Source organism: Bufo bufo, chromosome 1, assembly GCF_905171765.1.
Source record: "Bufo bufo chromosome 1, aBufBuf1.1, whole genome shotgun sequence".
NCBI classification, from domain to species: domain Eukaryota; kingdom Metazoa; phylum Chordata; class Amphibia; order Anura; family Bufonidae; genus Bufo; species Bufo bufo.
The window spans coordinates 758362147-758506325 of NC_053389.1; the positions used below are offsets into that span (position 1 = coordinate 758362147).

General features: G+C 44.3%; 2 protein-coding genes across 2 annotated transcripts; one reads left to right on the forward strand and one right to left on the reverse strand.

The window, feature by feature from the left end:
- The first annotated feature begins 28822 nt into the window (after positions 1-28822).
- Positions 28823-30778, forward strand: LOC120987261 (protein kinase C delta type-like). The gene is made up of 3 exons (XM_040415849.1): positions 28823-28860; positions 29379-29580; positions 30581-30778. Exons 1-3 carry the CDS (start codon positions 28829-28831, stop codon positions 30776-30778), a joined length of 432 nt encoding a protein of 143 aa, XP_040271783.1. The 5' UTR covers positions 28823-28828.
- Positions 30779-48417: 17639 nt separating this feature from the next.
- On the reverse strand, positions 48418-94443 carry NPC1L1 (NPC1 like intracellular cholesterol transporter 1). Its single transcript, XM_040414574.1, has 20 exons — positions 94282-94443; positions 92102-93436; positions 84487-84701; positions 82180-82280; positions 81084-81256; positions 80101-80229; positions 78066-78248; positions 77215-77329; positions 76962-77089; positions 76710-76847; positions 75923-76012; positions 71359-71549; positions 63918-64036; positions 60680-60806; positions 58508-58563; positions 58262-58412; positions 56984-57215; positions 56428-56541; positions 52609-52771; positions 48418-50207 (listed from the first exon to the last, which is right to left on the reverse strand). The coding sequence occupies exons 1-20, from the start codon at positions 94333-94335 to the stop codon at positions 49984-49986; spliced, it is 4038 nt and encodes a 1345-aa protein (XP_040270508.1). The 5' UTR covers positions 94336-94443; the 3' UTR covers positions 48418-49983.
- Between the last annotated feature and the right edge of the window lie 49736 nt (positions 94444-144179).

Sequence of the window (144179 nt, forward strand, 5' to 3'; positions counted from 1 at the left end):
CCTGGATTTAAAATGCCCCCACAGTGCCCCCAGAATTTATAATGCCCCCTACTGTTATAATGCTCACCCTGAAGTGCCCCAGTATTTATATCACCCCCTACTGTTATATCGCTCGCCCTGAAGCCCTCCCAGTATTTATAATGCCCCCTGCAGTGCCCCCTGTAGTTATATCCCTCTGTTTACTGTCCTCAAAAATTATATTTCCTCAGCCCCTCCACCATACAGTCCCATGTAAATAACATTATTTCCCTTCTCTGCCATAGAGTGCCATGTAAATACCATCACACCATCTCTCCAGCCCCCTCTAATATACAGTCCCATGTCAATAACATCCCTTTCTATCTACAGCCCCCTCTAAAATACAGTCCCATGTAAATAACATCACACCATCTCTCCTGCCCCCTCAATATACAGTCCCACGTAAATAACATTACCCCCTCCCCAGCCCTCTTTAACATACAGTCTTATTTAACCCCTTAAGGACCGGGCTCATTTTCACTTTAAGGACCAGGCCATTTTTTGGAAATCTGACCAGTGTCACTTTAAGTGCTAATAACTTTAAAACGCTTTGACTTATCCAGGCCATTCTGAGATTGTTTTTTCGTCACATATTGTACTTCAGAACACTGGTAAAATGAAGTAAAAAAAATTATTTTTTTTGCACAAAAAAATACCTAATTTACCAAAAATTTGGAAAAATTAGCAAATTTCAAAGTTTCAGTTTCTCTACTTCTGTAATACATAGTAATACCCCAAAAAATTGTGATGACTTTACATTCCCCATATGTCTACTTCATGCTTGAATTATTTTGGGAATGATATTTTATTTTTTGGGGATGTTATAAGGCTTAGAAGTTTAGAAGCAAATCTTGAAATTTTTCCGAAATTTACAAAAACTCAATTTTTAGGGACCAGTTCAGGTCTGAAGTCACTTTGCGAGGCTTACATAATAGAAACCACCCAAAAATGACCCCATCTAAGAAACTACACCCCTCAAGGTATTCAAAACTGATTTTGCATACATTGTTAACCCTTTAGGTGTTGCACAAGAGTTATTGGCAAATGGGGAGGAAATTTGAGAATTTCATTTTTTTGTCTAATTTTTCATTTTAACCCATTTTTTCCACTAACAAAGCAAGGGTTAACAGCCAAACAAGACTGTATCTTTATTGCCCTGACTCTGCCGTTTACAGAAACACCCAATATGTGGCCGTAAACTACTTTATGGCCACACAGCGGGGCATAGAGTGAAAGGTGCGCCGTTTGGTTTTTGGAAGGCTGATTTTTATGGACTGGTTTATTTACACCATGTCCCATTTGAAGCCCCCTGATGCACCCCTAGAGTAGAAACTCCATAAAAGTGACCCCATCTAAGAAACTACACCCTCAAGGTATTCAAAACTGATTTTACATATGTCGTTAACCCTTTAGGTGTTGCACAAGAGTTATTGGCAAATGGAGATGAAATTTGAGAATTTCATTTTCTTGCCTAATTTTCAATTTTAACCCATTTTTTCCACTAACAAAGCAAGGGTTAACAGCCAAACAAGACTGTATCTTTATTGCCCTGACTCTGCTGTTCACAGAAACACCCCATATGTGGCCGTAAACTACTGTACGGCCAAACAGCGGGGCGTAGAGTGAAAGGTGCGCCGTTTGGTTTTTGGAGGGCTAATTTTGCTGGACTGTTTGAAGCCCCCCTGATGCACCCCTAGAGTAGAAACTCCATAAAAGTGACCCCATCTAAGAAACTACACCCCTCAAGGTATTCAAAACTGATTTTACAAACTTTGTTAACCCTTTAGGTGTTGCACAAGATTTAATGGAAAATAGAGACACAATTTCAAAATTTCACATTTTTGGCAGATTTTCCATTTTAATATTTTTTTCCAGTTACAAAGCAAGGGTTAACAGCCAAACAAAACTCATTATTTATGGCCCTGATTCTGTAGTTTACAGAAACACCCCATATGTGGTCGTAAACCGCTGTACGGGAACACGGCAGGGCACAGAAGGAAAGGAATGCCATACGGTTTTTGGAAGGCAGGTTTTGCTGGACTGTTTTTTTTTACACCATGTCCCATTTGAAGCCCCCCTGATGCACCCCTAGAGTAGAAACTCCAAAAAAGTGACCCCATTTTAGAAACGGCAGGATAGGGTGGCAGTTTTGTTGGTACTAGTTTAGGGTACATATGATTTTTGGTTGATCTATATTACACTTTTTGTGCGGCAAGGTAACAAGAAATAGCTTTTTTGGCACGTTTTTTTTTTTGTTATTTACAAATTTCATCTGAAAGGTTAGATCATGTGGTATTTTTATAGAGCAGGTTGTCACGGACGCGGCGATACCTAATATGTATACAATTCTTTTTATTTATGTAAATTTTATACAATAACTTCATTTTTAAAACCAAAAAAATGTTTTAGTGTCTCCATAGTCTAAGAGCCATAGTTTTTTCAGTTTTTGAGCGATTATCTTGAGTAGGGTCTCATTTTTTGCGGGATGAGATGACGGTTTGATTGGTACTATTTTGGCGTACATGCGAATTTTTTGATCACTTTTATTACCTTTTTTGGGAAGTAGGGTGGGCAAAATTTCAATTTTCTCATAGTTTTTATTTTTTTATTTTTATGGCGTTCACCATGCGGGGAAAGTAACATGACCATTTTATGGATCAGGTCGTTACGGACGCGGCGATACCTAATATGTGTAGTTTTTTTATTTTTTAAATTTTTATTCAGTGATAAATGTTTTTTTTTTATCTTAACTTTTTTCACTTTTTTTCACTTTCTTTTTGACCCAGACTCACTTGGTTCTTGAAGATCCAGTGGGTCTGATGTCTGTATAATACAGTACAGTACAATATATATTGCACTGTACTGTATTTTACTTACACTGAACAGATCTATGCTTTTAGCACAGATCTGTTCAGCACCATGGACAGCAGGACGCCTGAGCAGGCGTCCTGTTGCCATGGGAACCTTCCCCGTCTGCCACAACTTCGCAGACGGGGAAGGGTAAGCACAGGGCTGAGGGGGGCTGTCGGGGGGCTCTCTCCCTCTCCATCGGGGGGCTGCAAAGGCACAGCAGCCCCCCGATGGAGAGGGAGGGAGCTCCCTGACCGATGACAGTTAACTTTTTCCATACAGCGGTCCGTACGGACCGCGGTATGGAAAGGGTTAAACGGCTGACATCTGCACAGATGTCAGCCGTTTATACCAGGGTGCCAGAAATGTGCTGGTACCCTGGTATACCCACTAGAAGCCAACGATCATTCAAGGGGAGGCGGGCGGGGGATCGCGATCCCGCCTGCCGCACCGCCCGCCTCCCGCAACGCCCCCACCGCCTGCGACACCCCGCCGGCATCAAATCGTGAAGGGGTGCAGGGGGGGGTGAAAAATATTGATTTTAGGCACTCTAAAGTTTCTGATCCCCGCGGTCAGCGACCGCGGGGATCAGAAACTGCAAAAAGCGCAGCAAACCGCAGGTCTGAATTGACCTGCGGTTTGCTGCGATCGCCGACACGGGGGGGGTCACATGACCCCCCCCTGGCGTTGTGACAGGATGCCGGCTGAATGATTTCAGCCGGCATCCTGTTCAGATTAACCCCTGGGGCGCCGGAATGCCTATTTAAAGTTAGGACGTACCGGTACGTCCTTGGTCCTTAAGGACTCGGGAAATAGGGCGTACCGGTACGTCCTATGTCCTTAAAGAGCATAACCCCCTCCCCAGTCGCTTTCAACATACAGTCCCATGTAAATAACCACCCCCTCAATATTCAGTCCCATGTAAATAACATCACTTCCTCCCCCAGTCACTTTCAACATACAGTCCCATGTAAAATCACCCCTCCCCAGCCACCTCCAACATGAAGTCCCATGTAAATCATGTGTAAAATGTACGTATATTGTGTCTGTGTAGTAAGCATGGTTCTGTTACCATGTCTATATGTTACACAGGTGGGGAGGGGGGTCTACGGTTTTCACATCTGCGTTTGAACTCTGGCAGATGTTAGACCTGCTTGTGACTTTTACTGCTTGGTTTCTCATAGCAATAGGCTATGTCACTGGGGTCTTTCCCTAAATCGGAGCATGTCATCATTAGACTCCTGAAGGCATCTCACTCTGCCTGTGGCCTGGGGATCATCCTGCCATTCTTCAGGTGCAGTGAGAGGTACTAGAGGCTTGGGCAGGCAGACTACCGCCACCGCGAAGGGTCCTTGCTGGGACTCCATGGGAGTGAACTCAACGGTGTCCCGCTTGTACAAGCTATGGCATTCTTGCGGGAGATAAAGCCGCTTCACGGAGCGCCTAATTACATAGTGCTCCCGTCCGGTCTTGGCGTCTTTGACGAATCCAGACCCACGTTCAACGGAGAATCAGACTACGTACCTCTTTCTCCGTTTAAATACTGGGTCTCTGGGCTAAGGCCGTCCCACACTCTAATGGCCCAGTTCTCTATGGCCTTATGATAATCCCACATGTTATAGGCGTGGGCGGTGACCTCTATGGGGACGATAGAATTAAGTCTGTCGAACGACCTATGTATTATAGGCAGCGGAGTGGAAACTCTGACCGCCTCCGCCACGGCAGCTGGCATAGGGAATGCCCGGAGTACCCTTGGAGAGGGTCGCCGTACTTACGAGACAGAGATCTCCTCGGGTTCCGGCTTGGCTTCGGGGTCCTCATCACTCCAGCACATGCCGTCCCAGTCCGGCTGCAGTTGACGCACCATCTTGTCTTTCTCAGGGCTGGTACAGACAGGAAATGAAGGAGGGGTTTCAGAGGAGGAGCTTCCACTTCCTCTCTTCTTGCAGTAACATTACTCCCGGTGGGCAGGGCTAGATTCTCACGTTCTAACTGGGGGCGTTGCTAGACTTTCCCGCTTTAGCTGAGCATGAAGAAGCTGCACCATCACAGTCAAAGATGGCTGACTAACCCTTCGGATGCCAACACGCACTTTGCTGCGCCTGTCGCTCCGCAGTAAACACAATAAAGTCATTTTTAAAAGTGTCTTTGTAAATCCAATAGGCTAGCTCATAGGCACACAAATTTAACGGATTCGGATCCTGTTCGTGACGCCAAATTATGCAATAGACGGGTGGTGGTGTTCACTACTTGGGGTCTCTTAACGTTAAAGTGTTTGTCGTGACGCCAGTTGCATTTCAGCAACGAGGGACGGAGTCCCCCTAAGTAGATGGTGCTGATGGTGGGTACCCAGGATAGGAATTCCAGAGTGGTGTAGGGTTGGCCTAATGTCCCTTAAAGGTGTTGTACTTGTCATGGTGCTCCTACCTGGATACACTGGAACCCCAAGTGTGGCCGTCCGCTGCAGTGAAAAGGGGGTAGTTGAATGGTGGGATGAAGAAATAAATTGAATCCAGACCTTGTAATGAACTTGACAACAGCTTTACTTGAATAAACTTTCATCAGGCAACAATCTTCCAACTTTATCTTGGTCACCAGCGAGCTTTGGCATAAATTCTGGCAGGCAAACACTCTCAGCTCTACTACATCTGCTACTCTTTAGCTCTGCTGTGCTGTCAGGATTAAATAGGAACTTTTCCTTTCTGCTGTATGCTGTAACTTAACTTTATCATCTGGTCTGTCTCTGTCTTGCTTTATCCAAGGAACTATACTTCCTGGTTTCTGAGGCTTGTAGCTTGGGCCTCCAGGTCCAACAGAACTGATGGTGCTCTGCTGGCCAAGGCAGGGCTCGCCCAGCGGGGACGAGTTCCCCTGCTTCCTTCCCCTTAGAGGGGGTACTCTCAACTCCCTCTAACTAGCTGAACTCCTCCCTCTCTAGAGAGGGCTAGAATGGACAGAAAGGCTCCATTCTAGGCAAAACTAGCTCTGCCATTATTGCTGCCATCTGCTAAAGGACCAGGTACATTACACTTAACATAACAGTTGCATAGAAATAAATACATATTTTGCAGAATCTGGAAATAAGTGCATAGAATGACATTAGGTTAACCGCATGAGATAGTATAGAGGCGTCAAAGGTGGTAATGCCACTCTGGGGCATTATATATCTATACACAGAGCTTGGTTCTGTTACTTTATCTATACACACAGCCTGGTTCTGTTACTATATGTATACACACAGCCTGGTTCTGTTACCGCGGGCATCCTCCACCGTATGCATTTTGCTGGGGATTGCCATTAGCAACGGGCCACAAGTGCAGGATTTGCTCCCCTGTATATATGCACAACTGCATGTGGGTTCGAGCACCTCCTGCTAATGCCAACCTGTCTTCTTAGTTTGTATATATAGATTCCTGGAGGTGTATAAACTCCAATTTAAATGTGCCTGTTTTCCATCTACAGGCCACATTTAGGTGCACCTGTAAAGCCTGGGCCATATCAGCCAGTCTTGAGTGGGACTCGCAGACTCCTCCCTCCTCCCATTGCAAGCATGGCTACATGCTGGAGGTAACTGGTGAGCTGTTTGTGAGTCGGCCTTATGCTCCTGTAATTTGCCCACTGGCTCCTGGTATCGCCCATACGGCTCAGGTAGGAGAGTGTTAGGTCCCGGGCTACTTGAGAAACCTTGGCGTGGTGTCCGGGCTTAGACATGTTCTACACCGTAGAACATGTTGACTAATCTCTCAATTTTAAAATCAGTTTGAGGGTTTAGTGAGACTGCACCTGTGTTTGTTATTGTTTTGTTATATTGTTATATTAATTATGACATCCGCACTTGTTACCTTGTGTAGGATGTCTATTGTGGTACTTGTGGTTCGCCGCGGGCATCCTCCACCGTATGAATTTTGCTGGGGATTGCCATTAGCAACGGGCCACAAGTGCAGGATTTGCTCCCCTGTATATATGCACAACTGCATGTGGGTTCGAGCACCTCCTGCTAATGCCAACCTGTCTTCTTAGTTTGTATCTATATACATGCAGCGGAGTACTGCAGCATACGGGTAGGTTACCCGACACTGCTAGATTGTAATGTGTATTTCCCTTTAAGCCAGTTAGGCCTGTTGCAGGCAATCCTTAATACAGCCAGCGGAGGGAGCCCCCAGTTCAGTATAAATAGGCTAGGGCCTAGCCTAGGAAGTAGTTCAGAAGTTTCTAGAGTCAGTGCTGAGAGATTCATAGCTCAGTCTGGAGTGCAGAGATTGCACTGCTGGTGTGGAGGGTCATACCCACCCAGCTTTCCAGGTTAGTTATACCTGAAGAACTCCAAAGATAGAGCCTGCCATCAGGAGGGAAGAAGACCTCTACCAAGTATTTGCTCAAGGGTTATTACCAAGAATTAGGTGTCTGGACCTTGAGGGTATTGCTGCAAGTAGCATAAGAGGGAATCCCTGAACCTAGGAGGCCTGTCTCGAAGTTAACCTTGTTGTAAGTAAAAGCCTGAACCACCACTGTTAACTGCATGGTAAAGTGTGAAATAACTCTTGAACTGTGTTATCTGGCTGTTCATCCTACTACATATCCATGCAGTAAAGTTGACCTGTTGTATGAATACCTGGACTACTCCATTATTCCACCTATCATTACACGGTGTGTCACCGTTCAATTGGCACTGGCGTCACGACATTTATGAACTGCCTGTTCCAGTATCTACCCAGATTGAAGACGACAGTGAATCCCAGGTTAGTGGGTTACCCTGCACTACGACTCCCCGCATACCCAAAGCGGCTGCTGACCCCCTGGGATACTGCATCGCTCTTTTTGGCATCACGAACAGGATTCGCATGCTTCTGGAGTGCAGAGAAGTGTGAACTGTGTGCTTTAACTATTCCACCACCGTATTGCAAGGACTGTACCCTTTATTCCCAAGTCGGTGGATTACAATTGTGCCTGGGAGGAATCGGAGGCGCTGTGCTGTGTTGCGCTACCCCCAGGAAAAGAAAATCGTGGTTGTGGATTACAATTTATTAACTTCTCAACAACCCTGCTTGCTGTCAGGGAATGGTGACCAAGATGGCCACCGGCCGCCTGGAGTAAAGTTTCCCGCGCTGCTGAGGACCTTCGTGGGCGGATCCCTTCAAAGACACAGAAAATCCCGCCCCTCTTCATCATCGCACCGCCGCGGCCCTGCTTCTTCTACGTCACCGCGTACTCAGGACGTCCGGAGTCTCTCGAGACTTGGCCTGCGCAAACCCGGCGATACCGGTAAGGACTTGTAACCGGAGGGAAGGGGATTGTTCCGGCCCCTTTAGTCGCCAGCGGCCACCTCGTAATAAGCTAACATGTCAGAACCGGGAGTTCCCGAGCAGCCGGCCCCGGGAGAGCTTGCGGCTCCTAATCATCCTATAGCCCCCAGCATGATGCCCTTTACCATGCCTTACTATTTCGGGGCCCCATGGTTTCCCCGCTATAAAGGAGAGACCCATACCCTAAGAGACTTTAAAGAAAAGTTGCTGGCATTATTCAAACTGTACCCCATAAATGCCGACCAGCAAATGGAAATCCTGCTAGCACAACTGGAGGGAGCTGCCCGCAGAGAGGTATTATCCTGGCCTGCTGCTGAGCGGAGTACTCTAGAGCAGATATTCACCCGCCTCAGGGCCACTTTTGAAACTAGGACTGCCTCAGAGATAAAGATGCACTTCTTTGGCAAGAAACAGAAGTCCGGTGAGTCCCTCCGTGACTATGCCCTATCACTTCAGGAGGCTTTAGGGGCTGTAATCCAGATAGATCCCAAGGAGGCTGATAATCAGGACCAGACTCTGAGGGAACAATTTATCATCGGGGTGTCTAGTGAGCAAATAAGGACCCAATTAAAGATGCTGTCCGCCCAACACCCTAACAGTACCTTTCTGGACTTTAAAGAACTGGCTATAAAAATTCTGGGGTCAGCAGTATCTACGGAGTTGAGCACCTCACCTGAGTCATCAGCCTGCAGGCCAAAACCGCTTATCACTAACCAAGCTGAGGCCGATCAAGCTGTTCAAGCTTCAGCTACCGATACTATCGCCATGCTGACAGAGCAAGTAAATCACCTCACTAAAAGTCTAGAGAGAGTGTGCAGAAAAATAGAGGAATGGGAAAAACCCATAATGTCAGAAGAACAGTTCCTGTCACCTCCTAGGCCGTTCCCACCTTTATACCAAGAGACTCACCCCAGGGATCCTGGGAGGCGTAATAGAGATCGCAAGCGGCCCGTGTGTACATACTGCAAAAAGCTGGGACACACAGAATCCACGTGCTGGCAGTTAAACGGGCAACCCCTGAGGCTGAGGACCACCCCTCGGGAGGTAGAACACTAGGTCCAAAGGATCCAAATTGGATGCCACGGTATGTAGGATCCCATCCTAAAATCAATATAGAGATCAACGGGGTCCCATTTGAAGCCCTATTAGATACTGGGTCTCAGGTCACTACTATTCAGCTGCCCGCCTTTGAAAGATTCTGGGACACCAACCAATTGACCCAGCCGCCTGAATCCTGGGTGGAGATTATCGCCAGCAATGGCAAACCAGTAAAGATTCATGGATACTGGGAACCCACCCTGCAGGTGGGAGAAGTAACCTTGCCTCAACAGGGGGTGATAGTAGTACAGGCCGGCGACAGAGGAGGACATCCTGTCATTCTAGGCACCAATGTCTTCAAAAACTGTTATTCAGAAATACTTGCCGTATTACATCAGACTTTGCCCACTGCTTCCTCTGCATCCAAGAGGGTGATTCAAAAGACTATTACTGTGTTAAGTGCCCAGCAGAGGTTTGCTAATGGGAAAGGAGAAATTTGTACTGCCAGGATTCGTGATATTAAGCCTGTGACTTTGCCTCCTAATTCTCAAACTCTTTTATGGTGTTGTGCTGTCCTGGGAGTCCAAGGCCGAGATTATCCAGCCCTGGTGGAACCAATCCAGATGGAGAACTACCCTTATGTGAGAGCTGCCAAGTGCCTGGTGAACGTCTCCCAAGGTAAAGTACCTGTCCGTCTGATTAACCTGAGTGATCATCCTGTTGCGCTTACTAAGCATTACCCTGTTGCTCAGCTGTCCCAGGTGTCCTTCCAAGACATCATTCGTCTTCCAGTGACAGAAAAGCCGCCAGCTGCAGTCAGTGGATGTTCGCCGGTGACCCAGCCGCAGGTGCCCTGGTGGGGAGAGCTCCATGTCGGGGACGAGACTACCCCCCAACAACAACAAGAAGGGATTATACAGCTTGTCAAAGAGCACCACCAGGCCTTCAGTAAGCATGCTACTGACTATGGAGAGGTTAGTGCCATACAACACACCATACCTACTGGCTCTCATCCTCCTATCAAGGAGAGATACAGACCCTTACCGCCTACTTCATATCAGACTGTAAAAGAAATGATCCAAGAGATGAAAGACTCTAATGTAATCCGGGACAGTCGTAGCCCATGGGCGGCACCCCTGGTCCTTGTAAAGAAGAAGGATGGTGGTATCCGTTTCTGCGTGGATTATAGGAAAATTAATCAAATAACCCACAAAGATGCATACCCACTGCCCCGCATTGAGGAGTCACTAACTGCTCTGGGCTCCTCTGCCTATTTCTCCACATTGGACTTGACCAGTGGCTACTGGCAAGTACCCATGGCCCCTGCAGATAGGGAAAAGACTGCTTTCACCACTCCCATGGGCCTGTTCGAATTCAATTGTATGCCGTTCGGGTTATGTAATGCTCTAGGAACTTTCCAGAGACTAATGGAGCGGTGTTTGGGTCACAAAAACTTCGAAACAGTGCTGCTGTATCTAGATGACGTCATTGTGTACTCAAAAACATATGAAGACCATCTAAAACATTTAGCAGAAGTATTTGAAATCCTTATCAAATATGGCTTGAAGGTAAAGCCATCCAAGTGTCACTTGCTCAAACCTGCTGTAAAATACCTGGGGCATGTGGTAAGCGGAGAGGGCGTGCAACCTGACCCTGATAAGTTAGCGGCTGTCCGTAATTGGCCGGTCCCCACTACCGTCAAAGAGGTGAGGGGTTTCCTTGGTTTTGCCGGCTACTATAGACGTTTTATCCCCCATTTTGCTCAAATAGCTGATCCTATCCAGGAACTCTTGAGGGGGCATCCCAAGAAAAGTCCTAGAACTCCTGTGCCCATTGAGTGGAATGAGGATAGCGTTCCAATTGCTAAAAAAAAAACTGACCGAGCCTCCTGTGTTAGGTTATCCAGACTACATCAAGCCCTTCCACCTGTATACCGATGCTAGCAAGCGAGGCCTGGGAGCTGTGTTGGCCCAGATCCAAGAGGGAAAAGAAAGAGTGATAGCTTATGCAAGCCGCTCCCTGAAAGGAGCTGAGAAAAATGACCAGAATTATAGTTCCTTCAAACTAGAGTTCCTGGCATTAGTGTGGGCAGTGACGGAGAAATTCAAAGATTATCTAGCCGCTACCCCATTCATTGCATTCACTGACAATAACCCTCTGGCACATCTAAATACAGCTAAATTGGGGGCTTTGGAGCAGAGATGGGCCTCTCGCCTCGCCAACTATGATTTCTCTGTAAAATATCGTGCTGGACGTACTGATGATAATGCTGATGCTTTATCCAGGCTTCCCACAGAGACAGCTCCTGATGACGTGCGAGATGCTTGGGAAGATGTAGAAATGCCGGCCTTCTATAACAAATTTGCTCAACAAGATCAGGCTCGAGCTACCAATGACAGAGCTGCAGTTCCTTCACCCTCCAGTAGGCCTGAACCTAAAGAAGAAAGGTGGGTGAAACTACAGTCTGAAAGTAGAGTGCTGGGTGAGTTGTTGGACTTCATTACTAGTGGCAGAGCCCCTGAGAGGATTCGGCGTAAGAGTGCAGATCCTGAGCTCATCAAACTGTGGAGACAGCGCCATCAGCTCTTTATACAAAAGGGCCTATTGCTACGGAGAAGCCTAGACCCAGTGTCCAACGAGAGAGTACACCAGATTCTCATACCCCGACGAGATGCAGGTATGGTGTTGGAGATGTACCACAACCAATCCGGTCACTTTGGGGTCCAAAAGACTGAGGCTAATATCCGCCAGCGGTTTTACTGGGTGGGCATGAGAGAAGACATTGAGAAGTGGTGTCGGGAGTGTGTAGCCTGTGCCTTAAAACGAAGTGAGCACCATGATCAGAGGGCACCACTGAGACCCATTGTAAGTACTCGTCCTCTTGAACTTGTCGCCATCGACCATGTGAAACTGGAGCCTAGTCGCTCGGGGTATGCTTATGCCATGACTATTATTGACCATTTCACTAAGTTTGTTGTAGCGGTGCCTGTGAGAGACCAGACAGCCAAGACTACGGCCGAACTGTTCTGGAAGCACTTCCTCCTGCCCTACGGATGTCCAGAAAAGATCCTCACCGATCAAGGACCTGCTTTTGAGTCCCATCTGTTCCATGAACTGTGCCGCTTACACAACTGTAAGAAGATCCGGACAACGGCCTACCATCCTCAAGGTAATGGATTATGTGAAAAAATGAATCAGACCTTGATAGAGATGCTGAGGGCCGTGCCTCCTGAAACCAGAGGAGATTGGCCTAATCTGTTGCCACAGCTCATGTTCACATACAATCATACCATACATTGTTCCACCGGGTATACCCCCTTTTATTTGATGTTTGGGCGCCAAGGGACACTGCCTGCTGATCACTCCTTGGACATACACGTACCTGATTGCATCAACCCATTACCCAATACCGACTGGGTTGCTGAGCACCAAAGGCGGTTGAATACGGCCAAAGCTATTGTTCAGGAACGTATGGATTATGCTAGAGACTGACAGCAGAGAGACTATGATCAAGCAGCCCATGCAGAACCCTTGACAATAGGGGCTGTGGTATGGTTAAAAAATAACCGCCGTACCAGTAAACTGGACAGTAAATGGGAGCAAAGTCCCTATGTTGTCACTGCAATCCCAAATGTTGGAACTCATACTTATGAGATCACCCGGGAAGGCAGGGGATCCCAAATTGTACACCGAAACCGGTTAAAGCTCTGCCTGACACCAGAACCCAGTGCCGAGAGTTCTGGATCTGAATCTCCTGTGTTAGAGTCCTCAATACAGCCCGAGGATCCTATGCAGGCTGTTAGTAATCTAAGGTATGACGCTGATCCCATGCATTGGCTTCTGACACCGTGGTTGAACTTGCTGGTGCCCGCTCCTGATGGAGACCCTCCTGTTGCTCCTCTCTCTTCTACCTCGTTGCTAAGGGAAGAGGAGACCCCTGTGTTGAGAAGGTCCACCCGGATGACCAGGGGACGTCCGCCAGTCCGTTTGGGAGACTTTGACTATGCTGGTGGTGTCTCCTCCCGAGCAGTTGCTACTGGGAATACTTTACTTGACATTTGTGCGCAAGAATGGACTCCTCCACGTGAGCCCTTGCCTGTGATACACCCACAGGAAACTCCTGGGTAGTTCCGTTATTATACTGCCACCAAAGAAGAATGGACTAACCTGGTTCACCCTAAGTCCGCTGTGCCAGGTCAGCGGCCGTGTCTAAGAAGTAAGAAGACGCCCCTTTCCCTTGCGTCATTTGTTCATGAAGTCGCCAATGTTATGTTTTTCTGTGTGAAATAAGTATTTATCATATTTATAATGTAATGCTTAAGTTATGTACCATGTTATGCCGGTTCAGGAAGGTGAGTGTGAGTATGAGGCCTTACTCACGTTAAAGTCTGGGGGTGTGCAGCATACGGGTAGGTTACCCGACACTGCTAGATTGTAATGTGTATTTCCCTTTAAGCCAGTTAGGCCTGTTGCAGGCAATCCTCAATACAGCCAGCGGAGGGAGCCCCCAGTTCAGTATAAATAGGCTAGGGCCTAGCCTAGGAAGTAGTTCAGAAGTTTCTAGAGTCAGTGCTGAGAGATTCAGAGCTCAGTCTGGAGTGCAGAGATTGCACTGCTGGTGTGGAGGGTCATACCCACCCAGCTTTCCAGGTTAGTTATACCTGAAGAACTCCAAAGATAGAGCCTGCCATCAGGAGGGAAGAAGACCTCTACCAAGTATTTGCTCAAGGGTTATTACCAAGAATTAGGTGTCTGGACCTTGAGGGTATTGCTGCAAGTAGCATAAGAGGGAATCCCTGAACCTAGGAGGCCTGTCTCGAAGTTAACCTTGTTGTAAGTAAAAGTCTGAACCACCACTGTTAACTGCATGGTAAAGTGTGAAATAACTCTATTCCACCTATCATTACACGGTGTGTCACCGTTCAATTGGCACTGGCGTCACGACATTTATGAACTGCCTGTTCCAGTATCTACCCAGATTGAAGACGACAGTGAATCCCAGGTTAGTGGGTTACCCTGCACTACGACTCCCCGCATACCCAAAGCGGCTGCTGACCCCCTGGGATACTGCAGTACGGCATTGGCCAGGGGTCCCTTAAAGGGAAAGTGTTTGTCATGACGCCTGTTGCATTTCAGCAACGAGGGACAGGGTCCGCCTTTTAGTAGGAATGGTGGTACCCAAGATAGGAATGCCAGAGTGGTGTAAGGGTGGCCTAATGTACCTTGGTGGTGTAGCACGTGTCACGGTGCTCCTACCTGGATTCACTGGATCCCCAGGTGTGGTCGTCCACTGCAGAAAAGGGTAGTTGAATGATGAGAGTGATGAAAAGAATTGAGTCCAGCCTTGGTATATTGTTGAACAATAGCTTTATTTGAACAAACTTGCATCAGAAACAATCTTCAAACTTTGTATTGGTCATCAGCAGGTTTTGGCTTAACTCTTGGCAGGCAAGCACATTCAGCCCTGCTACATCTGTCACTCTTTGACTCTGCTGTGCTGACAGGATTAAATAGAAACCTTTCCTTTCTGATGAACTTTACTTGATGTAGTCGGACTCTCTCTCTCTCTCTCTCTCTCTATCTTTGTCTTTATCTTTATCCTTATTCTTATCTTTATCCAGGGGACTACACTTCCTGGTTTCTCTTGAGACTCTTAGGACTTTTCTCTGGTTCCAGCAGAGCTGATGGTGCTCTGCTGGCCTAGGCAGGGCTCCCCCAGAAGGGACGAGCTCCCTCCTGCACAACCTCCCTATTGCAGGGGGTCCTCTAGACTGACTTTCAACTAACTAAACTTCTCCCTCTCTAGAGAGGGCTGGAATGGACAAAAAGGTTCCATTCCAGATAAACTAGCTCTGCCAATATTGCCGCCATCTGCTGGTGAACCAGGCACATTACATTACACATAACAGTTTCATAGGAAATAGAGATACACATCTTTGTAGGATATGGAATAAATACACATGATGACACCAGAGCAATCATAGTGATGTGGGCAAAAAGAGTGTATGTAGCGGGGCGTTACACACACAGCCTGGTTCTGTTACGGTATCTATACACACACAGCCTGGTTCTGTTACTAAATCTATACACACAGCTTGGTTCTGGTACTGTATCTATACACACAGCTTGGTTCTGTTACCATATCTATACACACAGCCTGGTTCTGGTACTATATCTATACACACAGCTTGGTTCTGTTACTGTATCTAGCACCACGGCTCTCTCATGTCCACCACGCTGTTACTAAATCTATACACACAGCTTGGTTCTGGTACTGTATCTATACACACAGGTTGGTTCTGTTACTGTATCTATACACACAGCTTGGTTCTGGTACTGTATCTATACACACAGCTTGGTTATGGTACTGTATCTATACACACAGCTTGGTTCTGTTACTGTATCTATACACACAGCTTAGTTCTGTTACTGTATCTATACACACAGCTTGGTTCTGTTACTGTATCTATACACACAGCCTGGTTCTGTTACTGTATCTATACACACAGCCTGGTTCTGTTACCATATCTATACACACAGCTTGGTTCTGTTACTGTATCTATACACACAGCTTGGTTCTTTTACTGTATCTATACACACAGCTTGGTTATGGTACTGTATCTATACACACAGCTTGGTTCTGTTACTGTATCTATACACATACAGCTTGGTTCTGTTACAATATGTATACACACAGCCTGGTTCTGTTACGGTATCTATATACATACAGGTTGGTTCTGTTACTGTATCTTGGTATTGAGCTTGAAAGTGGGTTCAAATTTTTAAGGGCAAACTACAGGGAGGCTATTAAAATAAAAATGAAAAACTAAAACACTTAAACTCACTTTCCTGACCACTATTTGATCCAGCACCACGGCTCTCTCATGTCCACCACGCTGCAGCTGGGACATAGTGGGTCATTACTAAGCTTAAATATATGCCTTTATTAGGCGTATTTCAGGTGCAGATTGTGCCGCAGTCTGTGACGTCTCCCTGCTCACGCCAGGTCTAAGAAAGTGGGCGAGGTGTGGGCGGGAGGCTGTCTTACATTAACAACTGACTGAGGATCTGTCGACGTTATGAAGACACCGGCGCCTCTTCGCCACTGCCAGCTATGGGATTTATTAAAACCCGGTGTCTAAAATGCGGGTCTTAATAAATGTGCCTCATAATGTTTTAGCTGCTGCAGTGACACGCCTGTATACCGTACATGACTGCTGTAACCAATCACTGGCCTCAGTGGTATACAGCACTCATGGTCAAGCTCTCATGGTCCCAGCCACCAGAGAGGCCGGCGCTTTTTTTCTATAGTGTGCAAGCACGACCACCACTGATGGATTGCCGGGTGGTCTCAACCATAGAAACGAGCAGTGCATAATGTGATGAAAAATTAAGCCAGCAAATGGAGCAATATGGACAATCACAATACATTAGTAAGTGCCTTAACTTTCTCTACGTGATAAATGCCACTTGATGAAGGGAGACAACCCATTTAATGAAAACCTCCATCCAGAGTGCTCTGTACCTCAGACTGGGCTGAGGATTCATCTTCCAATAAAGACAATGACCATAAGCAGACAGTCAAGACAGCACAGGACTGGCTTAGGCACAACTCTGTGAATGTCCTTGAGTGGTTCAGCCAGACTTGAACCGAAAGATGTGGGTCCCACCTCTGGGATCCGATCTTGTCTAGAGAACTTGGCCACCAAAATGAAGGACAGCATGCCATGCAGACTGTGAAGTGCTCTCGATTTAATGACATGGGAGTTCCGAAAATAGCCGAGCAAGTGGGCTGAAACATTTGGGACTGTCAGACGTAACCGATCCAACATCTCTGTTCACTTGGAGGTCCCGTTCTGGAGACAAAAGTGGGTCCTAGCGATATGTCATCAATGTCCCAGGTAGAAATACCCCTTTAAGTGATAAGATTTAAAATGTAACAAAATCAATCAGTAGTTCTACAAAAAGTTTCTGTGTTGCTCCAGCTATTGACAATTGACAACTGTTCTTACTATTCCCCTTGTCCATACTATAAAACTGTTTAGGGACACAACCATTTGACAAGAGGAATAGTAACACTCGGTTATTAACCTCTTCACTGCGGCCATACGGCTATATACGTGCTATTTGCACATACCCCATGCAGATAGCAAGTATATAAACGTCATGGCAATTCTTTAATCCAAGCGCTGCAAAGCGCTTGGATTAAAGCTTCTGCCCCTGAACTTCTGCTGTCACGGACAGTGTACAGTCCAGTAATGCCGGCAAGAAGAAAAATTTTACATATTAGGTATTGCCACGTCCGTAACAATCTGCTCTATAAAAATGTCACATGACCTAACCCCGCAGGTGAACGTTGGAAAAATAAATAAATAAAAACTGTTCCAAAACAACCAATTTTTTGGTCACCTTGCCCCATAAAGTGTAATAATGAATGATCAAAAAATCAAATTTACCCAAAAATGGTACCAATAAAAACGTCAATTATTTCTGCAAAAAAAGAGCCCCTGCACAAGACGATCAGCAGAAAAATAAAAAAATAAAGCGTTCAGAAAATAGAGACACAAAAAATTTTTTTTTTCAAAAATGCTTTATTATGTAAAACTGAAACAAAGAAAGTAGACATATTTTAAATAATTGCGTCCGTAACAACCTGCTCTATAAAAATAGCACATGATCTACCCTGTCAGATGAATGTTGTAAAAAATAAAAATGGTGCCAAAACAGCCATTTTTTGGTTACCTTGCCTCACAAAATATAGAGCAATTAAAAATCATATGTACCCCAAAATAGTACCAATAGTACCAATAAAACTGGCACCTTATCCCCTAGTTTCCAAAATGGGGTCACTTTTTGGGAGTTTCTACTGTAAGGGTGCATCGGGGGCTTCAAATGGGACATGGCATCTAAAAACCAGTCCAGCAAAATCTGCCTTCCAAAAACCATATGGCACTCCTTTTCTTCTGCGCTCTGCTGTATGCAGGGGTGTTTCTGGAAACCGCAGAATCAGGGTAATAAATATTGAGTTTTGTTTGGCTGTTAACACTCGATGTGTTAAAGAAAAAATGGATTAAAATGGAAAATCTGCCAAAAAAGTGAAATTTCGAAATTTTCCATCAATTCTTGTGGAACACCTAAAGGGTTAACAAAGTTTGTGAAATCAGTTTTGAGTAACTTGAGTGGAGTAGTTTCTGCAATAGGGTCATTGATGGGGGGATTCCACTATGTAAGCCCCACAAAGTGACTTCAGACCTGAACTGGTCCTTAAAAAGTGGGTTTTGGAAATTTTCTTAAAATTTTTAAGAATTGCTTCTAAAATTCTAATCCTTCTAACGTCCTAAAAAATTAAAATGACATTTACAAAATGATGCCAACATAAAGTAGACATATGGGGAATGTTAAGTAATAAATATTTTAGGAGGTATCGCTTTCTGTTGTAAAAGCAGAGAAATTGAAATTCTGAAAATTGCTAATTTTTCAAATTTTTTGGTAAATTTGGGATTTTTTCATAAATAAAGGTGAAATATATTGACTCAAATTTATGACTATCATGAAGTACAATGTGTCACGAGAAAACAATCCCAGAATTATTTGGATAAGTAAAAGCGTTCCAAAGTTAATAGCACATAAAGTGACGTATGTCAGATTTGCAAAATTAGACGTGGTCACGAAGGTCAAAAATGGCTTGGTCTTGAAAGGGTTAATTTGTTCATAGATTTCCAGGAGGAATAACAGAAGAACAGGACAATACAGAGATTTATCCTAGAGACAGATTATTTCATAAATCTGGCACATGTAGTTTATGGCCATCTTTATAATGCAGATTATTGCTCCACCTTTGCAGCACATTTCATTTGATAGGTTTCCAATGAGTTCCCTAAAAATCTAAGAAAAATGGAAACTTAAATCCATTACATTCTTAGAAGAAATGTATTTTCAATAAGTATTATAAAAAAATTTAAAAAAAAGATGGCAGAAATGGCTAAACGCTATTGGTCAGTTCCTGCTCATAACACAACCGTGTAACCAGGGCAACTGTGGTGCCCGCATCTGAATAGTAGGTGGCAGTTGGAAGTGGCAGTTAGAGTTGACTGGCGACGGAGGACATACCTGTATCTGCTGACCGGATGGAAAGCGCTACAATGGATTCGGAGGAAGAGAAGATTGTTGTGAGGAAGAGAGGAGCGAAGAAAAGAAGAGGAATTCCTGACTCATCGGCTGATGAGCAGAAGGTGATGGAGAAAGAAGAGGAGACTCTCATCAGGAGGAAAGGAGGGAAGAAGAGACGGACCATCCTGACCTCAGCGGATGAAGAGAAGGAGACACCCAAGAGGAGCAAGAGGAGGAAGAAGAGAAGACCATCCTGCTCCTCCAAGAAGACGTCTCCTAAGGATCAGCTCATTCAAGTGGAAGAAGATGTGAGTAAAGAGCCCAAATGTGCCAAGAAGAGAAAACTCATCCTTATCTCTTCCAAAGGAGCAAAGAAGTCCCTGATCAAGAAGGAGGACGACACGGTGAAGACAGAAGACCAGCAGGAGGACCAGAGAGTCTCAGGTAGATGCACACATACAGGAATACACAAGTTATACATCCTGGACACTTTGTTATAACTTTACATTAATCTGATCTGTAGCGCTGAGACCTGAGACAAGCAGAAGGAAGGGGCTTCCACATTTACAGCTGGGGGATTATTAGGGGTGGGGGAGGGGTGTTCCATGGAAGCGACAACAAGCCATTCTGTCTTGGTCAGGGTATTTAGATACAGGGCTGGGGCAGTGAAGTGTGAATTAGGCCACACACAGTCCAATCTTAAGCATTTCATGTTGTTATAGCAATTATTTCTAATCCCCCCAATAGTGTCCTGTATGAGTTGTCAGCAGAGCCTGTGCATGGACAGAATACAGGCTGTCATAAACAGCAGCCCATAGTGTGTACAGTACACACTGTAACAACCCTGCATGCACAGGAGTGATCCTGATACATGGAGCAATGTGCCCCTAATGGAAATGGTTAGAAGTGGTCAGGAGCTCCAAGTCCATAGAAATGTACAAGGCCACATGCCGAGCCCATGTCTACACCTCACTGACCTCCAAGGTGACTTCTAATATTCCTAATAATGTATTCTAGGAAGTGCATTACTCCTTGTGATACACCCTGCAGCTGCTGCAGAACTTCTTTCTTTAGGCCACTTTCACATGAGGATTTTTGTAATTCAAACCCAGGAACAGAAAATACATAAGAAATGCAGAGTTTTCCATGATCCTTCCTCTCTGTGTAGGTTCCACTCTGGGTTTAGAATCACAAATACTGACCCCAATACTGACCTTAATATGTAAGTGGGAAAGAGCCCCCAGTAATGGACTGGGAGGAGGTCTGCAGCATCTGATCTGTGTAATGCTGTTCTGCAGCAGCTTTGAAAACTGTATTTATTTAGGTGGTTTGAGGTCTATATATATTATGGGGCGAGTATTATCTCCAGGATTCGTATTCAGGGGTCTGGTCTGCAAGTTTACAAAGTTTTTGTTTTTATGGGGATCACTGTAAAAATGATGTTATCTGTATCTGGCCGGTCATTACAGTCATGGTGATACTAAATATATGTGTTTACTACATGTACAAAATAAAATATTCTAAAACCCAGAACTTTTGTATTTATTCAACAGACCTTTAATTTTTATTGGTACCAAACATACAACTTTTTGACCACTTTTTATTCCATCGTTTGGGAGGTGAAGTGACCAAAAAGCAGCAAATCTTACATTGTGTATTTTTTTAAGTGTTCACTGTATGGGATATTTTAATAGGTTGGAAGTTTACAGACATGGTGATAGCAGTTATGAATATATGGTATTGTTTGCATTTTCATATGATAAATGTGAAAAAAATTCATTGTTTAACATATTTTTTAAATGTTTTGAAACCTTTTATTAAACATTTGACACACACTGTGTATAGCGTCTGCCCTATACACTCCACTGCGAAATATGTATATGTATGTCACATGTCAGGAAGGGTTAAAGGGGTTGGTATTAAAATATCAAGATGATTGGAGGTGATTGTCTTAACAAGAAAAAATAAAAACACCCAATTTACCATTTTGGGTCATCTTGTGCCACCCCCAAAAAATTTAACAAAAAGTGACAAAAAATTTGTATGTACCCACAAAATGTAGCAATAAAAACTATAGTTAATTTTGTAACATACAAGCTCTCATACAGCTCTAAAATATAAAAAAGTTGTGGCTGTCAGAAAATCTTGATGCAAAGAAATTTTTGTTTATTCAATATAACTGCTCGTATCCAGAGGTTATGACCACTCCGCAATCCAGCAGAGGTGGCCATGCTTGTACACTATAGAAAAAAAGTGCTGGCCTTTCTGGTGGCTGGGACTGCAGGAGTGCGCATAGGCCGGCACTTTTTCCTATAGTGTGCAAGCATGGCCACCTATACTGGATTGCAGGGTGGTCGTAACCTCTGGATATGAGCAGTGTATAATTTGATGGAAAAATTAATCAAGCCAGCAAAGGAAGCAATATGGACAATCACAATACATTAGTAAGTGTCTTGTATTAACTTTCTCTACATGGTAAATGCAACTTACTGTACTGAAGTGAGACAACCCCTTTAAGGGGTTAAGGTACTTGGCCTGGGGTCTGTATTTATTTAGGGGGTCTGTTTTCTGTATTTATTTTGGAGTCTGGTCGGAGTCTGTATTTATCTATGGGTGCTAGATGCTATTAACCTCTTGCCGCCACACTAATGCTGAAAGGCGTCAGTGCGGCGGCTCTCTCAGGTCTCAATGACGCCTATTGGCGTCATCTCGTGAGACCCGAGATTTTGTGTGAACGCGCGCGCGCTGCTCGGAGGTTATACTACAGCCTGCCAGCGATGATCATTCGCTGGCAGGCTGTAGATGTTAAAATAATCGCATCAGAAAGGTATATTAGACGCTGTTTTGTTAACAGCGTCTGATATACCTGCTACCTGGTCCTCTGGTGGTCCCTTTTGCTTGGATCGACCACCAGAGGACACAGGCAGCTCTGTAAGTAGCACCAATCACCACACTACACTACACCCCCCCTGTCACTTATTAACCCCTTATTAACCCCTGATCACCCCATATAGACTCCCTGATCACCCCCCTGTAAGGCTCCATTCAGATGTCCGCATGTGTTTTGCGGATCCACGGATCCGCAAAACACGGACACCGGCTATGTGTTTTCCGCATTTTGTGGATCCGCACATTGCCTAACCCTCAGAACTATATAGAAAATACCTTTTCTTGTCTGCAATTGCGGACAAGAATAGGACATGTTCTATATTTTTGCGGAACGGAAGTGCGGACCCGGAAGTGCAGATCCGCAATTCCGGATCCGAGCGGGACAAAGTCTGTCCCCATAAAAATGAATGGGTCAGCAATTCCGTTCCGCAAAATGCGGAACAGAATTGCGGACGTGTGAATGGGGCCTAAGGGTCCCTTATCACCGCCAGTTAGTTAGCTATTTGTTAGGTAGTTAGCGCCCAGCCCACCGCACCGCAGTCACTGATTAGTCGCTGATTAGCGTCATCGCTGTCGCTAATCAGCACTAGTACTATATAGTATCTGTAAGTGATCAAGACTGATCGCAATCAGATCTATATCAGTACATTAGGGTCACCTTAGGCTCTACAAAAAACGCAGTGTTCGCCCGATCAGGCCTGATCTTGTGCGCACACTTGCGTTCAATCCGCCCCACCGCAGTGACAGAAATGTTTTTTTTTCTGATAACTGCAAAAACACAGTAAAATCGCTGCGGCGCTATAAAGATCACTTTTGAGGGGCATGGTGAGTTCATAGAAGATTTTTTTTTTGCCACAAGCTAGCGGAAATTGTTTTTTTTTTGTTTTTTTGTTTTTTCTTACAAAGTCTCATATTCCACTAACTTGTGCCAAAAAATAAAATCCTACATGAACTCACCATACCCCTCACGGAATCCAAATGCGTAAAACTGCCCTGTGAAATCCTAAAGGTACTCATTGGAATTTGGGCCCCTTTGCGCATCTTGGCTGCAAAAAAGTGTCACACATGTGGTATCGACGTACTCAGAAGTAGGGCAATGTGTTTTGGGGTGTATTTTTACATATACTCATGCTGGGTGAGAGAAATATCTCTGTAAATTGACAACTTTGTATAAAAAAATTGAAAAAGTTGCCATTTACAAAGATATTTCTCACACACAGGAAAGGTATGTGTGAAAAGACACCCCAAAACACATTGCCCTACTTCTTCTGAGTACGGCGATACCACATGTGTGACACTTTTTTGCAGCCTAGGTGCGCAAAGGGGCCCAAATTCCAATGAGTACTTTTTAGGAGGGCATTTTTAGACATTTGGACTCCAGACTTCTTCTCACGCTTTAGGGCCCCTAAAATGCCAGGGCAGTATAAATACCCCACAAGTGACCCCATTCTTCTGAGTACGGCGATACCACATGTGTGACACTTTTTTGCAGCCTAGGTGTGCAAAGGGGCCCAAATTCCAATGAGTACCTTTAGGATTTCACAGGGCATTTTTACGCATTTGGATTCCAAACTACTTCTCACGCTTTAGGGCCCCTAAAATGCCAACGCAGTATAAATACCCCACAAGTGACCCCATTTTGGAAAGAAGACACCCCAAGGTATTTCGTGAGGGGCATGATGAGTTCATGTAAAATTTTATTTGTTGTCACAAGTTAGTGGAATATGAGACTTTGAAAGGAAAAAAATAAAAAAATAAAAATAATAATTTTCCGCTAACTTGTGCCAAAAAAAAATAACTTCTATGAACTCGCCATGCCCCTCACGGAATACCTTGGGGTGTCTTCTTTCCAAAATGGGGTCACTTGTGGGGTATTTATACTGCGCTTGCATTTTAGGGGCCCTAAAGCGTGAGAAGAAGTCTGGTATCCAAATGCGTAAAAATGCTCTGTGAAATCCTAAAGGTACTCATTGGAATTTTGGCCCCTTTGCGCACCTAGGCTGCAAAAAAGTGTCACACATGTGGTATCGCCGTACTCAGAAGAAGTAGGGCAATGTGTTTTGGGGTGTATTTTTACATATACCCATACTGTGTATGAGAAATATCTCTGTAAATGACAACTTTAAAAAAAAATTTATACAAAGTTGTCAATTTACAGAAATATTTCTCTCACCCAGCATGGGTATATGTAAAAATACACCCCAAAACACATTGCCCTACTTCTTCTGAGTACAGTGATACCACATGTGTGACACTTTTTTGCAGCCTAGGTGCGTAAAGGGGCCAAAAGTCCAACAAGTACCTTTAGGCTTTACAGGGTTGCTCACAATTTAGCCCCGCCCAAAATGTCAGAACAGTAAACACACCCCACAAATGACCCCATTTCGGAAAGTAGACACCCCAAGGTATTCACTGAGGGGCATAGTGAGTCCGCCAGAAGTTAGCAGAAATGGAAACTTTATTTTATTTATTTTTTCCTCAGAAAGTGTCATTTTCCGCTAACTTGTGAAAAAAAATTAAATCAAACATGAACTCACCATGCCCCTCCGCGAATACTTTGGGTGTCTTCTTTCTAAAATGGGGTCATTTGGGGGGTATTTATACTATCCTGGCATTCTAGCACCTCAAGAAACATGACAGGTGCTCAGAAAGTCAGAGCTGCTTCAAAATGCGGAAATTCACATTTTTGTACCATAGTTTGTAAACGCTATAACTTTTGCGCAAACCAATAAATATACACTTATTGGATTTTTTTTTAATCAAAGACATGTAGCACAATAAATTCTGACACAAACCTGTATAGAAATGTAGTCATATTTGAACAATTTTACTAGAAAAAGTTAAAAATAAACTTTTTTTGAGAAAATTGCAGTCTATTTTGATTAATATCAGAAAAACGAAAAATCTCAGCAGCAATCAAATACCACCAAAAGAAAGCTGTATTTGTGAGAAGTATTTGGGTGCAAAGTTGCATGACCGAGCAATAAACCGTTAAATTTGTGAAGTGCCGATTTGTAAAAAAGGGCCTGGTCACTAGGGGGTATAAACCTGTGGTTCTTAAGTGGTTAAATAGAATAATAAAGTCCCCCACCTATCACCATTCCAAGTCTATGGAACTGCTGGAGATAGCCCAGCTCTGTGTTTGGCAATGCAGATTCATTACAGTTGTCAACAATGGTCTATGAGAGTAACAGAAAGGGCCAAGACAATCGATGTGGTATTAATGCCTCAGATAGGAATATCCCTTTAAATGTCTTCTCCTGTTTTTCTATTATTTCCCCCCCAGTTGAGGACAGTGGTGTTCGGCCAACCTGCTCTAGAAGCACAATCTCCGATAACATCAAGGAGAGATTATTATTCCATCATGTGCTCGGGCAGGGAAGTTATGGAAAGGTCATCTTGGCTGAGGACACTTCTAACCATCAGAAGTATGCTGTGAAGATCATCAGCAAGAGAGCCATGCTTGCCGACTGTGATGAGGCGGATGTGTTGGTGGAGCACCGAGTGTTACAGCTGGCATCTGGGAGCCCCTTCCTTGTCCACGCGGCCTTTGCATTTCAGACCAAGGTACACTACTGACAACCTCACTTTTATCAAATGTCTCCACTCATAACCCAATCAGTATAAAAGGGGCCAGCAGCAGTCGCTGGAGAACCCAAGACCCTTCACTGTAAGACCTGACAGAATGACTATCCATGTCAGAGCAAATGGGTCTGGTAGAACTGCAGGGACCCCCAGTTATAAGAACAGGGGTCCCTGAGTCCCCCTTCATGTGAATGAAGAGGTAGTTTGCATACATGACCAATGCTTTATTTAGTGTTGAATCTATTTTTATTGAATAGAAAAAGAACACAACAATCATACATAGCAACCAAGACATTGTATGAAAAGTATATCTCCAATTCCATTTCCAAGACCATGTAAAACATAAAATAAAGTGCACAGATGGATTCAGAGACCACCATATTTCTCTGGGACGCAACCATGAAGACCAGAGAAAACAAATGCCATCAAATAAATGCTAAAGGAGAGGTTCAGCAATATTAGATACATACAGTACGATATGAAGAACCTTGACTACTGAAAGGGAAGGCAAAAGGAACTTAGGACACAATCCTGAGATACTCAGTGATGGCGTTTTGAACAAAGGGCTACTAATATGTAACTCTTAAGTGAAACAGATTAAATCGTTAACCTAGGAGAGACAGGGGGACAGACAAGAACAAAACACGACGAAACAAAAGACAGGGGAGGGAGGGGGGGTGGAAAGTAGGGGGGGCGGGGGGGAAGGGGAAAGGACAAGACATCATATCACGTATCCCAGGTACAGTCACCTGAGACCAACCAGGTTTGAAAACGAGAGGAGCTCCTAAATTGATTCCAAGGTTCCCAGGTTAGTGCAAATGTTTGGACTTGGTTACAGGCCTCAGCTTCCATTTCTTCCATCCTGAATAAGGCATCCAGGGCACGTATCCACGTAATTCTCTGCAAACTGTCTGAGGATCTCCACTGGCGTGGTATGATCTGTCTCATAGAAAGGACAAATGTTTTAAGTACTCCCTTTTTGACATGTTTGATCCTACCCGGGAATATAGAGAGCAGGGCAATCAAAGGGGAGGGAGATATAGTAGACCGGTAAAGTGCATTATACAGAGAAAAAACATCTTGCCACAAAGGGGCGACCCCAGGGCAGTCCCACCAGATATGTAGCATGGAACCAACCTCTGAATGGCACCGCCAACAGGTGTTGGGGACCGATGGATAAAAATGATGCAACTTAACCGGCGTCCTATACCAACGAGTAAGGATCTTATAGTTCAACTCCTGTAAACGACAGGACCTGGATGATTTATGCGTAAATAAGAGGGAACGATTCCATTGCTCAGAGGACAGGGAGAACGTCAGTTCACTCTCCCAACCAGAGGCAAACCCAACACCTCTCATCTGTTCAACGAGTGATAGGTCCCCATCTCCACCGGCACCCAGCAAGCCATATATCAAAGAAATACCATGATCTGGGCCTGTGTTGGCAACACAGAGCTTTTCAAAATTTGTCAGAGGGGCAGACAGCTGCGATCCGGGAGCCAGAGAGCCCAAGAAGCTACGAAGTTGAAAGTAGTGGAACCAGCGGCTCGGGGAGTTTTGGAATATGTGTGATAGATCCACGAGAGGTAGGAGCCCTGAGCTGTTAAAGATGTCCCTAATTAGGATCCGGGGCGGGGGAATTGTGCGGAAGAAGGGGAGATTCTTGATCTGTGAGGGGAGGCCAGGATGAGCCACAATATGCGTCAAAGGACCCGGTGCGGAGATTAACTTGATTTTGGAGGCAAATCTACTCCATAGTTTGATCAGGATCTGAAGTAGGGGAGAACAAAGAGTATGTAGAAGGCTATTTAGTGTTGCTATAGGGAGCCAAAATATCCCAGGTACCATATGGGGCTCGAGGGTGTGTTCTATGTCTACCCAAAGTTTCAGAGATCGTTTGTGTATAAGGTCTAGAACACAATTAGAAATGGAAGCTCTAAAATATGCCTGGAAGTCAGGAAGGCCAGCTCCCCCCACACTCTTCGCTCTGGATAAAACTCTGTAACTCACCCTGGCCTTAGTGCCATTCCAGATAAACCTAGAAGCTAATGACCGCAATTGGGCAAAAAAACTATTTGGTATAATACACGGGGCAGTCTGGAACAGGTAGAGGAATTTGGGTAAGATATCCATCTTTAGGGCATTTATTCTACCAAACCAAGAAATCTGCAGGGGGGACCACTTCTGGAGAGAAGCTTCTACCTTCCTAAATAAGGGTTTGTAGTTCATTTGAAAGAGGAGATTGGGGTTTGCTGGGAGGTTAATGCCTAAGTGGCGAATCGAGTCCGAGGCTACTTTAAACGAGAAGCTTTCTTTAACATGAGAAATTTCCCTGCGTGGTAACGAAATATTCAAGATTTCAGATTTCTGGATATTAACTTTGAAGTTACTAAGCCTCCCAAATCTCTCAAATTCCCGCAGGACCGAAGGAAGGCCTATTCTGGGGTCCGAGAGATCAATGCTTTATTTAAAACTCCATTAAAACACATACAATGGCTGTGTGCTCTCTGCTTCCGAGTGCGTACTCATACGCTCCGCGATCTGCAAGATGCGGCTAAAGAGGGGACGTGTGCTATCTTTTGAGGCACGGCTGCACAGACTCAAAAGCACGTGGAAGGACCAGTGTCCGTTTTTTGCAAATCCGCAGTTTGCGGTCTGGAAAAAAGGATGTGGTCATGCGAATGGGACCTAAGGGTTGTCCACCATGTCTCCATCACAGGACCAGGACAGATTTATAGCAGCTACAGGAAACCATTGAAGGTTCCTATTCAATAACTGCAAGCAGAGATCATAACTGACAATCTGATACAGAAAGATTATAAAACTGTATAATCTTTCACTATATACAAAGAATAACCATTACTTAATGAAACTGGAATATCCCTTCAAGGATTACAGAAGCCACTGCTATATTCTGTACAGTAAATGTGTAAATGTGATCTGATGGTTCAGTAATGGCGTCTTCTATGTCACAGATGCTTGTTCTACTTGGGCTGGAATACATGAGCTGCGGGGACCTCGATCAATTCCTGAGGATGAAGGGGCGGCTTGACATCCCCAGTGCAAGGTAAGGCTGGATACAAAACCTCAGCTAAACGGTCAGAAGATGCCATGAAATGTTAGATACAGCGTCCTGCCTCATGTACATCACACTGATGAGATCTGCTCCCTAGTTTCTTCTCTACCAAAGAAGGATTGAAGAAATGTTAGGGAATGTTCCCCTCTTCCTTGGGCTCTGATCCTCCATCTGATATTAAAAGACATACAGGAGAACAGATCTCCCCCGTGTGATGTGAAGAAGCCTTAGTCACATTCCCAGGTATTAAAGGGGTTCTACTGGGAATGGTCAATGGTCCCAAGCAACCTGTCCTAGAATGTGACTAGAACTGGTTTCCTCCAATACCTGAGCTGATTAATGGGGTGAGGGATGTGAAGCCACCATGCAGCCCTGGCAATAAGAAATTGCCTCCTCAGTTGACAGTGATGAGATATATATTTTGCCTCTTATTTTACTGATTGGTAAGAATGTCTAACAGTCTTCTGTGTTATCCTCGCATTATATTCATTTCGTTACTTTTCTGACAGATTCTATGCCGCTGAGCTCGTGTGTGGCATCCAATTTCTCCATTCGAAGGGAATCATCCACAGAGACCTCAAGCCCGAGAACATCCTGGTGGCTGAGACGGGCCATATTAAGATCACGGATTTCGGTCTCGCACTTGACAACATGCTTGGAGACCGCACAGCCACCGAATATGCTGGGACAAAGGGCTATGTGGCTCCTGAGGTGAGAAAAAGGGGGTTTCCTCATTTCCACCATTCCATTTGTATTAAAGTGGTTTTCCAGGTTTGGAATATCGGTCGCATATTCTCAGCTTCAGCCATTAATATCACATTGGTGGAGGTCCGACTCTTGGCACCCCCACCTGTTTGAAGGGTCCTCATTGATGGTCTGAGCTCTACCTCATTGATTACTGCACGCCATCTACTTGATGCCGGCTGCTGCAGCTTCTTCTCATTGACGTGAACGGGACAAGGCTGTAATAACCTGCAGGTAGCGCCCGGCCCTTCATACAGCTGATTGGTGGGGATGTCGAGAGTCAGACCCCAACTGATCGGATACTGATGGCCTATTCTGAAGAAAGATAATGAATATTCTGAACCCAGAAATCCATTTAATAATGGTAATTATTCTTATTATTAATCATTCATCTTCAGATCATTATGTATTGATGAATGCCTCATCTTAACTCATTCCTTTTTACAGACACAGGGGAAGAGTTATCAAGACTCGCACTTTCTGCGCCGGTCTTGATATCTCCTGTGTTGCTCCTGCAGTCCATGTGCCAACCAAAAATCTACGACATCTCCGAGCGTCCGTACATTTCTGCCTTCAAATGTACCAGAAAACTGTCATAAATAAAGATAAATTATTCATGGGTGGCTGACCATGCCCCTGTGACAAAAAACAAAACAGCAATTCTGGCGTTGAGATGTTTTTTTAGTTTTTTTATGGTGTTCTCTTAACATCAATACTTCTGTATTATTGCAAATAGTTATTTTCATGCTTTTTTCTACCGAGTGTATGAGGTGCCCCGACAGCAGCAGATGACTTTGTGGTTACAGTTTATCTGCAGCTGGATGGAGGCAGAACATCTTGTCCTCATTCAGCTAAACACCTTGTGTGACCCAATACTACGCTATGCCAGCAATGGCCACAGCCGGAGCACCTACAGTGCGGGTTTATAGTATAAGCCGTGTAGTCACTCTTCTCTCCTTTCTGGCAGATGCTGGCTAAGGAGGAGTATGGCGTCGGAGTGGACTGGTATTCATTTGGTGTCATCTTAAATGAAATTATCACCAGTGAGTGCACTTACCAACCTGCACTGTTTGCACGCTCCGGCGCTAAAGACATCATTAAAAAGGTCAGTATGTTCCTACATGACACTACTGTACTGTATACAATGTTACATGACAACCTGTGATAGGAGACATCTCCCCCTACAATGCCCCATAGTGCACCATGATCTCCTTCACTAATACTCACCACTGTAGTGTTCAGGAGGGGTCGCCCCTCAGGATAGCAATACGCAACCAGCACCTCTGTAGTATACAAGGTGACAACACTGGTCTCCACCAGAGAGGATGCCGAGTAGGATGCTGGAGCCACAACTTCTCCAGCACAGACTCAGCAATAGCACAAATGTCTGCCAAGAGCTCCAAGGACTGCCCTGGAGCCAGGTTACATAGGAGCAGCAGGAAATATCATTTCTATTCTCCCATGGTAACATTTTTGGGAATTACTGACCTAATGGATAATTGGTTTCCCTTTAAAGTAAGAGCCTGGTACGTGTAGTTAATGTACTGAGGACATGTCTACACACTTAGTCCACCCCTCTGAGTTTATGTAACAAGAAGCCACAGATTTCTAAAATCTCCCATTGCTGACACTACAGCCTGAGTCCAGCATTCAGACAGAATAAACATTAGGCAAAATGTATCAAAACTACTACAAGAGAAAAGTGAGAAGTCGCCCAGGGAAGCCAATCAGATTGCAGATTTAATTTCCCAGCTAGCCTCTGAAAATGTAAGAAGCCAATCAGATTGCAGATTTCGTTTCCCTGCTAGCCTCTGAAAATGTAAGAAGCCAATTAGATTGCAGATTTCGTTTCCCAGCTAGCCTCTGCAAATGTAAGAAGCCAATCAGATTGCAGATTTCATTTCCCAGCTAGCCTCTGCAAATATAAGATCTGGAGTCTGATTGGTCATTGTGTTCATTAGTCGTTATAGTCACTAAGTTATAATTACATTCCTCATTTTCAGCTCCTCCAGAGACATCCTGCCAAGCGCTTAGGAGTCCACGGGAACATCCGAGGCCATCATTTCTTCCAGCATATTGACTGGGTCTCTGTGGAAGCCCTTCGGATGGCCCCACCACACATCCCTGTAGTAAGTACATGAAGAGAAGCTCTTCCCTGCTCTACATACACGTTATATACTGTATAGGATTCTCAATGTCAGGGGCTTGATATAGGGTGGCTACTGGCTTCACCTCAGAAAGCCGGACCTCACTGACCACGCCCCCAAACCGATAAACCACGCCCACATCGGTAGTTGTTGAATGAGTAAGATGGCATGTAAGATGCTTTATACTCCTCCAGAAAGACTATATCTTATTATGGTGGAGGATGAGTACATAAGGTGATCATATTATATGTGAAAATACTACCACCAGAAGTTTTATATCAGGTCTGTGACCGCTTGTGATGATCATATCCTCATTTTCATCTATTTATTTGCTTTTAGCCATCTACACCTCAACGCTGTGCCAGGCAATTCAACCTGGGCACAATGGAGGCAGCAGCGGCCAAGAAGGGACCTTTACCATCTAAACATCAGGCCATTTTCAGAGGGTTTTCATTTGTCACCCGGTAAACCCTCCACCTGCTCTAATGTCATCAGAGCAATATGTCCTCCTGAGCTCCTGGAGACGGACAGAAGAACAGACCCAGGTATATAGCTGGAAATAAGTGGTGTTCCTATACAGCTGTATCAATTTCCTAATGATTCAAGATTGAAGGTGCCCCAAATGTGTAGCTTCAGTTTTCTGACCATTAGGCTTCATGTACACGACCGAATGTGTTTTGCGGTCCACAAAACATGGATACCAGCCATGTGCATCAGGCATTTTCCCGTTCCGTATGTCCCGCCATATTGTAAAAATGACTATTCTTATCCACAAATCGGAGAAGAATAGGATATGTTCTATTGTATTTTTTGCAGGGTTACATACGGCTGCATGGATGCGGACAGACGGATGACATCCACGTGCTGTCTGCATTTTTTGTGGCCCCATAAGGATTGGATCCGCCTGTGATCTGCAAAAAATACATTCAGATGTGGACCAAAAATATAATCATGTGCCTGGTGCCTTAAATGGTTGTGTACAATCCCTCATCTTCACATGAGCACTCAGTCTTTATATATTATACCACATCTTGTGGTATCTGTACTGATTTATCCTGTCATATATCCTACAGTGTGAAGACCATGAAGAACTATGACAACAGGACCTGCGATTGGCACTGGGCTGAAGAAAAAGAACATCTAGAAGACACTTGATGAGAGAGGACACTTGTCCTGGATCTCACAGATCAACGCTGGATGACTGTGAGTATGTGTACGGGCATTTGATCCAGGGACTATATCCCCACTGCCATATTTGCAGTCAGGAAGGAGTGTTTTTCCCCTTAGATCAGGACAGATTGGCAAATGTCATAAAGGGGTTTTTTCTCACCTTCCTGTGGATCAACACAGTTGCCCTTCCCCCAATTCAGCCATTCCCCTAATCAAAAGTACAATTCGGACCACCTTTTGTGGACAGATTATTTAGTAATTGATTCAGGGACTAATCTGACTGCCATGCGTGGAGTCGGGAAGGAATTTTCCCTCATGTGAAGCTGATGGCTGAGGCTCAGTGAGGTTTTTTCGCCTTCCTCTGGATTAATAATGTCTGATCCAGGGAAATAGTCTGACTGCCCTAAGCGGAGTCGGGAAGGAATTTTTCCCCCTACAGGGGGTTTTTTCGCCTTCCCCTGAATCAATAAAAGTCAATGGATCTAACATATCCTTGACTTTGATTTGGTATTTACACCAAATCATCTGTCCCATCATTAATAAAATTATAAATAAAATAAAATTCTCTATTCCCCCCTATATCGTTGTGTGCCTGGTTTTATTTCCACTGACGAGCCATGTGCTGCTCAGGGCTGTATTTCACTGGTCTCCTCATATCATTACATATTAAGTTTCTGCTCTACTTTCTGTAAGTAAAAAGAGAACATACGAGTTCATGGTAAAGAAGATTAACCTCCTAACAGTCACATTAAAATGGAAAAAACCCTCCCAAAAATGTAACTTTCTTATTTGAGATTTTTATTATGTGTCTGAATTGGGACACAATTTCATTTTTCGTCCCTTAGTGACATAATTAATTTAATCTTAAGGACCAGTAACATTTCCCCCTTTGTGTTCCAGAAGTCATAACTTTTAACCCCTTAGTGACCACCCATACATGTTTTTATGGCGGTAACTACGGGGCCTTAGGCTGGGCCGCCGCTTTTTTTTACGGCGGCCCAGTCTAAGCGCTGCACGGGTGAACGCTGCACATGAAAGCAGCAGCCCTGCTCTAACAGCCCAGGTGTTTAACACTTTACATGCCGCGGGTAATGGCCCCCGCCGCATGTAAATTGCTGTAAGAGGGAGCAAACTCCCTCTGTCTCCTATTGGCACCCCGAAAATACGATTGCGGGGTGCCGATGTGTGTGAAGGCTGCCTGGGGTCTGATGTAGACCCTAGACCAGCCTTTAGTAATTTCCAGAAGGCTGCGCCTCTCTGGCGCAGCCTGCTGGTCAATGTTAGAATAGCATTGCCATTAAAATGCAATGCACTATAGGGATAGTGCATTGCATTTTAAAAGTAATCAAGAAGCTGTCTGTTATCATTTATTCAATTAAAAAAATCACGCTTTTTTTTCTATTGAAAATACGCTTTTCAATGAAAAAAATTGCAAAAAAAAAATTTCCCAATATGTTTGGTATTGCCGTGTCCGTAACTACCCGGACTACATAAATATCATGTAAATTATCCCCTACGGTAAACGCCGTAAAAGAAAAAAAAATGACAGAAATGCTTATTTATTCTTAGTTGCCACCGAAAAAACGTAATAACAAGCAATCAAAAAGCGCCATTTACTCTAAAATTATATCAGTGAAAAATACAAGTCGTCCGCAAAAATCAAGTCCTCACACAACTCCATAGAAAGAAAAATAAAAGACTTATGGGTCTTGGGAAGCGGCAATGCAAAAACATATATATTTTTTTTATGATTTTGTTTGCGGAAAAGTAGTAAAGTGTAAAAAAAAACTATATGTATTTGGTATCACTGTAATTGTACTGACCCAGAGAATAAAGATATTATGTTATTTATACCAAAAAATTAATGCCGTAAAATTTATAATGTAAAAACCCAGTGGCAGTATTGCTGTTTTTCTCCCTCCCAGAAAGAGTTAATAAAAGTTAATCAGAAAGTTATGTGTACCCAAAAATGGCGCCATTAAAAACTGCAACTTGTCCTGCAAAAAACAAGCCCTCATAAAGCTATATAGACGAAAATATAAAAAAAGTTATAGCTCTTGGAACGCGACAATGAAAAAAGGAAGAAAAACGCTTGGTCAGTAAGTCCCAAAACAGGCTGGTCACTAAGGGGTTAATTTTATTATTTAATTCAGTAAAATGATAATAATGCCAAATTTCTATATATATATATATTTATTTATTTTTACTCCTGCATGCTATCAGCTCCCCAACTGCCCCCTCCTCCTCCAGAATGCTTTAGCTGCTCATTTCTCTGATTTGGTCGCAGCTAGAGATATTTGTCATTTGTATTGTTTGAAAGTTGGCATTCTAAACTTTCAAAAAATACCAGAACCACTGCATTTTCTTTACTACATGGGAAGATATCGCTGTTAGAAATAAGGATTCGGTGAATGCCTCTGAAAGTGAAAGTAAAAGCAGGTTTTACAGAGTTTATTCTTGGCTGTATTTCTAACAGCGACATCTCCTGCTGATGTTGTGCTAATGTTGTTATTCTAGTCTTGAATGCCAGCTTTCAAACAAGACCAGGCCCAGCTGCTAACAATCCAGAGATATCAGCAGTTAAAGAAGTCCTCCCTCCTCTTTCTCGTTTTGCTCAAGCTGTGCTGGGGCAGAACATTTAAAGTTGTTGTCCAGCAGTTAATATTGATGACCTATCTTCAGGATAGGTCATCAATATCTGATCGGCGGGGTCCGACACCGGGCTCCCCCGCCAATCCTCGTCATCACACTATGTCTTGTTTCCCCTGTAGCAGTGGCGCAGTGTAATTATAAGCACTTGAATGAAGTGGGTACTTGTATTACACTGGACAAAGTGCAGTGTAATGAAGAGGAAGCAGCACTCACATGGAGCGCCGCCTGCTCTTCTAACAGCTGATGGGCGGGGGTGCCAGGTGCAGATCAGATATTGATGACCTATCCTGATGATAAGTCATCAATAATAATGGCTGGACAACCCCTTCAAGTGCATTTTCCAAAGCCCGAAGTGAGCTCAGGCAAAACTGTTAGGTGGTTAATATCCAATATTCATCTGTATTCAGCAATTTTTTAACTGAGGACATCAGTATAGAAGATAAAAACTTAATACCTGTAGGATTTGAGGATTTCTGTAAAGAATGAATATAATCACTATTACAGATCACAGCAGGGGCCACATTCACATTCACCTTATAATGTACCTAGGATGTTAGTAACCAGGTCACATTTATACAGAATTGTCTCTCTTCATAATGGAGATACAAGAACACAGTGGAAGAGAAGATAAAACCATCAATTCTTCTACAAAACATGGAGAGTGAATATCAGAGCCGGTATCTAGAACACACTGTAGTGATGCAGGAACTTTTTATAGTAACACTTTGATAAAAAGCATTCTTACCAACATTTGTTTTGATTTGGGGCATTATGCACAGACACACCCCAAACAAGGTCCAGAATGGCTACTTCTGGGTGTGGATTACATAAATCCCACCCAGAATTTGCTTGGATCCTCTCTGAGAATTTGCTACATGAGCAACATTTGGCCTGGTGTTGTCCTGTCAAAAAACAGCCCATGGGGCACTTTGGAGAAATGGCCGCACCACTGGTTCTACACCCAAATCTATGTGACACTGAGCTGTTGGTGTATCCGAAATGAAGACTAGAGGGTTCCGCTACCATACATTATGCCACCCCACATCATTATCACCAGTGGGACTGGTGTGATGTTCCTTTGTGAAGGCCTCTTCATGGCATTGTCCACATGGTTTCCAGAGGCTGTTGTTGCCTCCAAGACAAAAGTGGGACTCATTAATGAAGAGGATAGACCTCCATTTCAGCCTCCATTGCCATCTTCTTGTGCACCATGCTAGCATTTGAGGGCGTAGCAAGATGGAACACCTGTAGCTGGACGTCTGGCTCCAAGCCCAATGTCGTGCAAACGTCTTCTGATGGTTTGTGCAGACACTGTTTGCCACCCTAGGCTTGGGATGTGATGTCCAATTGCACTGGCATTACAGAATGGATCACTACATGCCTTTTTTGTTTAAGACAATCCGTCCGTGCAGTAGTTCGCCTCTGTGCACCTCTTGCTGTCATTCCAGTTCAAAGTTATTCGCCCAACCACAGGACACACAATGTTGAACAGTCTAGGCGTGTAGTGATCTGCCAGAGTGATAAACCAAAGTCTCTCAGTTCAAAAGATTCTGTCCCTAACTGGCATGTCAACGAATAGGAGACAACGCACAATCATCTCACATGACTTTTGAGGTTTCATGGGGCTAAAAAAACTTTGCTCTAAATCTGGCTTTTATGCCCTTCCCCTACATGTCATAGATTGGAGCTAGGTGCTAGAAAAATCAATAATTTGCCAATCTTAGCAACTCCTGCTACTTAGTAACATAGTACATAAGGCCGAAAAAAGACAAGTTGTTCCAGAGGAAGGCAAAAAAACCTGTGAGGTAGAAGCCAATTTTCCTCACTTTAGGGGAATAAAAAATTCCTTCTTGACTCCAATCAGGCAATCAGACGAACTCCCTGGATCAGCGACCCCTCTCTAGTAGCCATAGCCTGTAATATTATTACACTCCAGAAATACATCCAGGCCCCTCTTGAATTCCTTTATTGTACTCACCATCACCACCTCCTCAGGCAGAGAGTTCCATAGTCTCACTGCTCTTACCGTAAAGAATCCTCTTCTATGTTTGTGTACAAACCTTCTTTCCTCCAGACGCAGAGGATGTCCCCTGGTCACAGTCACAGTCCTGGGGATAAATAGATGATGGGAGAGATCTCTGTACTGACCCCTGATATATTTATACATAGTAATTAGATCTCCCCTCAGTCGTCTGTTTTCTAACGTGAATAACCCTAATTTTGATAATCTTTCAGGGTACTGTAGTTGCCCCATTGCAGTTATTACTTTAGTTTCCCTCCTCTGAACCCTCTCCAGCTCTGCTATGTCTGCCTTGTTCACTGGAGCCCAGAACTGTACACAGTCCTCCATGTGTGGTCTGACTAGTGATGTGTAAAGTGGTAGGACTATGTTCTCATCACGGGCCAGAGAACATATTCCTGCTACTTCCTCGATTTCCATAACTTTAAGGCTTGTCCCTCTTGGTGTTTCAATTTTAGTGTTGAGGAGTGTATCTGATTTAGTATTATCTTAGAGTATTGGACCCTTTTTAAAATATAGATTTTAATAATTCTATCTAAAAGATAATAAATCACCCTGTGATATCTGGGTGACCTTAGGAAATTGAGGACAAGATGCCGCGCAGCTACCACCGTGAATAGGTGAGTTTGATGCCGTATAGATAGTACAGATTCCACACGGGCACTTATGAGATTGGTAATAGATATAGGTTAGGGGAAGGCTGGGGCACTTGAATAGGTGCTGGGGGTAGCTCTCTCCCTGTGCCCAGGGCCGTCTTTTCGAATGGGCACGCTGGGCAGTTGCCCGGGGGCCCCACTTGCCTGGGGGCCCGCCTGCCCAGTGAACCCACCAGCCAACTTCCCAACCGTCATTTAGCAGCGTTGCCGCCAGGGCCGTCTTTACCAAGGGGCAAAAGGGGCAGCTGCCCTGGGCCCAGTTGCTCCTGGGGGGGCCCAAGGCAGCTGCCTCTTGAGCCCTGCTAGCTACTGCCCCGGGTGTCAGGCTGTCGGCTACACAGGCATCATGATCGTACTGTGTTAATGATCTTAATTCTAGGACCTTAATGAGTTTTGATCTAGGACCTTAATGACATCATTACCATGTGACCAGTAACCTAGCAATTACTGGTCACATGGCTATGAAGTCATCACAGGTCCTATCAGGAGTGTTGCAGAAGTTAACTGTGGAGCTTTTCTGTGTAAAGATTACATCAGAAAAAGGTGACATGGGGTTGTTATTTTAATATACTGTAAACTACTGTATAGTGGGGTGCTGTGTACTGTGTGGGGGGCTGTATACTGTGTGGGGGCCTGTATACTGTGTGGTGGGCTGTATATTGTGTGGTGGGCTATATATTGTGTAATGGGCTGTATATTGTGTGGTGGGCTGTATACTGTGTGTGTGGGGGGGGGGTGGCCTGTATACTGTGTGGTGGGCTGTATAGTGTGGGGGGCCTGTATAGTGTGGGGGGCCTGTATAGTGTGGGGGGGGGGGGGGGCTGTATAGTGGGGGGAGTGCTATACTGCTGTACTGTATAGTGTGGGGGGCTGTATACTGTGGGTGCGGTATAGTGTAGAGTGCTGTACTGTATAGTGTGGGGGGCTGTATCGTGTATAGTTTGGGGTGCTGTATACAGTGAGGTGCTGTATAGTGTGGGGGTCTATACTGCTCTACTATATACTGTGGGGTACTGTATAGTGTGGGGTGCTAAACTGCATACTGTGTGGTGCTGTATACTATAGGGTGCTATACTGCATACTGTGTGGTGCTGTATACTATAGGGTGCTATACTGCATACTGTGTGGTGCTGTATACTATAGGGTGCTATACTGCATACTGTGTGGTGCTGTATACTATAGGGTGCTATACTGCATACTGTGTGGTGCTGTATACTATAGGGTGCTATACTGCATACTGTGTGGTGCTGTATACTATAGGGTGCTATACTGCATACTGTGTGGTGCTGTATACTATAGGGTGCTATACTGCATACTGTGTGGTGCTGTATACTATAGGGTGCTATACTGCATACTTGGGGGTTTACATCCACTTTAATCATACAACTAAAAAAACGAAATAAATATAGATATATATATAAATGTACACACACTCTGGTGCTGGTGGGTAATGCTGGTGTGGGTACTGCTGGTGCTGGTGGGTATTAATGTTGGAGTGGCGTGTGTACTGCCTGGGTACTCTACATTGTGACATCACAAAAAAAAAAAATGTTTGGGTTTACATCCACTTTAAGTTATTAGTGCCCCTCAAGTTTTGACTGTAATATCTTATGTGTCCCCCTTATATAGCAATCTTAGAGTTGCCACTCGTTCGAGGAAGTGTAAAAAAGGTGAGGAAAAATAAAGTTTATTACGTGTTGGTGAAAATAACCTTTAGTGCAGAAATGAAACGTAATGTTTTGAGTGGAGCACAGAAGAGGAAAAAGGCTGCAGAGGAGAAAGAGAAAATGTGCAAACTTCCAAAACTAACATCTTGGCTCAATCCAGGTGCAACGTCAGCCAGTAGTTCTGCTCCTCCAGATGTAGCATCCACATCTACATGCACTCCAATTCCAGCAGAAATACCAATGGTATCATTACCTGATCCTACTGCTGGGGAAAATCCACAAGAGGAAATGCCCAATAAATATCGCCTTATTGATAATTTGCATTTTTATTCTAGTGCGTGATTGTGTAGACAGGGCCCCAGTGCACTGTATTGCCCGGGGGCCTATAATGCTCTTAAGATGGCACTGCCTGTGCCAGCCCTAGATACACCTTTGCCCAGGGATAATCCCTTATGGTGGGATCTCCCTGTCCCCGTACCTGCCCTGTCTAGCCCTGTAGAACCCTATATGTTAAATATGATGTCAATGGTATTTTTTAACCCCGACGCATTTCCCCACTAGGGTTCATCAGGGGGTCGGTTAGAGATAGATAATTCATGTAAATAACATCTTAAATCAAACCAAACAACCACTTTTTGGTTGCTCTGGAAATATAACAGATGAGACATGTATTTCTGGGATCGAACCCTTGGATTTTCTGCAGGAACGCAACCCTTGTCATTCAATAGGGCTAATTGTCTGCGTTTCCACCCAACACAACATGGATTTCCAGAATTGTGTCAAACTCCCTTTACACGTCTGGTATATGAATTTCACGCAGATGTGGGTGCAGAATCTGCGCCAAAATCAACATGAGCTCTGATCTGACACGTGAAAATCCCACATCTAGGTTCATTGCAGCGGGACTGTTGCTGCTTTTATGTGGGTAAAATATTCAAATGTGTCCGGCCAGTTCACACAACTGATTTTAAAGAACAAGTTAAAAAATCAGCGCAGAAAACACACATTTTTTGTGTGGTTTTTGATGCATCTTTCTTTTTAACAAATGAGTGTTCGCTCCAATACAAAGCTGATCTGTGCATAAAAATGCACAAACAATGCATTTACATGGAGCTGTTTTTTTCAGCTTCCTATTCATTTCAATGGGAGATTCAGCGATGATTCTGCCCCATTATAGGGTGCCATGCTTCCAGGGCCGTCTTTAATATTGATTGGACCCTGGGCAAGAATTTACTTGGGCCCCCTGGATCCCCCCACTATGATGTACTTGCTATACAGCAGCACTTACCTGTCACGTCCAGGGCCTCCAGGTGACGTCTCCTCTCTGTCATCATCTTCTCTGTAGATCTTCTCTCTCATCATCTTCTCCACTCGGTCTGGACAACTTCTCTCAGCCGCCTCGTCTCTGCAGAGTGTGATACAGACATCTTAGCTTCCTCACATTCTATCATTATCCCCCAACTAGAGTCCCCACAGTGTTATCCTGCTGCTTGGTGTGCCCCCCCCCAGGGGTGTAGCTATAGGGGGTGCAGAGGTAGCAGTCGCTACCGGCCCCACGAGCATGAAGGGGCCCAAAGACACTTGTGCCGCATAAGAAGACACACAAAGCACTGAGGGAAGGGGGGCCCAAGCTGAACTCTTTCACCGGAGCCCATGAGCCTTTAGTTACGCCCCTGCCCCCCCCCCCCCAATACCCCCAAATACTATCCTGAAGAAACATTACTGCCCCCCCATAGTAATAGTGCTCCTCATAGTCCCACCAATAGTAATTCCCTTCTAGAATGCCCTCATTAGTAACACTGCCCCAACCGTGATAATGCTCCTCAACAATGCCCCCATTATTAGAAGAGCCCTCCCATATTAATAATACCCTCACAGAGTCCCCAGTAGAAATAAGGCCCCCTTTTGTTCCCCCAGTGGTAATAAAGCTCCCTACAGACCCCTCAGTAGTAATAAGGCCCCCATAGTGCGCTTAGTAGAAATAAGGCGGATCTATAAGACCCTCCTATAGAGCCCCCAGTAGTAATAAGACCACCTATAATGTCCCCTGGATCTGCAGTGCCCCCTGCAGTTATAATCCTCCCTCCACCATACAGTCCCATGTAAATAACATCACCTCCTCCCCAGCCGCCTCCAACGCACAATCCCATGTAAACATCACCCCCTAAGGCTACTTTCACACTTGCGTTCGTGCGGATCTGTCCTGTACTTGTACAGGACGGATCCGCACCGATAATACAAACGAATGCATCCGTTCAGGACCGATTCGTTTGTATTAGATTTGAATTTCTAAGTCCCAATACGGATCCGTCCTGACTTACATTGAAAGTCAATGGGGGACGGATCTGTTTACAATTGCACCATTTTGTGTCAATGCAAAGGGATCCGTCCCCATTTACTTACATTGTAAGTCAGGACGGATCCGTTTGGCTCCGCAAGGCCATGCGGACACAAAAACGCTGCTTGCAGCATTTTGGGGTCCGCCTCCAAAACGGAACAGGGTGCCGTACGGAGCCGAACGAATGCATTGGGGTTAAACTGATGCATTTGGGGCTGCTTGTGAGAGCCTTGAAACGGATCTCACAAGCAGATCCCCAAACGCAAGTGTGAACATAGCCTAAACATTAAGTCCAATGTACATAAACATCATTCCCCCCCACCATCCACTTTCAACATACAGTCCCATGTAAATAACATCACTCCCTCCCCCAGCCACCTCAAGCACACAGTTCCATGTCAATAACATCCCTCCCTTCAGCCCTAACATACATCCTAGTTAAATAACTACAACCTCCAGCATTGCTCTGCCTCTCCCTTCACTTACCTCTCCTCATGTACAGACATCAGCATTAGGCTCCTTCTCCTCTTCACTCCGGTCCAATCCTGCACTGGTCACACGATGGTGACATCATCCAGGTCATCCTATCACAGCCTGTTTTGCTGATCACATGACCTGTGATGTCACCACATGTCCTTCACCTCTTCCCAGTGTATTAGATTCAATTGTATTGCCTTTTCTGTGTACGGCAATACAGTTGTATCTAGCAGGCAGGCAGGACATTCGGGGCCTGGGACAAAACATCCGGGGCCCAGGCCCCGAATGTTTTAACCTAGCGACGCCCCTGCTAGTCGGTGATTGATCTGGAGACCACATGGACAAAGCCATGAAGAATCCTTCACAGGGAATGTCGCACCGGTCATAGGAGCTCCCCTTAGAGACGAACGTTCATATATAACTATATTTAGCAAACGAATCCAGCTGAGGGGTGCAATTCCTACCATGAAGTGCAGACCCAAAAGCAGCATATGCAAGGTGTCACACCAATATGACTAGGGACTGGATGCCGTTCATCCCAATCAAAGCTATAAAGTCCATTAGCCTTATACGTGCATTACCTTCACAGACTATGGCATGCACTTCCTCCCTTTTTGCTGCTTAACCTTATCAATGCTTTATATCTGCAAACCATCTCTGGAGTTCTCCCAAGGTCCCAAACTCTTCCGAAGCTGCTTGCAGGACTGAAATTTAGCATTTTCTGCCCTGCCTCCTGCCCCAGACTGCACTCGCTCGTACTAAGGACTCATGCACACGACCATTGGCTGTTTTGCGGTCCGTAAATTGTGGATCTGCAAAACACGGATACCGGCCCCGTGTATTCCGCATTTAGCAGAATATAAGGGCTGGCCACTAATAGAACAGTCCTATACTTGTCTGTAATGTGGACAATAATAGGACATGTTCTATTTTTTTTGCAGAACGACCATGCAGACATGGACACGGAATGCACACAAAGTAATTTCCATAAAAATAAAAAAAACGGAATGGGTACGGATAAAAAGTACGTTTGTGTGCATGAGCCCTTACCCAATTCCCAGGAAGGGCCAGGCCTAAGTGAAAAAGGTTTAACCCTCTATTCAGCTTTACAAAGCATAACACAGTATAAAACATTATAAAGGTACAAAACATAAAAGATATATCACATTGCATAGCTGCTCACAGCATATACCAAACTTCATCACTAGCAGTGGACTAGTGGGTCACTGCAGAAGCGCTTAGCTATGCGCTGTACCCTTTCATCTGTAATTTGCTCTGCTCAACTCTCCTCGGCTCATAAAATCTCATAGAAGGGTACATATGGGTATAAGTATAAGTGAGTGGGTGAAGGTTGCATGAGGGTCCAATTAGAAGTGAGTGGGTGAAGGTTGCATGAGGGTCCAATTAGAAGTGAGTGGGTGAAGGTTGCCTGTGGGTACAACACGAAGTGAGTGGGTGAAGGTTGTATGAGGAAGGTTGCATGTGGCCACAACTAGAAGCGAGTGGGTGAAGGTTGCATGAGGGTCCAATTAGAAGTGAGTGGGTGAAGGTTGCATGAGGGTCCAATTAGAAGTGAGTGGGTGAAGGTTGCATGAGGGTCCAATTAAAAGTGAGTGGGTGAAGGTTGCCTGTGGGTACAACACGAAGTGAGTGGGTGAAGGTTGTATGAGGAAGGTTGCATGTGGGTACAACTAGAAGTGAGTGGGTGAAGGTTGCATGTGGGTACAACTAGAAATGAGTGGATGAAGGTTGCATGAGGATCCAATTAGAAGTGAGTGGGTGAAGGTTGCCTGTGGGTACAACTAGAAGTGAGTGTGTAGAACTTTTGCTGCAATGCACAGTTGTACTGTGCAGTTGGTCTGTATTGAAAAATGGTAACTTCTTCCACACTTTGGACCAGTATTGGGCTGGGGCTCCTCAGGTTCCCACAAAGAAAATTATTCTTAGGGTTTACCAAAATATGTACACATCCACTTTCAACTGCATCCTGTACTTTGCTGTTATTACTGTGTACACAGGTCATACCATCTTCAAATTGGGTTGACTTTAGCAGGACCTTGGGATCTCAATGCTGGTTCCATTAGAGGAACCACTGGTACTTTGTTTTGCCTTTCTGACCCTGATTGGGATCTCATCCTGGAAAGTAAGAATTGGTATGTAACAACTGTAGAAATGAGGTGATCACCAATTCTTAGGGTCAATGACGGCTATCTCCGTTAGCCTTAAACACAGAGAATAGAGTGGTTGTCACGTGTGTGCACTACCGCTTCATTCATACAGGGACTTGGGGACTCAGCGACCATACATCCAAAGGATAGGTAATACATGTTGTTCATGGGTAAAAACCTCTTTAAACATTGATTAGACTCAAAATATCCAAGGCTCCAAATCTAACCTCTCCTTTTTAGGTGCCATATAAAGTGAAATATCAGAGAATGGAGATGATTAATGTTTTGTTATTTTATTATATTCAATAAACATCACCCAAAATAGTTCTGTTGGAGACCGTCTTTAAAAGTTTAGATATTTCGCATTTCACGATAACATTTGCTCTGTAGCCCAGTGTAAACTATTGTTCTACATTATCTGTCATTTTCAGCTGGGTAGAGGCCAGTAATTTTGGGAAGCTGGTTGTGCTGTGAAATAGATCTTAAACTTTATGGATTCAGTTGTCTTTAAAGTCCCCGAAATACAGAAATCTGATGCCTAGTAGGAGTCCTGCCAGGTAGCTATACAAAATGAAAAATTATATTTTGGCTGCCAGAAGACACCACTAGAGGGAGCTCACTACAAACGGTATATCGCTACTTATTGCTAACATACATTAGGCAGGCTTTCGGCACATAGGTGACAGATAGAGGAGAGTATGACTGTAAGATCAGACTACACAGGGTTTGTTACTCATTTTTAATGCAAGGTGGTAGGATATTTGTTAACTATTTGCAAAATGGCTTAAAGGGCTGTCAGAATAATTTATCACCTATCCATTGGGAAGGTGATAAATGTTAGATCGGTGATACGGCAGAGATGAAAAGTGCTCTACTGGGAGGTTTCTATAGTCTTTGAATGGAGTGGCAGGGCACATGCTGCATTCAAACGTTTAATAGCCATGCTATTCAGATAATGACCAGGGATGATTTGCCGACGTGACTAAGGTATTCAGAAGACAAGGGCTTAAAGGGGTTGTGTCAACTAGATAACCCTTTCTAAGCCTTCGTTCACATCATGGTATAGAGCCTAGGTTGGAGATATACATTGGGATAATCCCTCTACATATGCCTGCTGTAAAAGGGTGTGTACTAGCTTGTACACACTGTGATACCTTTTGGCGCAAAACCACAATAGCGAAAGTCGTCTTTTTAGAAATATTTATTTGTTCAGGTGACAACGCGTTTCGGAGTAAAAATACTCCTTTATCAAGTCTAAAAGAAACAGTAGTATGTGAAGTGATGGTATCAGAAAATAATACATAAGGATAAAACATAACGAAAAACAATATATATATATATATAGATATATACACATATATATATAGGTATGTAAATGACAATAATAGCAGATCATAATAATAATAGATCAGATAGATGTAGGATTAAAATTTGCGGTATAAAATATACGGTAAAAAATAAAAAATGCAAGCGGAAGCCGTGGTTGACGTGGTGGCCTAGGTACAGAGAAAACGGATGGACTAATATAATATTATAATATTATCATTAAAAACTAAATATAAAGAATAAAAAATAATAATAGAATAAAGCTGTAAATATGAATGTGACTATGGGTGCAACTGTCAGGGGGTTCCTGACAGTTGCACCCATAGTCACATTCATATTTACAGCTTTATTCTATTATTATTTTTTATTCTTTATATTTAGTTTTTAATCATAATATTATAATATTATATTAGTCCATCCGTTCTCTCTGTACCTAGGCCACCACGTCAACCACGGCTTCCTCTTGAATTTTAAATTTTTTACCGTATATTTTATACCGCAAATTTTAATCCCACATCTATCTGATCTATTATTATTATGATCTGCTATTATTGTCATTTACATACCTATATATATATATGTGTATATATCTATATATATATATATATATATTGTTTTTCGTTATGTTTTATCCTTATGTATTATTTTCTGATACCATCACTTCACATACTACTGTTTCTTTTAGACTTGATAAAGGAGTATTTTTACTCCGAAACGCGTTGTCACCTGAACAAATAAATATTTCGAAAAAGACGACTTTCGCTATTGTGGTTTTGCGCCAAAAGGTATCACAGTGTGTACAAGCTAGTACACACCCTTTTACAGCATTCTATATCACTCCTCTGGAGTACTGGCGACTCCAAGGATTGAGAAAGATACCGGCAGCATACCTCATCTGGATCGAATTTTTACTCCCCCCCCCGCCTTTGCAAGTGTTGTGCTGACACAAGCACAAACACCAGAAGGTGAGTGTAATTACTGATACAGTACTCTATCTAACACTATCTACCAGAAACTACTACCCTATGAGCGCCTTGTTTCCCGTTTATCTCGCCAAATTAGCTCTACATATGCCTCCGATAGAGTGGGATATGTCACTCACAGTGATGGCCAGCTCGAATTGTTCGCCCGCGAACACATGCGGGCTGCCATCTTTTTTCACAAGTCCAGCGATGCACAGGTAAGCCCTTACCTGTGCCTGTGCGCGAGCCGGTCTGAAAACAAGTGCGGTCAGCGGGAGCAGGCAGTTCCAAGAACAGCCCAATGAAGGCCCCCGGTGGCTGTTCTCGGAACTGCCTGCTCCCGTTGACCGCACTTGTTTTCAGACCGGCTCGCGCACAGGCACAGGTAAGGGCTTACCAGTGCCTCGCCGGACTTGTGAAAAAAGATGGCATCCCGCATATGTTCGCGGACAAACAATGCGAACTGGCCATCACTGGTCACTCATAGCATCCAATTGTAAGAAAATGTATACTATGGAGTAAAGTTTTTTTTTACTGTATAGCTTTGTATTAAATACCGTCCAATGACTACATGTAATCATCCTCTTTGCCCTGTTGCCAGACCTTGGGTGAATCTCTGCCCTGGCTTATACAGACTTTACACATTTTCTACACAAATGACATGATAGAATTTTATATGAGGAGGTTTGGGGTAAGTAACAGTATTTCTGTGAAACCCTTGCTGGTCTAGAGTGGTTTAATACCTAATGTCACTGTTAAAGAAGGGATTAATATTGGTATAATTACATGGTGGTTATAGGATAATATCTAATATACCTGGAGGTCTGTGTTACTGGATATCACTTATCCATTTATGGTATTTACAGTATATTGCTGTATAATAATGGTATATTGTCTAGGATGGTGCGGGGGTTAATCTCAGCCACTTATCATTTAATATTATTCAATTTTATTTTATTTAATAAGTAGGTTTATAATTCTTATAAAGATCTGGGCTCCAAATCACCTGGTTCAAGTGTAACTTGATAAAATTCTGTCTTCCTGCAACTGCCACTAGGGGGAGCTCACTGCATAGGGATTTCCACATGTATCAACTCATTCATAAATTAATCAGCAGAGGCCTCCTAGTGGTGGCACATATAATTACAGCCTTTAAGAGGTTTTATTTCTTTCCTGAACAGGTTTTAAGGGACTAGAAATCCCCATAAGTGAGCCCCTGCATAGTTGCCAACAGTCCAGAATTTCCAAGAAGTATCCCTAATTTTCAGAGACAATCCTAGCAAATTCGGTTGTCCTGGACCAAAAATTAGCATGGCTTATGTAAACCCCAGCCATAAGAGAGTGTTACCGGGTAGTTTTGGGGCATTTCGATGTGCGGCTTACCAACTATAATGTTGGTAAGTACTGTAAGTCCCTGATATCCTGAGAACAGGGGGTCAGACCACTGGCATACACATCGGACATGGGGCCCATAGCAAAGATCAAAATTGCCCCCCCCCCCCCCCTATTAAAACCCTGGGTTTTGTCACTCAGGGCAGAAAGCCCTGATTTTTGTTCCGCTCATGCCCTTTCACTGACCGTCAGGCCAATTTTTAAAAAATGCACTTTTTCTGGAAAGGGGAGATTCTAAAACCCCAGTAGCAAACAGTGCTGGGCCCCCTCTCTTCAAGGGCCTCTTAAAGGGCCCATATCCCCAACAGCAGGATCATGCATGCTATGTATGTCCTTGGACCACACAACAAAAATCTACAGTTTTTACCCAACAAATGTTATCACCCAGAACACCTGATCCTAACCAAAAGCTTCTGAGTATTAGCTTGGTAAAACAGACAAGGTGCAAAAATATTACTTTATTGTACAATATTTGTCGATATAATATTAACGGAAAAAAATAATCAACTGCTTCCACATTGTGTCCTGCATCAGCAAAGTCCAGACTTTCTGTATTTCTGCTGCCACAGAGGCACTGTTGGAAAAGGTCCACACGGGACCGAAAACGTCCGGCATCAAACAATGTGACTATCAGTGTACACTCTCTATCAGTGTACACTCACCTGGATTTTTTGCACATTATTAAATAACATTTTCTAGGACTTTCTGTGGAGTGCCATAGATTTTTTTCTAATTGTTTAAAAAGGGTTGTCCAAAAAATATAAATTTGTTAAGAAGCAATACAGGCCGCACGGAACCCCTGCCGCTCCCGTTCCGACTACCTCCAGGTCCCCGCTGTTCTCTTCTTCCTGGTCCCTGATTGCCTGAGCAGTCATCTCCTGCACGTCGAGAGGGACCATGAAGCAGAGACCAGCGAGGACCCAAGAATTGTCAGTATGGGGGTGGCAGGGGATCGGTGAGTATAATTTTTTTTAAATTTTTTTATAACATTCAGAGTCTAAGACTAAGAAAACATCAGCCAGGCAACCGCTTTAGTAAACAGTCCTGCTAGCAGGGGCGTATCTATAAGGGGTGCAGAGGTTGCATGCCGCGGCATATGATGGGGCCCAAATGTCCCTTTGCCCCATCTGAAGAGACCAGTACTATAAGTTAGGTGTGATAGTTGGGGAGGATGGCCCCTATTACAGGGATGCAATTAGGACCCAGAAGATTACACCTTTTCCTAGTTTACATAGTGTCTATCAGATCCTTGCATTTCTATGTGAACAGAGTCACAGTTAGTGTCTGGTGTGATGTCGCCGCAGCTCGCGGGCTGGCATCGTATGCAGAAGTGGCTGGATCTTCCAATAGTTCATGAGGTAATGAAATGCACTAGCAGAGATGCAAAGTGCGTCCTTAAGATTTGTTTTTCTTTTTAGATGCTTTCTTCTCCTTTGTGCCCTTCTCTTCATCCTGGAAGGCCATGTTACTATATACATGGGTGCCGTTCTCCTCCTTTTTATTTTTCCCTTCTTCCTGGAGGGTGATGTCATGATTAGAGTCTATATGCCCATTGCTGTCCTTGCCTTTCTGTTCTTTCTCCTGATACTGTAGTAACACTGCTCGGTTCACATCAGGACCTGCATACAAAGGATTGCAAACATCAGAGCATAGGACAAAACCAGATGCACAATCCTTTACTTACAATATACAGTTTTATTCACCTGAAAGGAAACGGGCAGAACACAGGAAGGGCGATCATCTCCTATTTAAAGGGGTTTCCTGAGACCAAGCGAGTCACGCAAACCCACCCTCATTACATAGAATTCTCCTGAAGAAAGTCTGCAATATACTTACCATCCTGAAGTTGTTTGAATCGGCCGCTCTGGAACCCAGTCATGTACAGCACCCCAGAATAGGGTTACTGCAAAAGGTTAATTGTTATAATGCTATATTGCTAAAGTGAAATGCTTTGATTTAATGTGTTTGTGTGCCTAATAGCACTGTATAGATAGGTCAGGGTTAAACCCTTTTTCGGTTGCTGGGAGATGGACCTGTATCCATCCCTGGTTATAGGGAGTCTAGCTGTGCTACAGAGAGGAGCTACATTGTGTGAGCTACTCAAAACTAGGCCTGAGTTTCAGAGAACCATCATCTCTGATGAGATGGTTTGGCCAGTCGTATCTTAATTCTGTACCCCTCAGCTGGGAATTACAGGGAAAAAAATAACTCAACTGCATGCCTAAGGTTTTGCAGAGAGACTGCAGAGAGAAGGGACACTACAACCCTCCTCATTGCTGCTATCCATCCATACATTGCAATTATGAGGAATTGCACTGTGTATTGCTGCTGAAATTGTGCCTTGATACCGTTGGATGTACTACTACTCCTATCCTGCACCTTAGTAAAGAGACACTTATTTATTTGCTACAAGTGGCCTGGTCACTCACTGACTCCATTTCCATATGCTGGCTATTGTACCTTCATCTACACTCCTGCCTTGCACCCTGCTGAAATACTTAGCCAAGGACACCCCAACTACCACCAGGGAGGAGCCACAACAGCATGGTGTGTCTTAAGGTAAGAAAGGGTGCATCCTCCTGTCACTGCACGCCCCTATTGGTGCGAGGATAGCCACGGTGATCCGTGTGTACACTCATTCTTGCCAGAGCCACTACCACTTCCATCCTCCACTTGTTCCTCCTGGCCGCCGCTGCATGTGTCACGGTCCTCTTCTGAAAATCCTGCTTCAGCCGACGTAGTGTCCTGTCCCAAGTTCCTGGCCTGGGCTATAAATGGCACGTCACTTCTGGAGTGGACGGGGACAGAACTATTCCTTTCCCTGGCACGTGCACAGATGAGGTGCCAGGGAGAGGAATAGTTGTGGAAATGACATCCCGTCCATAGCCATCCTAGATGGAAGCCTGGTGGCAAAAGCAAGATTTTCAGAAGAGGAACATCATGTGACCAAGTGACAACTTTAGAATGGTAAGTATATTAGAAACTTTCTTACACAGGTAAGTTATGTGTAATTAAGGTGGATTTGTGGGACCTACTGGGTCCTGGAAAACCCCTTTATGCTGTCCATAAATATTATGGGAAGTCTACTGACTAGCTACTGACAATTTAAGTCTGTAAAACCACGTAACATCACATCATGTCCCCTGGCTGCTGCGCAGTGTAACTTAGACCTATTAATTTCACTGACAGAGGACAGAAGTAAAATAAAAATTGCAGGTAAGTATATTGCGAAAATGTCTAAAAATCCCATACAACCTATACACGTACATGGACTGTAGAGGAAGGTAGTAGGCAGGGATGACCTTAGCGGTGCATGACCTTAGTACCGCTTGCTATGACGAGTTCGCCACCCACAGCTTCCACCCATAATCCCACCCTTGGTGTTGAAATATATAGTTGTGGCTACTAGTTCGATTGATTGGGCAATGATATTTCAGATACAGAACTTCTATTTGAGCACCATATGGCAGTGTTATATGGGCACCGTATGATTGCATTAATTAAAGCACTGTACGGTACACCATAATAAGGCATCAACAGAAGGTATTGCAAAAGCCACCAAGCCACCAAGCGTAGCATGTCTTTCTATGTGCACCATGCTGGCTGTACTTCTCTAGTGCACAGCAAGCGGTATCCACGGGTGGAGGCCTTGGTCCTCTTATTGGCTCTGCGGGTGAATCCGCTGGCCGCACATACAGTCAGAAGAAGAGCGAAGAAAAACGAGATCAATGCTACGTCGCTCTACCCCAAGAAGGACGTCGAGATCAGGTAAGTATATTCAGTGGTATATACAGGAGCTTGGGCACCACCAGAACATTAGCGAGTTGACCAAGGGTGTCCATTACATAGCACAGACATCACAGCGTAGTACTGTGAGAGTCATCTCAACTCTCTGCTGCTGGCAACGGGCCCATTTGTTACGTGCTGATTAACACATACCTATATGCATGTAAATGAATATATAGAGATACATTATGATTGATTGAATTTCTTGGACTTTAATAACTGGATCCAACTTACCAAAGTAGCTGAGTGCAACCGGGAGGAAGACGAGGCCATGCGCCAGTCCCAGCAGAGTTATGGTCAGATTAAGCCGGAAAAAGAAGATTTGAATGAGCTGCGCTTTGGCAAACGCTAAAACAATGATTCCCGGAAGGTTTGTCATTGCTACTCCTGCGAATACCTGTACTCAGAACAAGAAAACGCCATCAGAGACTGGGGGACTGCGGTCAACAGATGACTACCTGTCAATAAGTTACTACTAAAATAAGATTAGTGAAATGTGCAATGTTTTCATAGCTATCTATCTGTATGTTTATATGATACGGCTGGTGAAAGAATATAAGAAACTTTGTAATATATCTTATCCGAGAAAGATGTGTCCTTCTCTTATGAGACTCCTCTCCTGCTTCCCCCTTTCTTCACTTTCTCTCATGTTTCATTGCTCAGATTGATCTTCACTGAAAACAGCTTCCTGCTCATGGAGCATCAGATTACATAGAAGTCTATGGAGAGGGAGGCAGAGGAGGAGAAAAGAGGGGCTGCTGTAGACAGGCAGAGAGGCTGACACAGAGAGGGTAGGTGTGCAACAATGTCAATTGCCAGAATAAAAAAAAATTCCAGTCCTATTGACTTAAATGGGTCAGTGGTCCACATTTGTGGGCAAGAATAGGACATACCGATAGTAAAATAAAGCAGGGGCTTACCCTCTTAGATATGTATATGTGGCCCACCGTATAAATAATAACAAAAATGATAATAAAACAAGTGGCAGGCACTATATAACCTGAGGTCGCATGGAAAAATCAATCAAGTGGATGTGTATATAACATGATTTATTATAAAACATAATAGGTATTATGAAACACGTAGTCGGGGATGTTCTTTAAATGAAGTGTGTAATCAGCGGGATCTTTACTGCAGGATAGATATGATGGTAAGTTTGAATTTTTTTATATTTTTTTATACTATTTCAGGTTAAATCGATTCGCTGACACGAAGCACAAGGAAATTCGGCTTCTAGGCGAATCGAATTTATCCTGAAATTCGGATCGAATTCCACTTCGTGGTATTCGATTCGCTCATCTCTATCACCAACATTATGCCTGCTGCTGAATGAACTATTGCTTCCCCTGCTATCCAAGTATCCTGGCAAAACGATACTGACACATGGTATCAGGGGGACGCCAGTCTATTTATACTGATCTAGAAGACGCTTGCCTATTTATATAGTAGCTAATTATCAATAATAGCCATCTATTCATGAATTCATGATTTTGTCATGTCGTGCATTTTCATAAGTGTACAGTCTTATCTGAAAATATTATAGTTTAAATCTCAATGCTCATTGCCTTTAAGAGTAGAGACAAATTGAACCAGAGTCTAATATTTCTCTATAGGATTGAAATAGGCCGAGATGAGGTTATGCTGAGTTCAGTTTGGGTAAAATGTTTGTAGGGACATAGAGTGTATTGTCTCTAACAATTATTATGAGCAGATGTGGTATATCTGTTAATGATATGATGGGTCCTATAGCAATGTATTATTTTACTTCATTACAAAGTCATTAGGGAAGTCTACTTTATAGGAAGCATTGGGTGTGTGAATGTCCCATTCATGTCTTCATAATTATATTCTATATATTCCTGTGTGGTGTATTTAAATTTGCAACATATCTTAACCAATGAATTATATAATATGTCATCTATGTGTAACTATGTGTCGATATGTGTATATGTATATATATATATATATGTATATATATATCATTTAAGATATATATATTTTATGCCATGTATATTTCACTGACTGGATATAAACTTTTTAAGGTTTAGAAAGTATTGAAGTTATCTTCCTACTAATTAGATTTCATGAGGAGAGCTGAATGTTATTAGCCAGCCATGTGGGCAAGTTAATGAACCCGGATGTCAAGTAAAAGGGCCCATTGTCCATTGAATTTAAAGAAACAGTAGAGGACAGTGACTCCGACATGTCTAGATTATGGATAAGTAAAATGTCAGGAAAAAACCCTTAATACTGATGTATTTTCGAGAGGTTGAAAAGGTCATATGAACGTATTATTAGGTATTTAGAATTCATGGTGAAATTGTTATGTGGTACAACAGTGCCATCTAGAGGTAGATGGACGATATTATATTATTTTATAACTTGTTTTCTCTAGCATATCAAGGGTTTAGATTACATCATAGTAGTATTAACATACGTTACACCCTCCTCAGTTGATTGGGAGATCATAATCCAGGAGGTGGTAACGTAAGATATCAGGAAGGATAAGTACTGCTGGATAGGAACATGGGAGGAGATCAAACCATGAGATCAAAACCATCAGATCAAACCATCAGATCAGATCATCAGATCATAAGAAAGGATACCAAAAGAAACTTGAATTATATTTTGACTACTAGAGAACTCCTGAGAACTGGTCCTATCCGAAACTTTGTCCATCCTTGACTTGGTAACGTATATTATACTCTTTGCTTGTGATATTAATAAGATATTCCTCTCAGCATATAATCAAGAGTTCCCATACTATGGGAACGTATAGTGTTAAACACCTCCCTAAATGCTAGTTGTCCTCTTAGCAAAGATGCATATTGCTAATGGGAGATAGACATTGTCTGAGTAGAGGAAAAACTCTGGGAAATTATATTTCCATAGTTTGATTGCCGAGTAGGATATAATATCATATTCATATAATTTATATTTTTGATTGTCATAGGCTGAGACAGAGTCAAGGGACAACATTTATTGTTCCTGTTTAAATCTGTATTTTGTCATGTTATAACCTGTTGGTAAACAGAAAATCCGGAGTTTTTCTTGACGTATTAATTATTGGTCTGTTTGATAAAGATATAGCATTTATATCTTGTCATATGTAACTTTAAAAAATTCTGTGCTGGTGAGAAAGTGATAGTGGGTTACACCACCATCTAGTGGTGATTTGTTGGTACTGCGTCGATTTGTCTATCCATTGATCTTATGTCTGTTTTATATTGGATTTTTACTCATATATAAATAAATTATTACATATATTTTGCATAATTGATTGTCCCTTTGTTTTCATTAATTGCATAAATTAAATTTATAGTCTCAAGATAAAAGAAAAGGCGTTTTATGTCCGCCTAGTGGATTTCCATATTTTATTGACATTTTATTTTTTATATAAAATATTTATATTTTATATAAAAGATATACCTTGACAGTCACCAAGGAACTACATTGCTTTTGCTTGTTATTATTATTTTTATAGATTTTTTTAATTATATTTTTATTACGGTCTGTCTCCTATTATTAATCATGTTTCATAATATTATGTTTTATATTATTAATTATACTTTATAATAAATCATGTTATATACACATCCACTGTGTGATTTGTCCATGCGACCCCAGGTTATATAGTGCCTGCCACTTGTTTTATTATCAAGAATAGGACATACGCATGCGGAATGCACATGGAAGACATCTGTATTTTATGGATCTGCATTTTGCGGACATATGGCCGTGTGAATGCACCCCAAGCGAGAATAAAATGTAGTACTGATTGTCTGCATCGGCCACAGGTCTCTGTGTCAGGACATCATCGCCTCAGTAGGACAAAGACAACAGCAAGTTGACTAGGTGGTCAGAAGAGGATCGGTTGGGGACCAGTAGGGTGAATAGACCTTTTTTTTATTCATGCACACCACGTTGAGCAATTTAAAGATTTTTTTTTGCTAGACAACCCCTTTAAGTCTTAAATGTCTGCACTCTTGAGTGTCTTGATATCTTTGAACTATGGTGTCTCTCTTTGGTTCCCATCCCATCTCTTATACTTACAGCGCTGCCCATATAGATAGTAGCATCTCTTGCTCGATCGACTTTGGTGAGTTTGTTGCTCATGGCGAAGGACCGTGTAAGATGAGAGACAAATTCTACTGATATCCCAATGGCCTGTAGAGAAATAAAAATAATTAAGAGGGAAATTTCAAAATATCCAGACACTCATCCCCTCTCATGAGGGAACCAAACTGCAGTACCCAGTACTGTCACTAGAGGGAGCTTCTTACATATGATTTTATACAGCTGGCATTCAGTTCAGTGGGAGCTGTATAAATATTCAGGCAGTGAGCTCCCCCTTGTGGTGGCTGCAGAAAATGTATAATTTAGTTCTATGGGTGTCTGAAGGGAAGCATCACAACCACAGACTACCAGAAAAAAAATAAAAATTAACCCCAAAGCCATTCTCGACCACTATCTATACTATCCCATGTAAAAATCACATGACATGAAGTACATGCAGAAATGTGGGCCTAACGAATGTGTAAAACCCCCCTTAAAAATCCTTCATTTGCCCTGGCACAATATAGCGATATGATAAGGAGTAGTCACTCACCGTTACAAGGTTAATGAGGGAGATAGCATTATAATCAATGCCCCATAAAGTCATGACGCCAACTGTGTCTATGACGATCATAAAAATGGTAAGCAGGTTAATAATGCCAGAGCGCAGGTCCATGCCCAGAAGGATGCAGCACACCACAAAGGTTGGCAACAGACAGATGGCTAAAGTGAAAAGCCCCTCCTGTACAATGGTCAGATACTGTTCATAGAAGACGTACGTAATCCTGCATAAAGAAGTGTTACATAGGGTGAGATAATACTACACGTGACATATTCTAAGACAGTAGACTGCATATAAATAGCGTAATTACAGCAACATAATTTGCTAAATCTATGTTTAGTCCCTCGTTATAGCTTCCAGTTATTATATGTGTGGGCATTTTTGGGGCCCTAAGCAAAGTTATGTCTGGTGGCCCTGTCATACCGCTAAGCTCCACCCTGTAGTGATATAGCTCCTCCTCCTTCAGCCCGCTAAGCCCTACTCTCTGCTTAGCAGTGGAGCCCAGGCACTTCTGCTACTGCTCAACAGCTGGTAAAGACCCCATTTCCGCTGGACCCTTGTATACCTAAACTTGCTGCACAGATGGTATATTGGCTCCTTTAGTCTCTTGTGACCAGCAGGGGGCCCCCTGTTCTCTGGTGCCCCAAGCTTGGTTTTTGTGGTGGTAAATTCCACCCCTGTTTAGGGTTTAGATTGCCTACTAGACACACTGACTTTCTGTGAACCCCATTGGAGTACTTGGGGTGTGCTTTGGTCACGTAATATGATATTTCATATGATTAGTAGTTGTCTGGCGGGTGGCCCACCCTATGGGAACCCTGTGGATCCCATGAACAAAGAGACAGAAGGCCCTTTAGCTTTTTTCCCTGCTCCCCAGAGCTGGCTCCTTTGCTTCCTGTCCTCGACTGCCTTGCTCGGGTCTCCTGCCGTCAACATCCCCTTTAACACAGCTTCAGCCAATCGCACCGGTGACCTGCACCTCTTGTGTCACATGATCAACTGACCTGATGCAAGAGGAGCAGGTCACCGCTGAGGCCATTAATTGGCTGTAGCAGTGTCAAAGCGGGTGTTGACAAAGGGGGACCCCAGAGAGGCAGCTGAGGACGGGGAAAAAAGGAGCCATGACCCAGCAGCGCCGGGGAGCACATAAGTATGCTTCTCTCTGGCCAGGAGAGGAGAGTTACCAAAAAAAGGTGACCAACCCCTTTAATACTATACAATCTTATGCAAACATAGATCTTATATAAAATTAAAAGGTAGAAGACTCACGTATAAGGGAAGACTTTGAAATCAGGATCTGTGCCCGGAACCTGCCTCATTGTCGTTGTTATATTAGCTGCCAGTTCTCGGGCATATTTCAGCGCACCCGTATACTCTTGCGAGTTCTTTAAGGGTGTATGATATGCCATGAAACGAGTTGCTGCACAAGATACCAAACCAAGGTGAGTTTATGAATGCAATATTGTACCACAGATATGAAGAGTCATTTCACACGTAGAGCACAACGGCCTTTACCTATAATTTCACCCGCATCGTTGAACTTAACAGCATTATCATAAGCACCTAAACCCCTGGAAAAAAATAAAAAATCACATTATATTTGGAACTAGTCCAACCATATTTGCTGCAGATGTGGAGGGCAGCACGGTAGCTGTTTTCAAGCACAGGACAAGAGCGTACACAGATCTCCTAGGCACCATAGCAAAACGTATTAGAGGTACCCCACCTCTTGAGATTTTTTTTTATTAAGTGGAGAAAAATTTTAATAAATAAAAATTAAGGAAATCGTCATCTGCCTCATCCATTTTACCAATCTCCTCTTTTGGAAAAAGTGGAACAGGTGCTTCAGAAATATGAAACTCTTTCTGAACACCATATTTGTCTATGTATTTCTACCACACAACTGTCATAATTTAATATTTCTCCTGTTTCACTAAATAAAGAACATTATAAAACTCGCTGCCTGTAGCCACCACTAGGAGGAGCTCAGTGCACAGGAATTAATACAGTTGCCACTGACCTTAATGGCAGCTGCACTGGCGTAGCTATAGGGGTTGCAGCTGTCGCAGTTGCGACCAGGTCCCTAAGCCAGGGGGGCCCAGAGGGTCCCCCTTGCTAGTGGTGCTGTATATTTCCCTTTACAATATGCAGTGTATCTTATAAAGGGAGTACTAGTATGCAGGAGGCAAGGGAGTGAAGTGCTGTACTTAACCCTTCCTCCTGCTGCTGTGTCCTGCCTGCCTACAGCGTCAAGATGTACAGAACGCACTGTGACGTGGAGGTGGAGCAAGAGAGGTGAGTTAATTTATTTATTTTACAATCTGATCTGAGGTCTAATATGGGGGATCTGAGGACTAATGGGGGTCTGGAGGTCTGGTCTGAGGTCTGATATGGGGGTCTGGAAATCTAATGTGGGTCTGGAGGTCTGATCTGAGGTCTAATATGGGGGATGTGAGGACTAACGGGGTCTGGAGGTCTGGTCTGGGGTCTGATATGGGGATCTGAAAATCTAATGTGGGTCTGATTGGGGGTCTGGAGGTCTAATGTGGGTCTGGAGGTCTGGTCTGAGCTCTAATGGGGGGTCTAGAGGTCTAGTCTGAAGTTTAATGTGGGTCTGGAGGTCTGAGGTCTGATAGGGGGTCTGGTCTGACTTCTGATATGGGGGTCTGGAGGTCTAATGGGGGTCTGAGAGGTCTAATGGGGGTCTGGTCTAAGGTCTGATATGAAGAGGGTCTGAAGGTCTAATGGAGGTTTAATCTGAGATCTGATATTGGGGCGGTTTGACATGAAGGGGTAAAGGTCTTATCTGAGGTCTGATATTAGGGGCCTGACAAAAAAGGTCTGGTCTGAGTGGGATCTCATCTGAGGTTTGATATGGGGGTCTGATCTAAAAAATAAGGCAGGGGTGGCAGGGGTGATGTGTGTCAGCTGATCGGCAGGGGTGATGTGTGTCAGACTCCTGCCGATCTGATATTGACTCTTGCACCAGGGCCAATGAGCCTTTAGCTATGCCCCTGGACAGCTGTAAAGATATCTTGGCGTTGAGCTCCTAATAGTGGTGGCTGCAGGTAAGTACAGTGGATTTATGTTGGGGACAGGAGAAAAAGTATAGCACCAAGCCACCCTTTCCCCCCAGGACCTATAGTAGTCATGCGTTCTGTCTCCATGGAAGACATGCTACTGGCACTGAAGGCTGCATTTGAAGCCAACCAAGGACATCTGCATGGGGAGTGTATGTTCTCCCTGTGTTTATGTGGGTTTATTATGGGTTCTCCAGTTTTCTCCAGCATCCCAAAAACATTCTGATAGGGCTATTGGCTTCCTATGAAATTGGCACCAGTGCTTGTGTTTGAGACTGTGAGTCTCATTGTTGATGGGGACTGATGTGAATGGTGATCTCAGAACAGAACTCCAGATAATGTTGGTGCTATAAGGATCAGGTTGTTGGGTTTCAACATGGCTGATACCTTTGGTCTTAGGAGATAAGCTGTCTGGAAGCCCCAGACCTCACTCTCCCTATTGAGAACACAAGCATGCTCGGCTGAGTGTATGGGAGGAAGTTGAAAGAGATAGCTGTCAGCCAAACGAGCGTTCAGCTGATGCTATCTGATGTATATGGCCAGCCTACCAGTGCCCCGATGGTAAAAGTACTGGAATGCTGATTAAATGTATGGCCAGTTAACTCACGCTTTTGGACACTTCAGATTTGGATAGTCTGCCAGAAAATAAGGCAAATATTTGTTAAATTCTTCCACTGTTGGTCGCAGAGGTCCACTTGGATTTCTCACACATTTCCTGATACATTGAAGTGAGTCTGTAATTACAAGGGTCATCATCAGATTAGACAGACCAAAACCAGCAAGAGTCAGACAAAAGCTACCTCTATATCATAGGATCATAATGTAAGGCATATATTACCTTCAGAGGTGCAACTTGAAGCTCCTGGGCCCCAATGCAAAATCTGTATGAGAGCTCCCACCTACCACGTGCCACGTATAATACTGGTGTCTTATGTGGCATTTGGAAGGCCACGATAAGAACGCCTGTCTGTACTTATAGCAACACCACTGATTACCTTAGGCTCTGTTCACAGATTTTTCATCTTTTGGAGGTATACATTGATGGAAGTATGTAGGCATATGGTTTCATGCATCACCCATTGACTCCCATAGTAATAAAATGTTTCTACCGTATCCGTCAATGTAGGAAAGTGCATCAGAATTACCGTATGCAATAAAAAAAAGTTACGCCAATGCTTTCACACCCAGTGTATACCAAAGGACACTTCTATGCATACTTGCCCAGCACCCGGAGAAGGAGAGACTTCCTGGACATTTGGAGGAGCTGGCAAATCTCCTGTACAGCTATTGGAGGAAAGCAGCCTTCCATGACCACATGGTATCAGGATGTTGCATCAGCCCCGGCACCCATAGATGCCCTGAACGGACGTGACACATCACAAAAAGTGGTATGATGCGTCATGAAAGGGGCGGAAGTGTTTTACCTTATAAGACATCCTAAGCAAAAGCCATGTCTTACAGATGGTATCCAGCAAAGAATTAATAGAGAGATGGTGATGCATGTGCATGCTATGCCTGGCAGGGACCATGTTCTCACAATATGTAGTGGTCTCAGAAGTGGGACTCCTACCTATCCAATGTTTTTGGAATATAGTGTGGCTAGGCTATTAAACGGGGCATATCGCTAGAATATGCTCCCATTGTCTGATAGGTGCGGGTCCCACTGAGAACTGAGCAGGGGAAGGTGGTGGCCGCAGGACCCCGGGTTTTCCGGGGTCCAGCCACCACCAAGCGCTGCTCCCCGTAGTAGTAAAAGGGAGCGCACAGCGCTTGCGCAGCCACCACTCCCATTCATTTCTATGGGGATGACGGAAATAGCCGAGCCAGTGCATGTGCAGTGTGCCCTCCACAACTTCCGGGGCTCTGTTCTCGGTGTAGGTCCCAGAGGTGGGACCTACACCTATCAGACAATGGGGCATATCCTAGCGATATTTCCCCAATGTCTGAGATGGTAAAACCCCTTTAATGTCTAAAACGTAAAAAAATAATAATAATTTAATACAATGTAGAATCAAAGTTACTATTATCTATTGGATATATGCTGGACCGGATGATGTAGACTTTAAAGTGCAACTCCACCTTTCAAATTACCGGTAATTAAGGGTTTGATTTGCTTAAAGGGGACCTTTCACTAGAATAAAAAATCTAAACTAAGTATACAGACATGGAGAGCGGCTCCCAGGGATCTCCCTGCACTTACTTTTATCCCTGGGCGCCGCTCCGTTCTCCCGGTATAGGCTCCGGTATCTTCATATGTTCGGCTCAACTGGGTGGAGCCTGCCGGCGTCTCCTTCTCCCAGGCTGGAGTGCTGGCCAATCGCAGCGCTCAGCTCATAGCCTGAGAGTTTTTTTTTCTCTTAGGCTATGAGCTGAGCGCTGCGATTGGCCAGCGCTACAGCCTGGGAGAAGGAGACGCCGGCAGGCTCCACCCAGTTGAGCCGAACATATGAAGATACCGGAGCCTATACCGGGAGAACGGAGCGGCGCCCAGGGATAAAAGTAAGTGCAGGGAGATCCCTGGGCGCCGCTCTCCATGTCTGTATGCTTAGTTTACATTTTTTATTTTAGTGAAAGGTCCTCTTTAAGGCCTCATGCACACGACAGTGTTTTTTCACTGTCAGTGATTTGGCTTCAGTGGTCCGTGTCCGATTTTGCTTCAGTTGTGTTTCCTTGTGTCTTCCTTTTTTTTTGTCTGGCAGTGGAAAAAAAAGGAAGGTTAATGAAAAGTGTAATTTTTTTGCACCAAGGTCTTGTAGAAAAAAAAAGGACACGGACACGGATGACATACCAGTTGTGCATCCGTTTTTTTTTGACGGACCCATTGACTTGAATGGGTCCGTCCTCCGTTTTCCACTGACAAGAATAGGACAGGTTATATTTTTTTGACGGACTGGAATCACGGATCACGGACGCGGAGAAAAAACGGAGGACTATCAGTTTTTTTTCACAGCTCCATAGAAATGAATGGGACCTCCGCTAAACTGTGAAAAATGACGGAACGGACGCAGATGCACACAACGGTCGTGTGCATGAGGCCTAATAGGTTAAAGGCTATGGACACCCCTGAGAGGTAACTGTTTATTATTATTGCATTTTACTCATTTTGGGCTAAAAATAATGGGCATTGTAGTTTCACAGCAGGTTAGGAGCCCTAGCTGAAAGTACACGGTGGCCCACGAAAAAGTAGTCCACCTCCAGCGACAGTATGAGAAGATGAACAAGCAAGTGTTTATTTTTCTTTTTTTTCTTTATTACCCTCAAGTCATAAAAGTTTCTTAAAGTGGTCCCCGTTCAGGTCTATGCACCTTTTGGCAGGTCGGATTATGTTGGCTGATACTGCTTGTGATGCTATAGAAGAAAAACATGTCCTGGCTGATGAGAAAACACGTTGCTCCTCAGAGAACTCATGGATGGGTTCATGAACTGTTTACGGAAGAGCGAACTGTGAGCAAGGGGTTATGGCCACCACGTTCCCCAGACTTGTCCACATGAGATTTTTATCTGGGGAGAAATTTAAACCAGAAATTGTCCGCTAACAATCCACATCCCCTGGATGAACTCAAGGAGAACGTCACAAACACCATCCGCAGCATCACAAGCAGTATCAGCCAACAGAATCCGACCTGCTCAGGAATGCAGAGAGTCGTGAACGGGGACCACTTTCTGCATCTTTTGTGACTTGTGGGTAATTAAAAAAAACAATCCACTTGCTGGTGCATCTTGTCGTACTATTGCTGGAGGCGGGCTACTTTATCGTGGGCCACCCTATACTATGTCCAGCAGCGTCTGTATGTACGGCATTGTCTTGGGTTGCCTTTGCTCGTGGTGCTCTAGCTGATACTTACTGTTGGTGGAGGAGCAGAATGTGTCATTGAATAAAAGTAGCCTGCAGCAATCTGATGACGGGTTTAGCCAGTCCACAAAATCATCGACCCAGGAAGATGCTGGCACTGCCAAATAAGATCTGGAATGAGATAGCAGCACAAAAAAATGATGATGTTTCAGCTCAATAGGAGAACGAGGCACAGAGTGTATTTAAAATATTACCAACATATTCTGAAGTGCTGTACAAAAATTATAATTGCATCTGTCCGTTGGGTGTTATTCTGGCTGGAGTTGCAAAATGATTTTTCTGTTTCAAACACACTAAGGAGGGGTATTCTGACCAAAGGCACTTATGGTATATCCATAGGATGTGTCTGAAAGGTTGGGGTCTCACCAATGTTCGCACCATTCCCGTAATCCCCTTTAGAATACAGTGTTGGCCATTCCTGTTCTTCTCGCTCCTCCCTTTTAGGGTCCATTCACATGTCCGTAAGCCTTTCGCAAAATGCGGAACACACACAGCCAGTATCCGTGTTTTGCGGATCCGCAACTTGTGGACCGCACATGGCCAGCCCTATGTTAGAAATGCCTATTCTTGTCTGTGATTGCGGGCAAGAATAGGACATGCTCTATCTTTTTTGTGGGGACACAAAGGGGGTCACATAGTGGAGTTTATATTTCTTTATAGTTCAGGTCTGTCCACAGCATCAAAAAAACACTGGAAATAAACTCATAAAGTACACTTAAAAATGTAATATTTATCTAAGAAATGCTATAATAACAGCTACCCTTAATCTCACGTTTATGGCCCGCTTTAGGGCCCCTACACGCACTTGGGTTTTTTCTCCATGTCACATTGTTTATTTAATGCATTGTTATGTAGTGTGTATTGTACTTAGCATCATGAGTGCCCCAAATACCGTCAGGCAGCAGCCCCAGAACCAGGGTATGCCCCCAGAGAAGAAAGGGTGTGCCTTTCTGTCACTGCCCAGCCTTAGGGAGCAATGGCGAGAGGATACCCACTGTGATAAATTGTTGCGGCAGAGCCACTACCAAACTTATCCTAGTCTTAATAATGCCCTGCACTGGCGGTGGATCAGCCGGTGTTATGAAGAGACACTGGCCTGTACAAAACGTCGGCGCATCCACCGCCCACTCTAAATGTAAGGCAGCTTCCGAGCCGTCTTACATTTAGACCATTTTCTGCACCTAAAACAGGTGGGGAAAACGGTAAATGAGGCGGGCCTGCTGGCCCCTCCCCTTCCAGGCCACACCCTCTTTGGCGAGTCCCTGGGGAAAAGAGGACACCGACTCTGTACTTAGAAGTCATCTCAGCCACCTGATCGTGTCTATAATGAGAAACTGGATAACTTCTTTAAAAAATCTACCCAGTTTTTTAATAGCAGATAGGCTGGTTGATGTCCTGTACACTGCCTATCTCTATGGAGTGCATTACGTCTACTCTGTTATGTGCCACTTGTGCAGGGGGTGGGAGACTAGGAGCCGGGGGATTCACCTGTACCCCTGTGGGCCAGACCGTGATTGCGTGAACCCACTCTTAAAAAAACATATATATATATATATATTTTTTAAATAAAGAAATAAAATATTACATACAGGAATGGGCATTGTATATCTTATACAATAACGCAGAGGCCCGGATGATCGGGGCACGTGTCGCACTGAGTAGTGGTATCCTTCCGTATCCCCCTCCTGTGACACACTCTGCACTTTTTTTGGGTCCGTCCCTTCTTTCCAGTATGGGGGACCACACCTGGAAAGTGTTGGCCAGGGACGATCCGGGCGCCTCCAGTTCCCGAGGTACTCCGGCCTGCTCTTTCCCGGTCAGAAAAGATCAGGTCCTTGAGGACTGCCTGATAGAACTGAAGGAATGTCCCTGTGTTGCCAGCGCTCCGGGACAGCACAAAAAAGTTGTACAATGCAACCTGTACAAGTAGACCGCAACTTTTTTGTACCATGCCCGGGTTTTGCGCATGGCGTTATATGGCTTGAGGACTTGATCAGAGAGATCAACTCCTCCCATATACCGATTGTAGTCGACGATACAATCGGGCTTGAGGACCGTTGCCGCGGTACCTCGCACAGGGACAGGGGTGATGCCGTTACCGTGGATTGTGGATAGTACAAGGACATCCCTCTTGTCCTTATATCTGACCAGCAACAGGTTTCCACTGGTAAGGGGACGGTTCTCACCCCTGGGGATAGGTACCTGGAGGCGGTGGGTAGGGAGGCCGTGTTGAATTTTCCGCACGGTCCCTCAAGCGGACGTAGATCTGGCGGCGAGGGACTGGAACAAGGGGATACTAGTATAAAAGTTATCCACGTACAGGTGGTAACCCTTATCTAGCAGTGGGTGCATAAGGTCCCACACAAGTTTCCCACTAACACCCAGAGTGGGGGGACATTCTGGGGGTTCAATACGGGAATCTCGCCCCTCGTACACACACGAAACTTGTAAGGTACTCTAACAAAGTTTGTACAGCTTCACGCCATACCTCGCCCGCTTAGAGGGAACATACTGACGGAAAATGAGTCTCCCCTTGAAAGCAATGAGAGACTCATCAACCGCGACCTCCCTTCCAGGTACATAGGCCTCCAAAAATTTGGCCCCAAAGTGATCGATGAACAGCCTGATTTGGGGGGGGGGGGGGGGGGTTATGCTGCATTATCTGCATAATGCAGGCATTTCTGGATGGCCTCAAAACGGGAGCGTGTCATGGCCATACAGTAGAGTGGGGTCTGGTAGAGGACGTCCCCACTCCAGTAATGCCTGACACTAGGTTTCTTGACTAGGCCCATGTGCAGCACGAGGCCCCAAAATGTCCTCATCTCAGCTGCACTGACCGGAGTCCAGCCACCGGCCCTAGCCAAAAAGGAGCCTGGGTGTTAAGCAATGAACTGTTGGCCGTACAGGTTAGTTTGCTCCACCATCAGATTCACTAAGTGGTCACTGAAAAAAAGACTAAAATAGTCATATTCAGTGAAGCCCACTGTGGAAATCTGGATTCCTGCTTGGCTAACAAAATCAGGAATCACGGGCTCAAAATCCTCTGGGGTACACCATGCAAGTTCACCGGTAGGGGGCTCAGGTGGACTTATCTGGTGGGTCGGAAAACTAGTACAAGCCCCAGAGCTGCTCGTACTAGTGTGGGCCACAGGGTCCCTGGCATGGCGGTCCCCTTGCTCCGCCGCCTTGGGGGCTCATCATCATAGCTAGATGATGAGGAGGACGCGGATGACAATAGTAAAGTGGGGTCATCCTCACTGGGGCTCTCGGAGTCGGAGGCAAGCTGGGCGTATGCCTCCTCAGCCGAGAACATCCGGCGGGCCATAGGGGAGTGTGTGTGTGTGGAAATCTTTATTTAGTGTGCGTGTGTGTGGGGGCACGGGTGTTGGCGGACTTTGCCCTAAAACTAACAGAAAAAAAAATTAATTAAGTTTAAAAAAAGACCAAAAAATGTGAAAAAAATATATATATTCAAACTCGCTGATCAGCCGTCCGAAGCTGATCAGCGGTGGGGTGTGCGATGCGTTAACAGTGGCTGGACGCTAAGAGTGATGGCCACAGTCAGCGTACGCAGAAAATAAAATAAAACTGCTTGCGCCCAAAAAAAATGTGTGGGGGGGGGGGGCAGGGGGGCAAGCTGCAGCACCCCTGGGGGGTCTAGGGTCACACAGCTGTGCTGTAGACCCCAGACACCCGATTAGGGTGATGTAACAGTTAAAACTTTATTTTATTTTTTCCATCCCTGCCTAACCTAACCTGTCCCTAACCTTTCCCTAAATACCTTTTAGTGCCAGATGGCACTGTGGAGGGTCAAAAGGGGGGTGCTGGGCAGATATGGGGGTGCTGGGTCCTCGCTCCCGGACACAGAAAGGAGAGGAGCGCTGCAATAATTTGAACCTCCCGCCCGCCCTGCAGCCAATCAGAAGCGATCCTGAGAGGTGATGTCACCATCACCTCTCAGGATCGCAGGATGATGATTGGTGGTGTATTATCACACCACCGATCACCATCCTGTTCCGGGTTATCGGGTCCCCAGAGACCCGAATAACCCGGAAATGCAGCAAACCGCAGGTCTGAATTGACCTGTGGTTTGCCGCCGATCACCGATACTGGGGGGGGGGTCCCCCCGCGCATTGTCCCAGGGTGCCTGCTAATTGAGTTGAGCAGGCACCCAGTTCTGATCACCGCCCGCTGCGCGGCGGTGATCGGAACTACACATGACGTACCGGTACGTCATGTGTCCTTAATTACCGGGACATCATGACGTACCGGTACGTCATGTGTCCCCAAGAGGTTAATGAAGGTCGATAAAGTCCAAACACTATTTTATGCATTATCCACAGTCATGGCAGGATGAGATTAGAGGAACAGACAGGAGATAAGAGGTGAGTCAGGGTTGAGCAGTATATACTGGTAGTAAAGAAATAATGCCTCCCTTGTAGATTGTAAGCCATCTGGGCAGAGTCTGTCAGTCCATGCATATTCTACACATTCTATATCGATGTGAGCTCCTATCATTGCTACCTGGAATTAATGGTGCTGATAATAAAATGTCCAATGTAAAGCTGACCATATACTTTAGACAGAGTGAGCTTGTTTCACCAACAACTATTCCTCTCGACTCTACCATTAACATGTAAGCTCTGCTCAGCCGAGTGTGCATGTTTTACAGTGGGGAGAAGCCAAACAAGTCACTGCCATATCCGCTTCTTTTTACCCTCAAAATCAGTCTGCATGGGAGAATACTGTACATTTGCTAGTCAGCCGGTCTCACTGAAATAGCAGGGTTGGATTACTTTCATCTGCAGTACCCCAGAGGACTACTGCAAAGGGTTAATCAATGTTAAAAGAGTTAATGCAATGTTCTTAAGTTAAATGTTGTGATTTATTGTGCTGATATGCACTCGATAGCAATGTATTGGTGAAGTAACAGTTAACAATTGGCAGATTGTGTTTTGGTTGCCAGGTGATTGGCTGGTTCCACCCCCTGATTAGCAGTTTAGTTTAGTAGAGTCTAGTGTGAGAAGAAGCTACAGGAGAGACATGTTGCTGAGAGCTCCTGCATGGACTAGGCCCAAATCTCTGAGCTGCCAAGGAAGCAACACTGCTACCAAAGTTCCTCTGAAGGAAATAGACCAGACATCTGAGAAGGCCTAGAGTGTGAAAGTACTACAACTACCATCATTGTTGCTTTTACACTTGCACTCTGCCAAACATTCACCATCAAAGGCACCCCAGCTACCACCAGGCAGGAGCCCCAAAACCAAGGTGTGCCCCAAGGGAAGAAAAAGTATGCTCTCCTACCACCGCATGGCCCTAGGAAGCTCCAGAGTATAGTTTGACACAGCAAACTGTGAGTACAGCTGCCACCATCATAGCCACTACTACTACTCCTATCCTCTGCTCCCCTCTCCCGGGTAACTGCACATTTACTGTTTATGGCCCTCATGGTGACATTTGGTCACCTGTGAGTAGCCTCCATGTTGGTTTTTTTGAGTAGTTACAAGATCTCTCACAACTTTCCAAGAAGATCCTGAAAATCGCTGCAATGCCACAGCTAGAATGATTTCCCATACACCAATTAGATATCTTATTTCTAGCTGCAAGAATTGAACATGCGCCAATAATCATCTCATTAAGTGATAGATTGGCCTTATAACCAGGGCAGCCATGGCTGGGTTTAGGCTGTCCATAGAAATGGAATTCTTATCTGCAGATCAATGGCAGATCCAGCATATTATACAGGGTGAGTCAAAAGTCTCAGGGCACCCTTTTATTTCAGAAACGAAAGGGAAAATTAAATATGAATACCCCAGCAAGTAATGGGTGAGAAGACCTATCTTTTAGGCTATTGTCATGGACGTACCGAGACATACGGAAGTCCCCGCGACAGTGAGTGGCAGGAGATCTTTGAGACTGGCAACACATGGTTTGATTTGACATATTTACCTTGTGGATCAATAGGTGTCTGTGTTGTTTCTGGTACTGGCCACACCCTTTACTTCCAGGTGTTGCTATTGTGGTCATTTAACTTTACCTATTTATAGTTGTTTCTCCCACAATGCTGTGCGGTTTATAGCTTCAGTTGGACCTGTGGATAGCTGGTGTTTGGATCTCAGCTGAGTTCCTGGTGCTGGCATAGCTTCTTGGAAGTTAAGTGTTACCTTTCCCTTTTGTATTTTATTTTAACTTTTCAGTGTGTTGCATTCCCTTGTTGTTTTTTATTAGGCCTCAGGGAGACTCCCGTTCATCCTTCCTTTTGGAGAAACAGGCTGTCTCATTCCTGTCATTAATACCAGGGTCCTTGAGAGTTAGAAAGGACTTTAGGTATTCCTGTGTATGAACTCACCTACCTTTGGGGTCTGTTCATACTGGTAGTCAGTCAGGGCTTTGGTTAGGGTTTGCACTAGGAGGTGTCCATCTTCCTTCCCTTATTTCCTTTCCCCTTTCCCTCCTATGTTCGGTGTGGGGTTTCCCTCCCACATTAGAGCGTGACAGCTATGTCCGTAACTTGGCTGCCATCTTGTAAGCCGCCATATGAGATCATGGGCAAATTATTTAAATGTAGAAGGCCATGGAACATATTTAAAAAAAAATATTTTCTCAGAAATCGATTGCCGCAATCAGATTTGCAATATCTCTTGAGGTTCAGAAGCTATCAACACAGAAAGTTCAAAACTTAAAAGTTCTGTGTTTAGGACCATGGACAACACATTGAACATGTCAAATAGCTGTGCATCTCAGGGAACATTGCCAATTGTTGTTGCAAACTTCTGTGTTGATAAGTTTTGAACCACAAGAGATATTGTAGCAATCGATTTCTGAGAAAACTATAGTCTTCTTTGATATACTACATGACCCCCTTCCCATTGGAAAACATTTGCCCTTGATCCAATATGGTGGCTTTCAAGATGGTGGCCATTTTCTGGATATAGCCTAACAGATAGGACCCCTCACCCATTACTTGCTGGGATATATTTTATTTTCGTTTCTGAAATAAAAGGGTGTCCTGTGACTTTTGACTCACCCTGTATATCTTCCACAATGAAAATCACCAGAGCAAGCTATGTGCAGACACTGAACAAGTGGAGGGCAGATAGCAGGTGGGACACTTCAGCTCTGAAACTGGCAGAATTGTGAATGCTGCTCTTGGATATAAGGATATAACTTAGGTTCAGTACAAAATAAGTAATGCAATATATGAATTCACAAAGTTACTCAACTATTTAGAGGCGTATCCTGGAACCACTGTAAATTTCCTAACAGGGTCTCCCATTTATCTCTCTATTTAAAGCACTGGTCTCCTCACGTGAGGTAGAGGGACCTTTCAAGCCCCTTCAGATGCAACTGCAACCACTGTACCCCCTTTAGTTTTGCTCCAAGAGTAGTAATACAAGCCATTCATTTCTTGGTATAGCATCAGACGTACTTACCTGTCAGGATAATCAGTGGCATACTGTATCTTCTGTGTCATTGAGTTATTATCACACCCTGAGCTGGAACAGATACCATTGATTCCAGCCACTGAGGTAAAGTTGTATCCACCTGTGGTCACAAAGTACGTGGGGACACCAACCTCGAAATACTTGTTGAGATGTTTGAAATACTGAAGTACGTAGGAATCCTGTGGAGAGAAGTCATGGAGAAATTAGATCTCTCTCTCACTTCCCGGGCTGCAAATTACCATCAGCAGAATACAGGAGCTGTTTATGGCAGCCTGTATTCTGTCAAGCTGAGCTTCTCTTATCACTCCATTTACATAGTACAGGCTGCAAGAGAATTTATATTCTCACTCATTGTTAAAGGTTTCCCTTCCAAGGAGGAGCTTTATAGTTAAAGGGGTTATCCCATGACTAAAGTAAACAATCAGACATCATATAGAACATGACTAGCTCTTTCTAACAAAGCTAGAACCAGCCCTGTACCTCACATGGATCCAGAGATCTCCACATTCATTGCTCTGCTAGATTTATATCAAGCTGACAGCTCGGGGGGGGGTCTTTTCTGCCTTAGCTCAGGAGGCGTGTCCATGCTCTCCCTATCACAGCTCAGGGGGCGTGTCTCAGCTCACCCTATCACAGCTCAGGAGGCGTGTACATGCTCTCCCTATCACAGCTCAGGAGGCAGTTGAAGGATGAAACTGAGCATGTGTGGCCTTCTCAGTGAGCAGGTCAAAGAAAAAACACAAACAGCAGGTGGTGCTATACAGATACATTTTATTGAATAACTCAGTGGCTATGCTAAATTTTTAATTACAAAAGTATTCAAATCCAGGTTTGAAATTTTTTTGTAGGACAAACCCTTTAATGGGGTTGTCTGCCTAACTTGTAATATGGTGCTCAATAAACTTGATTCCCTGCCCCTCGCTTGCCTTTTTCCAGGTCCCTCAGTGGTCAGTGTATTTTGGCCTCCAGTGATTTTTCGACACGTTCATGTGACCATTGCAGCCAATCACTGGCTGCAAGCAGTGACGATAGTGAAGCCCACTGCAGCCAGTGATTTAATGCAACAGTCACATGTCTGTGTTGAAACATCATCGCTCGGAGAGGCCCAAGAGTCCTTTCAGCCTCCATCCGGACAGTATGCGTCGGCATGCCGTTTTAGGAAAGCAGAGCAGAAAAGAAGCATACCGTGCAGTATAATGTACTTTCATTTTACAATGGGATCCTATGGGTGACAAATGACACTCCATGGCATCCATCTCAAGCCCTCTGACGTGGACAACTTGAGCGTATACGCGCGATGGTAGACTCCAACTTCATGTATACCGAGTCTTACTCCATTTATCGTTTTATACCATTCTCAGCTTTAGGTAAGAACTTTGAAGGAGCTCGACAACCCCTTTAAGGATGCCTTCACACGCGGCAAATTTTGTGGCTGAAAATTCTGCGACTGAAAATCAGTTCCATTCATTTGAATGGGGCAGCAAGCACATGGATTTCTGAAAGCCCCATTCAGGTGAATGGAACTGATTTTTAGTTGCAGAATTTTCTGCCGCAAAATACTCAGCGAGGGAAGGCACCCTAATTAGCCCTATCCCTCAGCGGCTCTTGGCCATACATTGTGTTTTGTCTAACGCCCCTGATATCGCATAGATCAGACGTCTCTACTTGTATGATGCACTGCACTTCGTACCTTCAGGTTACACTACAGCAGGAAAGCGGATTATAGCTGGACTTAGACCATTGTAATAAAAGCTTACACACACAAAAAATAATAGCATTGTGTAATAAATACCGCCCTGACAAAGCAAAAAGCGTATTAGAAGAAGAACATAAAAGCAGACTGCCCCCCAAAAATACCCATGCACTAAATGGAAACGCTCATTGTGCCCTGGCACCTGTACCATTATCACCCACACAGACAAAGCTTCTAAATGGTTGTGCAAAGAAATTTAAAGGCAAAGTTTAATTTTCTAATTTACAAATTACACCCCTAAACATTGCCACCCTATCAACCTAGCCCTGCCTACAGAGATACTGCAGCTAAAATTGTAAAAAAAAAAAAATATATCTTAAAGGTGTCTCACTTCAGTAAGTGGCATTTATTATGTAGAGGAAGTGAGTACAAGCCACTTACTAATGTATTGTGATTCTCCATATTGCCTCCTTTGCTGGCTGGATTCATTTTTCCATTACATTATACACTGCTTGTTTCCATGGTTATGACCACCCTGCAATCCAGCAGCGGTGGTCATGCTTGTACACTATAGAAAAAAGCACCAGCCTCTCTGGTGGACGGGACTGTGGGACTGCACATAGGCTAGTGCTTTTTCCTATAGTAAGCAAGCACGACCACCACTGCTGCTGCTGGATTGCAGGGTGGTCGTAACGATGGAAACAAGCAATGCATAATGTGATGGAAAAAGCCAGCAAAGGAAGCAATATGGATAATAATAATACATTAGTAAATGGCTTGTGCAGTGATCCCTTTAGGATACAATATTTTCAACATATAATGGTCTTTTCTGACCCATCATAAGTTAAAACTAGACTCAACATATCTGTGAAGGTTCTCATTTATCCAGGTCATGGTATATCTGTAAAGAATAAATCAAGGCAACTGGACTTACTGTAGATTTCTTGAAAACGTTTCACTCGTTCTTCCAACGAGCTTTCTCAATACAGCATTGTATGTGGCAGACAATTGATGTCGAACCCCCCGCCTCTATTCAAGCTTGGCTTCTCCATTTTTACGTAGATGGCCTCCTTCACACCTCGTTTGTACCAATCGGCCTCCTTATCCAAAACACGTACTTGACTGTCTTCAAAGGTGTGACCTGTTTCTTTTAGATGTAAGTACACGGCTGAATCTTGACCAGAGGTTTTGGCTCTTCTATGCTGAGCCATACGCTGATGTAGTTGTTGTTTTGTTTCGCCGATATACAGTTCTGAGCATTCCTCATTACACTGGGCTGCGTACACAATGTTGTCCATCTTGTGTTTAGGCGTTGGGTCTTTTGGGTGAACCAGTTGTTGCCTCAGTGTGTTGCTGGGTTTAAAGCAGACAGGGATGTGATGTTTATTAAAAATCCTTTTGAGTTTCTCAGACACCCCAGCTACATATGGGACGTAAAAATGGAGAAGCCAAGCTTGAATAGAGGCGGGGTGGTTAGACATCTATTGTCTGCCACATACAATGCTGTCTTGACACCTTTTTCTGGGAGGTCATTATCACCTACTGATTCCAATTAGGATAATGTAATCAACACCTTTGACCCCATGCTGGGTATAATGACCTCTGACCCCATGCTGGGTATAATTACCAGATGTTGATTCAGTTACATATTTATTCCCAGAGAATTCTTGTACAGTCACTCAGAATTGAAAAAGCTAGTTGGAAGAACGAGTAAAACGTTTTCAAAAAATCTACAGTAAGTCCAGTTGCCTTGATTTATTCTTTACAGATAGACTCAACATACAATGTCTCAGACTCAGATCCAACCAATCAAGGCCACTTCTCTGGTAAAATAGCTGGATTAGTTGCTAGTTAGCTAGTTATATGTAAGGACTTTTTTTTATCTGTCTTAGTTATCTGCTTATTTTTCTAAAATCTTCATTTTCTCTTATCTTGGATGACATTTTGAGGCTTTGGAAACTCAAGTTACAATGGATTCAACATACAATGGTCGTCCTGGAACTAATTAATTTTGTAACTTGAGGAACCACTTCTAACTTCTTCTACATAATAAATGCTATTTACTGAAGTGAGACAACCCCTTTAATAAAGCTTAAGCTCCACCTCTATTTAGTAAGGGCATTTACCTTTTTCTAAACTCTATGTAATGGGGCTCTCCGCCCAACTTCTTAGAAGATTCCCTTAAGGGTCCATTCACACGTCTGTAGAATGGGTCCGGATCCGTTCCGCAACTATGCGGAACGAATCCTGACCCATTCATTCTCTATGGGGCCCGGAAGAGATGCGGACAGCACACAGTGTGCTGTCCGCATCCGCATTTCCGGAGAGCGGCCCCGATTTTCCGGTCCGCGGCTCCCGAAAAAGATAGAACATGTTCTATTCTTGCCCGCAATTGCGGACAAGAATAGGCAGTTCTATGGGGGTGCCGGCCGGGTGTATTGCAGATCCGCAATACACTACGGACGTGTGAATGGACTCTAATAGTAAGCAAATCCCAAAGTGTTCCCTGCTGGAGACTCACACCAGTAAGCTGTAGGGAAATGTGGCAGGGAGTGTTCAATTTCCCTTCAGAGCCTTCCACAGGAGAAATTAAGCATTACACAGTGTCCACTCAAATCAATGTGCTGTCTGTCTAAAAGACTGGACAGGTCCTCCAGGACAAGAGACACAATTTGTAACCATGGTCAACTCTGGCCAAGACATGATTATCTCCCTAAATCTGTATACAAACTGGCTTTCTATTTACATTTAATATTAGAAGTAGGTGACCCCCAAAGCAAAAAGTGTCAACCATTTTTCCTATGCAGTGTTCAGCATCCCTTTGGTCTGGAATCTTGTGTGCAGAGACAATTTATTTACCAGTGGTACAGACAGCTCCTGGCTGAGGCCAACACGAGAATACATCATGAAATATATCCCACTGCAGAAGAGGAAGATGAAGACAATCATCTGTGAAGAGAGGAGGACATAGCAGTCAGCAAAGATAGGATGTAGAGATGAGAACATTTCCCACAATTAATTTCAGGTCTTATTCTGTCGGCAGATTTGATTCTGTCCGAATAAATTTGATGTTCCCCAATCGCTCTACAAAGTCCTATATGACACTCGGAGGTCTCCTAGGACTGTATCCAACCCCTTTTAAGCTCTTTAATGCCAAGACAGCATTTGTAATGTTAAAATGACATCTATGGCTATGGGTACACGGATGGTAGGTAGGTAACAAACACCCTGTTTGATATCACACTGCACTGTGTGATTTTGTTTTTCAATTAAAAACATGTCTTCTGATCTTTAAAATGGTGGTTGCCATTATAGGAGATTTCTGAGGGTTGAACCACAAAAGTTTCAGATTTCCAGAAATTAGAAGCTTTTGGGAACTACACAACAAATTTGATTTGTGAAGAACCAATTCACTCAATAGGATGTGTACAGATGAATATAAGGAGAAAAATTAATACAAAAAAATATAAATAATAAAATGTGGGAAAGTTGCCCTTACCATCCAGATTCTAGCTCCCAATCAGTGTGATGGGCCTTCCACTTTTTCCTTGTACATGTACAGGGTTACATAGTATATGGAATTTGAGTTTTGTGTAGTAGTGTATGGAGATAATGTATGTGCAATGGATTATACAGCGTTACTCACCACTATCACTCGACTAAACGGATTCAGAATAATGGGACAATAGACTTTCTTCATGAAGGAGACCAGCAGGCCCTTTGTTTTTTTCTTGGGTTTTTCAATCTTGGTTTTCACACAGCAGCAGACATCAAATCTATTTTGCTAGTGGAAGAGCACAATCAGGTAGTAAAGCATAGTATAACGTGATATATAGGGAAAACATAACAACCGTCCCACTCTGACATAGCCACTATTGCCCCAGGTTCCTCATGTTACCTCTTGACGCTTAGCATCCAAAGACACAAGGGCCACAAACATGGTGATCTGCAGGATAAAATCCAACAGGATGGCAAGGGCTGCATTCAGGGCAAAGGTCCGAACAGCAGGCATTTGTGTAAGGGCACCTGTACCAACAAGATAGACCAAGCTGTGACGTGGTGCACACCATATAAATATGAGAAAGCATGCCTGTATGGCTACCTGCTTCATAGTAGACATGTCAATAAGATTGTGCCATTGAATGTATTACCCAGAAAAAAGCAAAGCGACTCCGACAGACTGCAAAGTAGCATGCTGGGGGCCACACCACCAAGGACTCTTCCAATCTGCTCCTCTCTTCGTTCGCCCTCCCGCCTTTGATCTCTCTGAAATAAGAACACACATATTATATATTATATACCAAATTACTGTGCTTAATATGGCGGATCATCACCAACTTCTAAAATAAGTAATTATCTTGGGGATATTATATGTGGTAAACCAAAGTCCACCGCCTACATTAATTACGCATAACTTGCCTGTAGAAGAAAGTTTGTAATATACTTACTTTTCCAAAGTTGCGTGAACCTCATCACATGATGCCCTTCTTCTGAAAATCCTGCTTCATCGTCCTTTATCAGGTCTTCGGCCTGGGCTACAGATAGGACATCACTTCCGTTGTAGACAGAGACAGAACTATTCCTCTCCCTGGCGCATGCGTAGATAAAGTGTGCACATGTGCCAGGGAGAGGAAAGGTTCTGGCCTGATCTACATTGGAAGTAACGTCCCATCCATAGCTCAGGCTAAAAACCTAGTAAAGGATGTGACATCAGCAGAAGCAGGATTTTCAGAAGAGGAGTGTCACCTGACCAAGCTCCTGAGCGGTTGATCCATGCAACTTCGAGATGGTAAGAATTTTACAAACTTTCTTCTACAGACATGTTATGTGTAATTATGGTGGGTTCACAGGACCTGCTGGATCGAGGAAAAAAGTAAGAGGTCATCTTCTCATGGGCTTCATTATGACCACATAGTATGTTCCTGACCTTTTCTATGTCATAAGCTCATTTATGAATAGTACACTATAGCATTCAATAAGGTTTTTAAATAAATGATTATACCTGAAGCTCCAGGACAAATATAAAGATGTTGTCTGCACCCACGGCTAGAACCAAGAAAGGCACAACCTCCACAATGATGAGTGAGGATTGTAACCCAATGTAGCAAAAGAAACCCATTGATGCCAAAACAGCTCCCAGGACAACCAGAACTCCACCCAAACCAAGGGTCACTTTAGAGTCCACCTGAAGAAATATAACATTAGTGTACAATGGAGTCATAAACTGTGAAACTGAAAGGAACGCTAAACCTAGAAATTAATAAAAAAAATAAACAAAGAATATAGTTGCCTTTACTGTTTGTCAGTCTGCAGCATTTTTGAATGATTATGGCACAAATAGTCTAAATCCAGCAGAGAACACTGGGGCAGAGTTGGACTGGCCACCAGAGTACCAGAGGATCCTCTGGTGGACACAGGCTCTAATTCAATGGAACTGCCCTTGGGGATAATCATTTTCCCCTTGGGTCTATTTCTTTGATTCAAAACCCATTAGAAATTATTGATGATATAGGGGTTGGACCCAGAGAATGATTTCCTCTGATGGGCCCAAGGAACCCCAGTCTGACACTGCACAGGGGTTCATTTTCTGATGATATCTTCCATCTTCAGAAGGAAGCCGGCTGAGTGGAGGTGAATTAGCAAAGGAGTGGGGGTTAAGGAGGGGGGGGGGGTGGCTCTTGCTCCTGTCCATTATACAGCCACTCACAGGATTGTGATAAGAAGAAGGAGGGGGGGCGGCATGGCTGAACTACAAGGACACAGAGAGAGCTTTATATATTTCTCAGTTTTATTTGTTATATGAGACAAAATAAGATTGAAGCAAAAAAAAGATGGAGGGGGGAGGTTTGGGATGTTTTTTTTTATTTTTCTTGTTTTTAGTGTTACTTTAAACACATAAGTACTTGTTGGTTAAGGGTAAATTGATATTTTTGTAATTTTTGTATGAGCTGACTGCTCTTCTTCAGGCTTGTTTGCTTCCTGGGCCTAGAAGGGTTATTTGGTTCCCCATTTGTTATAGAGGGAGGTACTTTGGGTTTTGAGAGACCTTGGCATTGAGGACGTACACAGCAGTTCCCCTATGATGACAGCTGAAAATATGTTTCTGCAGTAGGGCCCCCACAATCTTGAAGAAACCAAGCCTGGTCCATGAGGTCTTTTCTTCAATTTCACTTCATTTAGATACCGTATATGCAATGCCTATCTCTTTGCTACAAGCAGTGGCAGAAGAAAGCTGGCTGCACTTTGCCAGCTTAAGTTGAGTATCTGTGAAATGTTAGGTTAGTGTCTGATAAGCTGGCCATGATATCAGTGAAGTAGTCAGCAATGTGGTCATGCAGACTAAAACGAGTATTGGATTGCAAACCCTTTTGATGCCAGAAGTGTCTCTCTTCTTATTAAATAAGATGCATGCTTGGCCAAGCCAAATCTGCATGGGTATGGTAAGGTCAGAGGGGAGAGCTGTTGTTCCATTGATGGCCAGGTTCATACTTGCTGAACAAGAACCTAGTGGAGGGCAGCTGTACCAACAGGCTCATGAAAGGCCAATCCAGTGCTATCATTGTAGTTAGCATCTTTGGCTAACAGATAAATAGCCTATACCTCGGAAAAAGCATGCTTGGCTCAAATAGCATTTAGCTATGGGGACATGAGGGACAGGCGGACACATTGGCTTAGTCCAGGAGTAGAGCTAGGCAGATTTGGCCCCTTTTGCAGTCCAACAGTGATTTAGCAAGGGCAAGGTGATTGTCATAGAGCTCCTACAGTAGGAAGATGTCCACTCTTTATGGTGGTGCTGTGTCACTGTGCCATTAGGGGCTCTGTGCAATTGCACAGCCTTTGGCTTGCATGTGCAATAAAATAGTACAAGAAAATTCTGATTTGTACATTTTTTTTAGCATTCCCTTGACATCATACTCCAGGTGAGGATCTGCAAAGCCCATTAAGACATTAGCCTGTGAGTAGATTCTGCCAAAATTGAAAAGACCTGACCACAAAGATAATGGATATGGATGGGATCATAAAATGAAGCATCTCACCAGCACTCTCCGGCAGCTGCTGTACTCCCCCAGAGCAAGGGCAATGTATATGAAGATCACCAGGTAACTGATGGCAAAGATGGGAATGTCTTCTGTTGTGGTCCGATTAATTTCATCCTCTAAAGATCTCTGTTGACAAGAAAAAAATTGTAAATTAGAAATTGCAGTGACACAATGGAGAAAATTCCAGCCATATGTAAAGATTCTCCTACTTAGTCAACCCTAGTTGTTTGTCAAAAAGTTCAGGTTATCAGCGACAACAACTTTTATAAGACAGAAATAGCCCAAGAGCAGTTGTCACTTCCCTTCCCCCACTCCTTATATCACTGGCCTTAGCAAGGGGCAACGGTGAGGACTGTGGAGCCCATAGATGGTAGTGAATATCAGAAAAGTATCATTACAGGGTTCTCCAACCAAAAGTAAAAAAATATGTAGACTGTGGAGGTGATAAAAAATAAAAAGCATCATTCATATGTTCCCATGTTCCAGCGCTATGGCCAGAAGTGATGATGTTCCTTTCCCATTCAGATGACCACTAAAACCATTCACTGGTCTCACCAATCACGTGTGCAAGAATGGTAGCTGAAGCACTGGAATGGCAGGACTTTCACCAGGTGAGTGATGCTTTTTAATTTTTCACAAATTTTTACTTATTTTTTCTTTTTGGTAGGACAACCCCTTTAATATGGCATGAATTGCTGGATACAAATTTAAAATATGCTGCTATTATTTTCCTTAGAAGTGCCCCATAATTTGTTATGTTTTCTTTAAAGGTAAGGCCACACAGTGGATGAGATTTTACCTAAGCGCATGCATGTGCTACATAAAAAAAAAATCACAGGGACTCTGTAGTGGAGTTGACCTGTGGTGTGGATTTTAAATCTGCATTATCTAAACAGGTGAAGATCTAGTAGGAAAGAAGAAAGAACAAGCTAATGAGTGGAACTTTAGGTTAGGAGTACAATGGAGGAATGTACACTTACTTCTGAATTATAAGCAAAGCTAAAATTACTTTTTGGATTTTTCTTATATTCCTGCACAACTTCCAGGAATTTCTGCTCCCAAAGTAAAACGTATTCAAACTTAGGATCAGAACGAGGGAAATTGTTCAGAGAGATGGTCAAAATCAAAGCTTCTGACTCCGAGAACCGATTGTCTGAGAACACAGGATAAAAGATTATTAGGCCACATGCACACGACCATATGTATTTTGCGGTCCATAAAATACAGACACCGTCCATGTTGCATCCGCATTTTTTGCGGACCCAGTGACTTCAATAGGCCCGTGGTCCGCATTTTGCAGCCAAGTATAGGACATGTTCTATCTTTTTGTGAAATGGACATACAGAGGCAGAAAGTACGTGGATCACCCGTGTGCTTTCCACTTCCATATGTCCTTTTCACAAAAAGATAGACTAATATGTCTGCAAAGTGCAGACCACAGACCCACTAAAGTCAACTGGTCTGCAAAAAAGATGCAGATGGCACACGGACTAGATCCGCAATTTGCACGTCGCAAAACAGATACGGTCGTGTGCATGAGGCCTTAGAGATACAGGGATAGCAACCTAGAAGTTATCACCTGGTCTTCCCAAACTACTGAATGGCAAAATGTCTCTTCACCTCCATCTCTGAAGTCCCCTTCAAGAGTCTTAAAAAGCTGGATAAAAATCCTTGCTGGATGTAAGGCTATATTAGATGTTTTTCCATAGTCGCCGAAAAGTAAATTGCCAAAATCCCAAGCCACTAGCAGTCAAAGGAAGCTGCAACTGGTCATACCCTTCCTCTACTGAAAGACATGTCAGCCATTCAAGGATGGGCCTAGGTACTGATTCTCTATTTTGGCTCATTAACGGGGGGTCCTGAATGTTGTTCAGTTTATAATTTCCAGAAGCTCTGGTAACTGGTTGTCCAGATGAGACAACCCTGTTGAATTGCAGTCAATATAACAACTTTTACTGTTAATTTTCCTAGTATGCGGTTGAAAAGTTGGTTGCAACTGGTAACTGTCCAAATTTCTGCCTCAACTAGTTAATATTAATGGAACCCAAATAACTATATAAAACAAGAGACTATTACCATCATAACCTCCCACGGCAAGGAAGGGGAAGACTGGAGCACCGTAATCTGCCATGCAGCTCAGTTCCAGGTCTGTAATGTCCTTAAATGACAATGGTGAGCTGCAACAGAAAAAGATCATTTTGATTAATTGATTAATTCTTCATAAAGTTTGTATATTTATATCATGCTAAACTTCACGATCTGAGGATGGTACATTCTGTAATCCCTGTGATGGGCACTGGAAAAGCTTGTGAAGCGAGCCCCAGAAGAACCTGTACAGAGAATAGGAATGGTAATGACCCTGATGAGGTGCTGTGTCACGTTGTGCTCCCTCAGGCCATTGCTTCCTGGGGATTGCTGCAGTAGAATCAGGCCAGAAGTAAGTATAAAAGTCTCTTTTTACTTAGTGCAAAATATAACTTGTGGTGCATTCAGCATCAGTAGGTAGAAAGTGATGATAACGTATGGTGGCTGGTTAGGTGGCAATTAAATGGTGCTTGCATGCACTTGTGGATATAGGTGTCCACAGTGGGATACAGGCTTGGTGTTTGACTGGCCTGGAAAAGGTCCAGATGATGGGTGTCTGGGCCATAGTCCCTCACCTGCAGCAGGGTCTCTAAAGCTGTGATTTTGCTGACCACTCTGCTGTCTAGACTTTTGGAGGTAGTGTTCTTGATTCAGTCTATCTTCTTTTTTACGGTCTCTTGGAGTAGGAGCTCTGACATGTGCTTCTACCTCCAGTCTGTCTGGACTTGAACTCCACCTCCTGGACGGAAGTAGGACCAGCCCACTCCTACCAAGAGGGGAAGAACAGAGTGGTTAGCCCTGTTCCTGTCAACCATTGCCAACCATACCTCTTCTTGCTGGAATAAATGGCAGAACATAATACTGTACAATACATATATAAAAAAAAAAAAAACTGCAGATACCCCCAGGTCCGGGGTACTGTACTTGTCCTATTACTTCCATACACAAAATATTTTCCACAATAGAAGCAATTTCCCCAATGCTACAACATTTCTGGTAATCCAGATTGATCAAGAACTTGAATAGTCCCAAGCATGATGATTTATTAATTATTATCTGTTATGGCTTTAAAGAGACTCTGTCAGCATAATCAACCCTATTAAACCAGGCATACTGCCTGGTAGGGCTCGTCATGCTGATTAAAATGACACATTTCTTTTGTCTTATGATAAACAGCTGCAGAGATATCTGTGTTTTTATTCATATGCAAATGAGCAACTTTGGGCGCTAGGAGGTGGGACTGAATCCTTGGAGCACTGCTTTGTAACACCCGCTGTGCTCTGCACACTCCCCCCTGCCCTTGATTGACAAATCTAAACATCAGCATGCTGAGGGCAGAGCTGTGTCCTACCATCTCATATACACCACTTACTGTAGCTGGATTTCTATGATTAGAAAGCTAATCTACGTATCACTGCTTTATTCACAAGCACGATCTATAATGTAAAGATACCAGTAATACGTATTAGCTTTCTAAACATAGAAAAAGACTGTTCTCTGTGTGGTAATGCTATCGCTTAGGGGTTAGTTATTAGTTTTGCATGTTGAGATCCTTAGCAGAATATTAATAAATGGCCTTACTATATTGAGAATAGTGTTTTTTTTTTTTTATGATTAGACACCCTAAACCTATTACTGCTTTATTAATAGACACAATATTTGTATTATGCCGGTCTTAATAAATGACCCCCTAGAGTCTAGACTTTTATTATGGGTCAAATTAGAGGGAAAAAAATCTAAAATTCTCTCCCAAAATTCAAACCTAGGATCTCTACATGCAAGGGAAACCACTTATCACTAAGCTATAGCATTACCATCTAGCGATGCATGTTTTTTTCTATGCTTAGACAGCTAATACATATTACTGGTGTCTTTATAATCATATATAATACTTGTGAATAAAGCAGTAATATGTAGATTAGCTTTCTAATGATAGAAATCCAGCTACAGTAAGTGGTGTATATGATATGTAGATGCTAGGACACAGCTCTGCCCTCCGCATGTCAAGCACTGTCAATCAAGGGGAGGGGGGAGTGTGCAGAGCACAGCGGGCATTACAAAACAGTGCTCCAAGGATTCAGCCCTGCACCCTGGTGCTCAAACTTGCTCATTTGCATAAAAATAAACACACAGATATCTCTGCAGCTGTTTATCATAAGACAAAAGAAATTTGTCATTTTAATCAGCATGACAAGCCCTACCAGGCAGTATGCCTGGTTTACTGGGTTGATAATGCTAACAGAGCCGCACTTCAACCTTACATATCACATATTTTTGGCATTGCTACCTTAGACTTACTTGACACAATAGAGGAAATGGTCCCTCCATCCAACAGTGCCTGTCTCCCCAGATAATGTCTGTGTCACCTCCATGTTGAACCTCGTTTTGTTGTTCTGGAAGTACTGCATCAAACTATTTACTGCACAGTCAGTTCCTGAGGCATTTCTGGGATTCAGGGGGGCATAGCAAACATCCTTCAAGGTGATGGTTTTGTTATGCTTCTCGGACCACACCTGGAGGGAGAAAGTTTAGACATGAGCCTCTGCTACAAAAAGTAGATCCTGTGATATACCAAGTCTACCATCTATAATTAAGGTGCCCCAGTGATCAGCTGGGTCAGGCTGCTGAAAACCCTTAACAATCAGTTCTTGCTGCCAAGAGAAGCCATGGGCTCCAAGATGTTTCTAATGAATAGACAACCATCTAACAGCCACATAATATGTGTGAGGAGACCCTCAGAGTGGGGGCTGCTCTTTGCCGCAGCATTCTGTTATAGCCAATAGTGTGGAGTTGTACAGAGCAAGGTACCCTTCAATGTCCTGATAGGGTGAAACCCATTTAATGACATTTAAAGGGGTTTTCTGGGACTAAGATATTGATGTCCTAACATCAGGATAGGTCATCAATATCAGATCCGTTTAGGTCCGACACATCGCACCCCCACCAATCAGCTGTATTGGCCAGCCACCAGCCCCAGAAACTATGCGGAAGATTTATCAAAATTGGTGCAAAGCAAAGGAAAACTGGCTTAGTCGCCCATAGCAACCAAACAGAGTGATCCTTTAATTTTCCAAAGTAGCTCTGAAAAATATGGGTGCTATGGGTAAGTCAGTTTTCCTTTGCATCGGTTTTGATAAATCTCCCCTTACATGGTGGATGACGCCAGAAGCACTCTATCCATTTTGTAGTGGCCATGGCGGGGTACTGTAGCTCGGGTCCCATTCAAGTGAATTGGATCTGAGCTGCAGTATGCCAGTATCAGAAATGACACAGTGGACAGAGCCTTTTCCTTCTGTCTCCATCCACTATATAGTGTCCAGTGCCATCTGCTGCCCAATACAGCTGATCTGTGTGGGTGCCAGGTTTTACATCCCACCAACCCTATATTAAAAACAGTCAATACTTCAGTCATTACTCATATACAAGAATTCACTTCTTACCTAACATAAATAATGAAAAATGTTAATGTATAATACAATGACTCCATTTTCTAGTTTTACACAATTAAAATCCTATGTGTTTGGATAAAGGATTATTGGATGGCATCTGCCATATCATTTGGCCAGGAGCAGTTGATGGGTTGGCATCTTCTGACAATGCTCTGGCCACACATCCCTGGACACACACCTGAACTCTCATACAAGACATGCATTTACTTTCCATGCACTTAGTCAATTCATAGAAATCCATTATTAGGCCTGATTCAGATGGCCCTGATTTCAGTCTGGATGTCATGTTGGAATCCAACACTCTGCCCCAAAACCTAGGAAGAGTCAGGAGACCATCAGCTGATTGTGTCCCTATCAGTGGGCTAGCATGACCACCAGGTGTATGACCAGCATATAGGGAAATATTGATAAGTGACTTGCATGAACAGCCATGAAACCCCTGAAATTAATCACATTTTATCAAGTGCCCTTTCACCTATAGTCACTATCGGAAGGGGACATACTGTAGCTCAACTCTAAAGATTTAAAGCAGGAAACCATTTCAGTTTTATATTTGACATGCTGAAGGTTTTGGAGTTTTTGAGAAATCTTGAGAATGACACAAGTGACAACTTTAGTATTATGGACAATGCCGGAATAAAGTCAAGCAAATCACTCTATACTGTGTATCACCCCTGCCAAACTGCCTTGGGAGCACATAGATTACACCATTGTGTATTGAACCCTACTGAGAAGACTGAGAATCTTGCGTCTACGTATAACTACTGTATAAGTACTGCATGCAGCCTGAGGAGCAAATAAATTTAATGTGATGCTGACTTCTTTCCAGAGGCGTACATAGAGAAGTATGGGCCCCATAGCAAGGATCAAACCCAGCCCCCCCACACAGGACAGAAGGGTTTCCACCTAAACCTCTTTCAATGACCCTTGGGCCATTTTTCCCACTGCCTCATTTGCTAAAAGTTGTTCCTTTAGAGGGTAGAGTCCTGACCAAGTTTTCACCTCCAGTAGAAGAGGAGATGATCCCAACTAAGACTGGGCCCCCTCTTGCCCTGGGCCCCATAGCAGTCGCATGGTCTGCCGCTATGGTAGTTACGCCCCTGCTTCTTACCTATTCCATGCAGCCAATGACCGCTTTAAAGATCAGTGTCAAATAGTAATAGCATTATTTAAGGTTGTCTGGGATTTTTTTTTCCCGGACCTCTGCAAAGGTGTTCTCAAATCTGTTTATCTGAATCTTTACTCCTGATTTTGCATCTGTACCCTACCTGCTTGGGTTGTATACTTGGTTACCCAAGATTTCCTCCAGTTCTGACCCCACCTTATGTAAGACTAAGGCCTAGTTCACACGACCGTATGGCTTTTATTGTTTTTTTGCGGTCCATTTTTCACGGATCCGTTGTTCCGTTTTTCCGTTCCGTTTTTCCGTATGCCATGTACAGTATACAGTAATTACATAGAAAAAATTGGGCTGGCCATAACATTTTCAATAGATGGTTCAGAAAAAACGGAACGGAAACGGAAGACATACGGATGCATTTCCGTATGTGTTCTGGTTTTTTTGCGGACCCATTGACTTGAATGGAGGCACGACCCGTGATTTACGGCCAAATATAGGACAAGCTCTATCTTTCAACGGAACGGAAAAACGGAAATACGGAAACGGAATGCATACGGAGTACATTCCGTTTTTTTTGCGGAACCATTGAAATGAATGGTTCCGTATACGGACCGTATACGGAACACAAAAAAAACGGCCCGTACACTCGCAAAAAAAACGTTCGTGTGAACTAGGCCTAAGGCCTCGTGCACACAACTGTTTTTTTAATCCGTATCCAATTGAAATTTTTGGAAGATCAGATGCAGGCCCATTCATTTCAATGCAAAAGATGCAGATGGCACACCATGTGCTTTCCCATCCGTATGTCCGTTCCACGGCCCTGCAAAAAAACTAGAACATGTCCTGTTCTTGTCCATTTTGCAGACAAGAAAAGGCACTTGTAATATATTGCAGGGTCTACAGAAGGGGTATATGTGGGATGCACACAGCTAGTGTTTTGTGGATTCGCAGTTTGCGCAATGCAAAAATGGATACAGTCATATTCCATCTGTGCCTCTTGTCTGGTATGGAGATATGAATGTCCAATCTGTCTTCATTGGATTAATAGAACTACAGGTAACAGCACTCTGCTAGTCAATTGCACAAAGATATAAGCAAACACTGAAAGAATAATAGCTGCTTGGTGGCCATACTTACTGCAAGTGCAGTTAGAAGCTCTTTGCGCATATAATTGATCAAACATATTTCGGGCCCATCTACCAGACGACAAGGTGGCTTCTAATCAGATGGGTCCTACTCTAACATGCCTCTCCTGGGCTTACAGCCTACAATCTGGGCAAAGTAGTACCAAGCTGTATCCTACACATGCCTCTCCCAGGCTGTGAGCCTGCAGTATGGGCAAAGTAGAATACAGCTGTAGAAGCTATCTAATTAAAAGCACATGGTAAATGGGCGGTGGTGCACGGTTCAATCTCACCACCAGGGGGCGCCACCCCCCAGTGGCAGTGACTATAGGGAAGAAAAACAAACGAACCAGCACCTCCATAATAAGTGAATATGAGAACGCAGGTGCACGCTACCTTGGCTGAAACACAATTGGAGTAATAGAACTACAGGTAACAGCACTCTGCTAGTCAATTGCACAAAGATATAAGCAAACACTGAAAGAATAATAGCTGCTTGGTGGCCATACTTACTGCAAGTGCAGTTAGAAGCTCTTTGCGCATATAATTGATCAAACATATGTCGGGCCCATCTACCAGACGACAAGGTGGCTTCTAATCAGATGGGTCCTACTCTAACATGCCTCTCCTGGGCTTACAGCCTACAATCTGGGCAAAGTAGTACCAAGCTGTATCCTTAGAGTAGGACCCATCTGATTAGAAGCCACCTTGTCGTCTGGTAGATGGGCCCGACATATGTTTGATCAATTATATGCGCAAAGAGCTTCTAACTGCACTTGCAGTAAGTATGGCCACCAAGCAGCTATTATTCTTTCAGTGTTTGCTTATATCTTTGTGCAATTGACTAGCAGAGTGCTGTTACCTGTAGTTCTATTAATCCAATTGTGTTTCAGCCAAGGTAGTGTGCACCTGCGTTCTCAAATTTACTTATTATGGAGGTGCTGGTTTGTTTGTTTTTCTTCCCAATCTGTCTTCATGTCAGCCGTTGAAAACATTGACTGTACGTGCATAGCATTCCGAGATTTCTCTCCAGCAAAGTCTATATCATCAGGAGTTGAGCGTGAAGAACATCAGGAGTTGAGGGTGAAGAACACATGATCTCCAGGCTCTGCTGCCTGGTTTTGACCTATACCAAATCTGTTAGCAACTCCATGTTTGTTGGCCTCAGTGACAAGAGTTTACCTATTTTTTGTAGTGACTGCTAAAGTCAAGACTATTCTATGAATTAATGAGTCACATTTAGTAGTAGACAGTGAATGGCACCACTGTGTATCTCCACTGCTAGCTAACCTGAGGAGGCCATGTATATGTTTACTCCTCATGATTTACGGATATATCACTTTACTGACCAATAGATCTAATTCTGAAGAAATTATGTAGTCACTACTGAACCTCTAGTGCGCCATGAAAAGAGGGGTGAGGGTCTGATGCTGAGCTGACCATCTAAACCATTAGGGGTGAGGGTATGCTGCTGAGCTGATCATCTAAAACATTAGGTGCGAGTGCCTGCTGCTGAGGTGACCCTCTAAAACAGTGGTTCTCAACCTTTCTAAAGCTGTGACCCCTTAATACAGTTCCTCATGTTGTGGTGACCCCCAACCATTACATTTTTTTCCTTGCTACGTCATAACAAATTTTGCTACTGTTATGAATTGTAATGTAAATATCTGATATGCAGGATGTATTTTTATTGCTACAAATTGAACATAATTAAAGCAGAGTAATTAATCACAAAGACAAAATGTTATATATTGTCAAATATTTATTTCTAATTACAAATAAATGAAATTTTGTATTGAAGCATGGTGTATAAATCAGTGGTGCTTCAAGTCCCCCCCCCCCCCAAATAAATAAATCAGAAGTGCTCAGGGTCCCCCAAATAAATAAATCAGCGGTGCTCAGGGTCCCGCAAATAAATAAATCAATGGTGCTCAGGGTCCCCCAAATAAATAAATCAATGGTGCTGAGGGGCCCCCAAATAAATAAATCAGAAGTGCTCAGGGTCCCCCAAATAAATAAATCAGCGGGGCTTCAGGCCTCCCCCAAATAAATAAATCAGCGGTGCTCAGGGTACCCCCAAATAAATAAATCAGTGGTGCATCAGGTTTCCCCCAAATAAATAAATCAATGGTGCTCAGGGTCCCCCAAATAAATAAATCAGAAGTGCTCAGGGTCCCCCAAATAAATAAATCAGCGGTGCTTTAGGTCCCCCCCCCCAGATAAATAAATCAATGGTGCTCAGGGTCCCCCAAATAAATAAATCAGAAGTGCTCAGGGTCCCCCAAATAAATAAATCAGCGGTGCTTCATGTCCCCCCAAATAAATTAAGCCTTGCTCAGCCAAATAATTAAAATAAAATTAGCCAGGCTCAATTAAATCATTGGTGGCAGTGGTGCTCAGCGGCGGTGTCATTAACGAAAAAACTCGGACCTCAGCAGACAGGCGGCCCGACTTACCCGTCCAGACGTCAGGCTCCTTCAAACACAGGCAGTGATAGGACATCACTTCCTGTGCGCGAGGATAAGGGGCCGCTGCCGTTGTGCGGGCGACCCACAATAGGAAGCCTTAGGCGACCCCCCCGGAAAGGGCCGATCGACCCCCAAAGGGGTCGCGACCCCTAGGTTGAGAACCGCTGCTCTAAAACATTAGGGGTGAGGGCCTGCTGCTGATCTGACCATCTAAAACATTAGGGGTGAGGGTCTTATGCTGAGCTGACCCTCTAAAACAATAGGGGCGAGGGACTGCTGCTGATCTGACCATCTAAAAATTTAGGGGTGAGGGCTTGCTAGTGACCCTCAAAAACATAAGGAGTGAGGGTCTGCTACTGAACTGACCCTCTAAAACATTAGGAGCGAGGGCAGCCTAATAAGCATGTTGATATGATGGAGGAGGAGGACGAGAAAAGGAAGATTGAACCATATTTTTTTTTTTGTGGTGGAAGGGGTGCATTGGAATACAGTGTATTTAATACACCATAAAAGCCACATTTAAAGTGCCTTTATGTTCAGCCGCTTTCCTCTGGTGGAGTAGAGAAGTCAGGGACAATCCAGGCCTTGTTCATTTTTATAAGAGTCAACCATGGTGCCATGCTTGCGATGGATGTGCTAGCTGATGATGCTTGCGATGGTCCAGGTGCAGGGCAGGAGGCATCCGGGCCTGCGTCTTGGACAGGCGATTGGCCAGCACGTAACACAGGGGAAGAGGAGGCAGTGGTGTCATGTATGCACAAATAAATTAAATTGAATGTCACAGATATTTAGGATGTGTAAACGTTATACAGGAGATGTAGCGCAGGTAATGTCAATGTCACCAGCGGTGAAATTTTTTTACTAAATGTCACTGATATTTATGATGCGCACATTTTATACAGAAGATGTAGCGCAGGTAATGTCGCTGTCACCAACGGTAAAAAAATTAAAATGAATGTCACTGATATTTATGATGCGCAAACGTTATACAGGAGATGTAGTGCAGGTAATGTCGCTGCTGTCACCAGCGGCTAACGTTATACAGGAGATGTAGCGCAGGTAATGTCGCTGCTGTCACCAGCGGCTAACACGTTGCGCTAATATATTTCGCAGCCAGATAAAACAATAGTCCTTAAAAGGACTGTTGGGTCTCTAACACCTTTCAACACTCAAAACTCCCTAAAAAAACACAATTCCTCTCCCTACACTATCTATCCCTTCTGCTGCAGCTCGCCCTGACTAAGTCTGAGCCGAACCAGCTATATAGCACCCGATGACGGGTTCCGGCCAACCAATCAATGTAATTCCAGTAACCAACATGGCTACGGCATTACAGTGAGTGCCACTAATTCCCCACATGTTTATTGGCTGCGTAGCAGCCAACAAACATGCCGGGAGGAGACTCGAGCATCGCGCTCGAGCACACGTGGTGTTCAGCCAAACACCGCGATGTGCCGAGCATCGCGTTGCTCGAGTGAAAAAGGTGTTCGGCCGAGCATGCTCGCCCAACATTAATGGTGACATGAACCTCTACCAAGAGGTGCCAACACTTAAATGCATGTATCCTATGTTTCCTTAATTTTTGCTCCTAGATGGCCCATTTCTTCCCAGTATATCAGATCAAGAAATGTACGATCAGCAAAGCCAAGAAGCTTTCACAAATACACAACGCAATAGATTTTCATCTACATTCAAAATGAGGTGATGGGAAGACATCTATCTGAAGGAGGTATGGACTGTAGTAGTACTTACTTCAATGTTTTGTAGCTTGGTCTGCAGGTCCAAAAGTTCCAGTAGGATATCCGGGGAGAGGATTCCACTATAGTTCAGTTTTCCAAAGAAGAGGGAATCGTAAGAGTATGGTGGGCGATTGTCAGCCGTTATAATTAGCTGATTAGTTCTAAAGAATGGGCCAAAATTAGCATCATGAAAGTCCTTTTCCTGTCTGGCTCTACTGCTTGGTGCTGACCACAGCTCAACAGGATCTGTAGTCAGTTTAATTAACACCATGCCTGCTGAGAGAACAACAACTACAACTAGAGAGATGGCAATGACTGTTTTAGGGTAAGTAGCTATACGAATGCCCCACCACTGAAATGCTTTCTCCATTGAGACATTAGTTTTGTAGGTGATTTTCTCTGAACAGTTCAGGTCAGAGAGTTGGACTCGTGGTGGCTCTTTATTTTTTGTTTTGTCTTTCTTGCATCTGTCTGCTGCACATCTAATGCCCAAAAACACAAAAAAGAAAAACAACAATGTGCCAAAAACTACAATGCTTATTATAAAGTACCCATCCAGAGCCCCTATCTTGAAAGGGCCTGGCAATGGCTCTGGTGCAGGAATTTTTGGGCATGCTTCTTTACAGTCTTGGCACGTGCAGGCATTCTCTGAATCTCCCCCTGGTCCAACACTACAACTCCACACTGTGCTATTATGTGGCACGATAGAACCACCAACTTCAGTATTATTGTCTATAAGTCTGAAATCAATGATAAGTGGTGCCAACCCATTGCTGATGTCTCCTTGAAAGTCAAGCCAGCGTTGACTGGTGCAAAACTCTGCTCCATATTTTCCACACATTGTAGAAATAGCAAACCCACCGGTGGCAGGCAAGCGAACATTTCTGCAGGAGTCAAAGGATCTCTCTGCAAATTGCTGCTGGTAAAAGCACTGATACTCCAGTACACCTTCTTTAAGTACCCCACTGATATTGCGAGGGATTGTTCGGGCAACATTAATGAATGTGCTCTGATTTGGGCTGCAGGTGTTCTGGCAATGAATGTTGGCAAAGTTTTCAGAACATGAGGGGCATCGATTCAAGATGGCTATAGATAGTGCAAAGCTTTTCTGGATGCTTTGTAGTTGTCCATATGAGCAGCAGGCATATGTATCGTTGTCCCCATTGTACAGCATTGGGCAAACTTCTTTTAGAAGATTGAGGTGCAGCCCGGTTATTCTCCTGGATGGTTCGTTGGATTCACAAGGAATATCTGTTTTGATCAGAGGTTTAGTCACTTCAGGATTTTCACCACAATTATCATACAGAGAACAATATCCCTCCTGCTTTATGGTGGTCTTTCCATTAGCCTGGCAATTAAAAAGAAATTGAGAATTAAATATTACTCTCAAAATAGCAATAACAATACAAATTAAGCCGGATAGAACATCAAACGCTAGCAAGGTGAATAGAGGCTAAAAAAACGAGTGAACTTTGGATCAAACCAGAACAAAAACAGAAAAAAACTTACTGTTTGCTGAAGATAAAGGTGAATATGCAAAATAAAAGTAAAGCAATAAGAGTAAAGTCAGGTCATATCTGCCTAAACATATCTATGCACAAGTCAATGATGCCTGGTTTCACAAAATGGTATTACATTTACTAATTACGGAGAAGTTGATCTTTACCCAAGACTTCTCAGAAATTATTCTAGAAATAGGACACTTTGTTTAGTCAATGTTTCAGCAATTATAAAGTACAATTGTATACAATGGTCTCCTCTATGGCTATGTAGGTCTAGATGGCCTTTTAGGGATCTTTGATCAGATGGAGAAAAGTTGACCACGTTGCCTCATCATAGCACCCTTCAAATGTAAAAAGCCTTTCAAGGTAGCGACATATACAGGCAATAAAGACTTATTTGTGTATGTATTAGGTCTAAAAACTACCAAATGTCAATTAATTTAACACCTCTTTATGGTTCACCAGTTATAGATGACCCAGTACACAAATGAATACCAATATCGGAGCGGCTTAAGCTTTTGGTATAGATTTCCAGCCACTTTCAAAAACTTCAGCCCAGGACTGACGAAAACCAAGTTTGCCAGGATATCAGTCCATGGCCACTGTCTACAGAACAGGTAAGAATGACTCTTAGATAGTATTAGATAAGTCCTGTCTATCAAAAATACTTTGTTTTCAAATTTATACCAACCTGACGAGGAAGCATGACCCCCAGTATCACTACTGTGAGAATCCTGGGCAGCATCTTTCTCCCCTTCTGACTAGCCCAGGGAGGCCGAATGATACCTGTGCCAGGAGCCGGGACGTTCAGCTGTACAAGCAGCACTTACAATGTGATATTGATCTGACTATTTCTAGTACAGGATTCTGCACAGGAGCCAATTGGGAGTGACAGATGTGATATATCCAGCTTCTTATTAACTAGAAGAGGGGGTGGGGAATGGACAATAATGACTCATACAGGGAGAGAATGTCACTAAATAAATGGACGACACTTGATCCATTTATAGTTATACAACAATGTATATTTTATAGGTGCTTACCTCCTGTGAATATATTATCTTTTATAATCCATACCATCAGACTGCAATGGTCATAAAGATTGCTGACCGACGAAACGGTCTACACAAAAAGTTGACCAACATATGAAATATTTTTGCTTCCTTGATTGATTTTGAGTTCCATGATGTTTTCTTCCCTGTTCATATCTAAAGATAGGAGATAGATAGATAGATAGATAGATAGATAAGAGATAGATAGATAGATAGATAGATAGATAGATAGATAGATAGGTAGGTAGGCAAAAAACTAAATTAATCAGCAGCACTCTCTAGGATGCCGGGTGCAACTCCACAAATGCTCCTGGACGGGAACAATACAATAGAAGTGACGAAAAGATGGGCAGCACTCCGGTCTTGTGAAAAATTCTGTGATGTTTATTCACACTCAAAAGCAATGCAGCATTTTAGCCCTCTCAATGGAGCCTTTGTCAAGCTTGACAAAGGCTCCATTGAGAGGGCTGAAATGCTGCATTGCTTAGGTAGGTAGGCAGATAGATAGATAGATAGATAGATAGATAGATAGATAGATAGATATGGAATAGATAGACAGACAGAAAGATAGATAGATATGCGATAGATAGATAGATAGATAGATAGATAGATAGATAGATAGATAGATAGACAGGTAGTTAGGCAGATAGATATGGAATAGATAGACAGACAGACAGAGAGATAGATAAATAGATATGGGATAGATAGATAGATAGAGATAGATAGATATGGGATAGATAGATAGATAGATAGATAGATAGATAGATAGATAGATAGATAGATAGACAGGTAAGTAGGCAGATAGATATGGGATGGATAGATAGATAGATAGATAGATAGATAGATATGAAATAGATAGATGTGAGATAGTATCATACAGTGCATTTATAGTGCTGTATAGTGCACACAAGTCAATAAAAGGTACAAACCGGATTCCAAAAAGTTGGGACACTAAACAAATTGTGAATAAAAACTGAATGCAATCATGTGGAGATCGCAAATGTCAATATTTTATTTGTAATAGAACGTAGATGACAGATCAAACGTTTAATCCGAGTAAATGTATCATTTTAAAGGAAAAATACGTTGATTCAAAATTTCACGGTGTCAACAAATCCCCAAAAAGTTGGGACAAGTAGCAATAAGAGGCTGGAAAAAGTAAATTTGAGCATAACGAAGAGCTGGAAGACCAATTAACACTAATTAGGTCAATTGGCAACATGATTGGGTATAAAAAGAGCTTCTCAGAGTGGCAGTGTCTCTCAGAAGCCAAGATGGGTAGAGGATCACCAATTCCCACAATGTTGCGCAGAAAGATAGTGGAGCAATATCAGAAAGGTGTTACCCAGCGAAAAATTGCAAAGACTTTGCATCTATCATCATCAACTGTGTATAACATCATCCGAAGATTCAGAGAATCTGGAACAATCTGTGCGTAAGGGTCAAGGCCGTAAAACCATACTGGATGCCCGTGATCTCCGGGCCCTTAAACGACACTGCACCACAAACAGGAATGCTACTGTAAAGGAAATCACAGAATGGGCTCAGGAATACTTCCAGAAACCATTGTCAGTGAACACAATCCACCGTGCCATCCGCCGTTGCCAGCTGAAACTCTACAGTGCAAAGAAGAAGCCATTTCTAAGCAAGATCCACAAGCTCAGGCGTTTTCACTGGGCCAGGGATCATTTAAAATGGAGTGTGGCAAAATGGAAGACTGTTCTGTGGTCAGACGAGTCACGATTCGAAGTTCTTTTTGGAAATCTGGGACGCCATGTCACCCGGACCAAAGAGGACAAGGACAACCCAAGTTGTTATCAATGCTCAGTTCAGAAGCCTGCATCTCTGATGGTATGGGGTTGCATGAGTGCGTGTGGCATGGGCAGCTTGCATGTCTGGAAAGGCACCATCAATGCAGAAAAATATATTCAGGTTCTAGAACAACATATGCTCCCATCCAGACGTCATCTCTTTCAGGGAAGACCCTGCATTTTTCAACAAGATAATGCCAGACCACATTCTGCATCAATCACAACATCATGGCTGCGTAGGAGAAGGATCCGGGTACTGAAATGGCCAGTCTGCAGTCCAGATCTTTCACCTATAGAGAACATTTGGCGCATCATAAAGAGGAAGGTGCAACAAAGAAGGCCCAAGACGATTGAACAGTTAGAGCAGGGCCGGTACAAGGCAGGGGCCGAAGGAGCGGGTGCCCTGGGCGCTACCATTTGCGGACAGGAGGGGGGCGCAGGTGAAGTGCCAGCAGTGTACAGCTTCACTGTACCACATTAGCCAAGCGCCACTTGCTGTACTTGCTGTGCTTGCTGTGCTGAGTGCGCTCCTGCACCCGCCTACACCGTCCACACCAGCCATGTCAGCGCTGCTCCTTCTCTCCCCCTATGAATTTTGTGCCGACTGCGCTCCTGGCTCGGGCTCCCTTTCCTCCTCTGCGTTTCCTCGCCCCCCCCCCCCCATGGAGGATTCATTTGGTTGATACCACCGGCGTGCGCCGTGTGACGTCACGCGGCTCACGCCGGAGGCGAGGTGTGAGGTGAGAGAGGGAGGACTCGCGCAGCCTACAGGGAGCTGTGTCGGCGCGTGAAGAACAAGCCACGAGGAGCCTGCCTTCACTAGCTGCTACTCACACACAGACTGTAAAAAGTAAGAAAATAATGTAATACAAATAACAAACTAATTTTTTTATTAAAAAAATTATGGTCATCTCAGTCCAATCCCCCCCCCCCCGGGGGGATTCTTTCTATTGAGTATGCAATTGCAAAAGAGATAAATTTTGATAGTGTGATGATTTTGCTTCTATGAAAGCAAGAAAGGTGTCTTTGTGATTGTGTCATAATACTAACTTTTCCATAGGAGTATACTTGACATTTTTGCAACTGTTTTCAGCAAGTTTACAGTGTCATTGCAGTTATATATGTTTTGTTGTACAGTTTTTGTTTGCTTTGTTGTTTATATGTATACCACTATGGATGGTGTATGTTTGTTAATATTTGTAGGCTAGCTTTTGTCACTTGACATTTTCTATGTAATAAATTATTGCTTCTTTACACATCACAGTGTCTGTGACTTTCAAAGTCCCACAGTCCTTTGTTCTATTGCTTTAAGTATATTCTTGTTTTGAAACAACATTGATTCTTTCTTAAAAAAGGGGAGGGGGGGGGTGGGGGGGCGGGCGCAGTTTGCCATCTTCGCCCTGGGCACCAAATGGCCTTGTCCCAGCCCTGAGTTAGAGGCCTGTATTAGACAAGAACGGGAGAGCATTCCTATTTCTAAACTTGAGAAACTGGTCTCCTCGGTCCCCAGACGTCTGTTGAGTGTTGTAAGAAGAAGGGGAGATGCCACACAGTGGTGAAAATGGCCTTGTCCCAACTTTTTTGGGATTTGTTGACACCATGAAATTCTTATTCAACATATTTTTCCCTTAAAATGGTACATTTTCTCAGTTTAAACTTTTGTTCCGTGATTTATGTTCTATTCTGAATAAAATATTAGAAGTTGGCACCTCCACATCATTGCATTCAGTTTTTATTCACGATTTGTATAGTGTCCCAACCTTTTTGGAATCCGGTTTGTATATTAATTATTAATATTTCATTATAATAAACTGCTTCTTTCAACTGCTGCTTTTTCCCCCTTATTTCCTTATTATCGTGACTCATTTGGATACTGTTGACTGCAATGAGTGTTTCTGCAGTGATAACAACAGTTTTCCTGGTAAGTGGCCACGTATTGAGATTTTATATATTATAAGCTATAGCAGTGTTTTCAAACCAGTAGACGGGAGCCACACGAGGCCCTTGGGCCCTACATGTGGAATGCCATGTTAATGCACATTTCACTCCAATAGACTAAAGCTTGCCTAGGAAATGCTAGTCCATGCTGCCCCATGGTGTTCTGTCCCTGGTGCAGTGCGCAGTAAAGGGTAACCTTGTGGTGTGATGTCATCTTGTCCCCATGTCACTAGGTATTCCAATGTTGAACTCCACTGTTATGATCCTCAATCCTTGATGACACTGGAAGAGTGTCCTGTCCATGGCAATTGGGTCCAGTCACTGGGGTACCAGTGATATAGTTTGCCAGACCTTGGTGAACCACTTGATATAAGCTTTTACTTAAAGGGTTCTCTCAGCTTAAACATTGCTAGGATTTGCCACCAATGTCATATAGGTGCAGATCCCACCTATGAAATCCACTCCTATCTCTACAACAAAGCTCCCAAAGAGAATGTGAGGGTACCACACATGGACGGCAACCATCCATTAATTTCTATGGGAGTACCGAAAACAGCCAAGTGCTGGCTCGGCTATTTCCAGCAGTTCCGTAGAGGTGAATGGAGCAGCGGCCACACTTGCGCGGTGCACTCTTGTTCTCTTTGGGAGCGTTGTCCTGTAGATAGAAGCAGGTCTCAGAGGTGGGACCTGCACCTATCTGCCATTGGTGCCATATCCTAGCGAGATGCCACCAAGGTTCCAGGTGAGACAACCCCTTTCATGGCTTGGGTCCAGTACCCTGGGTTTAGGGCTTAGTCTCCAGTGATCATGTCTAATGATAGCGGTGCAGTTTTTTAGATCCTGACTGGATGGTGCTGTGACTTTCTTATATAGTAAGGAATTATTTTTACAAAAGCTTGAATCCATCACAAGGTCATATGAAATAGCCTGGGTATGCTGCCGTGAACTTTTTAATGACCTGGTAGAATACCAATCATTATGCTGTAATATCACACACTACAGCAGCTACTACACATGGGCACTGTGCAAATACATCAATGAAAATGTATGCAGATTTACTATAAAAATAATGCATTTCTGCTGTGGAATCTCATGACATGAAATTGCTATATGACACAGCAAGGTATACAGGTTAAGGTTATACCTCTGTTATCTTTTGGGGCATCATGATATCTCAGGTTGTTTGGGACCTTTGATTGTTGTTTGCTATGGAGTTTACAAGCCCAAGATTCAAATCTACCATAAAATCATCATAGCAATATGTCAGATTTTCTTCATGGGGGGTTCATGAAGTGTGACCCCCTAACTGAGACACAGAGCTGTCAGAATGAAGTAATAGGGAAGAAGTGAATGGGAGCAGTGATGTAGTCGTCAGCTCCATCCACTATACAGTAGAGGGAGCTGTTTAGTCCCAGCGCCTGAGCTACTACTGTGAAACGGGTAATTGGTGGGGGTGAGGGTTGTTGGACCCCCACCAATGAAATATTCATGGCTACTATAGATGAGCAAAGCGAGATTCAGATGCTACATCCGAAGCCAATTCGCTGAAAACTTTGCTATACTACTGTACAGAGATCCATCTCCGTACAGTATTAGAATGTATGGGCTCCAATGAGCCGAAGTTAGTTATTCACGAAGTCGCACAAGACTTCAGTAATTGATCATTTCAATGAAAAACTACTTCAAAACTTGGAACCAAACTCAGCTTTGTTTCAGAGTGGTACCTTGGAACCGAAGCCGACTTAGGTTCCAAGGTTTTTCACTGTAAAAATCAATTACCTAAGTTATTCAACAAAGTCGCGCGACTTCGTCAATAACGGACTTAGGCTCATCGGAGACCATACATTCTAATACCGTACGGAGACGAATCTCTGTACAGTATTAGAACGAATTTTTTTGCAAAGCGACTTCGGATGAAGCATCCGAAGTCACTTCGCTCATCTCTAATGGCTACCCTGAGGATAGGCTATCAACATAAAAATCCTGAAATATTCCTTTTAGGCTGCATTCACACAGACCCAGAAGGACACGGATGCACACAGAAGCGCTTCAGCGTGTTTCTGGGTCAGTGTCTCCACGCTGCTAAAGTTAGGACATGCCCTATCTTTGGCCACATCTTGTGGAGTGCACACGGCCGGTGCCCATGTTTTTGTGGATCCACAGTTTGCAGTCCGGAAAGCAGGCATGGTCGTCCCACCGTTGTGTGAATGTGTCCTTAATCCCTCATATTTATTCCAATTTACATGCCCACATCCTTCCCCCTATTCTCTCACATTTAACTTGCCATATTTTAACCTACCGAGCCTATCCTTTGTTTCTATCCAGTCTGAATATAGGTAGATCTGGAGTTCCTCAGTCAGCATGTCAATGGTTGACATTTTGAGCAATCCACTGTATCAACAAGTAATGTTTTAACTTCCATCAACATAGTATGGACCTAGGGTGGTATGCATGTGGACAGAAGAATTGAGAAAAGGTAGAGGACTCATCCTCAGCAGTTCCTCCCAACATGGTCCACCCCTAATTTCCAATGTTGTTGGTTCTTGCTGCATGTCTACATGCTGTGGTACAAATTAAATGTGCAGTCTTTCCAGATGATTAGGATCTGAAGGAATATTAGATGCATCAACTCAATAGGGGGCATACATCAGTCTGTAAAGTCTTGCTAATGACATGCTTCCTCACCACCACTTATCCATCTAGAAGATGCCGTGTGGTGAGACATTATTTAAATACCTGCCTCAATAACCAAACTGTCTTAAAGAGGACCTTTCATGGGTCCAAACATTATAAACTAAGTATCAGGATACGTAGGGGATAGTGCAGGGATCTAACTGCACTTGCTATTTTTTTCTGGGCGCCGCTCCGTTCTCTCGCTGTGGCCCACGTTGTATTCTCCTGCCTGGTATGCTAATTTTTGCATCAGAGCAATGAGTTGGAGACTGAGTCTTTCTCCATGGGTGCCTCCTTCTCCCCTGGCTGTAGCACTGTCCAATCGCAGCAGAGAGCGTCACAGCCAGGGAGAAAAAAAAACTCACCTTCCCCCTGGCTGTGACGCTTTCCGCTGCGATTGGACAGCGCTACATGGAGAAAAACCCAGTCTCCTCCTCATTGCTCAGATGCTAAAATTGGCATACCAGGCGGGAGAATACAACGGGGGCCACAGTGGGAGAACGGAGCGGCGCCCAGAAAAAATAATACGTTCATAATAAAATAATAAAATAATAAAATAATAAGTGCAGTTAGATCCCTGCACTATCCCCTACGTATCCTGATACTTAGTTTATAATGTCTGGACCCATGAAAGGTCCTCTTTAAGATCTACCGTAGTGTTCAAAAAATAGCAATATCAACAATCTTTTTTTTTTTTTTTTTTTATCAATTGTCTTTTTATTGACGATTTTAACAAGAATAAACATGTGCATACATACAAGAGAACATGACTTTGGTGCATATTATTCCTGATACTAAGATATAACTGAAGTCATTTGTACAACAAAGAAAAGATTAGCACACATCATATTTTTTTATGTGTGTATATCTCTTATACTGAATAATTTTGAGAAAGTACACTTATAGTGATCATGGATATACTAAAAGCCTATAGGCTAATAAAGTAACAAACTTTCTATTTTTCGCTTTAACTATGCAAAGCTATATAAAATTTACTATAAGAAGGATTCAGACATACAAAGGGGAATGACAAGACTTGACACATTAGGGTTAGGATGGGTAAGGTATAGACTTATTCAATTTGAGACTTCAAATATCGCGTCCCATTGCTTCCAAACCTGGTCAAACTTATCAACCGAGGCAAGCAATGTAGCCGACATATGTTCGAGGCGTCTAACTTCTAATATACTATTTATGAGCTCAACCCGTGATGGGCAATCTATTCTTTTCCAGAATCTTGCCAACAAACGTCTAGCCGCAGTCAGGACGTATAACATTAGTTTTAATAAATGTTTCTTCAAAGGTACGTGTGGAACATTTAATAAATATATATAAGGGTCTAAGGGAAATCTTATTTCAAATAAGCTGTATAGAATTTCCTGTACCATACTCCAGAATGGATTTAAAATCTGGCATTCCCAAAAGATATGGATATGCGACCCCACCTCCACGTTACATCTCCAGCAACGATCTGAAATATCAGGGTTAAACTTATGTAATAACTGAGGTGTGTGGTACCAAAACATCATTATTTTGTAAGTATTTTCCCTATGAATAGCACACGTTGATGTCAACGCAGCTCTTTGCCAAATTTTCCTCCACTCATCTACTGAAATGGAACGGTGCAAGAGCGATTCCCACTTAGACATATATGAGTGGCGTACAGCCGCTGGAGAGGCCGGGGAGGAGAGGAGCACATATATTTCAGATATAAGACCTTTAGTAGACTCCGAAAGTTTACATGTCTTTTCAAAAGACGTGGGGACAGATATCTGTTTTGAGTGAAATAATGTAGTGAACAAATGCTGGATCTGTAAGTATTGATACTCAGTGACTTCCGTAAGTGATCTAGATCTTCTAAGCTCATCTAGTGAAAGTAATTGTAACGTTCTATAGTCGATCATATCCGCAAACCTAAATATCTTCCTGGAAAACCAAGGTTTAAAAAAGGAGACCTGCAATCCAGCATCGAAAAGTGGTGTAAACAGGAAAGATGTCATGGAGGATTTCTCAGAAACCAGGGAAAAACGGTGTTTACAATGCTGCCATATTCTGTATGTATGTAACATTGGTCCCAGTAACTCTGGCAATTGACTGTGTGGAATTGGAGACCATAACAAAGAGTTAGGATGTATAGGAGCAATCCACAATTTTTCAATTTCCATCCACCTAGAATAGGCATAAAGTTTAGACCATGCTGGAATCCGTCTAAGATGTGTGGCCCAATAATATTTGGTAATGTCTGGAACCGCCAACCCCCCTTGAGATTTCAGGGCTATAAGGGTACTACTAGCTATCCTATGTCTCTTCCCATTCCATATGAATTTAAATATACCCGCCTGTAATGCTCGTAATTCTGTCCTTGGTACATGTACCGGGAGGGTCTCAAATAGGTAGAGTAATTTTGGCAGAATGGACATCTTAACTGCCGCTATGCGGCCAAACATGGATATGGGAAGAGACATCCATTTAGTCATTAGACATCTAAGCTCTCGAAAGAGGGCGGGGAAATTATGGGAGTATGTAGAAGAATATGTCGCTGCTAAATTTACACCTAAATAACGCAGGGCAGCATCCTGCCAACGAAAACGGTAGTTGGATCGTAACGTGGTTAATACATCTACTGGTAAGTTTAAGGGGAGGGCTTCTGTTTTCGAGGAATTAATCTTATATCCAGAAAGCCGACTATACAGTGTTAATAAGTTAAATAAGTTGGGCAGAGTAATATGTAGGTCTGATAAGGTAAGCAAAACATCATCTGCAAATAATGATATCTTATATTCTACTTGGTTAACCAGGATTCCATGAATATCCGGGTGGGATCTAATTGCTGCGGCTAGGGGTTCAATGCAAAGCACAAACAGGAGAGGGGAGAGCGGACATCCCTGTCTGGTGCCGTTTTTAATCGGGAAAGGAGCTGAATTTGCATATGGTAATTTAATTGTCGCTGTAGGGTGGCTATATAACGAGTGGAGGGCTGAGATAAAGGGACCAGAGAATCCAAAGGCCCGCAGGGTGGAAAACATAAACGGCCAGCTTAAGCGATCAAACGCTTTTTCAGCGTCCAAACTCAGTAGTAGTGCCTGTTGATGTTTCCTGTTGGCAATGTCTATCAGATTAATAAGTCTTCTCGTGTTATCCCCGCCCTGCCGGCCCCTCACAAAGCCAACCTGATCTGAGTGTATCAATCGCGGGAGCCAATATGCCAATCTATCCGCCAATATCTTGGTGAATATTTTTAAATCAGAATTTAGAAGAGCAATAGGGCGGTAATTTGCGCAATCTAGGGGATCTCTTCCCGGCTTTGGAATGAGAGTTATATGGGAATGGAGCATGGTCTCTGGTATAGCTGAACCTTGTAGAAATGAATTAAAAAGTGTACATAAATGAGGTGTGAGGAGTGACGAGAAGGTCTTATAATAAGAATAGGGTAACCCATCTGGCCCAGGCGACTTGCCATTAGGTAATTGGGAGACTACACCTTGGATCTCCTCAGCTGTGATCTGAGCATTAAGTGCAGACCCTGCTTCTGGCGATAATTTGGGTATATTACTTTGAGCCAAAAAAGAGTCAAATAGTGCTTGGCGGTCGACTGGGTCAGAGGGTGTCTGTGGTGTAAGGGAATATAAGGAAGCATAATATTGCTGAAATTGGTCAAGTATCGCTTTAGGGTCATATATCATATCTCCATTGCTCTTTCTCAGAGACATTGGAGTAGTAGTCGCAGTTGACTCCCGCAGTTGTCGGGCTAAAATAGTGTGTGATTTATTCCCCCACATATAAAACCGTTGGCGTGAGTACAATAGGAGTTTACCAGTTTTTTCAAAAGCCATTTCACGTAAACGGGCACGGAGAAGTACTATACGTCGTAATAAGTGACAGGAGCGATGAGTCCCTAACCGGGTTTCTAACTGTTTTAATTGGGCAAGGGTGTTATTGTATCGGAGATTGTAATCCCTCTTCAATCTAGTGCTAACACTAATACATTTACCTCTGAAAACGGCCTTATGTGCCTCCCACAATATAGCTATAGATGGGGCCGAGGGTTGGTTAAAGGTAAAATACTCTTCCAAGGAACTACCCAGCTCCTGTCTGGTCGGTAATTTAGTTAATAAGGACTCATTAAGTCGCCAGTGGCACATCCTAGGATGAGCTTTCTTTGGGTTAAACGTGACCGAAATTGGCGCGTGATCTGACCACGTGATATTTCCTAATTCAGCATCTGTCAGCATCCTAAGGGTAGGCGTATTCCCAAAGAAATAATCTATACGAGTATGAGTCTTGTGAGGGTGGGAATAAAACGAATAAGTTCTAGCCGAAGGGTTATTGACCCTCCACAGATCATACAAGGCATATTGCCTAATGAGCTTTCTAAAGAGACGTGATCATTTTCGCTGAGCTCTAGACGGTGGCACTTCTCCGAGGGTCAATCTATCCCAATACTCTGAAAAGGCGACATTAAAATCTCCGCCTACAACAAGCGCTGCCGGTAAATATTTTTCCAATTCTCGAGAAACCTTCTTCAGGAACGAAATCTGGTTTGAATTTGGGGCATAAATATTGCATAAAATAAGTGGGGCACCATGGAGAGAGGCCTTAAGTATTACATATCTACCATGATCATCAATTTGTGCAGATTCCACTTGCAACGGACATGTATTAGATAACAGGATAGCGACTCCAGCAGTTTTTGTATCAGCACTAGCTGAATATATTCGTGGAAAGGATCTGGCCGCAAACTTGAAGGAGCCCTCTCTGTCAAAATGTGTCTCCTGCAGGAAAACCACGTCTGCTCTATGAGATTTACACTCAGTGAGGGCTAGACGTCGCTTTGCGTTAGAGTTGAGTCCTTTAACGTTCAAGGAAATGCACTTAATCATGGGTGTATGTGGTGTAATAGTACTTGCCAATGACCAGAGATGTATCCCCTAACGAACACCCGTCTCCATATACTGAAGTTTGTCTCGGTATACCAGCAATAAGGAACCTAAGAGGAAGAAACATAAGGGAAAAGGGGAAGACAAAGGACAACATATACGACAAAGAACATGATATACAATTCTGAACAATGGGTGTGATCACCCAGTCAAGACTCAATATAACGTGAGCAAAAATGAAAAGTAAAGCCCACGTCTGTCCCGCCTCAAGATCTAGAGTGAGGGAAAGAGAGAGGGCAACAAATAGAGTCCTGTTGGTAGGGACCTGACTGGACGCCATAACAGGCGAAGCCAGAATGGTAACTCAGAGAATATCTGAAACAAGAAAGATCAAATAAGAGAGAAAAAATGCAGTGAAAACAATTACATCAATTGTAAGAGCTGCTGCTCAAAAAAATAGTTATCTGAAGGCCTCAAAGGGATTCAATCCCTCAAATATAAACTTTCAAGGAGGCGCGTCACGTAGGGGAGATCCATATGCTCCCGGTTGGGATGGGGGTCGGTTTCTTTTCCGCTGGACTGTGTGCCATGATGGACCTGGAGCTGGAGGAGGGTCTGGGATTTCCCAATTATCCAGGGTCGGAGTGTTAAGGCCCAAAGAAGAACAAAAACGGGATAAGTCTGCGTGGGTGCGTAATACAGAGGTCCTGCCATTCTTCGTAGCAATCAAGGCAAAGGGGAAGCCCCAACGATATGGGATTTTGAGGTCCTTCAAACATGCTAATAGAGGTTGAAGGCTTCTCCTTTTCTGTAAGGTCAGCCAAGATAAGTCCTGGTATAGATGTACACTTGAATCTTTAAAAGAAATCGTACGTAAAGTACGCGCCTTGGCCATAATGGATTCTTTCAGGCGGAAGTCATGCAGGCAACAAATCACATCTCGTGGTTGTGACGTTGTATTTTTCGGCCTAAGCGCTCTGTGGGCCCTATCAAGTTTGATGGCTAGTGGTGCTTGGGGCGCCAAAATCAGATTAAACAGTTCGTTCAATATAATGTCCAAATCCTCATCAGATTCCGATTCTAGCAGACCCCTAACCCGTATATTATTACGGCGTCCTCTGTTGTCTAAATCCTCTAGATCAGGGGTCTCCAAACCCCGGCCCGCGGGCCACATCCGGCCCGATTGTGCGTTCGATCCGGCCCGCCCGCAGCTGGCAGGTTGCAGGAACCAAATCCGCACAACCGCCCAGGGGCGTAACGATCGCGGTCGCAGAGGATGCGACCGCGACCGGGCCCGGCGGTGGGGGGGGCCCGCAGCTCCGTCGCCCCATCGCAAGTAATTTTAACATTTTTATGTAAATGGCTGGTCGCTTGGGCCCCCGGCCTCTGTGAGTAGTTGCGCCGCCCCACCAACCCCAGCCCTGCCTCCATCCATTCGGGCTCCGCCTCCACCCATTCAGGCCTGGTGGCGCTGTGATATCGCGCCAGCCAGGTCTCGCGGGATCACACAACGCACGCTGGAAGACAGGATTGTGGGCTGCAAGCAAGAGCAAGAAGGCGGGAGCGGAGCAGTCTGACGAGGTAAGTATTTTTTTTTTAAATGTGCACACCACCACTGCCTGGCTATAACTCACAGGGGGGCACCTGGCATGGAACTAAATGTCAGGCAAGAAATCCTCCACAGGGGACCAATGGGGAACAAAAATATATTTCAATAAGAAAAAAAGGCAAAAAAAATGGAAAAAAAATTAAACAGATAACAGAGGGGGCAAAAATGCAATATATACACACAGGGGATAAATGATTATGGAATATATACAGAGGGGGCAAAATGGATATATACAGGGCCCCTCTATTTATATCCATTTTGCCCCCTCTGTATATATTCCATTTTCCCCTCTTTATCGATATTCCACTTTCCCCACCTGTGGAGCAAAATTGTATATATCTTATTTTGCCCCCTCTCACATTGTATATATTCTGAGTGAGAGGGGGCAAAATAAAAATATATTCTGAGTGAGAGGGGGCAAAATAAAATGTATTGTGAGTGAGAGGGGGCAAAATAAAATGTATTGTGAGTGAGAGGGGGCAAAATAAAATGTATTGTGAGTGAAAGGGGGCAAAATAAAATGTATTGTGAGTGAGAGGGGGCAAAATAAAATGTATTCTGAGTGAGAGGGGGCAAAATAAAATGTATTCTGAGTGAGAGGGGGCAAAATAAAATGTATTCTGAGTGAGAGGGGGCAAAATAAAATGTATTGTGAGTGAGAGGGGGCAAAATAAAATGTATTGTGAGTGAGAGGGGGCAAAATAAAATGTATTGTGAGTGAGAGGGGGCAAAATAAAATGTATTCTGAGTGAGAGGGGGCAAAATAAAATGTATTCTGAGTGAGAGGGGGCAAAATAAAATGTATTCTGAGTGAGAGGGGGCAAAATAAAATGTATTCTGAGTGAGAGGGGGCAAAATAAAATGTATTCTGAGTGAGAGGGGGCAAAATAAAATGTATTCTGAGTGAGAGGGGGCAAAATAAAATGTATTCTGAGTTTGCTGACATTGCTGTTCTGATGGGGACATTGCTGTGCTGATGGGGACACCGCTGATGGGGACATTGCTGTGCTGATGGGGACACCGCTGATGGGGACACCGCTGATGGGGACATTGCTGTGCTGATGGGGACAACGCTGATAGGGACACGGGTGTCCCCATCAATGGTGTCCCCATCAGTGGTGTCCCCATCAGCACAGCAATGTCCCCAACAGCAGCGTCCCCATCAGTGGTGTCCCCATCAGCACAGCAATGTCCCCAACAGCAGCGTCCCCATCAGTGGGTGTCCCCATGATGGGAATATTGTTTTTCTGATGGGAATATTGTTTTTTTGATGGGAATATTTTTTTTTTTATGGTAATATATTGCTTTTCTGATGGGGACATTGCTGTTCTGATTTGGCCATTGCTGTTCTGATGGGGACACCGCTGATAGGGACACGGGTGTCCCCATCAATGGTGTCCCCATCAGCCGCGTCCCCAACAGCAGTGTCCCCATCAGTGGTGGCCCCTATCAGCTGCTAATGGGGACTCCGCTGATGGGGACATTGCTGTTCTGATGGGGACATCGTTGATGGGGACATTGCTGTGCTTAAGGGTGACACGGCTGATGGGGACATTGCTGTGCTGATGCTGACATTGCTGTGCTGATGCTGACATTGCTGTGCTGATGGGGACATTGCTGTGCTGATGCTGACATTGCTGTGCTGATGGGGACATTGCTGTGCTGATGGGGACATTGTTGTGCTGATGCTGACATTGCTGTGCTGATGCTGACATTGCTGTGCTGATGCTGACATTGCTGTGCTGATGCTGACATTGTTGTGCTGATGGGGACATTGCTGTGCTGATGGGGACATTGCTGTGCTGATGGGGACATTGCTGTGCTGATGCTGACATTGCTGTGCTGATGGGGACATTGCTGTGCTGATGGGGACATTGCTGTGCTGATGGGGACATTGCTGTGCTGATGGGGACATTGCTGTGCTGATGGGGACATTGTTGTGCTGATGCTGACATTGCTGTGCTGATGCTGACATTGCTGTGCTGATGGGGACATTGCTGTGCTGATGGGGACATTGCTGTGCTGATGGGGACATTGCTGTGCTGATGGGGACATTGCTGTGCTGATGGGGACATTTTTGTGCTGATGGGGACACCGCTGATAGGGACACGGGTGTCTTTGCGTTGTTTTGCTAAAGTTTTTTCTCTTTTGTTCTCAGTCATATCATGCTGATTACAAAAACGATCCATGTAAAATATATACATTTAATTTAATACATAACTGATTTTTTTTTCCGGCCCCCGAATACTTGTAAAATCTTCAATGTGGCCCTCCTGTTGAAAAGTTTGGAGACCCCTGCTCTAGATGATTAGTATTTTCTTTAATAGCTTGGGATTGAGTGGCTATAATAGACTGTAATTTGGACACATACCTTCTGGTGTCATCATGCTCCGTTTCAATCTGATCTACTCGGGCAGAGACTTGTTGAAAGTCCACTCTCAGTGAAGAAATTTCAGCTTTAAAGGCATCATGCACCCCTGCTACCATTACTTTAAAATCTTCTTTTGTAGGCATCTGCTGTGTTGCTTGTTGTAGGGATTTCATATCCTGAGAGGCACAAGGGGGCTCATCCCCATTTTCATCCCCAGATACTGAGCGTTGGCTCCATATATTTGTTTCCTCAGGTGGGTGTAAAGTGGCAGAAGCTGTGTCTGCTTCCACTTCAGGGCTGTCTCCCCACTCACGGCGGCGTGCTGGTGTAGCCGGAGGCTGTTTAGCCTGTTTAAGCGCCATTTTAGGCGGCATACTAATGTGCGTATCCTGGGATCCCTGTAGCCAGCCAGGGAACTCTAGGCCTAGGTCTGGAGTGCTTGTGGACCGCTCCGGTACGAATTCCGTAGCTAAGGGGGAAAGAGAGGGTTCCCCTGCTATCTTACTGTTGCGCTCACCTGCTGTGGCTGAGGATTCGGCGGCCGTCGGCACTGTAATGGCGCCTGTTGCTGACCGTTGGAGAGGGCCGCTCTGAGAGGACGGAAGCTGGGAGCTGCGAGTGAGGTAAGTGTCCAGTGTTCTTTCCCCTCGGGAGGACGGGTGGGTAAAGGGCTTCTTCAGGGGTAACTTTTTCCCCATGTGACACGCCGCTGTAAGCTGAATCGGCCTGTTTTAGTAGCAAGAGCAGCGGAGCTCAGGGATCACGCTGCCATCTCTGTTGACGTCCAGGCCACGCCCCCCATCAACAATCTTTATAATAACTTTTATTTCCACAAATGTAAATGCACACATTCAATTTCAAAATCGGCTCTTCAAAAACTAGCAGTGTCTTGTCAACTCATAAATGTAATGTTATGAACAGAATTTTTTTTTTGAGAGTTCACTTTACTTTGAATGACTAAACTAATATTTAGTGGCAGAACCATTGTTTCTGTGAACTGCCTGACATCTGTCTTTTATGGAGTCGACCAACTTCTGGCATATCTGAACAGGTATTCCAGTCCAGGACGATTGGACTACATTCCACAGTTCTTCTGCCTTTTTTGGCTTTGCCGCATTAGGCTACTTTCACACTAGCGTTCTGCTGTCCGCTCGTGAGCTCCGTTTGAAGGGGCTCACGAGCGGAGCAGAACGCTTCCGTCCAGCCCTGATGCAGTCTGAATGGATGCGGATCCGCTCAGACTGCATCAGTCTGGTGGCGTTCAGCCTCCGCTCCGCTCGCCTCCGCACGGCCAGGCGGACAGCTGAACGCTGCTTGCAGCGTTCGGGTGTCCGCCTGGCCGTGCGGAGGCGCGCGGATCCGTCCAGACTTACAATGTAAGTCAATGGGAACGGATCCGCTTGAAGATGACACCATATGGCTCAATCTTCAAGCGGATCCGTCCCCCATTGACTTTACATTGAAAGTCTGAACGGATCCGCTCAGGCTACTTTCGCACTTAGAAATTTTTCTAAGTTATTAATGCAGACGGATCCGTACTGAACGGAGCCTCCGTCTGCATTAATATGATCGGATCCGTTCAGAACGGATCCGATCAAGCGCAAGTGTGAAAGTAGCCTAAGCCACCCTGTTGATTTCACTCCACATTTTCTCTATGGAATGGAGGTCCAGGGAGTGGCCAGGACACTCCATTACCTCAATCCTGTTTGTCTGTAACCAAGTGTTGTCCGCTTACTAATGCGTTTTGGGTCATTGTTGTGTTGAAAGGGCATTTCTTCTTCGGCATAGGGCAACATGATCTCCTCAAGTATTTTGATATATTCAAACTGATCCATGATCCCTCGTATGCAATAAATAGGCCCAACACCATGGTAGGAGAAACATCCACATATCATTATTTTTGCACCACCATGGTTTACTGTCTTCACAGTGTACTTTGTCTTGAATTAAAGGGGTTGTCTCATCATAGACAATGGGGGCATATTGCTAGGATATGCTCCCATTGTCTTATAGGTGCAGGTCCCACCGCTGGGACTCGCACCTATATCGAGAACAGAGCTCCGCAAGGTGGTGGCTAGATGACTCCGGTCCGGCCACCATAGACTGGCCACGGCTCCCATTCACTTCTATGGGCTTGACAGAAATAGCCGAGCCAGAGTTCAGCTATTTTCGCCGGCCCCATAGAAAATTTATGGAGGGCGGCTGCGCATGCGCAGTACGCCCTCCTTCACTTTCGGGTCTGCACTCTGGATATAGGTGCGGGTCCTAGCAGTGGGACCCGCACCTATAAGACAATGGGGGCATATCCTAGCCATATGCCCCTATTGTCTGTCATGAGACAACCCCTTTAAATGCTATGGGGTCATCTGGCATACTGTCAGTGGCCACTGGACCAATAAAGAACAATTTTTCTTTCATCCGACCACAAAATGTTGCGCCATTTCTCTTTAGGCTACTAGATGATGTGTTCCATGGCAAATTTTAACCTATTCAGGACATGCCTTTATTTCGACAACGAGACTTTGTGTAGAGTTCTTCCTGGTAACTTGGCTTAACTGCATAGCCTTCTGATTGTAGCAGTACTCACTGGTAAGTTCAGATCTTCTTTGATCTTTCAGGAGGTGATCATTGGCTGAGCCTTTGCCATTTGGGCTATTCTTCGATCCATTTGAACAGTAGTACCCCACTTCAAGGCATTTGAGATCATTTTAGCTGAGTAGCCTATAATTAGTGGCACATCCCTATATGTTTTCCCTCTTTAATTAACTGTTTAAAAAAAAAGTATATTCTTCATCAGAACAATGTCTGGAACGACCCATTTTCCTCAGTATTGCAGAAGGAAATACACTATAACTAACATGTGCAACATTTGCCACCCTCCTTAAAGGGGTTTTCAAACCAGCACCAGAATCTGAATACTTTTGTAATTTTATACAGCTGCTGAGTTATTCACTTAAATCTATTTGTCTAGAGCCACCTGCTGTTGGTTCTTTTTTCTAAATCCTTTGTCCAGCTCACTGAGATGGAAGCATATGCTCAATTCCAACCTTCAATTGTCACCTGCGGCAGCAAAAATGGCACACCCACTGGGAAAGGACATGCCCCCTTAGCTGTCAGCTTGAAATAAATCTAGCAGAACAATTGGAGCAATTAATGGGGAGATCCCTGGTTCCATGTGAGATACAGGGCTGGTTCTAGCTTTGTTAGAAAGGGGCTGATATTGGATTTTCATTTTTTACATTAATCATGGAATAACCCCTTTAAATAAGAGCAATAATTGACACCTGTTATTCCACAGAATGAATGACCACCAATTTTACTCCTCTCTGCTATTATTTTGAGTACACCCCTTTCACTTAAATGGGTTGTCTCACTTCAGCCAGTGACAAAAAGTTAATACAAGGCACTTATTAATGTATTGTGATTATCAATGTTGCTTGCTTTGCTGGCTGAATTCATTTTTTCATCGCATTATACACTGCTAGTTTCCATGGTTATGACCAGGGCTCGAGTCGAGGGGGAACGGGTGGGAACGGCGTTCCTGCACTTTTTTCATGGCAGGAACGCCGTTCCCAAAGTTTCAGGGCAAAAGGACCAGGAAGGAAGCGGTGAATGCTTTGTACTCACCGCTTCCTGGTCCTCGGCTGTCAGCTCTGCAGGCTGCGCAGTGCGCACAGGAGTGAGTCGCTCTGTGACGTCACGCTGTGCGCAGCCTTTACAGCACAGCCGACAGCAGGAGAAGAGGAGCGTCTGCGTCCAGGAGCAGGAGAGGTAAGTGTTTTTTTTTATTTTTTATATATTATGGGCGGGGGGCTGATGAGAGGCGCTGGGGGGCTGATGAGACAAGGCACTGGGGGGCTGATGAGACAAGGCACTGGGGGGCTGATGAGACAAGGCACTGGGGGGCTGATGAGACAAGGCACTGGGGGGCTGATGAGACAAGGCACTGGGGGGCTGATGAGACAAGGCACTGGGGGGCTGATGAGACAAGGCACTGGGGGGCTGATGAGACAAGGCACTGGGGGGCTGATGAGACAAGGCACTGGGGGGCTGATGAGACAAGGCACTGGGGGGCTGATGAGACAAGGCACTGGGGGGCTGATGAGACAAGGCACTGGGGGGCTGATGAGACAAGGCACTGGGGGCTGATGAGACAAGGCACTGGGGGGCTGATGAGAGGCACTGGGGGGCTGATGAGAGGCACAGGGGGGCTGATGAGAGGCACAGGGGGGCTGATGAGAGGCACAGGGGGGCTGATGAGAGGCACTGGGGGGCTGATGAGAGGCACTGGGAGGCTGATGAGAGGCACTGGGGGGGCTGATGAGAGGCACTGGGGGGCTGATGAGAGGCACTGGGGGGCTGATGAGAGGCATGGGGCTATTATCTGAGGTCTGATTGGGGGTCATTCATATTGGGGTCTGATCTGAGGTCTTATTGGGGTCTTATTAACATTGGGGATCTTATTGGGGTTGTTAGCTGAGGTCTGATTAACATTGGGGGTCTGATTGGTGGTCTGACCTGAGGTGTAATGAAAAATATTTTTTTCTTATTGTCCCCCTCTAAAACCTAGGTGCGTCTTATGGACCGGTGCGTCTAATAGGGAAAAAAATACAGTACTTGCTTGCTCCAGCCGACCTCCCCTGTCCTTTGCGAACGCCGCACGCTGTGACATCACGCGGAGGCACTTGGGTGAGTTCCCACACTTTTTTTCCCAGGACTTAACCCCTGGTTATGACCACCCTTCAATCCATCAGTTGTGGTCGTGCTTGCACAGTGTAGGAAAAAGCGCCAGCCTCTCTGGTCGTCAGGACCATGGGAGCGCATATAGGCTCATGCTTTCTCCTATAGTGTGCAAGCACGACCACCACTGATGGATTGCAGGGTGGTTGTAACCATGGGAATGAGCAGTGTATATGCGATGGAAAAATGAATAAAGCCAGCAAAGGGAGCAATATGGACAATCACAATACATTAGTAAGTGCCTTGTATTAACTTTCTCTACATGATAAATGCCATTTGCTGAAGTGAAAGCACCCCTTTAATTACTCTGAGGGCTCATGCACACGACTGTGTTGCGGTCCGCAATGCACAGGTTTTTCACACATCCCCATTTTTCACTCTACCACACTTAGGCCCCTTTCAGACGAGTGAGTTTTCCGTGCGGGTGCAATGCGTAATGCGAACGCATTGCGCCCGCACTGAATACGGACCCATTCATTTCAATGGGTCTGTACACATGAGTGTTGTTTTTCACGCATCACTTGTGCATTCTGAGAAAATCGCAGCATGTTCTATGATGTGCGTTTTTCACGCAATGCTGGCCCCATAGGAGTGAATGGGGCTGCGTGAAAAACGCATCGCATCCGCAAGCAAGTGCAGATGCGATGCGTTTTTCACTGATGGTTGCTAAGAGATGTTGTTTGTAAACATTCCGTTTTCTATCACACACGTGAAAAAACACATCAATGCCGCGCGATAAAAACTGAACAACTGAACTCAATCGCAAACAAAACTGACTGAACTTGCTTGAGAAATGGTGCGAGTTTTCCTGAACGCATCCTAAACGCATCCGGACCTAATCCGTATCGTTCGTGTGCAAGAGGCCTTAGTGAGAGTTCACAACACCGTTATTTTTCCGTTCTTCTGATCGTTTTTTTTAAACATTTTTCTGCACAAGTAAATTCTTTGCTATGTAGAAATATAACTTCTACCAAAAAACAATGATTTATCAGGTTAATGATGGTGGACTGCTATTTTTTGAACACTACTGTACTCCCACATATTGGCCCCTAAGGATACTATATAGTATAGCCACTGCCTTCCTCTGTGGCCCCTCTCCAATAATGTCATGAAATGTAAGCTGGTTACATGTGACCACAGTAGAGGAGCTAGGAAACAGGCAAGATAAGGGCTCATGCACACGAGTGTATGTATTTTGCGGTCCGCAAAAAAAACGGATCTGCAAAAAATACAGATGACGTCCGTGTGCATTCCGTATTTTGCAGAACGGAACAGCTGGCCCCTAATAGAACAGTCCTATCCTTGTCCGTAATGCGGACAATAATAGGACATGTTCTGTTATTTTGTGGAACTGACATACGGAAACGGGATGCACATGGAGTAACTTCAATTTTTTTTGCAGACCCATTGAAATGAATGTTGCCACATATGGGCCGCAAAAAAAAAAAAAAACAGAACGGACACGGAAAGAAGATACGTTCGTGTGCATGAGCCCTAACTCAAATCTTTTCTGCTATTCTTTCCAAGTGATTAGCATGCCGCTGGGCAGTATCACATGTTGGAAGTATAGAATATCTGATATGTAGAAGAGCAGATTTATGTAAGACATATTATAGTATAATATACAGGTGAAACTCGAAAAATTAGAATATCGTGCAAAAGTCCATTTATTTCAATAATGCAACTTAAAAGGTGAAACTAACATATGAGACTCGTTACATGCAAAGTGAGATATTTCAAGCCTTTATTTGTTATAATTTGGATGATTACGGCTTACAGCTTATGAAACCCCAAAGTCACAATTTTGAGGTCCCCTTTGCTCGGGGGGTATGGATTAATTAGCTGACTAGAGTGTGACACTTTGAGCCTAGAATATGGAACCTTTTCACAAAATTCTAATTTTAAGCTGCATTAAGGCAATTCCATTTAAGTTGCATTACTGAAATAAATGGACTTTTGCACGATATTCAAATTTTTCGAGTTTCACCTGTATTTTGCATAGAAATGTTGGTGCAGGTCAAGGCAGTTTGGTCTTCAAGCCTGAGTGACATTGCTTCTCGTTTCAGCTGAGAACAGCCTTGGTATTTGACCCCAATAACTGATGCCATCAGATTATCTCAGGGTGCAGAGCTCGGGAGCTGATAAGAGCAAATCCAAGGACTTCAGCAAGGAACGCGCCAAAGTAATTCCCAGATCTTATGCCACTAGAAGAAAAAACGCTTATGACAAAGAATTTAATTACGAGAGCCTCGACAGCAGACTGAGTTCCTTTAATGCACGTGAAGGTACAATGGGGGACATTTACTAAGCATGTTGCACCAGAATTATGGCGTAAAATGCGCCACAAAGAATGGCATTTTGATTTGCGCCAATATATATAAACTGTTTTCTCCACAATTTTCACCATAAAGAATGCATCACGCCAGACATGAGTTATAAAAGTCTAAGTGGGCGAGGCTATCAAATTGGCGCATATTACGCCTCATTTATCATCCTCTTATCGGCTGAAATGGCTCAAATTCTTGCGGACAATTAGGGCTACTTTCACACCTGCGTTCGGTGCGGATCCGTCTTGTATCTGCACAGTCGGATCCGCACCTATAATGCAAACGATTGTATCTGTTCAGAACGGATTTGTTTGCATTATGAAGAACAAAGTCAAAACGGATCCGTCCTGACTTACATTGAAAGTCAATGGGTGACGGATCCGGATCAATTGCACCATATTGTGTCAGTGAAAACGGATCCGTCCTGACTTACATTGTAAGTCAGGACGGATCCGTTTGGCTCCGCATGGCCAGGCAAGCAGCGTTTTGGTGTCCGCATCCAGAGAGGAATGGAGGCGGAACGGAGCCAAACTGATGCGTTCTGAGCGGATCCTTATCCATTCAGAATGCATTGGGGCTGAACTGATCCGTTTTGAACAGTTTGTGAGATCCCTGAAACGGATCTCACAAACGGAATTCAAAACGCCAGTGTGAAAGTAGCCTAAGCCAGGTTATGTGGTGGGTGTTTCTGTAAAAAAGTCACATTTGTGGCAGAAAGATGTGACTTTTTGTCACAAAGTCGCATTTATTAAAAGAAAACCAACTCGTGGGAAGAAGTGATAGATAAGTAATAAAATAGGACGTATTTATTTTTATCTAATATAAATGAGCTAAACAGCAGGGTTCTGTCAGTAAATTCACATTCAACAAAAACAAAATAATAACAAAAACGCCCCGAGTCTGAGACAAAAGTCACAATTTACCAGTGAAAGTGTGGTCCAAGATATGGCGCATTTCAGTTTAGAAAAGTCGCATTTTCGTCCTATTGACATTAAAATGTTGCAAATCAAGAGAAATAGGCGAATAATAAAGTTTATATATATATTTTTTAAATCAGATCATTTTTATTTGACATTCAACATTTGCATCAAAGATACAAAACATATAGAATACACAGAACAAATAAAATAACACACACACCCTTTCCTCCCATCTCAGCGCGAAGTCCACACTCCCTCCACAATCCTACCAGAATTCAAACCCTTCTCTCTCAACCATCTTCTGCCTCTCCGACAGTAGCTAGATATTCCCATACCATCCAATACCCATATCCTTGTTAGTTCCTGGGAAGCTAATCCAGATAATCAAGTTTATATTTTTTTTAAAGTTACATTTTAAAAGTGTTGTGCACCTTTTGATTTATGAGGTGAAACAAATGACCACTTTTGATTTGTAATGTTAGTATTTTTTTTTGTTCAAACTAGGTTTAAAAGTAATATAAGGAAGTATTACTTTACCGAGAGAGTAGTGGATGCATGGAATAGCCTTCCTGCAGAAGTGGTAGCTGCAAATACAGTGAAGGGGTTTAAGCATGCATGGGATAGGCATAAGGCCATCCTTCATATAAGATAGGGCCAAGGGCTATCCATAGTATTCAGTATATTGGGCAGACTAGATGGGCCAAATGGTTCTTATCTGCCGACACATTCTATGTTTCTATGTTTCTATGTTTCTATGCCATTATTGATAAATGTCCCCCGTTCCTTATACGGTCTATATTTTGTCTGTGTACAACCATATTGTAGAAATCTTGGAAAAGACTACGGGGTATCTATTGTATATCCTAGGGGCAAATTCTGCAAATGATTTGTCAGCTAATATTAGGCAGATGTCAGGCAGAAAACAAGCACCAACTGACAAAATGACCGGTGTTCATTTAACCTGTAGAGGACCTCCGCCGTACATGTACGGCGCTCGTGGACATGACTTAAGGATCAGCGCCGCCCGATCAGCGGCACGGACCTGGCAGTCACTGACAGCCGGGCCCCTGCTGCATATACCGGCATCGGTTAAAACCACTGATGCCAGCGTATTAACCCCTTGTAACTTTATTTACAGATGCCTGAAAAGGCAATGAAACCTATCTTGGCCCAGGTACAAATTAATACTTCACTTTTATTACAATATTTATTCAAATCTGACACTAGGTGTGTACATGAATACCAAATTGATTAGTATACGGACAAAAGAAACGAAAAAGTGACTAAGGTGTTAAAAAGACAGTCACCGACATAATCAGTTGGTATACACAGGAGATATAGCTGTGGAGTCAATGTCTGCATAATAGCACCTTCAGTTGCCCAGTGGTTTGACGGTCCGAGTCTCCCACTAGTACATGTACAGTAGTTTTGACAATCAAGGCAATCAGACGAAGCTAGCGACAATATTTGCAGACGTGGCAGGGCATCGTTTGCCTCTTCAGACATTGGAGTGAGGGATTGTGCACATCCCCTCCAATTTACTAAACCAACACTACTAACAGTGGTCTGGTGACCGTCTTTTTAACACCTTAGTCACTTTTTCGTTTCTTTTGTCCGTCTACTAATCAATTTGGTATTCATGTACACACCTAGTGTCAGATTTTAATAAATATTGTAATAAAAGTGAAGTATTAATTTGTACCTGGGCCAAAATAGGTTTCATTGCCTATTCAGGCATCTGTAAATAAAGTTGTTAATTAACCTTGCCCAGGTGTGGTCCTGTAGTCATAGATTAACCCCTTGTATGTTGCGGTTAAAGCTGACAGTGGAATGCAGAGGGTTTGCGGAGGGTACAGGTCCCCACGCTGCAGTGACGGGGACCCGATGCAGGGAACCCTCCAAAAACCACATGGCGCTCCTTTCCTTCTGCGCCCTGCCGTGTGCCCGTACAGCAGTTTACGATCACAAATGGGGTGTTTCTGTAAACTACAGAATCAGGGTAATAAATATTGAGTTTTGTTTGGCTGTTGACCCTTGCTTTGTTACTGGAAAAAATCTGGCAAAAAAGTGAAATTCTAAAATTTAATCTACATTTTACTTTAATTCTTGTGGAGCACCTAGAGGGTTAACAAAGTTTTTAAAATCAGTTTTGAATACCTTGAGGGGTGTAGTTTCTAAAATAGGGCCATTTATGGGTGGTTTTTTATTAGGTAAGCCCCACAAAGTGACTTCAGACCTGAACTGGTCCTTAAAAAGTGGGTTTTGGAAATTTTCGGAAAAATTTCAAGATTTGCTTTTAAACTTTTAACGTCCCCCCCCCCCAAAAAAAATGGCATTCACAAAACGATTTAAATATAAAGTCTAAGTGGAGGGTAGACTATACTTAGACTATACCTCCATATTCTCCCTCGGGTAGTATTGCACTTTACATTGATGTCATTCATCTCTTTTTATTATGTTTTGTATATAAATTCAATAAAGATTGTTTTATGTTTTGAGCTATAAGGACTCAAGTGTCTTTATGTAGGTTAAAAACACATCCATTACAGTGAATAGGAGCATCGGCAATCATTACTCCATACAAAATTTACATAGATACAATCTCATCAGGAAATGAAAATGACAAAGCCTTTACATGCTCACACTTTCTAGCACTGAAAGGGGAAAATTCCTTTATAAACTGCATATAAAAATATATATATACAGTATATAACGTACCAAAAAGTCATGAGTATGATTGTCATATTAAAGAGGACCTTTCACTAGAATAAAAAATGTAAACTAAGCATGCAGACATGGAGAGCGGCACCCAGGGATCTCCCTGCACTTACTATTATCCCTGGGCGCCGCTCCGTTCTCCCGGGATAGGCTCCGGTATCTTCATATGTTCGGCTCAACTGGGTGGAGCCTGCCGGCGTCTCCTTCTCCCAGGCTGTAGCGCTGGCCAATCGCAGCGCTCAGCTCATAGCCTGAGAGTTTTTTTTTTCTCTCAGGCTATGAGCTGAGCGCTGCGATTGGCCAGCGCTACAGCCTGGGAGAAGAAGACGCCAGCAGGCTCCACCCAGTTGTGCCGAACATATTAAGATACCGGAGCCTATACCGGGAGAACAGAGCGGCGCCCAGGGATAATAGTAAGTGCAGGGAGATCCCTGGGCGTCGCTCTCCAAATAGAAACATGCTGGATATAGCCTTTTAAGTCATGGTGCCATATCTCTCCGAGTGGAGATGTACTGTAGCCAATCAGTTGTAGCTAGGGAGATCAAGCGGATTATATACCCTGGGTCAGTGATGGCTAACCTCCGTCACTCCAGCTGTGGTGAAACTATGACTCCCAGCATGCTCCATTAATTTATATGGATTTCTGAGAACAGTGAAGCAAATGTGCATCTTGGGAGTTGTAGTTTTACTACAGCTGGAGTGACGGAGGTTAGCCATCACAGTTCTAGGTGCTTGTGCCAGGGGTGCACCATCAAGCCACTATGCCTTGATCAAGGTGCTTAGACTTAGAACTGACATTTTGACGTGGATGAAGAAAACCCTCCGTGAAATTCTGGTGGCCCATTGGCACCAGCTGGTTATGAAGTTTCTACAAGAAAAGAGAAAGTTTGCATAATTTCAAGTGGATTTTCCATTTTCCATGATTATTGAGCTCTTTTGATCACAAGAAGTGTTCCCTCCCTCGTGCAATCAATAGCACGCATGGAAGGAAATTTAGAAAACATTTTTCACACCAAAAAATATCGTAGACAGCAACTGCATTACATGCAAAGACAAAACTAAATCTATAAGTTCAAGGTGTATCAGTCTGCAATTGACCGCGTGAGCTGTCTGTACCATGGAGTACCATTGTATTCATCTATGGAGCATCCTCCGCTAATCCTGTTACTCAGCAATTCTGCATGCCTATGATGTACCAGTATGAGGCGTGGCCTTTCTGACGGTTACCGCTCTGATTGGAGATCTAGGGAGATGACGCTGGGTAATACTAGGTGACGTCGTGTGGGGTGACTCTTATCAGCTCCTGGAATTCTGTTATTGCTGATCTGGGAGATACGCGAGCTCCCTTCTAATCAGTCTGTGTACACACAAACACTGGCCGCCTATCTCCTTATACAGCTTCCAGGGTATTAATCTCTCTGTAATCCAGTGTCTGATATTGGGTGTTCAAGGAACATGTGCAAAGGGCAGCCAGGTCTTAGGCATTGTTATGTAGCTGAGAGTTGCAGGAAATGTTCCTTGTAAATTATGAAATCTGGAAAGAACGGTGAGGGGTGTAACATAAAGTCTATACCAGGGTCCCCACCGTGTGCCATGTATAATACCTGTAGGAAAGGGCCATATGGGCCCAATCAGGCACCAGGGCCAGGGGCAACAACTACCCTAATAGACCCTAATCTGATCCCAATGATAACATTGTTCCCCTATGCCACATTAGTCCCTGCACCCAATGGGCTCACTACATACAGAAGATACATAATACAGCCACGTGTTTGTGTGGCTCTCCTCCGATAGGGACCTAAGATTGTGAGCCCCATTGGGGACAGCCTGATGCTAATGTCTATAAAGCGCTGCGGAATATGTCAGCGCTATATAAATGCCTTAAATAAAATAAATACATTTAGAAGGAACTGACCTATGTTTTTGGGAATGTGAAGGCGGAATCCGGGCTGATTTTTAGCGCAGTTTTGGCACGTTTTTTGGCACGTTTTTTCCAGCTTCTGATTTTTTCAGCTTTCCATTTATTACAATTGGAGAATCGGCACGGACTCCGCTCCAAAATAGAGCATACTGCTTCTTTTTTCCACATTCTGCCTCCCATTGAAATGAATTGGAGGCTTTTTAGAGGCATTTTTGGCACCGGAATTCCACGTGGAAAATGCGTAAAAAACAGCGCCAAAAAAGTTGTGCGAATGGGCCCTAAGAACAGACAGAACATACAAACTACATACACAAGACACATACACTGCTCAAAAAAATAAAGGGAACACTTAAACAACACAATGCAACTCCAAGTCAATCACACTTCTGTGAAATCAAACTGTCCACTTAGGAAGCAACACTGAGTGACAATCAATTTCACATGCTGTTGTGCAAATGGGATAGACAACAGGTGGAAATTATAGGCAATTAGCAAGACACCCCCAATGAAGGAGTGGTTCTGCAGGTGGTGACCACAGACCACTTCTCAGTTCCTATGCTTCCTGGCTGATGTTTTGGTCACTTTTGAATGCTGGCGGTGCTTTCACTCTAGTGGTAGCATGAGACGGAGTCTACAACCAACACAAGTGGCTCAGGTAGTGCAGCTTATCCAGGATGGCACATCAATGCGAGCTGTGGCAAGAAGGTTTGCTGTGTCTGTCAGCGTAGTGTCCAGAGCATGGAGGCGCTACCAGGAGACAGGCCAGTACATCAGGAGACGTGGAGGAGGCCGTAAGAGGGCAACAACCCAGCAGCAGGACCGCTACCTCGCCTTTGTGCAAGGAGGAACAGGAGGAGCACTGCCAGAGCCCTGCAAAATGACCTCCAGCAGGCCACAAATGTGCATGTGTCTGCTCAAACGGTCAGAAACAGACTCCATGAGGGTGATATGAGGGCCCGACGTCCACAGGTGGGGGTTGTGCTTACAGCCCAACACCGTGCAGGACGTTTGGCATTTGCCAGAGAACACCAAGATTGGCAAATTCGCCACTGGCGCCCTGTGCTCTTCACAGATAAAAGCAGGTTCACACTGAGCACATGTGACAGACGTGACAGAGTCTTGAGACGCCGTGGAGAACGTTCTGCTGCCTGCAACATCCTCCAGCATGACCAGTTTGGCATTGGGTCAGTAATGGTATGGGGTGGCATTTCTTTGATGGGCCGCACAGCCCTCCATGTGCAGGCCAGAGGTAGCCTGACTGCCATTAGGTACCGAGATGAGATCCTCAGACCCCTTGTGAGACCATATGCTGGTGCGGTTGGCCCTGGGTTCCTCCTAATGCAAGACAATGCTAGACCTCATGTGGCTGGAGTGTGTCAGCAGTTCCTGCAAGACAAAGGCATTGATGCTATGGACTGGCCCGCCCGTTCCCCAGACCTGAATCCAATTGAGCACATCTGGGACATCATGTCTCGCTCTATCCACCAACGTCACGTTGCACCACAGACTGTCCAGGAGTTGGCAGATGCTTTAGTCCAGGTCTGGGAGGAGATCCCTCAGGAGACCGTCCGCCACCTCATCAGGAGCATGCACAGGCGTTGTAGGGAGGTCATACAGGCACGTGGAGGCCACACACACTACTGAGCCTCATTTTGACTTGTTTTAAGGCCATTACATCAAAGTTGGATCAGCCTGTAGTGTGTTTTTCCACTTTAATTTTGAGTGTGACTCCAAATCCAGACCTCCATGGGTTGAAAAATTTGATTTCCATTTTTTTTATGTTTGTGTGATTTTGTTGTCAGCACATTCAACTATGTAAAGAACAAAGTATTTCAGAAGAATATTTAATTAATTCAGATCTAGGATGTGTTATTTTTGTGTTCCCTTTATTTTTTTGAGCAGTGTAGAAAGCCTCAGCACCCAATCAATAATACTACTGAGCATAGTACTGTCATTTTGAACCTCTCTGGATAGGTCATTAATGTCTGATCAGTGGGGGAAGGGGGGGGGGGGGGTAACTTAAAACCTTTGAAAATATAAACATTTTCTTTACATCCCCATTTTCTAAGGCCTCTTTCACACGGAGGTAAGGGCTCCGTGCCCGTGCTGCGGGCTGCAAATTGAGGTCCGCAATGCACGGGTACCGACCGTGGGGCAGCCGTATGCGGATCGCAGACCCATTTACTTGAATGGGGTCCGCGATCTGTCTGTTCCGCAAAAAGATAGAACAAGTTCTATCTTTTTGCGTAACGGAAGCACAAAACGGAACACCACAGAAGCACTCCGCAGTGCTTCCGTGGGGTTCCATTCCGTGCTCCCGTTCCATTCCGCACCACATCTCCGGGTTTGCAGACCCATTCAAGTGAATGGGTCCGCACCCGTGATGCGGAATGCACACGGCTGGTGACCCATGTATTGCGGAACCGCTGTATGCGGTCCGCAGCACGGGCACGGAGCCCTTACGTTCGTGTGAAAGAGGCCTAACAGCCATAACTTTTTTATATTTCAGTCTACAGAGCTGTAGTTTTTATTGGTATCATTTTTGTGGTATGTACGACTTTTGATCACTTTTATTAAATTTTTTGGTACTGACAAGGTGATTTAAAAACGGCGAATCATGTGTTTTAAATTTTTTTTTTTCTTTTACGGCGTTCACCACACAGGAAATGTTTTTAAATATTTTAATAGTTCAGACATTTTCAGACGCAGCGAAACCTCGTATGTTTTTTTATATTGTTTATATATTTTTATATGTAAAATTGGGAAAGGGGGTGATTTAACCCCTTCAGGACCCTGCCATATGGCTTTTTGACACCGTTTTTGATTTTTTTTTTTAACGGTGTTCACCTGAGGGGTTAGCTCATGTGATATTTTAACAGACCTGGTTGTTACAGACTTTTTTTTATTTTTTTCACTTTTAACACAATAAAAGCATTTTTGAAACAAAAAAAATCCTGTTTTAGGCCTCTTTCACACTACCGTATGGCTATTTCAGTGTTTTGCGGTCCGTTTTTCATGGATCTGTTGTTCCGTTCCGTTTTGTTTCCGTTTCGGTTCTGTTTTTCCGTTCAGTTTTTTTCCGTATGGCATATACAGTATACAGTAATTACATAGAACAAATTGGGCTGGGCATAACATTTTCAATAGATGGTTCCGCAAAAAACGGAACAGATACGGAAGACATACGAATGCATTCCGTTTTTTTTGCGGACCCATTGACTTTAATGGAGCCACGGAACGTGATTTGCGGCCAAATATAGGACATGTTCTATCTTTGCACGGAACGGATATACGGAAACACGGAAATGGAATGCATATGGAGTACATTCCGTTTTTTTTGCGGACCCATTGAAATGAATGGTTCCGTATACGGACTGTATACGGAACGCAAAAAACGGCCGGAAAAAAAAAACAGTAGTGTGAAAGAGGCCTTAGTATCTCCATATTCTGAGACCTTTAGTTACTTTTTCATTTTTTGCCCAATTGTTTTATGTAGTGGCTCATTTTTTTCAGGATGAGGTGATGGTTTGATTGGTACTATTTTGAGGGGCATACAACTTTTGATCGATTGGTGTTGCACTTTTTGTGATGTAAGGTGACAAAAAAATTATTGTTTTAGCACAGTTTTTATATTATTTTTTCTATGGCGTTCAGGTGAGGGTGGATCATTATTTTTTACTTTTTATTTCTGATCCCCTCTGCAATGCATTACAATACACCCTGTATTGTAATGCATTGACTGTCAGCTTGTATGCTGACAGCCTGCCCTAAGGGGCTAGATCTCACAGGCTTCGGTATAAGGCAAACCCCAATGCCTATGAAAGGCATCGGGGTGCCTTCTCTGCCATCGGGTCCCCGTCACTGCTGCGCGGGGACCCGATGGAGATGCGGAGGGCACCTGTACCCTCCGCAAACCCTCTGCATGCTGCGGTCAGCTTTAACCGCAGCATACAAGGGGTTAATACGCCGGCATCTGTGTTTTCTGGGTCTGTGACTGCCAGGTCTAAGACGCTGATCGTGCGGGCACAGCTATTGCACCCGCCCGATCAGCCCGCCGTACATGTACAGCGCTGGTCCTTAAGTGACGTCTACCAGCACCGTACATGTAAGGTGGATGTCCTTAATGGGTTAAAAAAATTATATTTTGGTGTTTTTAATCTTTTTATTTAATAATTATCAGCTCCCTTAGGGGACTAGAACCTGGGATCTTTTGATCCCTTGTCCTATTCATCCTAAGATCAATTAAGGTGAATGAGATTTTGACACTCTCCCTGTTGAGCTGTGCCTCATGTACAGCTTAGCAGGGAGGTTACCATGACAGCCCTTGTAAGCTTCAGAAGCGTCCAGGCTGCCATCGTAACTGATCAGAGCCCCGCAATTTTACTGCAGGGCCTCCAATCGGGAGGCAGAGGGAGCCACATCCCTCTGCCTTACCTCACAGATGCCGCAATCAACCGATCTGAGGGTTTAAATGACAGGGTTTGGCGTGTTCACCGCTCCCCGTTATTGCAGCAGAGTGTGGGCTGTATTATTCAGCTGGAACCTGCCGCATATGGAGCGGGCATACAAATGCGGGCGAGGGAGGGCGCATAATGCCATACATGTACGGCATTATGCGTTAAGGGGTTAAAGAGGCTGTGGGGCTTCAGTGAGCACTGCTACATCCTCACTTACTGTACTGTAAGTAGGGTGCAGATTTATGGCACAAAAGTCAGTGCAGAAAATCCATGTGTAATGCGAACCTTGGACATATACCCTAACACAGTACCAGCTAGGTAGATTAGATTTTCAGTGAATTAACTCTATGGTAGCGATCTCCTGGGTCACTGCACATTTTCTGGTAACATTTCTGCAATGACAGATGCTTAAAATCTACAGTGAAATATGAGCATGCCTACATAAATAGGATTCTCTTTTTTTTGGGGCGCTTTGTAGCATTTGTGGAATCAGTGCCATTTGTTTTTCCAAACCACAGCAAGCTCTAGGTATGGTGATTTTTTTTTTGCTCATAGTCATCTCTTCAGAGCTTGAAACCACCAAGAGAAATGCCTATCCAAAATGACACTAAATAAAAAAATACCACCAATATGGCCCTAAAACTGTCTTCTAGTAAGGCCTCATGCACACGACCGTTGTGTGCATCCGTGGCCGTTGTGCCGTTTTCCGTTTTTTTTTCGCGGACCCATTGACTTTCAATGGGTCCGTGGAAAAATCGGAAAAAGAACCGTTTTGCAGCCGCATCCGTGATCCATGTTTCCTGTCCTATTTTTTTGCCGGACAACGGTTCACGGACCCATTCAAGTCAATGGGTCCGTGAAAGAACACGGATGCACACAAGATTGGCATCCGCGTCCTTGATCCGTGGCCGTAGGTTACTTTCATAAAGACGTATCCGAAGATCCGTCTGTATGAAAGCTTTTTCAGAGCTGAGTTTTCACTTTGTGAAAACTCAAATCCGACAGTATATTCTAACACAGAGGCGTTCCCATAGTGATGGGGACGCTTCTAGTTAGAATATACTGAGTACTGTGTACATGACTGCCCCCTGCTGCCTGGCAGCACCCGATCTCTTACAGGGGGCTGTGATCCGCACAATTAACCCCTCAGGTGCAGCACCTTAAGGGGTTAATTGTGCATATCATAGCCCCCTATAAGAGATCAGGGGCTGCCAGGCAGCAGGGGGCAGACCCCCTCCCTCCCCAGTTTTAATTTCATTGGTGGCCAGTGCGGCCCCCCCTCTATTGTATTATTTTCATTGGTGGCACAGTGTGCGCCCCCCCCGCCCCCCCCTCCCTCCCTCCATTGTATTATTTTCATTGGTGGCACAGTGTGCGCCCCCCCCCGCCCCCCCTCTATTGTATTAATATCATTGGTGGCCAGTGTGCGGCCTCCCCTCTCCCCCTTCCCCCCCCCCCCCCCCGATCATTGGTGGCAGCGGAGAGTTAGAAGCATCATACTTACCTGCGAGCTGCGCTGTCTGTGACCGGCCGGGAGCTCCTCCTACTGGTGAAGTGACAGATCATTAAGCAATGCGCCGCACAGACCTGTCACTTACCAGTAGGAGGAGCTCCCGGCCGGTCACAGACAGCGCAGCTCGCAGGTAAGTATGATGCTTCTAACTCTCCGCTGCCACCAATGATCGGGGGGGGGGGGGGGGGGAGAGGGGAGGCCGCACACTGGTGTAGTGTACGGGGACTGTAATGCCCGTCACTACAAAAGTGTCACTTGGTGTGCTGTCGTCCCTCCTTAATTATGGGGAAGTTGGTATATGTCATCTTTATAAATGGTCATGTAATGTAATGCTATGTATTTCCCTGTTACTGTGAAACTTGCATGTACACATGTACAGGCCTGCTAGGGGTGTCATTCCAGCTCTTAGTCACTAGAGGGAGCTAGGGAGCCCTAGTTTATATAAGGCCCAGACAGGGAAAGGAAGGGCAGTTGAGTCTAAAGTTGAGTCTAAAGTTGAGTCTAGAGTTGTGGTTGGAGACTAGACCATGTCAGAGACAAGTCCAGGCCTGAAGCCTGCGGTCCAGGAGAGGGTTTTGCAGTCCCTGTAACCGGGTTCCAGATTCAAGGAGAAGGTTCCCCTCCTGAATTCCCATATGCCGAAACAGGAATACCTCAGTTAAAGAGCCTGAGGAAGCTGAGAGGGAGACAGAGGCAAAGCGCAGAAAAGCAAGAGGTACTCAAGATAATAGAGGAGGTACTTTATAAAGAGAGAACCAAGGATATACGCCAGAGTTAAGGTATTGGGCCTTGGAGAAGATTTTCTATGTCCCAGGATCAGTCAGGAATAGAGTGCAAGCTCCTGTACTGCAAGTCCTGTGTTTCACACTCTGGAGTCACCTTGCTTCATCTGTATTGCCTGCATCGACCGTATTGAAAAATCAACTGTATGCAAAGGAACTGTGCTTCCGTTAATGTCTCTATATGGAAACTACTAAAGTTGGAGTTTTGTTTTAACATCACGTGGTTCCTCAGTTATTCCTGCTATCAGCAAAAGGCGTGCCACCGTTTAATTGGCACTGGTGTCACGAACATTTTCCTACCATCACCTGCCTATGCAGAGAGTCAGCCGTCTCAGGTTAGTGTTTATTGCACTACTACACCCAGGAACACATTTCTACACACAACTTGAGTACGCTGCACTGGCCACCAATGATATTAATACAATAGAGGGGGGGCCGGGGGGGGCGCACACTGGCCACCAATGATAATACAATAGAGGGAGGGAGGGGGGGCCGGGGGGGGCCGCACACTGTGCCACCAATTAAAATAATACAATAGAGGGGGGGGGGGGGGGGGGCCGCACTGGCCACCAATGAAATTAAAACTGGGGAGGGAGGGGGGTCTGCCCCCTGCTGCCTGGCAGCCCCTGATCTCTTATAGGGGGCTATGATATGCACAATTAACCCCTTCAGGTGCCGCAGGGGGCAGTCACAGTTCTTAGTATATTCTAACTTGAAGCGTCCCCATCACCATGGGAACGCCTCTGTGTTAGAATATACTGTCGGATCTGAGTTTCACGATCTAACTCAAATCCGATGGTATATTCTAACATAGAGGCGTTCCCATGGTGATGGGGACGCTTCAAGTTAAAATATACCATCGGATTGGAGAAAACTCAGAATCTATGGTATATTAACTCCTGACTTTACATTGAAAGTCAATGGGGGACGGATCCGTTTGAAATTGCACCATATTGTGTCAACGTCAAATGGATCCGTCCCCATTGACTTGCATTGTAATTCAGGACGGATCCGTTTGGCTCCGCACCGCCAGGCGGACACCAAAACGACTGTTTTTTCATGTCCGTGGATCCTCCAAAAATCAAGGAAGACCCACGGACGAAAAAACGGTCACGGATCACGGACCAACTGAACCCCGTTTTGCGGACCGTGAAAAAATACGGTCGTGTTCATGAGGCCTAAGACTGTTTTTGCTGCCCATAGCAACCAATCAGAGCTCACCTTTCATTTCTCAAATTGCTCTAGAAGAATGAAAGCTGAGCTCCGATTGGTTGCTATGGGCAACAAAGACTGTGACTATAAAACAGCTTTGTTAATTGAGGCTTAGTGTTTTTTTTATGTGTCATTTACGCTGATTCATAGTTTGCTGATGGTGTCCTTATCTTTCACCCACTCTTCAGAGAGTAAAGGTGGATTTTTGGGAACAAATGTACCTGCAAATGCTCGTTCCCGACAATCTGTCTGTGTAAAGGTGTCGCCCATCACCCAATAAACGAGCAAAACGCTTGTTCATCAGGTGATCCTGTCATTCGTACAGGCACATCAGTCATCGCTTTTGGAAGCAGATCAACAGTGATCTGCTGCCCAGAAGCAGGGCAGCTGTATGGATGCAACAGCGTTTCCTCATCCTCAGGCCTCTTGCACACGACCCTATATATTTTGCGGTCCACAAAAAACAGATCCGAAAAAAATACGGAGGACATCAGTGTGCATTCCATATTTTGCAGAACGGAACAGCCCCTAATAGAACAGTACTATCCTTGTCCGTAATGTGGACTATAATAGGACATGTTCTATTTTTTGCGGAACGGAAATACGGAAACGGAATGCACACAAAATATCTTCCGTTTTTTTTGCGGACCCATTGAAATGAATGGTTCCGTATACAGTCCTAAAAGAAAACGGAACGGAAACGGAATGAAAATACGTTTGTGTGCAAGAGGCCTCATACTGTGGAGGTGATCGCTGTATGTAAATGCTGCGGTTTCCTCCACTGAACGAGCAGCCGACTGTCGGGAAGGAACGCTTGTAATTGACCCCCCTCCCATCCTCAGAATACAGTATATCTAGCATGAACACAAGAAACGTTGCTATTAAATTATATAAAATGATATTGTTCTGGCGTACAGCACTGGTCTCAAGGTCAGAAACCTGATAACTGCATAATGATCATTGTAGAAAGTAGAGATATAGGCAGCAATCACTCAGAAGATAAAGTGTAATTGCTTACAATTTGCTATAATCTTCAAGGGCACTGTAGTGCTGGGCTGGCGCATCATCACGTAAATCAATATACATTCCATTATGTGGTGACCAGGGCTTATTTACATAACATAGACCGATTCCACAAGATTTCCATTTCTGATTAGTCCCTAAGTAATTAAAGGGGTTGTCCAGTATTATATAAAGAAGGATTAAAAGAGATGTATAGAAAACGCTTTTTTCAAATAGAGAGGGTGGGAGACACTCATTCTGATTGCAGTTTAGAAAATTCAGACAGCAGTTGTTCCTTCGGTTGCTGCTGTGGACCTCCGAGAGCTGTAGCCTGACGTTGTGTGCACCAAATGTCCTTCCATGTTTGTGCAGTGACCAAGTGAATTACTGCTAAAGGGTTAAATAAAAAGAATGTTCTGATGTGTTTTGCCCTTATTCTACTACTCCATTGTCCATTTATTGTTTGTGTGTACCTAAAGGCTGGAGTGTGGGGTTAGAAGCTAATTGCTTTCCCTATGCAGTCATGTGGCAGCTACAGTCAGTCTATGGGGGACAGGGAAAGAGACCAGGCAGCTTCTCCGAGAGTGAATGAAGGTTAGGCAGCCATATAAAGAGGGTATGTGTGAGGAAATCTGTGGAGGTAACGCATGATTTTGGCTCTTGGACTCCACAGCCCTTTTGCTGGGTATAAACGGCTTCAGGCTCTCAGTCATATCAGTGAGACGGCAATGTTATATTTAGAAATGCCTCACGGAGCACCTGAAATCATCCCTATAATCCAGCCTAAGGGATATTTGCAACATTTAAGAACTGTGCCTCCATTTTCTGTGGATAAATGTGGTAATACTTGTTATATGTTGAGCTGCTTCAGACTACGACATTTTCCATTTTCTATTTTAACCGTTTGCTGTCTGGCACCACCCCGACATCTAATATTAAAGGCACTTGCCCTTCCAACAGGCAGGAAACCCATACCATTATGTGCCTCAGGGGAACAACGCCACCATGAGCAACACTACCATTCACCAACTACCGCCACTCCCGTGCTCTTCTCCATCACGCCTTTCCCTACTGGGTCACTACATTTGGACTGTTGTGCTGTCTCTCACACTGGGGGACCAGTCCTGCTCTACATAACAGACATACAGTACCACTATTTTGGATGAGTACCATGTAATTCTAAATATCTCCTGTGGGGGCACTGCAGAGAAACTGAATAATTACTGAGAAGATTAAAGATGATTACTGGGGGTCTTAGCTCTCCCCTACTCACCAACACTGATTTACATAATATTTCCAATCTCAATCAGCAATGGGTGCAGTGACAACTGGGACTTTATGACTATCAAGACTCATTGACGTGTGCTATGTTTTGAATACCTGCAAGATTTTAGCAAAACTTCTGTGTCAATTTTAAAACAGTGATCCACCATTTTGCAAAAGGGATTTGTCACTAGTAGAGTTGAGCGAACACCTGGATGTTCGGGTTCGAGAAGTTCGGCCGAACTTCCCGGAAATGTTCGGGTTCGGGAACCGAACCCGACCCGAACTTCGTCCCGAACCCGAACCCCATTGAAGTCAATGGGGACCCGAACTTTTCGGCACTAAAAAGGCTGTAAAACAGCCCAGGAAGCTAGAGGGCTGCAAAAGGCAGCAACATGTAGGTAAATCCCCTGCAAACAAATGTGGATAGGGAAATGAATTAAAATAAAAATAAAATATATAAAAATAAACCAATATCAATTGGAGAGAGGTCCCATAACAGAGATTCAGGCTTCATGTCAGCAGAGAATCAGTCTTCATGTCATAGCAGAGAATCAGGCTTCACGTCACCCACCACTGGAACAGGCCACTGTCACATATTTAGGCCCAGGCACCCAGACAGAGGAGAGAGGTCCCGTAACAGAGAATCTGGCTTCATGTCAGCACAGAATCAGTCTTCATGTCATAGCAGAGAATCAGGCTTCACGTCACCCACCACTGGAACAGGCCACTGTCACATATTTAGGCCCAGGCACCCAGGCAGAGGAGAGAGGTCCCATAACAGAGATTCAGGCTTCATGTCAGCAGAGAATCAGTCTTCATGTCATAGCAGAGAATCAGGCTTCACGTCACCCACCACTGGAACAGGCCACTGTCACACATTTAGGCCCTGGCACCCAGACAGAGGAGAGAGGTCCCGTAACAGAGAATCTGGCTTCATGTCAGCACAGAATCGGTCTTCATGTCATAGCAGAGAATCAGGCTTCACGTCACCCACCACTGGAACAGGCCACTGTCACATATTTAGGCCCAGGCACCCAGGCAGAGGAGAGAGGTCCCATAACAGAGATTCAGGCTTCATGTCAGCAGAGAATCAGTCTTCATGTCATAGCAGAGAATCAGGCTTCATGTCACCCACCACTGGAACAGGCCACTGTCACATATTTAGGCCCCGGCACCCAGACAGAGGAGAGAGGTCCCATAACAGGGATTCTGGCTTCATGTCAGCACAGAATCAGTCTTCATGTCATAGCAGAGAATCAGGCTTCACGTCACCCACCACTGGAACAGGCCACTGTCACACATTTAGGCCCTGGCACCCAGACAGAGGAGAGAGGTCCCGTAACAGAGAATCTGGCTTCATGTCAGCACAGAATCAGTCTTCATGTCATAGCAGAGAATCAGGCTTCACGTCACCCACCACTGGAACAGGCCACTGTCACATATTTAGGCCCCGGCACCCAGACAGAGGAGAGAGGTCCCATAACAGAGAATCTGGCTTCATGTCAGCACAGAATCAGTCTTCATGTCATAGCAGAGAATCAGGCTTCACGTCACCCACCACTGGAACAGGCCACTGTCACATATTTAGGCCCAGGCACCCAGGCAGAGGAGAGAGGTCCCATAACAGAGATTCAGGCTTCATGTCAGCAGAGAATCAGTCTTCATGTCATAGCAGAGAATCAGGCTTCACGTCACCCACCACTGGAACAGGCCACTGTCACATATTTAGGCCCAGGCACCCAGGCAGAGGAGAGAGGTCCCATAACAGAGATTCAGGCTTCATGTCAGCAGAGAATCAGTCTTCATGTCATAGCAGAGAATCAGGCTTCACGTCACCCACCACTGGAACAGGCCACTGTCACACATTTAGGCCCAGGCACCCAGGCAGAGGAGAGAGGTCGCGTAACAGAGAATCTGGCTTCATGTCAGCACAGAATCAGTCTTCATGTCATAGCAGAGAATCAGGCTTCACGTCACCCACCACTGGAACAGGCCACTGTCACACATTTAGGCCCCGGCACCCAGACAGAGGAGAGGTTCATTCAACTTTGGGTTGCCCCGCAATATAATGGTAAAATAAAAATAAAAATAGGATTGAATGAGGAAGTGCCCTGGAGTACAATAATATATTGTTAAGGGGAGGTAGTTAATGTCTAATCTGCACAAGGGATGGACAGGTCCTGTGTGATCCATGCCTGGTTCATTTTTTTGAACGTCAGCTTGTCCACATTGGCTGTAGACAGGCGGCTACACGTTCAGACAAAACGCTGGCCGCCGGGCAGGCCAGCACCTCCAAGGCATAAAAGGCTAGCTCTGGCCACGTGGACAATTTGGAGACCCAGAAGTTGAATGGGGCCGAACCATCAGTCAGTACGTGGAGGGGTGTGCACAGGTACTGTTCCACCATGTTAGTGAAATGTTGCCTCCTGCTAACACGTTCCGTATCAGGTGGTGGTGCAGTTAGCTGTGGCGTGGTGACAAAACTTTTCCACATCTCTGCCATGCTAACCCTGCCCTCAGAGGAGCTGGCCGTGACACAGCTGCGTTGGTGACCTCTTGCTCCTCCTCTGCCTTCGCCTTGGGCTTCCACTGGTTCCCCTGTGACATTTGGGAATGCTCTCAGTAGCGCGTCTACCAACGTGCGCTTGTACTCGCGCATCTTCCTATCACACTCCAGTGTAGGAAGTAAGGTGGGCACATTGTCTTTGTACCGGGGATCCAGCAGGGTGGCAACCCAGTAGTCCGCACACGTTAAAATGTGGGCAACTCTGCTGTCGTTGCGCAGGCACTGCAGCATGTAGTCGCTCATGTGTGCCAGGCTGCCCAGAGGTAAGGACAAGCTGTCCTCTGTGGGAGGCGTATCGTCATCGTCCTGTGTTTCCCCCCAGCCACGCACCAGTGATGGGCCCGAGCTGTTTTGGGTGCCACCCCGCTGTGAACATGCTTCATCCTCATCCTCCTCCACCTCCTCCTCATCCTCGTCCTCCTCGTCCTCCAGTAGTGGGCCCTGTCTGGCCACATTTGTACCTGGCCTCTGGTGTTGCAAAAAACCTCCCTCTGAGTCACTTCGAAGAGACTGGCCTGAAAGTGCTAAAAATGACCCCTCTTCCTCCTCTTCCTCCTGGGCCACCTCCCCTTCCATCATCGCCCTAAGTGTTTTCTCAAGGAGACATAGAAGTGGTATTGTAACGCTGATAACGGCGTCATCGCCACTGGCCATGTTGGTGGAGTACTCAAAACAGCGCAACAGGGCACACAGGTCTCGCATGGAGGCCCAGTCATTGGTGGTGAAGTGGTGCTGTTCCGCAGTGCGACTGACCCGTGCGTGCTGCAGCTGAAACTCCACTATGGCCTGCTGCTGCTCGCACAGTCTGTCCAGCATGTGCAAGGTGGAGTTCCACCTGGTGGGCACATCGCATATGAGGCGGTGAGCGGGAAGGCCGAAGTTACGCTGTAGCGCAGACAGGCGTGCAGCAGCAGGGTGTGAACGCCGAAAGCGCGAACAGACGGCCCGCACTTTATGCAGCAGCTCTGACATGTCGGGGTAGTTGCCAATGAACTTCTGCACCACCAAATTCAGCACATGCGCCAGGCAAGGGATGTGCGTCAAACCGGCTAGTCCCAGAGCTGCAACGAGATTTCGCCCATTATCGCACACCACCAGGCCGGGCTTGAGGCTCACCGGCAGCAACCACTCGTCGGTCTGTTGTTCTATACCCCGCCACAACTCCTGTGCGGTGTGGGGCCTGTCCCCCAAACATATGAGTTTCAGAACGGCCTGCTGACGTTTACCCCGGGCTGTGCTGAAGTTGGTGGTGAAGGTGTGTGGCTGACTGGATGAGCAGGTGGAAGAAGAGGAGGAGGAAGCTGAGTAGGAGGAGGAGGAGACAGGAGGCAAAGAATGTTGCCCTGCGATCCTTGGCGGCGGAAGGACGTGCGCCAAACAGCTCTCCGCCTGGGGCCCAGCCGCCACTACATTTACCCAGTGTGCAGTTAGGGAGATATAGCGTCCCTGGCCGTGCTTACTGGTCCACGTATCTGTGGTTAGGTGGACCTTGCCACAGATGGCGTTGCGCAGTGCACACTTGATTTTATCGGACACTTGGTTGTGCAGGGAAGGCACGGCTCTCTTGGAGAAGTAGTGTCGGCTGGGAACAACATACTGTGGGACAGCAAGCGACATGAGCTGTTTGAAGCTGTCTGTGTCCACCAGCCTGAATGACAGCATTTCATAGGCCAGTAGTTTAGAAATGCTGGCATTCAGGGCCATTGATCGAGGGTGGCTATGTGGGAATTTACGCTTTCTCTCAAATGTTTGTGAGATGGAGAGCTGAACGCTGCCGTGTGACATGGTTGAGATGCTTGGTGACGCAGGTGGTGGTGTTGGTGGTACATCCCATGCTTGCTGGGCGGCAGGTGCCAACGTTCCTCCAGAGGCGGAGGAAGAGGCCGAGGCTGCAGCAGCAGAAGAGGCCGAGGCGGCAGCAGCAGAAGAGGTAGCAGGGGGAGCCTGAGTGACTTCCTTGTTTTTAAGGTTTTTACTCCACTGCAGTTCATGCTTTGCATGCAGGTGCCTGGTCATGCAGGTTGTGCTAAGGTTCAGAACGTTAATGCCTCGCTTCAGGCTCTGATGGCACAGCGTGCAAACCACTCGGGTCTTGTCGTCAGCACATTGTTTGAAGAAGTGCCATGCCAGGGAACTCCTTGAAGCTGCCTTTGGGGTGCTCGGTCCCAGATGGCGGCGGTCAGTAGCAGGCGGAGTATCTTGGCGGCGGGTGTTCTGATTTTGCCCACTGCTCCCTCTTTTGCTACGCTGTTGGCTCGGTCTCACCACTGCCTCTTCCTCCGAACTGTGAAAGTCAGTGGCACGACCTTCATTCCATGTGGGGTCTAGGACCTCATCGTCCCCTGCATCATCTTCCACCCAGTCTTGATCCCTAACCTCCTGTTCAGTCTGCACACTGCAGAAAGACGCAGCAGTTGGCACCTGTGTTTCGTCATCATCAGAGACGTGCTGAGGTAGTATTCCCATGTCCTCATCATCAGGAAACATAAGTGGTTGTGCGTTAGTGCATTCTATCTCTTCCACCCCTGGGGAAGGGCTAGGTGGATGCCCTTGGGAAACCCTGGCAGCAGAGTCTTCAAACAGCATAAGAGACTGCTGCATAACTTGAGGCTCAGACAGTTTCCCTGATATGCATGGGGGTGATGTGACAGACTGATGGGCTTGGTTTTCATGCGCCATCTGTGCGCTTTCTGCAGAAGACTGGGTGGGAGATAATGTCGGCCACCCAATTGACTAATGCCTGTACCTGCTCAGGCCTTACCATCCTTAGAACGGCATTGGGCCCCACCAAATATCCCTGTAAATTCTGGCGGCTACTGGGACCTGAGGTAGTTGGTACACTAGGACGTGTGGCTGTGGCAGAATGGCCACGTCCTCTCCCAGCACCAGAGGGTCTACTAACACCACCACGACCATGTCCACGTCCGCGTCCCTTACTAGTTGTTTTCCTCATTGTTACCGTTCACCACAATAAGAAAAATATTATTCGGGCCAATGTATTGAATTAAAATTCAGGCCTTTTTTTTACAGACACCTAACACTGTCTGGCTATCTATTTAGGTACCGTATTACACTAATACAGGCACACAAGTAATGACAGATTTGGTTGAATATAAATGTGAGGCCTATTTTTTACGCGCTGTGTGACAGATATACCTTTAATCACAGAATTAGACTTGTATCTGCACTGTAGCGTGTGTGTTAAGTTTTTCAGAATGACACTATCAGCACCTTCAATCTAAGATATCCTTTTTGGGATAGATTTAAAGTAGGCCTGATATAGCAGAAACTACTAATTTTGAGAATGGCAAATTTGGGAATAGTTTTTCAACCCAGAACAAAAACTGTGCTTTTACGGTCACTACAAATAATTTGACCAGCTAAAACAGTACAGATTTGGTTGAATATAAATGTGAGGCCTATTTTTTACGCGCTGTGTGACAGATATACCTTTAATCACAGAATTAGACTTGTATCTGCACGGTAGCGTGTGTGTTAAGTTTTTCAGAATGACACTATCAGCACCTTCAATCTAAGATATCTTTTTTGGGATAGATTTAAAGTAGGCCTGATATAGCAGAAACTACTAATTTTGAGAATGGCAAATTTGGGAATAGTTTTTCAACCCAGAACAAAAACTGTGCTTTTACGGTCACTAAATATAACTTGACCAGCTAAAACTGTACTGATTTGGAGGAATAGAAATGTCAGGCCTATTTTTTAGGCGCTGGGTGACAGGCTCAACTTGCCCCTGATGTAGTATATGGCCAAAAAATAACCACACTATTGATGGTTAAATGCACTTGGGTGACACAGGCTCAGCCTGCACTTGATGTAGTATATGGCCAAAAAATAACCACACTGTTGATGGTTAAATGCACTTGGGTGACACAGGCTCAGCCTGCACCTGATGTAGTATATGGCCAAAAAATAACCACACTGTTGATGGTTAAATGCACTTGGGTGACACAGGCTCAGCCTGCACCTGATGTAGGATATAGCAAAAAATAACCACACTATTGATGGTTAAATGCACTTGGTGGTAGCTTGTGCTGGCGCACCACAAGCCACAAAATGGCCGCCGATCACCCCAGAAAAAAGTGATATAAAAACGCTCTGGGCAGCCTAAAAAAAGTGAGCAATTCAATATCAGCACTTCAATGATCCACAGCTGGAGATCGATCACTGAATTAAGTCTTTTGGAGGAGTTAATCTGCCTTATCTCGCCCTAACGTCGCAGCAGCAACCTCTCCCTATGCTTGAATCAGCAGAGTGACGTGCAGCGCTACGTGACCCAAGCTTATATAGAGGCTGGGTCACATGCTGCACTGGCCAATCACAGCCATGCCAATAGTAGGCAAGGCTGTGATGGCCTCTTGGGGGCAAGTAGTATGACGCTTGTTGATTGGCTGCTTTGCAGCCTTTCAAAAAGCGCCAAGAAAGCGCCGAACACCGAACCCGAACCCGGACTTTTACGAAAATGTTCGGGTTCGGGTCCGTGTCACAGACACCCCATACAGTTCAGGTTCGCTCATCCCTAGTCACTAGTCTATTCTGTCCTTAGCTGGGAAACTTAGTCTAAATCATCTCATATCTTCTCTGAATATACTGTTCCCACAGCTGCCCCTATAATTTATGAATATGGGTTTTGTGCTGTTTCACAATCCACCAGTTTTCCATTAATAACCACAGTCTTCATTTTTTGGAGCAGTAATTAAATGAGCTTATAGGATTTGTTTTCCCCCCCTCTTCATCTTAACAATGTCACATATCCTACAGATGAAAATACCACTTATCAGGTTATTCCAAAACGGTTGGATCTTAGACCATCTGCATCACATATGGGTAATACAGTGATCCCTGAAGATATAATGACCTCAGGATACAATATTTTCAATGGTACAATGGTCTTTTCTGACCCATCGTAAGTTAAAACTAGACTCAACATACACTGCCTCAGACTCAGATCCAACCAATCAAGGCCACTTCTCTGGTAAAATATCTGTATTAGTTGGTAGTTACCAGCTATTCCTGACTGTTATATGTAAGGACTTCTTTTATCTGTCTTAGTTATCTGCTTATTTGTCTTAAATCTTCATTTTCTCTTATCTTGGATGACATTTTGGGGCTTTGGAACCGATTACTCCAGTTACAATGGTTTCAACATACAATGGTCGTCCTGGAGCCAATTAGTATTGTAATTTGAGGGACAACTGTATCTGCATCGGTCATATTACACCTTGGCCACTCGGGGTATAGTATGCCCGGTGTAAGATCATAAATTGGGCGAACCTGTAGGAGGGATCTGTAGCATATTTTAACCGCCTCAGGACCACCGTACGCAGGATTGCGTCCTGGCGGCGGCCCTGCTATTCTGGGTGGACGCATATACGCGTCCTCTCGCGAGACGCAAGATTTCCTGTGGTAAGCGAGTGGATCTCCAGCCTGCCAGCGGCGATCGTTCGCTGGCAGGCTGGAGATGCGATTTTTTTAACCCCTAACAGGTATATTAGACGCTGTTTTGATAACAGCGTCTAATATACCTGCTACCTGGTCCTCTGGTGGTCCCCTTTGCTTGGATCGACCACCAGAGGACACAGGCAGCTCAGTAATAAGTAGCACCAAACACCACTACACTACACCCCCCCCGTCACTTATTAACCCCTTATTAACCCCTGATCACCCCATATAGACTCCCTGATCACCCCCCCCCTGTCATTGATCACCCCCCTGTCATTGATCACCCCCTTGTAAGGCTCCATTCAGACGTTCATATGATTTTTACGGATCCACAGATACATGGATCGGATCCGCAAAACACATACGGACATCTGAATGGAGCCTTATAGGGGGGTGATCACCCCATATAGACTCCCTGATCACCCCCTGTCATTGATCACCCCCCTGTCATTGATCACCCCCCTGTAAGGCTGCATTCAGATGTCCGTATGTTTTTTACGGATCCACGGATACATGGATCGGATCCGCAAAACACATACGGACATCTGAATGGAGCCTTATAGGGGGGTGATCACCCCATATAGACTCCCTGATCACCCCCCTGTCATTGATCACCCCCCTGTCATTGATCACCCCCCTGTAAGGCTCCATTCAGACATTTTTTTGGCCCAAGTTAGCGGAAATTATTATTTTTTTTTCTTACAAAGTCTCATATTCCACTAACTTGTGTCAAAAAATAAAATCTCACATGAACTCACCATACCCCTCACGGAATCCAAATGTGTAAATTTTTTTAGACATTTATATTCCAGACTTCTTCTCACGCTTTAGGGCCCCTAGAATGTGACCCCATTTCGGAAAGAAGACACCCCAAGGTATTCCGTGAGGGGCATATTAAGTCCATGAAAGATTGAAATTTTTGTTCCAAGTTAGCGGAAAGGGAGACTTTGTGAGAAAAAAAAAATAAGCAATTTCCGCTAACTTGTGAGAAAAAATAAAAAGTTATATGAACTCACTATGCCCATCAGCGAATACCTTAGGGTGTCTACTTTCCGAAATGGGGTCATTTGTGGGGGTTTTCTACTGTCTGGGCATTGTAGAACCTCAGGAAACATGACAGGTGCTCAGAAAGTCAGAGCTGCTTCAAAAAGCGGAAATTCACATTTTTTTACCATAGTTTGTAAACGCTATAAATTTACTCAAACCATTTTTTTTTACCCAAACATTTTTTTTTTATCAAAGACATGTAGAACAATAAATTTTGAGAAAAATTTATATATGGATGTCGTTTTTTTTGCTAAATTTTGCAACTGAAAGTGAAAAATATAATTTTTTTGCAAAAAAATCGTTAAATTTCGATTAATAACAAAAAAAGTAAAAATGTCAGCAGCAATGAAATGCCACCAAATGAAAGCTCTATTAGTGAGAAGAAAAGGAGGTAAAATTCATTTGGGTGGTAAGTTGCATGACCGAGCAATAAACGGTGAAAGTAGTGTAGTGTAGAATTGTAAAAAGTGGCCTGGTCATTAAGGGTGTTTAAGCTAGGGGGGCTGAAGTGGTCAAATTAATCCACACTGCAGAAATTAACCCAATATCCCTGTCCCATATAAAGTACTTTATGGTGTAGTCCTTTCACGTAATTATTTGTTTCACTTTATTTGACAACCTGTCATATGTTTCATATTTTAGTTATAGGGATTTTTCCATAATTAGCCCAAAAAACATGACAGAGTGCAACTGCCAGGACGCAGGGGTTCACCTAGCCTTTCTGCTGCCTGAGGCGAAAACTAAAACGGCGCCCCCCCATGCCAATTTCTTAACCTAACCCCTTTGCCACAATGAAAGCGATCGCCTCACCTGGCCTCATTTGTGTTGCACCCCTGCCAGGACGTCCACCAATCCTTGGAATAAAGCACTGTGGCTCCTGATTGTTTTTATTTAGCTTACTAGTGCTAAAGTCCACCCGCTGTTCAGGGACCTGCTGCACAGCCCGTGCACAACGAAGACCCCCATACACATTAGATTATCTCCATCCAAACCCACTGATTTCGACAGGGCCGGGTTTAGGGTCCTCTTTGACTCTCTACTGACTGATCGGGGGAATGAATGACTAGACCAGTTGAATTGCAATAGCCAATCTTTTTGTTCTGGCAGGAGATAAACCGCCACCAGGGAAGTCTGGCAGCGGCACTCTGCTCTCTTTCCATTCAAAAAACATGCATGCACGGCGAACCAACCATGCCTGTGTATGGGGGTGTCGAAAGAATTAGTTGTCGACCAAACATTCAGCCAACAACTATTGAAGATGTATGGAGGTTTCCAGACTCTTCCTTGACAACCATGGACCTACACATTTCTCATGAAGCCCCATTGAAAAAACTTAGTATGGGCTCCCCTCCCCTATGCAGTTTATCAGTAAGCGTGCAACAATCACTACCAGACAACTCCCAATATTTCTGATGAATTTTTGATTATGTTATTATTTTTTTTTTTTTCAAAGACAATTTTTATTTTCATTGAAAGGATATAACATAAAATACAAAAATCAAAGCAAAGCATGCCGGTTAGATATCATTTTTCATAAAGCATACATTAATGCCTGGTTAGACAGTCAAGACACAAAACAAATTGATCCAAAGAGACAAGTACCTCCTAAGGTATTCCCCCCACCCCCCCACCCGAAAACCTGAATCCCCTCCCCCCCATCCTCCCAACCCCAAATCAAAACCAACTAACTTTCTTTTTGTCCTGCCAGGACAAATGCCATGCCTCTTGACAGACAAGGGCTAAAGGTATTATGTCGACATAGGGGCAAATTCTCAAACGATCAAAAAATAAAAAATATCATTGTGCCAAGCGACCTAGCGTCCCTTTCAATTGCTCCTCTAAGTACCACTTTGTTAATGCAAAAGGTTTCATAATATTATCAATCTCGGAATCAGGAAAAACTGGATTAGGAAGCCTCTCCATTTCTTGAGAAATTTGCCTCCCTTCCCTTCCTTATGTCTTATTACGGATGTTATTTTTTTATTAATCATTAGAAATTTTTATTTAAAATTGTAATAAAAAAGGCACCCTCCACCTCCAACTTCTATGATGGAACAAGTAGATTAGGTGCGTCATAAATATGGTGCGCATTCTGAACACAATATTTCTCAATGTATTTACACCAGACCGCTGTTATGTTAATAAATCTACACCACCTCTAGGGGGAGCCCAGTGCATAGGTAGTTAAACTGCTACCATTTACTGGAATGAAAACTGAAATAATCTCTTTCCATTTAGCTCTCCTGTTAGATCCTGGACGCCAGCGGCTGTGACTGTCATTAAGCAGCAGCGGCAGTGGTGTCCATTTTTCATTGCAACCAGGCCAG

Bases quoted from the DNA above. Each gene is read 5' to 3' on its own strand.
- LOC120987261 (XM_040415849.1), top strand. From the start codon at position 28,829: ATGAAGGGGCGGCTTGACATCCCCAGTGCAAG. The intron at 28,861-29,378 runs GTAAGGCTGGAT...CTTTTCTGACAG, and splicing joins CTTGACATCCCCAGTGCAAG to ATTCTATGCCGCTGAGCTCG. The intron at 29,581-30,580 runs GTGAGAAAAAGG...CCTTTCTGGCAG, and splicing joins AGGGCTATGTGGCTCCTGAG to ATGCTGGCTAAGGAGGAGTA.
- NPC1L1 (XM_040414574.1), bottom strand. From the start codon at position 94,335: ATGCTGCCCAGGATTCTCACAGTAGTGATACTGGGGGTCATGCTTCCT. The intron at 77,330-78,065 runs GTATAATCATTT...TTCTTATTTCAG, and splicing joins TATTTGTCCTGGAGCTTCAG to AGAGATCAAAGGCGGGAGGG. The intron at 58,564-60,679 runs GTGAGTTAACTG...ATTTTTTTCCAG, and splicing joins AATCTGAAGTGTCCAAAAGC to GGGTTTAGGTGCTTATGATA.